The sequence below is a fragment of the Rhyacophila brunnea genome, unplaced genomic scaffold (assembly GCF_057557595.1).
Source record: "Rhyacophila brunnea isolate RB1 unplaced genomic scaffold, BYU_Rbru_1.0 scaffold_13, whole genome shotgun sequence".
NCBI classification, from domain to species: Eukaryota; Metazoa; Arthropoda; class Insecta; order Trichoptera; family Rhyacophilidae; genus Rhyacophila; species Rhyacophila brunnea.
In genome coordinates this window covers 29,942,253-30,086,431 of record NW_028232785.1, presented here as the reverse complement: position 1 = coordinate 30,086,431, position 144,179 = coordinate 29,942,253, and the positions used below count along the sequence as shown (strand labels likewise).

At 34.9% G+C, this 144,179-nt stretch overlaps 5 protein-coding genes and 2 long non-coding RNA genes across 7 annotated transcripts; 4 read left to right on the top strand and 3 right to left on the bottom strand.

The window, feature by feature from the left end:
* Nucleotides 1-779: 779 nt before the first annotated feature.
* LOC147077240 (uncharacterized) lies at nt 780-12,878 on the bottom strand. The gene is made up of 3 exons (XM_085940759.1): nt 12,711-12,878; nt 11,243-11,395; nt 780-3,541 (listed from the first exon to the last, which is right to left on the bottom strand). The coding sequence occupies exons 1-3, from the start codon at nt 12,855-12,857 to the stop codon at nt 2,663-2,665; spliced, it is 1,179 nt and encodes a 392-aa protein (XP_085796885.1). The 5' UTR covers nt 12,858-12,878; the 3' UTR covers nt 780-2,662.
* Nucleotides 12,879-15,506: 2,628 nt separating this feature from the next.
* On the top strand, nt 15,507-18,529 carry LOC147077239 (uncharacterized). Its single transcript, XM_085941033.1, has 3 exons — nt 15,507-15,727; nt 16,431-16,517; nt 18,335-18,529. The coding sequence occupies exons 1-3, from the start codon at nt 15,614-15,616 to the stop codon at nt 18,527-18,529; spliced, it is 396 nt and encodes a 131-aa protein (XP_085797159.1). The 5' UTR covers nt 15,507-15,613.
* Nucleotides 18,530-28,283: 9,754 nt separating this feature from the next.
* Nucleotides 28,284-42,440, top strand: LOC147077238 (uncharacterized). Its single transcript, XR_015069790.1, has 4 exons — nt 28,284-28,520; nt 37,686-37,835; nt 39,945-40,085; nt 41,046-42,440. It is a non-coding gene; the product is annotated as an uncharacterized LOC147077238 (long non-coding RNA).
* A 44,157-nt stretch (nt 42,441-86,597) lies between these two features.
* Nucleotides 86,598-99,315, bottom strand: LOC147077237 (uncharacterized). Its single transcript, XM_085941470.1, has 4 exons — nt 99,103-99,315; nt 95,407-95,559; nt 92,689-92,844; nt 86,598-89,625 (listed from the first exon to the last, which is right to left on the bottom strand). The coding sequence occupies exons 1-4, from the start codon at nt 99,241-99,243 to the stop codon at nt 87,136-87,138; spliced, it is 2,940 nt and encodes a 979-aa protein (XP_085797596.1). The 5' UTR covers nt 99,244-99,315; the 3' UTR covers nt 86,598-87,135.
* Nucleotides 99,316-112,045: 12,730 nt separating this feature from the next.
* On the bottom strand, nt 112,046-120,930 carry LOC147077236 (uncharacterized). Its single transcript, XM_085941469.1, has 4 exons — nt 120,755-120,930; nt 118,651-118,806; nt 116,852-117,013; nt 112,046-113,749 (listed from the first exon to the last, which is right to left on the bottom strand). The coding sequence occupies exons 1-4, from the start codon at nt 120,899-120,901 to the stop codon at nt 112,046-112,048; spliced, it is 2,169 nt and encodes a 722-aa protein (XP_085797595.1). The 5' UTR covers nt 120,902-120,930.
* A 1,705-nt stretch (nt 120,931-122,635) lies between these two features.
* LOC147077235 (uncharacterized) lies at nt 122,636-126,730 on the top strand. Its single transcript, XR_015069789.1, has 4 exons — nt 122,636-122,791; nt 124,253-124,408; nt 126,349-126,522; nt 126,701-126,730. It is a non-coding gene; the product is annotated as an uncharacterized LOC147077235 (long non-coding RNA).
* A 6,570-nt stretch (nt 126,731-133,300) lies between these two features.
* LOC147077234 (uncharacterized) lies at nt 133,301-142,890 on the top strand. The gene is made up of 5 exons (XM_085941032.1): nt 133,301-133,457; nt 135,006-135,161; nt 137,282-137,452; nt 138,484-139,479; nt 142,849-142,890. The coding sequence occupies exons 1-5, from the start codon at nt 133,317-133,319 to the stop codon at nt 142,888-142,890; spliced, it is 1,506 nt and encodes a 501-aa protein (XP_085797158.1). The 5' UTR covers nt 133,301-133,316.
* The last annotated feature ends 1,289 nt before the right edge of the window (nt 142,891-144,179 follow it).

The window sequence follows — 144,179 nt, the reverse complement described above, 5'->3', positions numbered from 1 at the left end:
CTATGACCAGGTTACGTCTTATTTCTTCAAGTGTGCAAGTAAGCATGCATGAATGTATAATAGATAATTAGCTAATAACAAATAGACAAATTATATATTCTATATATATAAATTTACATTGTAATAATATTATATTCGTATTTATCAAGACAACCACGGTGGCCGCGCGGTTTAAGCGTTGGACTATCACGCTGTGGGTCTCAGGTTCGGATCCTGGGTCTGGCAAGTACACATATTGTTTTTCAATTTGTGTATGAGTCAGGGTATGGACCTAATAGGTTGAGCAGCTGGCTGACATCCATTTCTCGTAAAAAACAAAATCTGTTAATACAAACCTCTACTCTGTGGAGGCCCATATTATGATCCTATTAGGATCGGACATGGTAAAAAAAAATCATCTAGACACGTTACCTATAACTTCTAAAAGTATTTTGTATTTTATTAATATAAATTATTAATGTATTAAGTATAACACTTATCATATTTTTTTTTTGGAATAGTCATTTTTCTCATTGTTTTTTTACATTTATGTTTTTCTTCAGTTTCGACCCTTTGTTTTTATTTTTTAATGCCTATTTACCAAATTAAATGAATACATTTCTCTCCAAAATTGTATTTCTTGACATGTTACAATCAATCAATCAAATTTTCAATTAATCAAATTTATTTATTATACATATAATGAACATAACAAATTACAAATTCAAAGCGTTCACGACATGACATAAAATAAGTGTTAACAATTTTTAAAATAAAAATAGAAAGAAATGTGACTTAATAATACAATAAGTAATAAAATAAGAATCAAAATAAGAAGAAAAAAAGCAACAAAAATAAAAGTAGACGGAAGCACAGAGTGAACTATCGATAGACCCTATCTTAAAAACAATAAAACAACGTCCACCTAAATTCACCTCATGTAAGTGGAATATATCAATATCCGAAGCGATTTCATTAAACATGGTTATTCCCCTCCCAATTAGCATCACCAATGGCAGGTTAGTTCTGCACCTTGGGAGAACAAACAACGGATGCCCTCGATGCCTAAGGTAATTATCAGAGACACACAAGCCAACACCACCAAGAATGGCAGACTTCACATTTACGCTACATTTTAAACTACAGTATGTGAATATACGAGGGTGGGTCAATAATTCCTTAGAAAAAAGCATTAAAACAGTTTTTATTTTTGTATTTGTTTTTTATTTCTCAACATAATCTCCTTGGAGCTCAATACACTTGGTTAGACGTTTCTCAATTTTTTTTAAACCGTTAGAAAAATAAGTTTTCAGAAGGTCCTCAAAATAAGCATTTGTCCGATCGATGACTTCTTCATTTGAAAAAAAACGTTGTCCACTTAGCCATTTTTTTAAGTTTGGGAAAAGGAAAAAGTCACTGGGGGCTAAATCTGGCGAATACGGTGGGTGGTCGACCAATTCGAACTTCAATTCTTCAATTTTAGCCATTGATCGTAAACATGTGTGAACACGGGCATTGTCCTGATGAAAGAGGATTTTTTACCTGTTTAAATGAGGCCGTTTTTCTTCAATTTCGTTTTTTAGCTGGTCCAATAAAAATGCATAATAATCCCCTGTTATTGTTTTTCCTTTTTCCAAATAGTCAACGAAAATAATTCCACGTGCATCCCAAAATACAGTAGCCATAACCTTACCAGCTGATTTTACCGTTTTCGCCTTCTTTGGACATGGTTCGCCTTTCGCAATCCACTGCTTTGACTGTTCTTTCGTCTCGGGAGTATAGTGGTGTATCCATGTTTCATCTACAGTCACAAAGCGACGAAAAAATTCATCCGGATTGCGTTGCATGAGCGACAACAGGGTTTTAGAGGCCACCACCCTATTGCGTTTATTGTCGACTGTGAGCAAACGCGGCACCCATCTTGCAGAAACTTTTTTCATGCCCAATTTGTCATGTAAAATAGAAATGACGCTACTTTTTGAGATCCCTGTAACCTCAATTATCTCACTCAACTTTAATCTTCGGTCACTTAACACCATATCGTGGATTTTATTGATCATTTCTGGTGTAGTCACCTCTACAGGACGTCCTGAGCGTGGTTCATCCTTTGTTGATGTACGACCACGTTTAAATTCATTTAACCAGTTATAAATAGTTGCAAGTGAAGGAGCAGATATGCCGTGAACTAAATCCAACTCATTTTTTATTTCCTTTGCTGTTAACCCTTTTATATTAAAATGTTTAATAACAGCTCTAAACTCAATTTTTTCCATTTTTGTAAACAAGCAAATTTTTTTTTTAAATGTACGAAAATAAAAAACAACAATTTGACCAATCTGATTGAAACTTCGCAGCATACTGAATCGGTAGTGCCGCTGCATGAAAACAAACCGCTTACAGTACTAGTCGCGCCACCTGTCGGCTTTTCTAAGGACTTATTGACCCACCCTCGTACCTAAGAGAAAGTTAGTCGGATAGAGCCACGGATAATAGCCATACAGCCGAAAGTAAAGGAGTTTCAACAATTTCTTTTAAACTCTCTCCACCATAAGGCCGTACTTCAACTGATGCGGGGCCCAAACGATAGACCCACTCTCAAGTCTGCTTACGATGCCTTCGGTGAGGATGGTATATTATACTTATACAGTATACATTACATTTTTATTACTTACTATCTGCAATACTATGTTTCAAGTTGATTAGAATTTAGTACCACTTTACTACTATGAGCAGCTATTTTGTGTCTCTTCAAATAACTTGAATGTGTACATTCATAAGCACACATGTCACATTTGAAGGGTTTTTCTCCACCGTGAATCAGCTCATGTTTCTTTAAATCGCCAGATTGTATGCAACAATAATCGCATTTAGTGCATTTAAAAGGTTTTTCGCCACTGTGAACCATTTTATGTCTCTTAAAACTCTTGCTAAAATTACATTCGAAATCGCATATATTACACTTAAATGGTTTTTCAGCACTATGAACCATTTTATGTGTCTTTAAATTACCTGCTTGTTTGCATTTAAAATCACATAAATTGCAAGTGAAAGGTTTTTCACTACTGTGTACAATTTTATGTCTGTTCAAAGTACCTATTTGTCTACATTTAAATTCGCATATATTACATTTGAAGGGTTTATCACTGGTGTGTATAAGTTTATGTATATTTAAATCACAAGCAAACATTGCTCTATAGTTGCATTCATTACACGCTAATCGTTTTAAGGAAGACTGCTTTTTATTATTACTAGATAAAGACACGTCGTGGATTAGTAATTTGTGATGCTTTAAAATGTGTTCAGAAGAGAAATTTGCAAAGCAAAAGTTACATACAAAATTTCTCTCGTAAAATAAACTTCTATTTAATTTTAGACATATTTCTTTTTCAATTACCAAAGTAATTTCTCTTTTAACGTCATGTTGACGAATTTCAATGTCAACACTCTGCGTTTCGGCTGGTATCTTGGAGAAATTGGGTTCTTCCGGTATTCCGTATGTATCCAAATACGCTCTTGTGACATTTGAATCATTTACCATTTCTTGTTTTATAAATTGAGGAACCTGCAATCAATGAGAATAAATATTATTGTGTGCAACACTCTCATAAAAAGACTTATGCAAGACAATCTGTAAAAGTAAACATACAAAACGAGACTTATGCCGGCGCTCCATTGGCACGCAAGTCAGACGATTTACAGTCTTCGGACTTTTTTTTCGCGTGGAGCACCCCAGGTCTGCGGACTTTTTAATCCGCAGAGCTCGTTGGATTTCAAACATGTTTGATATTTTACCCTCCGAGTTGCCAGACTTCGTCCGTCGATCGCTATGCAAATTCGTTTTGACATTAATTTGCAATTATTCGGACCGCAAAAAAACTGTAATTGTTTTAAACATTTTCATTGATTAATTTGTTAATGTACACATTAGAAAATGAGAGATTTACCAATTATTTTTTTATTTGTATTTATGAAATTCATAAAATAAAACGTAAAACTTGTGTTGTTTTCACTGCTATATTATTTTATGCAAGTCTACATATAAATAACACAAAATTATAGGATTATCGGAAGACATTACGATAATCGCAACTTTTGACTTCTGACAGCTCGACTTTTTTATTCGTTCGTTGATCAGTAGCAGGGCATAGACAAATCAGACGATTTATTGTCCTCGGACTTTTGGCTCAGGTCCATTTACCTGGAACACCCAATGTTAAAACTCTAACTTTTTTTGCGTGCATTTGTTTGTGCATCATTAGTGCACGTTTGTGCACGATTTTTTTTCGTTTGTGCACCTATAATAACCGAAAAATTCCAATTTCAAATTGGGTGTTCCAGCTAAACGTTGGGTCACCCAATGTTGAAATTTCAACTTTTTTCGAGTGCATTCGTTTGTGCATCGTTAGTGCACGTTTGTGCACGCGTTTTTTTCGTTTGTGCACGCACATTAAGGGGGTTATTCGCATTTCAATTTGGATGACCCAGCTAAATGCTGGATACTTGTGTCACAAAACATGTGTTTTTCCTTAAACTTAAATTGTAAACACTTGTGCCTTGGTAGTGAACGTTAGTGCACGATTTTGTTTTGCTTTTTCACTTATATTCAGCGCGCTATTCAATTTTAAAGTTTGTATGCAAAACCTGACTGGGTGGGTTTAAAAAAATATTTTGTAGTTAAATCTCTTGTTGCCTAGCTAGTGCGCAATTCTGCATACTTTTTTTATTTTTTTTCTCATATAGTGCGTGAGTTATTCTATATGAAATATTTAATGATCGTTAAGTAGAACCACCCAACAAACTTTTTTAACTTTTTATTAAGTCATCAATTTGTCTATTATTGGCTTACGTTTGTGCACGTGCTTTTTTTGTTTTATCGATTATATCGTGAGAGATATTATTTTTTTAAATTTTAGTGACTTGATACTTGAACCATTAAATTTGCCTTAAAATTTTTTTGTTTAGGGCATCCGATTAAGTTAATTTATGTTAACTTTAAGCACGATTTAAAAAATTTTATCTCTTATATTAAGCTAGTAATTAGATTTTGAGTGGCCGTCAAGTTTTAAAACCAAACATTTTTTTTCCACATTTTTTAAATGCACACCTTTGAGTAATTTAATTACATGATTTTTCATGAAGTTTTTATTGTTTTTCCATTGAAATTACGCGAAAAATTCGCATTTTTCCATTTTCACTAAGTACCCCGTCAAAATGTCCTGAACAAAAACGACCGCATCCGTTTGGAACATCCAGTCAAAAGAATCTCCTCAAAATAGCCAAAACGGTGTAAGGTGCACAAAATATGTCGGTTTATAATAGACTACCTCAAAATTGACAATCTGATTACACAAAAGTGTCAAAATTACAAAATCATTCAACTTTCTTAACATTTATCTATTTATTTATGATTTTGAATGGATCAATGTCAGTTTAATAAGGAAAAATGCAGTCAATTATATAATTATACTTACCTACTGTTTTTTAAAATGATCTGTAATAAAAAGAAATACCGTTAAGTTATTAGAATACAATTAGGTATGCATACTTTTGAAAAATGCAATAGGTATGTTTTTATGCAACGATATTTTCCTCAAAAGATAATATTGGAATGACATTATATTTTTTTTATATAAAGGGGTTAACTTGCAGGCACTTAACTCTTCCTAATAATATTTGCATCTTCTTTTTCTTTGTTTCTCCAGGTGGTGCAACGTAAAGTATGCTTGTAGTTCTGGTAGGTGTTATGTTAGGAGAGAAGTGTTAGTCACTTCATATTATGCTATCCAGAATCGATATCAAATAAAATTTTGTAGGTTCTTTAAAAAGTTATTGCCTCTGACGGCTTCGACAATTGTTTCACGCAAATGGTTTTCTTTTGAATGTGTGTGATTATTAGTTCTTAAACAACGTACCTACTTACATATCTGTTTACATTTATAATTATTTAAACTCATCACGATTATGAGTTTTTAAATACATAAATACACATTTAAATACATTCACATAAGATGACAAAAAAAGTGTTCAAAAACCTTATGAAAGATATGGAATAAGATATGGATACCTATATGGAAGAATTATCAGAAACATATTCAAATAACATGAACTTATTCAATGAAAGAACTCATAAACTTACACATTCAGGAGAAAAACCAGTTGCGTGTAATGAGTGATGACTTTGAAATGTAATCAAATAAGTCATTTAAAAACCTAGTAGTCTTAAAACATGTGGAATGACAAAACTGGTGAAAACACTAACGAATGCGATTTATGTTCATATAGATGCTCGCAAATTAAAGTTTTAAAAGACACAAAATGACACATTCCGATGAAAAATCTAATAAATGCAATGTATGTTCATATAGATTTTCGCGAATAATATGCGTACTTGCCGGACCGAGGATAGGAACTAGGGATCCTTGGCGCAATATGCCAACGCTTAAGCCGCGCGGCCATTTTTGGTGGATGGTGAAAAACCTTATAAATGCAATGTATGTTCATATAGATGCTCGCAACTAAGTCATCTTAAAAACTAACAAATGGCAAATTCTGGTGAAAAACCTTTAAAATTCGATGTATATTCATATAAATGCGTACGACTTTGTTGTCATAAAAGACATGAAATGAATATGTACATATTATATAGAACATACTCGTGAAAAATCTTATAAATGAATAATGTATGTTCATTTGGATGCTCGCGACGGAGAAATCTTCAAACATATGTAAAGATACAAAATGGTGAATAACCTTTTAAATAAATTGACTACTTATACGGAGGCTTGGCACAAAATTATCTTAACGCTCATAAAACGAAACAGGAGAAAAACCATTTGCGTGTAATGAATTTAATTTTGAAAGTAGTACCTAAACAAATATGTCATTTAAAAACTCATAATCGTGATGAGTTTAAATAATTATAAATGTAAACAGATATGTAAGTAGGTACGTTGTTTAAGAACTAATAATCACACACATTCAAAAGAAAACCATTTGCGTGAAACAATTGTCGAAGCCGTCAGAGGCAATAACTTTTTAAAGAACCTACAAAATTTTATTTGATATCGATTCTGGATAGCATAATATGAAGTGACTAACACTTCTCTCCTAACATAACACCTACCAGAACTACAAGCATACTTTACGTTGCACCACCTGGAGAAACAAAGAAAAAGAAGATGCAAATATTATTAGGAAGAGTTAAGTGCCTGCAAGTTAACCCCTTTATATAAAAAAAATATAATGTCATTCCAATATTATCTTTTGAGGAAAATATCGTTGCATAAAAACATACCTATTGCATTTTTCAAAAGTATGCATACCTAATTGTATTCTAATAACTTAACGGTATTTCTTTTTATTACAGATCATTTTAAAAAACAGTAGGTAAGTATAATTATATAATTGACTGCATTTTTCCTTATTAAACTGACATTGATCCATTCAAAATCATAAATAAATAGATAAATGTTAAGAAAGTTGAATGATTTTGTAATTTTGACACTTTTGTGTAATCAGATTGTCAATTTTGAGGTAGTCTATTATAAACCGACATATTTTGTGCACCTTACACCGTTTTGGCTATTTTGAGGAGATTCTTTTGACTGGATGTTCCAAACGGATGCGGTCGTTTTTGTTCAGGACATTTTGACGGGGTACTTAGTGAAAATGGAAAAATGCGAATTTTTCGCGTAATTTCAATGGAAAAACAATAAAAACTTCATGAAAAATCATGTAATTAAATTACTCAAAGGTGTGCATTTAAAAAATGTGGAAAAAAAATGTTTGGTTTTAAAACTTGACGGCCACTCAAAATCTAATTACTAGCTTAATATAAGAGATAAAATTTTTTAAATCGTGCTAAAAGTTAACATAAATTAACTTAATCGGATGCCCTAAACAAAAAAATTTTAAGGCAAATTTAATGGTTCAAGTATCAAGTCACTAAAATTTAAAAAATAATATCTCTCACGATATAATCGATAAAACAAAAAAAGCACGTGCACAAACGTAAGCCAATAATAGACAAATTGATGACTTAATAAAAAGTTAAAAAAGTTTGTTGGGTGGTTCTACTTAACGATCATTAAATATTTCATATAGAATAACTCACGCACTATATGAGAAAAAAAATAAAAAAAGTATGCAGAATTGCGCACTAGCTAGGCAACAAGAGATTTAACTACAAAATATTTTTTTAAACCCACCCAGTCAGGTTTTGCATACAAACTTTAAAATTGAATAGCGCGCTGAATATAAGTGAAAAAGCAAAACAAAATCGTGCACTAACGTTCACTACCAAGGCACAAGTGTTTACAATTTAAGTTTAAGGAAAAACACATGTTTTGTGACACAAGTATCCAGCATTTAGCTGGGTCACCCAAATTGAAATGCGAATAACCCCCTTAATGTGCGTGCACAAACGAAAAAAACGCGTGACCAAACGTGCACTAACGATGCACAAACGAATGCACTCGAAAAAAGTTGAAATTTCAACATTGGGTGACCCAACGTTTAGCTGGAACACCCAATTTGAAATTGGAATTTTTCGGATATTATAGGTGCACAAACGAAAAAAAATCGTGCACAAACGTGCACTAATGATGCACAAACAAATGCACGCAAAAAAAGTTAGAGTTTTAACATTGGGTGTTCCAGGTAAATGGACCTTTTTGGCTCGCCAATGGAGCGCTGGCATTAAATAAAAAATGTAGTCTAAGAAGAGATAAAGAATTCTCGTTTTACATGCGATCTATAGATACTTGCAAGAATGGCCAGAGTTCTAATAAAATTTACACCGTGTATAAGCAGAAAAATACTTGGGCAAATATAAATATTTTCTAGTGTTTAAACTACAGTATTTAAGCGTACCTAAGAGAAAACCAGTCGGATAAAGCCATGGATTGTATCCATATAACCTCAAGTCAACGAGTAAAAAAATATTTTTAATAAAGTCGTATTTCAACTGATGCTACATAAAAAGTATCATTAAAACTAAACGACATTATTTACCATATTTTTGTGAACATAAAATTATTATTCTATTATATTTAATAAAGAATTATTGAAGATTTAAAAAGAGATACGACGGAATGGACATTGTGTTGGTGTCGAATGGTTCGTTTATTTTGGAAAAAGCACATGAGAAACCAGTCAATCATCCATAGACTGCAGATAAAGGAACAACTCTGGACAATATGCAAGCCCTCCGCATGAGCCGATTTTAGTGAGTTATGTTTTACCAAGTGCATAGCCAACACGCCATAATATAATTTATAAAAACATCCCTTGTAAAATTATAATATTGGAATAAATATTCGATATCTGGCAACATTACGACACGCACAGAGTCACACATATTTTCGAATAATCCAGGAAAGGGTCGCGGAGGAAGCGTGAATTGGGCGAGGCAAGTGCGTGAAAAAGTTCTTCATGTTTTGAGGGACAAACACTTGCAATAGCTCTATCTATATTTTTCTATAATCTAAGACAATTAGTTAGAGACGCATTCTTCAGGTTTCTTCCACAGACAGATTAATAAATATAATTCAGGCTATAACCCCAATACACTACATTTTGACGCAGGGTTTTGAATGTATGAGTGTCCTACGAAAATGAACTACACATTATAAACGTGCGATAGTGTGTTGCATCCTTCAAATGCACCAATATTGATTGAGCGCCAGTGCATAACCTGAGATCAGCGTAACGAAGGATAACCTTAGAATAACGTATTCTTGACACGTGTTTAAGTTAATCCCATATTCTTCCACAATCGAGATCGGTTGCCTGTTACTCCATACCCGTTAGGTATTTCAGTTCCCTGGTTTTTTTCACATGCTCGGCGCGGACCGAATAACTTAGAGACTGGTGGTTTTGAGTAGCCTCCAGCCTCCAGGAAATAGCATAATATGGAAATATAATAGCTATGCAGATAGCATAGAAAAAGCATAGCCTCCAGGAAAGGCGAAACAGAGACGTTACGGAGCTCACTGAGGACAGTCTTCACTCTGCCGTGAGAGAAGCAGAGGCTTGAGAGGGGTGGAAAGTTTTGATCGCTCAAAAGATTTGAAGGTGTTAACGATACTCCGAACATGAAGGAACGACCAAGAACTGGGAATATAAATAAAACAAGAAATGGTAATATCAGGGAACTCAGAAATAATGGGAACTGAAATACCCAACGGGTAAGGCGATAGCAGGTAACCGTCTCGAGTAAGGAAGAATCCGGGTTAAACTTATACACGTGTCAAGAATACGTTGTACGTCTAATACTGAAAACTGCTCTCGGCAGTGGCGCACCCAGGGGTGGGGGGGGGGGGGGCAAGGGGCCCTGGCACCCCCCAAAATTATCAGAATGATTTTAAACATTGAAATTGAAAGCCGATAAACTATACTTTTGGGCTAAGACAAATAAAAACACGACAAAAAAAATGATTTGTAATTCTCCAGCACCCTTTTTAGAAAAATTTCTCAGATTTTAATTTCGAAACACTAATGACAGGTTTTTTTAGAAACCCAATCCCTAATGGAACTGTCGAAAAATTCTCGGTGTCCACCCAAATTCCGGAGTGGCGTAGGTAATGGCTGGGGAGGGCTGACAGGGCTCTAGCCTGGGGGCCTGGGCTGTGGGGGGCCAGGCGTGTCGGGTTGACCAGATAAGTGAGATAAACACACATCATATATTAGCTTTAATAGTAAAAAATTGCGCTATTATACTTCATGGCCATGAATATTTTCAATTATATAATTGTGCAAAACATTTTTTGATTATTATGTGTCGATTATTATGTGTCGATTATGTGTGACAGCTCCATTATTAAAGTAGATGTATTAAAAATCGCCAATAATTCACTGTATGAGTACCCTTAATTTGAACTAGAACACAATTTGAAAAACATTAATGTAGTGTTTCACACTGCCTTTAATCTTCGCGGTAGGTGGGGGGCCCGCCAAATATCCTATCCTGAGGGCCCGTTTCAGGATGTGGGGACCATGGTGTAGGTACACCGAGTGCAATAGACAAAAGGCCGATAAACGAGAAATTGGGCGCTCATTTAATATTGGTGTATTACACACACTATTGCACATGCATAATGCGCGCTTAATTTTCGTAGGACACTCATACATTCAAAAACCCTGCTTTTGCGTGCGGTGTATTGAATATAGCCTATCGGTATTCTATTTATTATCTGTTCTGTGGGTAATATATTATATTATTAGGTAAGTGTGAAAATCAAATGCGATTGCATATTGTACCTACCTGGATTGTTACTGGTTTGTATTCTGAATACGAGCATCCTGCTACTGGATCTTCATGATTAAATGAATGCACCGTTTCTTTAACAGACTCGCATTTAATGTCTATCATCTGAAAATCATTCTCCGATTTCACATAGCTTAGGTCAATTGGGGTCTGAAAACCAAAAAATATAACATACATATTTTTAAAACACTTATAATATAAGCAGAAAATTTTTTTTTGTAAACAATTCTACACCTAGCTGTGCACTGACCAGCATGGCCCCCAAAAGGGGGAGGCTGACAGGACTCTAGCCTGGGGGCCCGGGCTCGGCCGGTGAGGTGAGTCGACTAGATATGTGAGATTAACACATCCATACCACAAACTTCTTTTAATAGCAAGAAAAGTCGCCTGCGCCGCTATTTTACTGTGTATATATATTTTACATTTTAAAGTATGTGGTTGTACGATGAAATTTTTCATTATTGTATGTCTTAACTTCATAATATTAATTCAAGTGGTTGTATTAAAAACACAAAATATTGCGAAAAATCAATGACATTATTAATGGACAACGCACTCAATACAGTAGCTAGCAAGTAAATTAGTGCATAGCGATATTTGCACATATATAGGTAGACGTCACGCAATTTCCATTACGCGATATCACGCATTTGGAATTTATAGCAATATGACCTTTATTGTAATGGGGTTAGAACAGTGTTTCTAGAGTCAATGTTCATTTGAGCGAACCCGTTCGAACCGAACCATTCGGCAGACCCGACAAAAAGCATCAGGAATTGATAGCAATATCACCTTTATTGTAATGGCATTAGAACAGATTATACCCGGCAAAAAAGCGAGTGTCATTTTTTTTCCAGATGCTTCGTCCATATTAATGTCATTGCTAAAAATACACTGAATACCGTCCATTTTAGCTCAATCACCATTTGGAAAATGCTCCAGGATTAGAACCTGGAACCCATAACAATATTATAAACCAACACATAAGCCACTCGGTCATCGTTGGCGTAATCCACAATCACCGCTGACCTTTTTATTATCACATTTAAATAACACATTAATTATATCTAATGGCCAAGTACCCCAAACGTGCCAGTCGCGGTGTTAGCACTAAATGAGTTAAGAAACTACTTCGTTTAGGTACCTACGTAATTTTGAAATGCCGCAGAAAACATATTACATACTTATTAGAAAAAAACAAAGAAAAGGGTCAAACTAAGTGAGAAACTAACCTAATATTATCTTTACACTGTAATGCTAGTAACTGAGGGGCTAGGTATATCAGTTACCTACCTACCCGGACAGTGAAAAGATGTAAGGGTGATTGAAAGGCAATTTTAAGGTTATCAACCTGAAGATTACACATTCTAGGATCGTGATCATGAATTAAACTGACTAGATCGCGATCCAATTTGCAATGGCTACCTATGACTTAGGTACGTGGTGCACTTGACGGTGAACTAACCTCAAAACTGCAATTGCAATCGTCAGCATTCTCTTGCTTTAGGTAAGGCTTGACATCCGGGGTGTTTGGTTGTTTAATTGACACATCAAAGCAGCACTGTCCTTCCGTAATATAATCACTTCCATTTGGTTCGCGTTTTACATCCATTTTGCGTATTTTATACAAATATGACGTATATATATAATATTATGCATCTTGTAAGTGTGACATCCGTGACAATAGAAACAGTCTTGCCACTGTACAAGGCAACTACCTACCTACGTAGGTACCCAAAGAGATTGGACTAGAGATGCTAAAACGTTCGATTTTGAAGACTAACAGGCGTATGCATATAACAGCAAACTGCATTCAAGCTATTTACTGCAAATTTGCAAGCATAAACCTAAATGTATCTGACGGATAGTGACGTCACGTCGCCGACGTAATACGCGTCATGCCATGGATAATGTTACCTAATTTTAAATTTAAATTTCCCGAAAATTAATTTAAAATTTTGAAATTGTGAATCGGTGTAAAAATGTGCAAACGGTACCATATAAATTTAATAATTATAAATAAATAATTATCATGAACTTTAAATAATTTATTTGTTATAAAATCATATTTATTTTATACTTCATAATGCACGAAATGATCAAAGTATACCCAGTAAATATTTCCATAATATGGCAATACAGTTTCACGGATCATTGTCAATATTTACAAACACCTCCATTGACCCACGATCTCGACCATTTTTACAAGCTTAGCATCATTTTCATTTTCATTTTTTAGCATCATCATGAATCCTATTGTGGCACAACGACGACGGGCAGTTAACTTCACGCAAGATGAAAAGGAACTATTAGTTAGCTGTGCTGATAGGGAAACATTGATATTAATTAGCGGATAACAAATGCGTTCAGCAACCCGTGAAAACGTGCCGCCTGGGCTAGGATAGGGCTTTTTTGCAGTCGCAAGCGTCTCCTCCTTTCTGTTTCACACACATTGTCGCAATAATTTATAAAACCTACGAAGGTTACAAGCCTCCTACTAAACGCTTAAACGCTTGTTGTGATGAAGTCATTGTGTATTAAAGTGACATTGACAGCTCGCGCAGATCGCCGCCATTTTAAGTTTGGTGCGCATTCCTGTGCGCATCTCGTGACGTATGCATTTTTTTTAGTTTCCTTAATCGGCCGATAAACGGCTTACTACGTTGAACGCAGTTCAAATGTATATGAATACGGCAGTAAGTATACTTACTACCAGTATAAAAAAATACTTAGTATATAAACTTGTTCCAGAATACTTACCTACTTGTATTTGGAATACTATATTATGTATAGATTGTTTGGCGATAAAAGTTTCATACTCAACTGAAACCAAAACCAACATCGTATTATTAGTATTTTAAAAACGTATCGGCTCAGGGAACTCAGACTGTGTATTGGCTTCAATATAATCGCTAAAAATACGCTGAGCTCCGCTTGTCGAAAAGTCCCATTTATTATAAAATTTTAAATTTATGAGTTGTTTTTCTATTAGGTTATTTTCTATTATGTTAACAAAAATGAAATTTTAAACGTGTTTTGAGCGGTATATAACAAGCCTAAGCCTGTGCGTCATCTTACCACTGTGCTGCGACACAAAATTTATGACCTATTATCATTCATACATTTGAACGCAATAGACTAATAAATTAAAATATACCTATATTCAAGTGCTACTTCGTTCGTGTGCATTTAATGTCAATAGTGTTGAAAGTCTACCAACTGGCGAGTGCACAGAACACCGACTCGCGATGATATCATTACAAGTTTTTTGGAATAAGTTTATTGGGCCACAAATGTAATACTTTGTAGGGGTAGTTTCATCTGAAACTTTATTAGGTACCCAAACTGGTGACAGTATTTCCAACTCACCTCTAGATTGGACTCCTCTTTCTCTTTGTAGGTACCTACCCGTACTGTATGGTATTTATTTTTTTATTTACCGATATGTTTTATAATGATAAAAACTTAAAAATATAATTATTCATAGCTTTATTCTATTGGTTATAATTCGAAAATATAAATTAGAGTAATATATTACGTTTACATGTGCATGGATTCATTGATGATAGTACCTACGTATTTTGGTGCCATATTAAAAAAAATAACGTGTAAACATATTGCATTATCAATTATTATTATGCATGTTGCAAGATTGCTCGCATGAGTCGGAAAAAAGTTCGGAAGCTTATGAATTTTCACGCGACAGTTGGATTTGTTAGATATCTGCCCCAGGGCAGTGGAATGGTATTGGCGTACCTGCCGGCAAAAAAACGAACTACTCCGCGCAGACTCATTTTGAGGTTAACCGATTTTCACGACCTGACAAATAGTAGTTAGGTACCATAAAATGACAAGATCGGGACATGATTACTCTTGAAAAATGAGATTGGCGAGACAGTCAGCACTTTTACGTGTAAACAGTATAGTTATTATCGCGATAGTTTAAAATTTTAATACACACTATTATTGCAAGTAAATCCATGAACGTGTACGGGCGCTATTATGATTAATTCAAACGATTATGTGGATAGTTCTAAAAATATAATCTGGCAATAATATTAATAGCTTATAATAATTATTATTATTGTGATGAGGTGTCATCGAAATCGGCAATATTTTTTTTACCTGTCTACAGTTTTATTTCGTATCTATAAAAATTTCAACCAATACCTTTATTATCAAATCTAATAATATTATGGAGGCTTTGGTTTAGAAAGCGTGTTATTTTTTATGTATATGGCAATACTATTGTTATTTATATTGTCTTGACGTTTGACAATATGGCGTTACAGTTACACCGCTAACATGTGTCTTTATTAATTACTCGTTCAATTAATATTAATAATTATTATTAAACGTTCACACAAGATGGATAATATTGAAATTAAACGTGAACCAATCGATGACACGTCCGAAGCAGAGGATCTGATGATAACCAACAATTGCTATACTGAACATAGATCTTCTGATGGCATTTTTGAGGTGAGTTGGTTTTTAAAAGTATAAAGATGATATTAATCTCAGAGTATGGGGAAATGTATCTAATTTAATCGGGTCAGTAATAACAGCGGGTCTATTCTATACACAGCCCTGCTTTCGATCCGCTACGGCATCTAAATAGGGTAGGAAAGTATCGAATTATTAACACTTATTGTAACGTCAATTACAATAAGTTAACCGTCTGAACTGTCAAAACTGTCTATCTCTATCTAAAATTTATCACAAGGAAGAGAGGTGCTGTTAAAACATAGCACTTATTGTAACAATTGTAACCAAATTATTGTAATTGTTACAATAAGTGTTAATTATTTGATACTTTCCTACCCTATTTAGCTGCCGTAGCGGACTGAAAGCAGCCTTGCGTATAGAATAGACCCGCAGGAATTCATATTATTTATAAATAACACTGATAGTTAATATATTTGATTTGAGAATGTTTTATACTTCAATTTGAAACGAGAAAGGGCGAATCAATGTGTTAAGCAATCTGGTATCTGATTTTGACAGCTGAACAGTGGATCACTCGTTGCTTGTGCAAAAAGATATGCTCAGGCTTTATTAATCTAAAGATGATGCTGGGTTAGCGGAAACCTCAGATAGTTATAGCATCTTCCAGTATCTGTAGCTTTAATTACAATATGGTTTTCATTTTATCAACTTTTATTGTATATTGCTTTATTTACAGGTTGATATCAAACCAGAAGTGGACCCGTTATGTCAACAACCCGACGATGAAGGGTGGCCTGTGACAAGGTTTAGTCATGCTTCAAAGGTAATTGAGACTTATAAGCAACGTTCCCTCTAATTTTTCTATTGTGTGTGCGGATCATCAACGAATCTGAGCAGTGGCGTAACTAGGGTTGGAGTCACCCGGTGCGGTAAAATTACACCCCCCCTCACAAACATACAATTTTTAATTAAAACTTATATTTTTAGGGTATTTATAAGATGTTTTCACAATAAGGACCACCTACTTACCATGAGAATACTGACATTGTTTCTTGCAAGTTGAAATATGTCAAAGACTAAAAAATGTAGAGGACCCGGCAAATCCGTATCTTCTTTTCTTATACTTTGGCACGCGATAGATCGAGATGGATATAGTGATACCGCTAGACGTAAAATTTCACTTGCGTGCTTGCGTTAGTCGCAGTTGACCTTCATCTTCCGAGAAATGAGTCGAAGAATTGTGCATGTGATGGTTACGTGCATTAGAGAAAAACTAAAATCTGGCAAAGGAAACTTTCTTTTAGAATATTTTTGTGTGAGGACTGAGCGGGGGATGAAAACATGTGTGCGGACACATTTTGGTAGGTGTGCGTGCGCACACGCACATACCTTACAGGGAACATTGCTCATAAGATAGTTTTTATTTATAACAATACTTTGGGGGTATAATATTGGACGCCAGTTATAGGATGGTGTGATTTATAACTTAGAAACACTTTGGGCCGACGTTGGTTGCCAGTTATAGTCTTTATAGAATATAAACACTTCCGGTTTAAATATTTATTTCGAGTTCATAGAGATTAATCAACAATAACAGAGAACTTCAAACGGTACACGAAGATAGATTAAGACTATACATCAGTGAAACGACAAATAATTTTCAACTATAGGCGCGACGAAATTTTGGACTTGCTGGCATTCGGAGAGCGAACGTCGAGGTGTAAATATGTCAATTTGTTTCGTGATGGCGACGGGGGTATTAATTCTTAAATCGTGTAAAGATGACTAAAAACGTTACCCATTTACTTGAAAAAGAAAACGTGTCAATGAATATATTATTATTGTTACTAATAGAACAATAAACAGAACATTAAATGGACGCATGTTGGATTTATATGACAAATTATATTTCGTTCGGCATGCGTCATTTGCACCCGCGACCCGCAATCCGCGCATCGCCTGGCCACGATCTTTTTAAACCATGCCTCAACTGAGGTATAGCCTAAGATAAGATGACTCCCTTGACCAAATAACCGGGTGAATTTGCCAAAGAAATAGTTCAGATCAGGCAGGTATCACATTTGAAAACTAGATACCACACTCGCCACTAGAAACGAATCTCGATAGTGTAAGGTGGTTAGTCTAAAAATAGAGGACGTGTATGATCAAAAGAGTCAGAGCTAATCAGACTAAACCGACTGGCTGTGAGAGTTGCCAATTATGAAGTTAACATAGAGTTACATCCTAATTCCTAAATCATAATAAGAGCGTATTACAGGACCCTACGTTTGTTGTAAAGCATCAGATTTTTTTATAATTAGAAATGTCTCAAAAGCAGTTACACAAGACTAAGGTCGCCATGAACTCAAGTGTCATTTGCCCATTGCAAATAGGTACACGTAAAGACAAAATTAAAATAAAACACAGTTATTGCCCTCAATGCCAAGATTGCTCTGCACCTCGGGAGAACAAACAACCGATGCTCCCGATTTCAGCCTCCTAGCCCCAGACCAAAATGAGCATTTTTTCAAGGCATTCACATCTTATATGATTAATTTAAATAAACAAGTTTGTTGACCGGTATAACCGATTGAGTCTCTCTTGAAATCCGTAAGGTTATTTGTTTTAATTCTTTTTCAGAATAACACGATTGACTATACAACCATAAAGACTGAAAATATTTTCCAATCAGATAACTCCAATAACAATCCCAAACGTCAATTTAATTACGATAACTCTGTAGCCGGATGTTCCTACTCTGAAGACGGGCCAGTAAAGCAGGTATCATTATTAAATTTGAGTTATTTCATCTCTACAATTCAAATATTCCATTAAGCTGATACTGAAGCTAAGGACAGGATACACACTGGGTAAAGGATTTGATGTCCGCATGGGAAGAAGCGATTCGCAGCTCTGCGATGAATGTGATATTTTGGAGGACATTGTACATATAGCAGTACAATTCCCTAATTATAAACGACACAGAATACAGCTGCGAATTGCAGATATCTTTGAGAATTTTGATGAATTGAAAGGTGCCCTAGCGGTGGGTAGAATGGAAGGGCTCGATATAATTGTAAAGTTCTTTAACATAATTGGAGTGAGGGCCTGATCGCGGGATCCTCTTCAAGATGAGAAGAGGCGATATGCCATCGAGTCGTAGTCAAAGCCTCGGTAAAATCATAATATATATATGATTACAGGGTATATCGGACAAATGAGAAAGAGTTTATAAACATCTGAGTCTACCAGGATCTTCTAAGTGACGTCCCTAGGCAAAGCGCTGCCTCTGGGAAAAACTTCAATGCTGTCCCCTTTTATTTTTACTCTCAAATTTCAAAAAAAACAGATTGTTTTTACGAAAAATGGATGTCAGGCACTTGCTCAATCTATTAGGTCCATACTCTGACATACCACGACGCTATAGGCCGACGCTTAAGCCACGCAGCCATCGTGGGTGCATATATACCTACCTATTGTATGGTCTTAAACGGACACATACAACAACTTTATTGAAAAAAATACAATATACATGTCATCTACGGAGGTTTAGAGAATTTCTACGAAACCTTCTCTCAAACTGTGACGGTCTGACAACTTTGGAGACCTCTTTGTGGTTTTTACTGGTTGTTGCTAATGCCGATTCATGGAAATCCGACACATTTTTTAAATGCTATAACGATCGTATTCGTTGTTTTAATTTGCTTCCCCCGAGCAACTCATAGAACTTTTGCTATTTTGAAGCTACTTTGGCAATCGGTTTTTGTTTTATTAAATCAAACTAGATACCTATTACTTCAATTACTCACCGACGTCGTGGATTTCTCCAATATTTTTTTCTGATAACTTACTTGAACTTGCTAATAATTTATAATTAACTATTTCTTTTATTCAACGAATTTCAGCTTGATTTGGAAGAACGCTGATGAGTAGGTATTAAAAAAGGCCAAGAGTTAATATTTGTCGCAATTAGTATGTCACTGCGTAGCATAGTGGTAAATGCTACGGAAGGGGCGTAAACCCAGGAGATGCAGGGTTCGATTCCCTGCTGGGGTGGCTTACTTTTTTCAAAAATATTTTTTCTTTTGGTTATAATATATTTTCTCAGAAAGTGTTTTTCAAAATTATGTATGTTACATGTAACCATTTTTTCAGGGTTCCATCCAGCGATGTTTCATAGAACGTCACAATGCCACTGGAAGTACACCGCCCACAATTCAACCCACCAAAGAAGAGACAATAGATCATTCACAAACAATGATGCGTATAAAAACGACGATAAAGGAAAACTTGGTACTCGACCCATCAAAGGCTGTTCGAAAAAAGTCTACAAAGACAATAGCTCGTAATTTTATTTGCTGTGTTTGTAATGCAGTTTTCGGCTCCAAAAGTACTCTAAAAAAGCATGAAATTCTTCACAATGATTTGATAACTTGTAGTAGTCAAACGTATTTAAAAAATAATGACAAAAAATTGAAAGTTTTACATAAAAAGTCTAAGAGTAGTGAGGAACGATATAAATGTGATGAATGTCCATACACAGGCAGTGAGTCACATCATTTAAAAAGACATAAAATGAGACATACTGGTGAAAAACCGCACAAATGCAATATATGTTCTTATACGTGTTCGCAGTCTAGTACTTTAAAAACACATCTGATGACTCATTCTGGTGAAAAACCATATAAATGTGACGTCTGTTCTTTTACGTGCATTTCTTCACACCAATTAAAAATACACAAAATGATACATACTGGTGAAAAACCATTTAAATGCAATGATTGTTCATATACGTGTTCGGTGCTTGGCAACTTAAAAAAACATAAAATGACACATTCCGATGAAAAGCCATATAAATGCGATCTGTGTTCATATACGTGCAAATGGTCTCAACATTTAAAATCACATAGAATGATACACGAAGGCGTAAAGACGTATAAGTGCGAATTTTGTTCTTACACGTGCGTAGCGTCGCAATACTTGAAAACACATAACAGGACGCACACTGGTGAAAAGCGTTATAAATGCGATGTGTGTTCCTATACGTGCTTGACAAATCAGCAATTAAAATCACATACTAGGCGACATACTGGTGAAAAGCCATACGAATGTAAAGTGTGCTCATATAAATGCTCGCACATGTATAGTCTAAAAACACATAATATGACACATACCGATGAAAAATAACACAAATCTGGTATTGTCTGTTGCCAAAAATTACATTTATTATGAATTCTAATCGATTAAAGTTTCGTACTGTTTCATATTTTAAATAGTTTTTTGCGATCCTAGTATTGCCTTTCGGCATCTTCAGGCACTAGGCGAACTCACCAATGGTAAAAATACAATGACAACGAATCTAGTTAATTCTAAGATAATATATAATGAATTAATACAATAAAGTAGAGACAATCCTGACGATCATGATCACCTTGGAATTTTATCGTATTTTGAGCGACCGTCATCATCATCAGGGGCGCGACAACGCGGTGTGGGTCCTGGCCTCCTCCACCTGTCCCTACCCAGTGTGGCCACTTTCCAATTCGGTACCCCCAGAATACGGCAGTCATTGGCAGCTTCATCCAAGCAGCGATCCCTGCCTCTTCTACGCCCTATTGGATTGCTGGACATCACTTTCATTGCCGGTTCATTGCCGGTTCATTGCCATTCATACGGTGCACATACATGACCTAGCAACCTAGTCTTTTCAAATCCTCTCGTTCCTCTGTTTCTCTCTGTGCAGAGTAAATTCTCCCCAATCAGATCCTTCACTTGGTTGCTCCAACGAACTTTCTCTTTTTCGCCTTCCCTGGATGCCATCCAATACCACTAGTTCTCCAAGTTATCCATTCGGTCCGCGCCGAACAATATGTCCATAAAACTGCAGAATGCGTCTCAGCGTTGCCGACTCAAGTAGAAAGCCGATACATTCACAACGACTGGTCCTACTTTTCCCGCCCCTAACGTTTTTTTTTTTTTTTAATATGGGAGTTGCATTTATTATTGACCTTGCTTATTATGTACAAGGTTTGTAGATCTTCAATTGGAGTTTTCTTTATTTATTAGTCTTTTTTTACTATATAGTGTTGGGATCAGGAGGGATATACTACTGTGGGTCTTAACAGGAACTTCTCCGCATTTGCTCTTGTGAAGAGGAAACCACAGAAAACTCTTCAGGAGAAGACGGACTGTTGACAGAAATCACCAGTCCTTCCGTTTCACTTGAAGAGTGTTCGGCATTTTGTGTCTTGGCTTTGTTTATTTTGCCAATATCCTGCACTATTTTAATCATGTATGATACTACCTTTCGTGATAGTTCCTTGTGAAATATCAGAGATCCGATGTCGCATAGGTCCTCATCTAGACTCCTGCATCGCGCCTCCAGCTGCTGTCTTTGGAAGCTGAAAATGGGGCAATGCATAAAAAGATGAGGGACATTTTGAGGGGTCATATCATCACACGGGCAGCTGTCGATCTCGGAGAGCTTAAATCGATACAGGTAGCTCATGAAACCACCGTGACCCGTGAGGAATTGTGTGAGTTCAAAGCCAACTTCCTGCATTCTCCTGAAATCAAAGGCATGGAAAATTGTTGGGAAAAACATTTTAGTAATATTTCCTGTCGTTTCTTTCAAATATCGATCATTCCAGAGTTGAAGGGTCCTGCTTTTTATTTTCCTTTTGGCAAAGCTGAGCGGAAACTTGGCAAAATCTGGGGCCGTCTTCTTAAGAGTAGCCTCTCGAGCCTTTTCGTCCGCTTTTTCATTTCCTAGGATTCCGCAGTGACCCCTTATCCAGCCGATGTACACGTTCTGTTTTCTGCATCGTAGTTCCTGGATATCAGTTTTAATGTCTATGACAATAGGATTGACCGAATTTCGGTCCGTTATTGCATGGACGCCTGATTTGCAGTCTGTCAAGATCGTTATTTGTTTCCATCTGTTTGGTGATTTCTTCAGAACGTAGCTCAAAGCTTCTCGGATCGCCAGGAGTTCCGCCTGAAACACTGAGCAGATGTCGTCGAGTTTGATCTTTCTCGACGGCAACTCTCTCACGCCATCGTAAGGTACAAATGCTGCACCCACTTTGCCGTTCAAAAGACTGCCATCAGTGAAGATTCTCAGCTCATTCTGCGTTGCCTCAGGCAGAGTCTGATCATTGTATCCAAATCCATGGTCAATCCGGTTGCGTTCCGCGGGATGAGGCAGTGAGAAAAAGTCTCCGGTTCCCTGGTAGAATCTGTCTTGCGGCAAGTCCTGCAGGGTGAGAGTCTTCTTTACCTCATATGATTCTGCAAACTGCCTGATCCTCAGGTCAAGTGGCATGAAGCCGCTCAAGACCTGAGCAGAAACTAGAGAGATCGTTCTGTATCCTTTGCAAGATCTGATGGCAATTTGTCTTTGAATGGAGTTCAGTTTCTTACGGTTGACTTTTTTCTTTACCGCGTCCGCCCACACGCTGGAAGCGTACGTTATCAGAGGCTCGCCAGCACCTAAATATATTTGCTGCATAACCCCCGGCGACGCACCCCATGTGGGTTTGGCGGCTCTGATCAATTTGTTCGTGATGCTTGCAGCCTTTTTACAAATGTTGTCGACGTGTTTGGACCGGTTAAGGTGGCGATCTATGGTGAGAGCGAGAACCTTAAAGTGATCCACGTATTTTAGTTGAACTCCGTTCATGTAAATTTTTGGTTGTCGGTCCTTCTTTCTGGTAATATACATCGCGTTGGTTTTGTCTTCTGCAAAGTGTAGTTTGGCTTTTGAGCCCCATGATGTGATGAATTTCAGCGCCTTGTCAGTCATATTTTCAAGCTCTGTCGTATTGTTGGCAGTAGCAATCAATAGCAGGTCATCCGCAAATGCTCTCAGTTCAACTCCAGGGCCCAAGTCTTCCTGTAGTACATCATCTAAGATGTAATTCCAAAAGCTCGGTCCGCAAGATGATCCCTGAACGCATCCTTTGGTCGTAACCTTCTGGAGCGTGGCATCAAAATGTGACAGTATGACTTTCCTTTGTTGATGATAGCTCTTCACTAGCGTAAACAAGTTCCGAGGGCACTTCTTGCTTCTCAGCTGGCACATTAGAAATGGCCACCAAGCATTATCAAAGGCTCCTCTGATGTCGAGCGAGATTGCTATGATCATCTTCTTGTCTTGCAGCGCAGTCCTGATTTCGTTGACTGAAGCGTTCAGAGCGTCTTCTGTTGATTTCTGGGGCGTAAAACCATATTGCTTGTGATTCAACTTACCTTTTCGATGAAAATGCCAGTTTATCCGATTTAGCATCAGCTTTTCCAGTACTTTTCCAAATACTAACTATCCTAACGTTGTTGTCTATGGATGACTTATCATTGTTCTATAGAGTGCTCATACTGATGCGTCAGTTGTGTTCACACACGGAATGGTTTGGTTTGGATAGATGAGTTACATGATAAATAATACATTAGCATTAACACACCTAATATGTAATGCATAGATTAATGCTGCATATTTTTTGGAAATCGATATTTGCACAAGTTTTTGTGTGAAGAACTAGTCCGACTTTGACAGCTGATGAATAAAAGGAATATATTATTTATAAATAACACTGTAGTTCATATATTTGATTTGAGATTTTTTTTATAATTCAATTTGAAACGAGAAAAAACGAATCAATATGTCAAGCAATCTAGGATCTGATTTTGTCAGCTGAACAGTAGACCACTCGTTGCTTGTGCAAAAAGATATACTCAGGGTTTATTTATCTAAAGATGGCACTAGTCTCAGACATATTGGTCGAGAGCCGTTCTTTTATCTTCCGTCTCTGGATGTTTGACAGGTTCGTACTGTTAATCCACATTTTGAAGGCATCAATTAATTGTCCACCGCTCCTTATGCCATCAGGGTCCATGACTCAACACCGTATAAAAATATCGCACACTGAGATCTGTAGGGTCATAACTGCAAACACCCAAAAATGATGAATGAAAAAGAAAAGATGAATGCATTTCGAAAGAAAAAAAAAATCTATTTTTAACTGCTACTTGGAAGCAGTGGCCATGGTTATTTTATATTTAATAATTTAATTTAGAGCTATATAGAGCCATTATTTTACATGAGGCCCTTTTGCCTAAAAAATATTTCATCTTTGGTACAATATTTATTGTGCTAGACCGCCGTATTTTTCAGCAGTCTACTGCAATTAAATAAATTATTGTTAATTATTTAACATTCAAACTCAAATTACTCAAGGTCATGTTATTTGCAGTTATGACCCTATAGATCTCAGTGTGCGATATGTAGAACACTAATTTTGCACAAGCATCATTTTCTTGACAATTGAAATTCCCCGATCCTTCCATGTAGTATTTCATCGCAATGTTCGCAATCTGTATACACTTTTTGCTTTACAACGAGTTTTAGTTTATCAAAAAAAAAACTCAAACACAACCAAAAAATGATATAATATTGAAATGTCTTCATTGAAGACTTTCATTTTATTATTACATATTGTTAATTTATGGTTAATTTTATTTAACTATAGTTTAGTATTATAGAAACGTTTGAATAAAAAATATATAGTTTTATTGTATTTATTGTTTAAATTAAAGTTTTTTGTTTTTTTTTTTCGACCATGTCCGATACTATTAGGATCATATGAGCCTCCACGGAGTGGAGGTTTGGATTAACAAAATGTTGTTTTTACGAGAAATGGAGGTAAGCCACTTGCTTGAAAAATAATATATTGTGTACTTGCCAGATCCAGGATTCGAACCGGTTACCCACGGCGTTATAGCCCACCACCGTGGGTGTACAATTATTTAAAGTAGGTTTTGTACATTTTTTTAAACATTAAATACCTTTGCATACAACATAAAATTCTTTTATTTATTTATTGTTTATCTGTTCTCATTGTTATTGATACGGTTCAGACTTATGCGCGGCGTAAAAGTGAACTCTGCCATTCTTAGTGGTGTTGGCTTGCGTGTCTCTGATAATTACCTTAGGAATCGAGGGCATCCGTTGTTTGTTCTCCCATGGTGCAGAACTAACCTGCCATTAGTAATGCCAATTGGGAGGGCAGTAACCATGTTTAATGTAATCGCTTCGGATATTGATATATTCCACTTACGTGAGGGTGAATTTAGGTGGACGTTGTTTTATAAGTTTTTAAGATAGGGTCTATCAAAGTTCACTCTGTGTGCTTCCATCAACTTTTATTTTGTTACTTATTTTATTTATTTTCTTATTTTATTACTTATTCTCTGTATTTTTATTTTTAAAAATTTTTAAACGTCGTGAACGCTTTGAATTTATAATTTGTTATGTTCATTATATGTAAAATAAATTTGATTTGATTTGATTTGAATAATATCTGCGTTCTGTTTGTTTTCCCTGAGGGAATTTCTATCACACACCAAAGCTGTTTTTCTCTAGTCGACACTGCGAAAGGCTATGAGGTCCAAACACAATAACTAGTAGCAGTATGACTGAAAAAAAACATACAGAAATATTCGAGCTTTAAGAAAAATAAATATAAATTATAAGTTCTCGTACATTGTGTACTAATCGGAATCTAACCAGAAGTGTCTAAATGAATAAGAAACCATTATACTATGAGTTCAATGATCTTTGAAGTGTATAACAACTGAAAACTCAGAAATAATGGAAACTGAAATACCTAACTAGTAAGGAGAAGCAGGAAACCGATCTCGAGTAAGGAAGAATACGGGATAAATTTAAACACGTGTCAAGAATACGTCATTCTAAGCTTGTCCTTCGCTCATTCAATATTGTTGTTGCAACACACTATCGCACGTCTATAATGTGTGGTTCATTTCTGTAGGACACTCACATTCAAAACCCTGCGTCAAAATGTAGTGTAGGAATTGGGTTTTAGCCTATCGGAATTAAGTTTACTTATTAATCTGTTCTGTGGTTTATTCTCATTGCTTGCGGGTTCCTCAAATGCATTGACGCTCATTTAATCTTGGTGTATAGCACACACTATTGCACGTCCATAATGCGTTGTTAATTTTCGTAGGACACTCACACATTCAAAACCCTGCGTCAAAATTGACTGTATTGGTATAATTATAGCCTATCGGAATTCAATTTATTATCTATTCTGTTCTGTGGTAGAGATTGCTGAAAATACAATATAAAATAGACTATTTTTGACTGTTTGATAATCTTTATAAAACCGGCATTTATAAAAACAAATTCAAAAAGCGGTACAAATCATCTACCAATAGGTAGGTACATTGAATTTTCTGTCTAATATATGTGTTGAAATGTTATTGTAAGAGGTATTGATTCATATTTTGTTTTATGTTAATAATTTAGAATATTATATTTTGTTAAGTGTCCTTAATGATGTAGGTAGATAGGTCATCATCATCGGCACTACAACCCAATGTTGTAGTCTTGGCCGTCTCCAGGAAACATCTCCACTCCCCTCCGTCTGCCGCAAGCTCCCTCAACCGCCTTAGTCTCAGGGATGCTGTGTCTCTTTCTATACAGTCTAGGTCACCCTACCCTCCTTTTCCCTTCTGGTCTGTTGAAGTGAAGCCTCTTTGGTGGTTGGGTGTCTTCCATCCTTGAGACATGGCCTGCCCAACGAAGTCGCCCCACTTTCACGTGTGGGACTACATGGGGATCTTCATACAACGCATATAGTGTGTGGTTTTACCTTCCTCGTCGCGTGCCATCCTCCTCACATACAGCTCCGAAGACTCTTCTTAATATCTTTCTTACAAAGATATCCAGCTTCCTCTCATCTTTTTTTGATAAAGCCTAGCATTCCGACCCTTAGGTTATTATGGATCTTATAAGGGTTTTGTATAACTTTATCTTAGTTTTCTTTGAGAGGAGTCTTGATCTGAAGTGTCTCTGTAAACCGTAGTAACATTTGTTTGTAATCCTTCTGCTAACTCCTTGGCTGATGTCGTTTCAAAGGGTAATGCGTCATCCCAGATATATGAACTCGTCGACCCTTTCGAACTGATACGTGTCAATCGTGAGTGGTGAGCTTGAAGGTGCCTCACTTATAGGTTGTAGGTAGGTACCTACCATGAAATATTAATATCAAATTTCATTATGTAGGTAATTTAAATTTAATTATTGTAGGTAATAATAATTGACAAAGTGTTAGTTGCAAAATGTCCCTCTGAGGCGTTTAAAACCAGTCCAGATTTATTTATTAAAAGTTTAATAAGTAAGTACTATTTTTTGCGTTTTATTAAATTTTATCAATAATACCTATCTATGTAGTACGATTGCTAAGTGAGTGTTTATTGGACAAAAGGTAGGAGGTACATATTCATATAACTACCTACTATACCTATTGGTATTTTTTTAGTCTATCGGAAATATATTTATTATCATTCTGTTCTGTGTATGAGATTGTTTAAAATACAATATAAAATAATATTATACTAATTGTGACTGGGCATAATATTTAATGGAACAATCGATTGGTACGAATACCTAGGACCTAGATAATAATATTACAGTGACAGCTCTTAGTATTGTCTATGGTCAAAACGCAAGAAAAATATTGATGCCAAAGTATTGAAGTAACGGTAAAAACTATCGATAGTTTTTGACGGCCCTATATCTGACGTTTGTGACGGACTGACGTTTGGAATTTGGTTGGAATATTATTTTAACAATTCAAGTTGTTGCAACGCGAAGATGGACATAAAACGTGAACCAAATGGAGACGGGATTGATAAAAATCATGGAATCGACGACAGACAATGGATTAATGGTCCGATAAAGCGATCAAACAGCGCCGATGACCATCAAAATGAATTCGCAGGCGGCGGACATTTTAATTTTGAGGTTAGTTTTTAGCAAAATGTCATTGAGAACATAGATGTTTTAATTGTTAATGCATTGACTAGATCAAGATATATTGGTACGCGAACAAGTCATGAACTTTGCATATTATATTTACACTGTTCGTAAGTTGTATAAAAACTGTGTATCCCAACATTTACAATCATTTAATAGTTATACCACATGTTCACGTACCTACCTACATGGATTTACTAGCAGCAATAGTGTGTAAGTTAAACTATCGCGATAATAACTGTTTACACGTAAAAGTGCCGATTGTCTCGTCAATATCATACTTCAAGAGTAAGCGAGACGCGATGTTATCATTTTATGGCACTATTTGACAGGTAGTGAAAATCGGTTAACCTCAAAATGAGTCTGCGCGGCGTAGTTCATTTTTTTGCCGTCAAGTTCACCACTTGTTCTACTGCGCAGGCGCAATCGAAAACATCCCAACTGTCGCTTAAAAATTATTCAGAAGCTTCCGTACCTTTTTGATTCTTGCATGGAATCTTGCAACTGCAGGATAATATACATGTTTACACGTACGTTTTCTTGTGATGGCCGCGATAATTCGTACTGTCAGCAGTAAATCTATGCACGTGTAAACGAGATATTATGTTCTCATTCCAATAATTTGTAGTGTACATTTTTTTATTTCGCCCTTGGTCTAGATCAGTGATTCCCGACCGGGGCTCTGCGAGAATTCGCAAAAACTATAACTTAAAACAAATCGGTTTACTACCTATTAGACTGAATAATGGTTTGACCTAACTTTTATTAAAACAATGAAATATTTTTTTACGTTTAAAGTAAAAATCAAGGAATTCAGTTGTCAGTAAAGCTTCGATAACATTGAGCTACTTTACAAGCTGCTTGTTGACGAATATACAGTATGCTTGTAAACTCGCCCAGTGTCATCATCGAATAACCTAAAGGCCCATCCTGACCAGAAACTTGTGTTGTCAACCTCATAAAATTTAACGATAATTATCATATTTTATTGTACCATAAATTACATTAATCGTTTGTTGAACTAAGTTGACAAATGTTGGGGTTGACAACATCGTCCTCACTGAAAGAAACTTATGGCGACATTATAAAATGAGGTCAGCCATCATAAAAATAATCACTTTAGTCCGTAAGTTTTAATTGCTTTTATCGTATTGAGGATCGAATTTCTGTCGTTCGACACGAGTCACCACTTGTTTCGAGGCTGGCGGTAAAACTCAAAAGATTTAGCAACACACTTTAATGAAGGATCATTTTTAATTTATTGTTAATAAAATTCGCATACCAGTTGATTTTAGTACGAAGAGCTACGTAAGTAGGTAGGTACAGGAATTTAGTGATATCGACTATGTATTTTTTACTGTTTATTCTCCCGTGTAGGTAGCGATTGCCAATCAATTGGAGCATGTCTAGCACTTATTTTGATTATTATTTATTACGCATTTTGGGACATTTTTTACAGAATCAAAATAATAGTATTTTCGGACTCTCCGAAATCTCGAAAAAAAATTCTGAGAAATAACGCGTACGTATTATAAAGCAGTGGTTTCCAAACTTCATATTACTACGCCTCCCTTTAAAAAAAATCCAATCTTGGCGCCCCAGCCTTTATTTCATTAAATAATACAGACACCTTTTTAAATATTCAACAATGTACCAATACAAAAATGAAAAAAAATATAAAAATAAACAATGTTTTAGGTACTACTACTTAGGTATATTATATTCATTTTTAAATTAATTTGTTTTTCACGCGATGAATGTGCTACACACACAACAGCATAATCAATTTCAATAGTAGTCAATCCGAATTCATCACCGTTCATTGACAAATGGATTCTATCATGGGCCGCACATCCTGAAGCGGGCCTTCAGGCCAGGATCTTTGGCGGGCCCAACTACCTATCGCTGAGGTTTATGGTAGTATGATGCTCCAATGTAGTGTTTAATAAATTATACACGGGAGTTATCATTTAAGTATATCTATCATCATATAGGTATCACATGAAATTGCAACGCATAAGCAAATATTTAAAATATGTATTAGCACTGAAACAAAGCACTACTTATAGCAATACAAAGCACACTTAACTATAAATAAAATAATGTGAAACATGCATTTGCAAACTAACCAAGAAATAGATTTTTGTTGCTTCAATATATCTGGCGCAGAAATCTGGCGCAGAAATCATTTAAAAGTGTTTCCACATGACGAACTTATTTTTTTTTAAATCTTGATTTCCAAAGCTCCAATTTTTTATGAATGCCTTTACTTTGTCTTTTTAAATCAGTGAATGCATTAGTGGTCCTTGCATTTATTTATTCACTCATTTTTTTTATTATCGTCCGTTATTCCTAAAAAAATGCCTCATTATGATTTGATCCTTTTATTTTATTTTTTCACGAGATAGCTAGCGTGCTTCACAATAGTATGGAAGTGAGGTATTATAAAATTAGTCTCCATATTTTCAGACAGGTTTGCAAACAACCTTTTATGGGACTGTTTCTTATGTAGTTGATAACTAGCGGCTGATTTATAAACTATGCATTTGCAAACTGCAAACCTGTGGCTACATTGTGTTAAACTTTTCGCGCCTCCTTTTGCAACACTCCGCGCCTCCCAGTTTGAAAATCGGTGCTATAAAGGTTCAAATTAATCCATTATGATCACGTACTGTATCTGCTGATTCTACTGATCACCGCAAACTGCCGCTACGGGAAAAAAGTATGTAATGATGTCGTTTTTATTGGTATTTAAAATGTTATCAGACTGATAACATCCCATCCCGTAGCCATATGCCCATACCGGTATACGGTACACAGAGTAGGTATCTATATTTTTGGACGGATTTAGTTTTATTGTAGTGTCGTTCATTTTATATATTTCATTGCGTGAACACGTGAAACAGCGGCGGTGGTTCTTTTGTTTTTTTGTTATTAGTGTTATTACATATTAGTCATATTACATACCTACACACTGGTAAATCATGGCACATTGGGACAATGATAAAATTATCACAGCTATTGAACATTGCGGAGAAGAAAGGTGTGTATGGGACCCAAAACACCCCAATCACAAGTGCCGCAATTCCAACCACGACGAATACTGATTTGTTACAATGTTGCCAGATTCTAAACTCAGTAGATATTTCGATATTTTAAAAAAATATCAGTAGGTACCTAAGTATATTGACAAAAATGGATACAAGTTAGTTATGGGGAATACAGCGGCAAACACATTTAGAAAATAGCCGATATAATGAATTATTTGATAAGTACCATATGATTTTATAAAAAAATGTTTGACGCATTACGAAATATATTTTAATAATAATAACAATAACTTATGCTTTAAAATCATTAAATAAATTATTAATGATAATCATCATATTCTCGTTCGTAAAATATGAGTGGAATGAAATCTTAAATTGTATGTGTACACGCGGTGATTCGAAATCAATTGCATCTAGGGATTACCGAATGAATATATCAATACCGGTATTTCAGAATTTCTTATTGAATACCGGTATTCGTCAAAACATATTATAGAATAAAGAAGTACTTACCTATCAATAAATATAACTATTAACATCTATTTAAAATACTATTGTATAGCAACCCAAAGAACCTAACTACATTTTTTTATTATGATGACCTTTGTAATAATGTATAGATCATTAGTATAGATATTTTAGAACTGCTAATTTTACCATAAGTCCGGGTACAGAAAACCTTGCTGAAATTCAACGTTTGCTGGATGTACTATCAACGCTGCATCAATAGTTATAGAATAGTTGGAAATATTTACCATGAATATTTTCTTTTTTGAAATATGTTAATTCATCGCGACAATTATATAAGTATATTAATTGAGGGATTTTATTTTAATATTATTTAACTACATTGTCGTCCTATACATTAAATTTAATATAGTATGCAGTAGTAAGTAATGACAAAATAATATTACATTCATTTTCGAAAAACATAAACGTGTACTTACGGTTTCTTAATACCGAAAATACCGGTATATTGTATTTTTGAAACTGGTATTTCGGTATCGATAAATAATTGAATACCGGTTATGAAATATGTACCGGTATTGAAATCCCTAATTGCATCATTATTATAACACGCGACACGCGAGCAATAAAAAATATAACGATAATTCTTTGATAGGTAAGAACAATGGCATTAGGTAAGAATGATTACGATTAGTCGATTACCTACATGTAAGTGTTTCCTGACTCTTTCCTGTATTTTGAGTCATGTTACATGTACCTACCTACATCTGCATCGAGGTTTGATTTAAAATAATATGTCATGATTAAGACAATGATATCGATTATTATCGTATTGGTATGGTTTATCTTTTTATTAAGAATTTATAGTAGAGTAAAATAATAATTTGGATGTCGTTTTTTTCTCTAAGGTTTATATCGACCAAATTTAAGTAGGTACTAACCTACATCTACCTATTTTGGGTTAGCCGTGTCAAATCACCAACGCATTTGAGATTGCAATATAGGTAGCTATAAGTACATATAATATTTATTTGGGCGACTTAAACCTACCCACTGTAATAGGTACCTACAGTTTAAAGAGTGCATGATCCCAGCCGCAAATATCGAGCGCCTTTTGATAGGTAGGTATAGCAGGTGTCAAATGCGAATAAATAATAATAATCAGGCGAACGTTCCGTGGCTTACAAGAAAAAATGATGTTGCGCGACACGTTGCCTCTCTGTGTGGACAAATGAGCAACGTCGACAAGTAGCAACACCTTCGATTTTATTACCCTATTCCGAGACATAGTCGTTAAATTTTATGAGGTTGGCGACAAAAGTGTCCGGTGTAGTCTCACTTTAACAAGCAGGTTGTAAACAATCTACCGAGAAAAGTTGAAAGCCGTGCCACTTTACACGCTTCACGCTGGCGTGAGGGCCGATATGCGACTGCACAGTAGAGCGATAGTGGCGACCTCCCGGTAGAAAAACAAACTACTCAATTTTACATATCATGACATATTATGTCCTGTCAAAATAAGTACCAATAATGACGGTTACAGCTAGCTAGCTTGTTGGCTTCTGAGCGAGTGGTAAGTTTTGTGTGTCATCATCACAATCGCACTAGCTGACTCGCCCGCTTTTAAACTCGCCGACAAGCAGCTTGTAAAGTAGTTCAATGTCATTGAGGCTTAATGAAGGTCACCATAGACTACGGACTCTTTTGTTTCTGTCTATATTGTATAGTGGCAGCACAAAACATATTTATTGCAATAATATGATTTCTTTTATTGTGTTAACTGTCAATTCATGGTGGAAATGCATTGTATTATTAATTTAATTTAATAAAACGCAAAAAAAATAGTACCTACTTATACTACTTTTAATAAATAAATCTGGACCGGTTTCGTCCGCCTCAGAGGAACATTTTTAAATCAGTAATATTTATAAAACAGGCATTTATCAACTAGGTATCTAAAATATTGTGGGTCTCCAAACTGGACAAAACGTATTTTTGGTCTATACCAGTGGTCGGCAAACTCATTAGTCAAGAGAGCCAAATATCAACATTACAACGATTGCAATTTCTTTGAAGAGCCAAATTTCTTAATTTTAAACTATAGATGTAAGGAAACTGATTATTAACTTAATAAACTTTAAATAAAGTTTTAAGTCTTAATTAAACTACACTGAAAAAAACTTGATGTCTTACTTAATAATGATATTATTTATTGATGAAAATTAAATTGTAAGTAAGATATCCTTTAAATTAAATCAATAAAGTATATAAAAGTCAATAGAAATATAAATTACATCAATTCTCCTCAAATTAACAATTGCCTTCCATCTCCTTGAAAAGTTTGGGTAAGTAGGGTAATTTTAGGCACGATTCCAGGTTTTCATCAATAAGACGACTTTTCAATCTTGATAAGGTTCATGCTTGCAAAAGATTGTTCGCATGAATATGTAGAACCGGAAAGGGAAAGAACAGCAAACGCTAGTTTTTTCAATTGATCATATTATGAGTCAGGAATACTATTCCAGGTGTTAAAAATCATCATGTCTTCCTTCTCCAGGTCTTTCAAAGTAGACTACTTGCGCTATGAACCATATTCATATTTGTTTTTCTCCAATGTGTCCATATCAGCACAGAGACATTGAAATTTACAGCTCCATAATTATTCGTTTTTAAATCCAGCAATTGCATTTCAAAATTTCAAAGTTGCCAATGTCAACATTAAAGGGAGAAAAAAATAATTCTGTTACCGTAGCATTAAGAGATTTTTTTTAACAAAGACTAACGTCGCTTTGCTGTTTCTAAATTCCCGAAACCTGTTGAGAAAGGCTTCCCTCATATTTAAAATTGTTGTTTTGAAATAGCAAATGTCAGAATTATTTTCGTAGCGATGTTTCAGCAGGCTTTGAAAGTGAATCGAAGATTCTCTTTCGAAATCTTAAGCAAAAAGGGATAATTTGTTTTCGAATGAAATAACTTCTTCTAATATCGAAAAAAATGTGTTTCCTCCCCCTACAGTTTACGATTAAGCTGATTTAGATGAGACGTAACGTCTCCCATGAAATAAAATTTTTGGATCAACTGATTGTCCGTTACCTATTTCTGGATAGTGAACACTCTTCTAAAGGAGAAATGCTTTAATTTCTGTTAATAAGGAAGCGAAAAGTTTTAAAATGTTTCCTCTTGATAACCAACGTACCCTGTTATGCAGCAGAAGATCTGCGTACTAAACTAACTAAAAAAAAAATTGGCGATGATTAAGAGCTAACTTTGCAATTTTTTTTTGGAAATGTCTGCGCACAAAGCGCTTTTTGACGAATGATGCAATGTGCTTGTTTTTTTCTTTCAAAATAGAAACAAACCCTTCTCCTATACCGGTCATACTTTTCGCCCTATCTGTTGAAATTGGCACAATTTTATCGAGTGGAATATGATGTTTTTCCATGCACTCAATTACAGCATTTGCAATATCCTCTCCACGTATTTGACCTTTGAGTGGCAATAATCCTAAAAGTTCTTCTTTATTACCTACCTGTAGATGAAATAAATCGTAAAAATTTGTCCTGTATCATTTATGTCACAAAACTCGTCAACTACTATTAATAAAGCTGGAACCAATTTAAGATCTTCGATTTGCTGGTTGGTTATATTCGAAGACATTTTGACTGTTTTATCTTTCACTGTTTTAGTCCGTAGATGGTCATTTGTGGTAGAGCCACACTCAAGGGGCCAAAGAGCCACGTGTGGCTCGCGAGCCGTGGTTTGCCGACCACTGGTCTATACTAAAGACATACTAAGTTGAGTTAAGATACTAAGACACTGACGGGTGGGCTATGTAGCAAAAATGCAATGTCTAAACTCCTAGGGCCATGCTAGACACCAAACTCCCGTGGTTGGGGGGTGTGAACAATGACGCTAGAGAGGGTTATGTAGATATCTATTTGGAAGACAATGACCTAAGGATAGGTGGAGATGAAAGTAATTCATGGAGGAGGAAAAGACGTACCTTGTATCGTTACGCCACACATGATAATGATGTGATCATCAGAAATGATCTAAAAAATCCTCAGTGGTACACTAGCAAAGTTATCCAGCAAGTTGATGGGTGTATGTAAACTTACGATTATAAATGACAAGGGTTTTATTAGAATGACATAATCTGTTTTGGTTTTTGAATGCATGAATTGTTTACAAAGAACACCACGTTTGGACCGTTTGATATCTCTCGAAGTCATACGTTTCAAACGGCCGCCGGATCGCAACTTTCGAGGCTTATTTTCCCCCAATCGCCTTTCTGACATTGAGGGTCTTGTTAGTTTAAGCCTGATATTTGCTATCAGAGGTTTTATCTATCTACATATTTCATATATACTACGTGTACTTTATCATTCTAATGCAACACTTTTAGAAGTGGTGAAGGGTGGAGGTATGCTGTTAGGATTCACCATAAATAGTGCACACTAAACTTCAGTCAGCCATACGTATTCGAGAAGACTGACACATGGTGTTAGTTCGTTTTTAAAATTCAGTTAAACCCTGCGAAACCAAGCCAAAATTATAGGTAGTCAAAAAATACTCGTCTATCTTTAAAATGACTAAAATTGTGCAATTACATCATACATAGCACTAGATATTTTATAGATAGAATAATATTTTTTATCTATATATTATAGTTTGATTTAGGTAGGGCTTAATAAATTTGAAAAAAATGAACTAACAATATGTGTAATAATATTTGTATTCTTTATCCAACGAAAACAAAAAAAAATATGAATGAAAAAGTGTGCACAATTTTGTCGTATTGCCCAAAATATACCAAAACTATGATGGTTTGGTTTAGGCAGGGCTTAAATGATTTTTTAAAATAATCAATACCATCTGTTAATTATTGTAGGCTTAGTTCCATAAAAACAAATACGTATGACTAACAAAGTTTAATGTGCACTATTTATGGCGGATATTAACAGCCCAACTCCAGCTTTCGCTACTGACTTTAAGACATCATTACCGAGTCATTGGTGATCTATCTTGAGATACAAAGTAGATAATAATGAATCTTTATATATCTTATTTAAATTTATACATTTATTATAGAAATAATCACCGAAGTAATGCCTAAACTTTGGTGAATTTAATTATTGGTTGTGTTCATTGATATACTACCGGATGATATGATCATATGCTTCTTAAAATGACGCCCGATTTTCAGCGACTCGGCCAGTGTTAAAACTTACTGTTTTAATATCAGCGGACTTTATTCGATATAAGCTCACTTAATATTTGTCTCGAAAACGACCTGGCAATAATTATGAGTAAGCCCGATCTAGGTTGGATCTTACTCTAACTAATAGTCAGCGCATGACGACTTGCTCTGTCCGCTCAGACATGAATTTTTGGTAGCTTGCAAGCTTTGGGTTGCAGACACCCTTAGGGTCACTATTCCAAGAACGCAAATTTAGTTTTACAGCCAGGGCAATACGGGTGAAATTCGGGAATCCATGCGGTCTTAACGCATTATACCTACAAGGAAATATTATAAGACGATATTCGTAATATCTTCTTTTGTGGTACATTTTTAAAATGACACTTATATGGGAACTCTAGTAGTATATCAATGGTTGTGTTTCTCTTTTTCTAGATTGCTAATACGGCAGGCCTCACTAAAATAAAGTCTGAACCTGAGTTTGAGTCAGACAATTGCAAAAAGGAATTCGATGACGAGAATCTATTTAAATTTGAAATTCCCGTTGCCGGATGCTCATATTTTAAACCCAGTGAAAAAACTCAGGTATCATGGTTGTTTATTTAATTTCTTAGTTTTAATTATTCGAAGCATTTTGAAGGGTGACAGATAAAGGATGACAATATATAGAATGACACATTTTTTAGAGATTAAGTTTCATGGTAGGAGAAGCCGCGATGACCAAGCGGCTTAAGCTTCGGCCTATAGCGTCGTGGGTCCCAGGTTCAAATCCTGGCAAATGGCAAATACACATATTGTTTTTCAATTGTGTATGGGTCAGAGTATGGACCGTATAGGTTGAGCAAGTGGCTAACATCAATTTTTTGTAACAACAAAAATCTGTTAATACAAACCTTCACTCTGTGGAAGCCCATATGATCCTATCGGCCATGGTCGGAGGAGGGGGGAACTCTTATTGTTTGTGGCGCTGGCAAACTGAGCGTAGTTATGCACAAAGCAGCCAAGCCACAATTTTGAAAAAAATGAGTTATTGTGATTTCCATAATCTCACACGTTTGTTTTACGTTCTGCCCAAATCAGCCAAGTTGCTGTCATACAAAAATCTTATTTAAATGCGTTTTAAAGATTTTGCAAATCGCAGAATATGACATTATCGATTTGCATAAAGCAACCAAGCTGCTGTCATTAAAAAATGTCATATAAATGCGTTCTAAAAATATGCCATATTCGTTCTGCAAAAAGCAGCCAAATGATAATATTATGTACTTACCTAATTTTTAAAATCGTGGCTGTAAGGTGTGTTTTTCTACATTCAATTAATAAACATTATTTTCTTAATTACAATATATGTTTTTTATTTTATTATATATAATATATCATACACATTTTTCATATAAAACATAGTGCCAGGCAGCTAAATATTGATGTATAATTTACAAATTTTTCGAATTATTTTCAGAATTTTGAAATTCCCATAATAATTTAGTTACTTTGAAGGCTATTTTAAAGAAAATAATCAAAAATAAAGACTTTTCTTACAAAAATCAGAGATGGCTGCATTCTGCAGAATGAACATTCTAAAAAAAATCGTTTTACACAAAACACCCTGGACCGCTAAAACACCAAAATTTCATAGATTATATGCTTTTATCTCTTCAAAAGTTATACAAAATCATATATATATATCATATAATATCTATCATTCAAAAAGTATAAACAGTATATAGAGGCTTTTCTGATTTAAAGAAACATAATTTACATAAAAGTGCTTCTATCTCTGTTTGAAGTTTGTGTGGCTCGGCTGCTTTGTGCATAACTACGCTCAACTGATCTTACTTGTAATCCGTGTCCGGAAATTTATACATATACAGTTGAGACTAATATAGTTCATCGAAAATAGATGGCCGTATAGTATTGAGATAAAATTCATGTCTAAATAACACACTTTAAAATACGTACCTTTTACAAACCGCCGGAATAAGCAGGTGAATCTCATGTCAATCCTCAATCCCATTAGGTTCTTTTCAAGTCTATACTATCAAATATCTGATGACAAAGTTCTTATCAAATTTAATAAAATTGGAACGAACAACGCATTATTTTTTTATCTCAATGCCTTACGAGCATATATTTCCTGAACGACAGTTCACGGTGAATTGTAATACGCACAATTTACACGTAACCTCGAAACCCCCGTGGTAGATAGTAAATACATATTGTGCATGATAACAGTTTAAAGATGTTTATTTAATTTTAAAATACAATACACGTTGATATTAAATTTGAAAAAAATCATTGGGCGCCACTGTGTATAAATTTCCTATTTCGACCACTGATGAAACGTGATTTCTATTACAGAATTCCTTTATACTGATGGGATTTTTTTTAAATTCAGAGTATTCTTACTAACATCTGCTTTGTTATTGATTGTCATTGTACTCCCACGATGGCCGCGCGGCTTTAGCGTTAGCCTATAGCGTCGTGGGTCCCAGGTTTGAATCCTGGGTCTGGCAAGTAGACGTACTATTTTTCAATTGTTGTATGAGTCAGAGTGTGGACCGAATAGGTTGAGCAAGTGGCTGACATCCATTTCTCGTAAAAACAAAATTTGTTAATACAAACCTCTACTCTGTGGAGGCCCATATTATCCTATTAGGATCGGACATGGTTGAAGAAGTCATTGTGTATTTACAGAATCCTGATAATAATCATACTATTACAAACAGTGGTATTGATTTATTGGAGAAAAACTGCAAAAGGGAACCTGTGGATGTAATAACATCATATTCAACAGAAGGATGTCAGATTAATTCTCATTGCAACACTACCGATCAGGTATTTATACATGCATTGCATTATATTATAAAATGGACTTTATAGCGGCATTACTTCGAAAATAGACCCATAGATGTGCGCGGCCCATTGACTGGCCACCGCAAATGCTGTGTAGACAGATTAGGATTTAACTCTATGTTTAGCGGTGTGACTTCAAAGAGACCCATAGATGGCGCTGCCCATTGACTGGATACCCCAAGCACTATGTAGTCGAATTAGTATTTAACTTTATGTTGACTCCGTAATTGATCTCTCACAGTCTTACAGCCAGTCTGATTGGCTCTCACCCTTCTGATCATACAGGTCCTTTATTTTGAAACGAATCATCTTCAACGACTTCAGCGACCCCAGTCTTGTGTAACTGCTTTTGAGACATTTCCAATTATAAAAAATTCTGATGCTTTACAACAAACGTAGGGTCCTGTAATACGCTCTTATTATAATTTAGGAATTAGGACGTAACTCTATGTTAACTTCATAATTGGCAACTTTCACAGCCAGTCGGTTTGGTCTGATTAGCTCTGACTCTTTTAATCGTACACGTCCTCTATTTTGAGACTAAGCACCTTACACTATCGAGATTCGTTTCTAGTGTAGTTTCTAGTTTTTATATGTGATACCTACCTGACCGGAACCAACCCTTTGGCAAGTTTATCTGGTTATTAATTGGTCGAGCGAGTCATCTTATCTTGTTAATCTATCTTCGTGTACCATTTGAAGTATTCTCTGATATTGTTTGTTAATCTCTGTGAATTCGGAATAAATACTAACATTTGAAGTGTTTCTATTTTATAATTAAAACATACCATTGGCGACCAACGTGGGCCCAAAATGTTTCTAAGTTATAAATAAATAAAACCATCCTATAACCTTCAATATACATAAAATTATGCAGTATTATTGAATATTCTTATAATTTATTTAGTTATTTTAATGTAATTTAATGTAATTTCTTCCCAGAAATATGTGAATGAACTAACCACCAGTTCTTCCAAGAAACTAAATAAAGATGAAGATCCTATCACACGCTTTGAATCTGCAACCAGCAAAATACAAGAACGGATGGGACTGAGTTCAGCAATTACTTTGGACGAACCTGACATCAAACAGGAAGTTCAGACGCCATACTTGCCAAAGGAGGTTCGAATAGAATTGAAAAGAGTAATACATTTTCCATGTAATTTTGTGTGCAGTGTTTGTTATGCAGTTTTCGAATCGCTTGATTTACTTAAATATCACAAAATTTCATGTTTCGTTTCTGTATATATTAAATCAGAAATAATTGAAACATCCGAAGAAAAAAATAACAGTGGATCTAACTCAGATAAAGGTTTAAAGCCTGATTTAATAAAAATACGTGAAGTAGCAGTTACCTGTAAGAAATCGTATCAATGCGATGTGTGTTCATTTAAAACATCACGGCTCGGTGATTTTAAGAGACATAAAACAACGCATACAGGTGAAAAACCATTTCAATGCGACTTATGCTCTTTCAAATGTTCACGACTTGGACACCTTAAAACACACAAATTAACGCATACAGGTGAAAAACTATATGAGTGCGATGTTTGTTTACATAAATACACGACACCAGGGAATCTCAAAACGCATAAAATTACACACACTGGTGTAAAACAGTTTAATTGCGATGTGTGTCCATACAAATGCACCGCGTTAAATAATTTAAATTCACACAAATTGACACACACTGGTGAAAAACCATTTAAATGCAATTTATGCCCATTTAAATGCTCACAAGCGAGTCATCTCAAAACGCATAAAATGACACATACTGGTGAAAAACCTTACCAATGCAATGTTTGCTCTTTCAAATGCTCGCAGTCTAGTCATCTGAAAACGCATAAAATGAAACATACAGGAGAAAAACCATTTGAATGTGACGTTTGCGCTTTCAGATGCTCGCAACTTCGTCATCTTAGAACACATAAAATGTCACATACCGGCGAAAAACCATATCAATGCACTATTTGCAATATGAAATTTGTGCATCAGGGACATTTTAAAACTCATAAAATGATTCATACTGGCGAAAAACCATATCAATGTGATATTTGTTCATATAAAGGCAAGACAGCAGGGCATCTAAAAACACATAAAAAGACACACACTGGTGAAAAGCCACATCAATGTGATGTTTGTCCTTTTAAATGCTTGAGTCGTAGTAATCTTAAAATACATAAACTGACGCATACCGGTGAAAAGCGTTATCAATGCGGTGTATGCCCATATAAATGCACGCATCCCACTCGTCTTAAAAGACACACGATGAAGCATATTGCCGAGAATCAAATGAATGTGACAGAAGTTCATTTTGAAGCTCAAATATAGGTAGTCTCGTTCACCTTAACATTGCCTCACGCAAGAGGAATATATCAACACCCGAAGCAATTTGGTTGAACATAGTTATCGCCCTCCCAATTGACATAACTAGTGGCAGGTTTGTTCTGCACCTTGGGAGAATAAACAACATATTTAAATTATGTTTGCTAATATAAATGCTCGCTACGAGGTCATTCAAAAAAACTATTAGATATGACATTATATGACTCTCACAATCAGAAACACATGAATTATTTTGGAAGCTGCTATAGTATAATATTAACCTTTTTCACTGCCAGCCAATTTTTACTAGGTGGACACTTACACTAGGCCATCTATTTTTGGAATAAAATAAATCCTTTAAAAAACATGAAATAGAAACAGAGTGATAAACATTTTGTAAAAATTTACCAAATCAACATGTTTCTCGAGTTATTTTGCACATTTTACCACTAAAATGGTAAATATTGTTTAAAAATATACACAGATATTTTATTCAGAAGTTATGACGTTTACGAGAACGCACAAGTTAACTCGTCCATGGCTTTACGTGACATACATGCTTTGACTAGTTATCTCGGCTCTGGCAGTGATCGGGAAATATTGTAAGTGTTGACTTTTTTTTACGGGGGACATAAAAAACTCTAATCATTAGAGTCTAATGTATTGAGCTTTTAATTAATAATACATATATTATAGGCCATTTAGATATATTACGAGATTCACGAATCAAGCTGGTATGGAGCTAATCTAGGAGCATTAAAATAGTGAGTAAGTGACTACCTACTGTGCCTAAAACGAAAGATATTTAATAAATATATTATGCAACCTTTAATGTAAGAGAAATGTAAAAACTATGAGTAGCGAAATTTGGCTTGGAGAGATGCACGTTGAGCATAACGCGGAAAGACTATAATATAAACGAATAGATGAAGTATGCATCGTGATTGAGGTTGCCAAACTGATAGAATGGTAAAGGGCTTGGCGAATGGACAACCGCTGGACAAATGCAGCCATACAGTGGTAACCAATAAACGATAATAGGGATAACCGAAATACGCTGGATCGATGAATTCATAAAATTTAAAGGCTTAAGACGGTACTTCAGTGAAACGGCAAATAATTTTCAACTATAGGTGCGACGAAATTTCGTACTGGCTGGCAATCGGAGAGTGAAAGATTGAGTGAACACGTAATTTTTTTTTGTGATGGCGACGGGAAAATTAATTCTTAAATCGTGTAAAGATGACTAAAAAACGTTACCCATTTACTTGAAAAAGAAAACATGTCAATGAATATATTATTATTATTAGTAATAGAATAATAAACATAACATTAAATGGATGCATGTTGACTTTTTATGCCAAATTATGATTTGTTTTGCACGCGTCATTTGCACAATCTTCGCGTCTCGTAGTCACGATCGTTTTAGAGTATTTTAGATCGTGCCAAAGCCTTAATAGAAAGTTATCCAAGTTACGGTACGAATTTGTTTATCACACGCTATACAGTCAGTGTTGCATGAGGTGTATGGCATGTGGTCCTATCCTTTTGTACCGCATGTTTTCCAAATTGAAATTTATCAATAATTACGCCCACAAAAAGTCAGTTATTATGTGCCTATAGCGGACTCCAGCCCAAAAAAACGCACCAATCGGTAATTTTCGTAACATGTGACGGTCTCTCTTGAATCTCCTGTGGGTTTAATTTGCGCCAAATAAGACAGTTTTGTTAATGTGCTTAATCCCTGAAGATAATTTTCCTTGAAAAATCAGCATCGGTTGCCTGCTCTACGAAGATCCAATCGGCGAAGCTGCCCGTGGTCCATTGGTTTTGAACTTGCGTCAAAACTTGCATCATACAGACTCTTGTACGAGAGGCCAAGTTGCTACGATCTTGTTATCTAAATTTATGGCAATTCTGCCACACTTTCGCGTATAGCAGCGAAGTTTTTGCTTGAATGGACTGGATGTATTTGTACTATTTGAAATACTATTAGTCTTCAATTTTTTAATCAGCTTGCAAATACAGCCTTCTGTTGATCGATGATCTCTACCGAATTCTGACTTTAATTTTTGCTATATGACCATCGAATTTTATGTGTTGTGCTGTGCAGAACCGAACAATTACTGTGTTGATGATTGAAAATATGCGCAAAATATTTGAGAAGTAACAAATGACAAGGCCGTGAGATTCGTACCACGAGTTGAATATCTCATTATTGATATTGTCGGATATTGATAGACTTGTTTTCTGTTGTTTTATTACAAGAGTAATTTTTGTGAGTGTTGGGAATTGTGGATTGTTTTGAGGATCGTAAATAAGCAACGTAGTTTTAATATACGATTAACTTTATTTATATTAAACTGCATGAATATTATTTTACATAAAGATCACATTTTATATGCACGTGTTACAAATAACCGATGAGAACCAAATACTATCACGCCACACACACAGGTGCGGCGTAAGAGGGAGAAGAAGAATCTGTCTCCCTCTTAAAAACAATAGTCGGTATCTAGCAGAGTCGCGCATCGAGCGCTAGATGTCGACATGTAGTTCTTTAATATATTATATTATTCTATTAGACGGCTATATCCCAACAGTGAGATCATTGATGATTCTCAGGAGGTGCTGGTAATCGCTCGACCTCTCAAGGTGTTGTATCGGCTGCAGGTCGTTCAGATTTAGGTTAGACTAGGTTATGTATCCACACACGGTTGCAATACAAAAAAATTAACATATTATATGCTTTCCTTAGAAACATATTATGAATTTAAAAAAATTGATAGATTCTGTAAACTTATGACCTTAGGTTAATTTGTTAAAACACAACAGGCGATCGAGTGAGATTGCTTGGAGATGGTGGGTTTGATGTATTAAAAAACTGCATTTCGTCTCTGTTCTGGCAGAACACACTAACTGGAGAATACTAGTTTTGAGTAATTTGACATTGAAGTTGTTAAAATGTTTGAAATGGTGTAGCATGTGAGTTTATTAAGTAATCGTAAAAAGGATGACTTTTAAATAAAGACTGTTTATTTATTAAGAAGGTTTACAGACGGTAAAGTTTGAAATAAGGAACATTTTGGTATAACTAACTCAATATGTCATTTTTTCGAATTAGTGTCTTCTGCCAGAACAGTGACGATTTAGCAGGTAGAAACAATTTTATTCTTTAAATCAAGTAAATTACATTTGGGTATAATTAATTATATGACGCTATAGAAAGGGTAACCAGGACATTGCCGCCCGGTTCCTAATATTATTCGAATACATTTTGTTTAAACACAAGTTTACGTTATGGGTTGATAATAAATAATTACAAGATAAAAAGAACTTTTTATATACCACGTTTTTAAATTTTCTGTTGAATCATATAAACTATGTATTCATCTTCTTGGTCGTGCACTCATGGATGAGGATCGTGACCACATTTAAATTTCGCCATCCTTTGAGCGACCGCGACCATCCTTCTCGATCTTCCGCTTCTCTCAGGGCAGAATGGATGGTGCCCCCAGTCAGCTCTTTCGCTTAGTCGCTCCATCGCGCAGACGCTCTTCCTCTGCTTCGCCTTCCCTGGAGGCTACCCAAAACTACCAGTCTCTCCAGGTTGTCCGGTCCGCGCCTGACAATATGTCCAAAAAACTGCAGAATTCTTCTCAGACATATCGTCGAGAGCAGTTCCTTTATCTTCAGTCTCTGGATTATTGACTGGTTCGTCCTGTGCTCTGTCCAAGAAATGCGAAGCATTCGGCGCCAACACCATATCTCAAAGGCATCAATTGCCTTCCGTTCTCTTGCCTTCAGGGTCCACGACTCGACTCCGTATAGAAATATCGAGAACACTAATGTTTGCACAAGCATCATTTTTGTGGCAATCGAAATTCCCCGATCGTTAATTATCCGATCCGAAAAATCCTATTAATAATTTAGGACAAATAAGGCAATTGTCAACAAATCTTTTTTTTTTGCTATTTTGCAACAAACAAAATAGAATACTGAAATGTCATTTTGATTTCCATAGTAACGCACGTATATATTAATAATTTAGTTGCAGGACCACCTTCTTAGCAACCAATAATAGTGGATTGGATTACAGATTTCTTCGGAAATAACTTTTCATACAAAACAGAATTAACTGAAAATGAATTCAATTCTACTTAAAGATAGCTAAAAGTATTATAATAATGCATTGGCACAGTGTTCTGATATATTCTAAAAGTTTCAAATGTCTATCTAGTCGGAAAGTTAGTTAAAAATCGATTGCAAGATTTGTACTGGATAAACAACCACCGGACAAACAAGAATACGAGCTAAGAAAAACGTGGTAAAATGAATTATTATCAATGTCAAAATAAATATTCCGTGGAGGGTCTACCACACTGAGTGATTTTAGGCCCTCTACTATAAAAAATGAACAATCTAATTTAAATTAATTTTCCAAATAAAACAATGCATTTAAACAATTTTTAATTATTGTTACGAGGGTGGGTCAATAATTCCTTAGAAAAAAGCATTAAAACAGTTTTTATATTTGTATTTTTTTTTTATTTCTCAACATAATCTCCTTGGAGCTCAATACACTTGGTTAGACGTTTCTCAATTTTCTTTAAACTGTCAGAAAAATAAGTTTTCGGAAGGTCCTCAAAATAAGCATTTGTCCGATCGATGTCTTCTTCATTTGAAAAAAAACGTTGTCCACTTAGCCATTTTTTTAAGTTTGGGAAAAGGAAAAAGTCACTGGGGGCTAAATCTGGCGAATACGGTGGGTGGTCGACCAATTCGAACTTCAATTCTTCAATTTTAGCCATTGATCGTAACCATGTGTGAACACGGGCATTGTCCTGATGAAAGAGGATTTTTTTCCTGTTTAAATGAGGCCGTTTTTCTTCAATTTTGTTTTTTAGCTGGTCCAATAAAGATGCATAATAATCCCCTGTTATTGTTTTTCCTTTTTCCAAATAGTCAACGAAAATAATTTCACGTGCATCCCAAAATACAGTAGCCATAACCTTACCAGCTGATTTTACGGTTTTCGCCTTCTTTGGACATGGTTTGCCTTCGCAATCCACTGCTTTGACTGTTCTTTCTTCTCGGGAGTATAGTGGTGTATCCATGTTTCATCTACAGTCACAAAGCGACGAAAAAATTCATCCGGATTGCGTTGCATGAGCGACAACAGGGCTTTAGAGGCCACCACCCTATTGCGTTTATTGTCGACTGTGAGCAAACGCGGCACCCATCTTGCAGAAATATTTTTCATGCCCAATTTGTCATGTAAAATAGAAATGACGCTACCTTTTGAGATCCCTGTAACCTCAATTATCTCACTCAACTTTAATCTTCGGTCACTTAACACCATATCGTGGATTTTATTGATCATTTCTGGTGTAGTCACCTCTACAGGACGTCCTGAGCGTGGTTCATCCTTTGTTGATGTACGACCACGTTTAAATTCATTTAACCAGTTATAAATAGTTGCAAGTGAAGGAGCAGATATGCCGTGAACTAAATCCAACTCATTTTTTATTTCCTTTGCTGTTAACCCTTTTATATTAAAATGTTTAATAACAGCTCTAAACTCAATTTTCTCCATTTTCCATTTTTCCATTTTCCACAAGCAAATTTTTTTTTAAATGTACGAGAAACACACAACAACCCGACCAATCTGATTGAAACTTCGCAGCATACTGAATCGGTAGTGCCGCTGCATGAAAACAAACCGCTTACAGTACTAGTCGCGCCACCTGTCGGCTTTTCTAAGGACTTATTGACCCACCCTCGTATCTCTGTTAATTGCAAAATATTTTATAGGTACATACAGGGTTCGAAATGGACCGTATTCACGCCCGATCTCTCATCGAATGACCTTTTTCAAAGTCCTCACTGCATATACTTTATACTAGCAATCTAGCAGTGGCGAAGGGTGGAGGTAGGCTGTTAATATGCGACACCAATAGTGCACACTAGACTTTATCAGTCATGTTTATTTGTTTTCATTGAACGAAGACTACAATATTTAAATACTATTTGTTATTTTTTTAAATTCAATCAAACCCTGCCTAATCTAAGCCATTGTACGCAATAGTCAAAAAATATTCGTTTATCTATAAAATACTTAAAATTATGCAAATAAACCATACATAACTTTGAATATTTTAGAGATTTAATGGTGATGATAATGGAGAGATTAAGTTAGACAGGGCTTAATGAATTTAAAAAATGAACCAACATGCGTAATATTATAATATATTCTTAATCCAACGAAAAAAAATAAGTATGAATGAAAAAGTTTGCACAATTTTGTCGTATCGCCCAAAATATACCAAAACTATTATGGTTTGGCTTAGGTAGAGTTTAATTGATTTTTTAAAACTAACTAACCCCATCTGTAAATAATTGAAGTCTTAGTTCAATAAAAACAAATACGAATTAGAGACAAAGTTTAATGTGCACTATTTAATGTCGCTTCTTAATAGCTTACCTCCACCCTTCGTCACTGCAATCTAGTGACCGGCCAGCTGACGGTTTTATAGATATCTTTTTAAACTATGTCCCGAAAGGACAGGAATTTTGAATAAATAAAATATTTTTTTCTTTAGGAGATGGGGATTCCAATCCCGGGATCCCGAGCCATTTTCGATACCTATGAATCCCGGGATTGATAAACATAATCCCGAAACTTTCAGGATTGATTTTTTTATCAATTTTTATGGAAAATAAAATATAACAGAAAAATTACTTTTAATAGCAAATAAATACATTAGAAATAAACTGAGTTTGAATGAAGTTTGATTTATACCCATGTGTAAGTTGCCGATTCATTTTATTTTTTCTCATAAATTAATAAAAATGAGAAAGATTGGAAAAAAATGCTTTTACGGCAGTTTCATATTTGGCTGACTAATTAGAGTTATGAAGCGGAAAGGCCATAATAAGTACACCATGATTTGCTTTACTATTTTAAATCTCGCTAACCCATTCATTAAGTCTTTACTATCATAAACAGCAATCTCATATTAAATTCACATTATTATTTATATGACAATATTATTTACTTCGTTAAACTTTTGTATTTCCAAGATCGAACGTAGGTATACAATATTAACAAAAATAAAATAAAAAAGCCTTTTTATTTCATACAAACAAAAGTAAATGACAGTTGATTGACTACCTATATCTAATGAATAAACCTATGAATATATCTATTATGTATATATATATATATCTATCTATGATTGTATTATCTACTTATTTTCTAGTTTATATAATATTAATTATTATTATTTTTTTATATTTTTGTGTAATACATAATATATGTATTGAGATTTTTTATTTTGTATATATTACTATTAGATAATCTTTATAAATTAAATAGTGATATGTAATTAGTTTGTTTGGTTTGTAAGAACCCCTCTACGGGTGAAGGCCTCCTCCAAAGAGTCCCTCTGGACTCTGTTTTTGGCTATTTGTAGCCAATTTGGACCCGCTGTCTTTATGATGTCGTCTTGCCATCTCGCATGGGGTCTTCCTCTATAGCGCTTCCCTTTTAAGCCGTTCCATGAAGTAATGTTCCATGCCTGTCAGACCTGAAGATACTCTAGCATACCTAATATTAACAATAAATGTCTTAAATAGTATAAATTATACTAGATTTATTTTTTACCGATTTTATCAATGTTATTTGTAAATATAAAAAAAAAACAATGGAAAAAATGCCAATCCCCTGACCAGTCCCGGGATTCCGCAAATTGTAATCTCGAAATCCCGGGATCAGAATTTTGGCTCGGGATTGGATTCCCTAGTACAGAGGAAATCAACAATAATTGTTAGTCATGCCAGTGAGTCAGCAAACCAATAGCGTTTCGGTATAAAGTACGGCTTTTTAAGTTCCATCTACTAGATGTCTTCACTAAAACACGTTTACATGTAATTGACACTTTTACATCGAGTCCTCACTTACTTCTCAGCCGTTTTAAAGGACATATCGTTACCTCACGATAATGACCAACCTGAAATGCAAGTAAAGTACACTCTCAGTAATCCGCCGCTCGATTATCCGTCAACTACTGTGTGTCGCTACATTTCAAAATCAGCCAAGTCAAACTTTAGGTATTTTTTACTTTTTTGTAAATTGCTGAAGAACTACTGCTTTCTAACATTTCTGGGCTCTATGTTACGACCGTACTCCCTGGATAAACGTCAGATTTCTATAGTCAATACTTGAAAGCATCTAAGCGTCACTTTTTGAGTATAGACAATCATCGGAAAAATTGCTATTATATGGCTAGGCGCTATTATAGGCGTAGACAATAAGAACAAATATAAAAATCTTTTACAACGAATAAAATTCAAACATTTTCCATTACCTTATAAAATTCGCCGTTTTCAAAAATCAGTATAGTATATTAGAGTTCGCCAATGCATTTCATAAAATTTTAATAATTATAAAGTAATCTTTGACACAAAGACACTCGTGCTTAAACCTTCGTCTAAAAACGCTCTGAAAAGGTAGGTAAAGCCTCAATTACATTGAGCTTCTTTACGAGCTGTTTATTGGCGAATTTACAGGCAGATTATAAATTCGCCAACAAACAGCTCGTAAAGAAGCTCAATATAATTGAGGCTTAAGTATGCGAAAATAAGGAACATTTTTCAAAATAACGTTATAGATAACAATATTTTTTGTATAAAAATTTTCCGTGTTACATAACTAAACGATATTGTTATTATTTCAGATAATTTCGACTCAAATTTAATCAATAAAATAAGAAATACGAGTGAAAATGGCTTGAATTGTTCTTATTTACACTTTGATTAGTGATTGTTTTTATAAGATAATAATATTTATCCATAGTCAGTATTCCGTATTTAATTTATATTCATTTAATTAAATGTATAATAAATAAAACAGGCTCCAGTTTATGATATTTAATATTTCGCTTCCACAAACAAATGGCCCGGTCAAATAGCCTCGATAAAACGGCTCACACTGATTGAAATTAAACGTCACTAGTTTTCATTAAAACGCCACTTTTCCTACTTAAAACTTACCTTTCGGCATAATATACATATCATAAATAAGCATGAAGCGTGTTATCTTTCATATTAAATAGTATACCAAACTAACCTCGTATTTTTTTTAATCTTAATTTTCTCGGTAATGCGTTAATACGGAATACTGATTATGGATATAAATATTACAATCTTATAAGAACAATCACTAATCAAAGAGTAAATAAAAGCCATTGAAGAAATTATAACAATGTCGTTTAGTTAACACGGCTCAATTTTATATATCAAATATTGTTTTCTATAACGTTATTTTGAAAAATGTTCCTTATTTTCGCATACCTACTTATCTATTTAGAGCGTTTTTATGTGAAGGTTAAGGCTCACACAAACCAACGCGAATATTCACCAAGTACCCCGTCAAAATATCCCAAAAAAAGCACCCGCCATCGGTACGGAAGGTCCGGTCAAAAAAGTCTCAAAAAAAGCCTGTGCTGCTGTAATGCTCTCTACTTACCTGTTGTTAATGAACAAACGTGACATTTATTCACGCAGGGGATCAAAAGATACAATGAAAGCCATCAATTTGTCATATATTTGGCTATTTTTTGAGACTCTTTTGACCGGACCTTCCATATCGATGCGGGTGATTTTTTCGGGTTATTTTGACGTGGTAAATGCGAATGGATGGCAGTGTCGGAGCAAATAATTGTATCAATGATAATATAAAATTATTGATATATTATTTGAATGCTCGATACCGAAACGTCAAACAATCGCAGCGCTCCATATTGAACTTTGTAAGATAATAACTTAATTCCCTTCCGAAATCTGAACGTCGCGTGCTCTTTCCCGTAAGCCAATACGAGCTTGATTGGCGAATAATTCGCTTTGGTGTGTGCACGAATGTTTTAGGTTACTTTATAATTATTTAAATTTTATGAAATGCATTGGCGAACTCTATTATGCTATACTGATTTTTGAAAACGGCGAATTTTGTTAATTTAAAATGTTTGAATTTTATACTTACATTGTAAATTATTTTTATATTTTTACTTATTGTCTACGCTTATAATAGCGTTTTCGCCATATAATAGCGATTTTTTCGATGATTGTCTATGCTCAAAAAATCTCGCTTAGATGCTTTCAAGTATTGAATATAAAAATCTGACGTTTATCCAGGGAGTACGGTCGTAACATAGAGCCCATTTCTGCATTATCAAAATGTGGAATTTATTAATTTTAAATATTCTATAAGTACTCGAAACAATATAAACTTGCACCCTTGTGACTGTGTATTTGAGAAAACAAAAAGCCGTTTTTCTCCTATTCATATCTTATGGACTTGGCTGATTTTGAAATCTAGCGACACATATATTATAATCCGCCATTATTTTTACTCGTTGATAGCACAAAATCAAGCTCTATAATTCGTCGGTATTCGATTGTCAAATTCAGTAGTCCGCTGGATACAAGTACACAACGCAGAAGAGAGGGGCTTAAGAAGAAGGGGAAGAAAGTAATGTACCAGGGAGGAAAGTGCCCAAAGACCGCATCACAATAATTAATCCGTGTTCCAATGCAACCGGAATGAAACTTTTGATCATAGGGAAAGCCAGGAATCCTAAACCATTCAAGAATATCTTAAGTTAATAAACTTAGTTTATAAATATGTATAATTTACTAAATACTTGATTTTGATTATAAATAAATCGTAGGTACCTACCTAATTTGCTAGTCCAAATCTCTCAAAAAAACTATTTTTACGATATACCCGTTTTAATTTTTACCATATTTTGTATGTATGAACTATAATCTGCTGCTTCCACCAATTGGGCACTTGCCTGGTTTTTGGGGTTGCAGATTACTGAGAGAGTACCTACTGTACATAAAACAACACTGCGCAACACTGGCACGAGCTCACATGTAGTAATTATAATGTGTTTCTAGCATAAGCGACATGTGCACCTATTGTCCGACAACATGAAATTGGCGATAACAGGAAGTCGCTGTAATCGCATGTAGAAGACTTCTAGTGACATACCTGTCATGGTGGCTAGAGGCGTGTTTAAATAATGTGTCGGTTCTCCTTTTAGATGCTACTACCTTTCTTCTTTCCAATAAGCTAAAAGTTTACTAATAATAATTCTAATAACACTCTTGCTCTTAGACTATAAAATAGCAATTCTAGCAATACGCGCTCGCAGGTTATCGACACTTAGCTATGAGACAAAGTAAGATTTCCATGGCCATGGCAAGATATTTACAGATCTGTAAACCTTTTATCTTACTCTAGCGCATGTCGCAGAGATTATAAGGGTGCCGAATACTGTCTCACTCGCACTTATGCATCGGTTTTGTTCAGGCCTTGATCCTGATCGTTTTAGATATTTTTATTATAAAAGTCTTCAAATTACGTAAATTGACAGATCCATACCTATACCACGGAAGCGAAAATATAAATTATAAATTTGGGAGCGTTCCTTATTTGATAACTGAAGTATGAATAGATGCACTGGAGGGGATTGTTAAAATAATGTTAAGATAAAAACCATTGTCCATCTAGATCTGTATTTCTCAAAAATCATAAAAAATGCCCTAATTAATTTTATAAATCTTCGTTGACAGAGATATCATTATTTACTTGCATCTTGAGTTGATAACCTTCTTGCGTACTAATTTTAATTTGGTGTACATTCTTTCAAATCAAATCAAATCAAGTCAAATTTATTTATTTTACATATAATGAACATAACAAATTGTAAATTCAAAGCGTTCACGACATGACATTAAAGAAGTGTTAATAATTTAAAAAAATAAAAATACAGAGAATAAGCAATAAAATAAGAAAATAAATAAAATAAGTACTTAAAAAAATATAAGTAGATGGAAGCACACAGAGTGAACCTTGATAGACCCTATCTTAAAAACTCATAAAACAACGTCCACCTAAATCATGGGTGGCCAACCTTTTCAGCAGCCGGGCCAGATTCTAAAAATGAGATTTCCTACCGGGCCGTAAAAACCGATTTTTTTTATAATACAAAACAAAAAAGAAATACACATTATATTTTATATATCAATAAAATAAAACAAAAATCAGAATCAAACATATTTATTAGATTAGACTTTTTTTAAATAATAAAAAATAAGCAAAATAATATAAAAATAATTTTAGTGAAAAGTTTGATTTTGTGTGGCAGAACTAAGTGCATCAATATCGATATCGAGTGAGGTTGTTCCTACACGCAAACAGTTTTCCAAATGCTCATCCACTGATTTGTGTTCTCATTCGGGATTTGATATGCTTCATCCGACTAAAATGCTGTTCGTAAGTGTTTCCAAATAGCGAAGTCATCATTAGAGCAAGTTTGTAAAATGCAGGATATTTCTCCTTGTCCAAATGTTTTGTAAAACTCTTCCAAACCAACCTGATGGAATTTCTTCTTTAACTGTTCATCGCAACATAGTTCACAATGTTCAGTTTGTAAATTTCTTGGTAATAAATTCACGTCTACAGAGAATGGCGTCATAAATGCAGCAAACATCGCACGGTGCTTTTTAAAAACTTGAGCCAATGTCGAATCTCAATTTGCGAAATTAGCACATCTAGCGGTAGGTAGCATTTGATATTATTTTTATTTTCTCACTGCTCCACGGGCCACAAGTTGACACCCAGCGGGCCAAATGCGGCCCGCGGGCCGCAGGTTGGCCACCCATGACCTAAATTCACCCTCACGTATGTGGAATATATCAATATCCGAAGCGATTTCATTAAACATGGTTACTGCCCTCCCAATTGGCATTACTACTTCAGCCTCGTGTGTTTCTTCATGTTTCTTCGAAAAATCGTGCATTAAATTGTAATATTCAAATCGAAGGATAGAATATAATAAAGGTTGCAGGCTTGTTTACTATAATATTGCGATGCTCGGCGGGGAAACTATTAATGTGGTCCTAAATTTGATTTACGTAATATGTACACTTACTATATTATTTTCCGGTACTATATTTAGCAGTGGCGAGGGTGGAGGTAGGTTGTTAAGATCCGACATAGGTAGTGCACACTAAACTTTGTCAGTCAAATGTATTTGTTTTCAGCGAACTAAGACCACAATGTGTGGATAGTGTTTATTAGTTTTTAAAATTCATTTAAGCCTGCCTGATCCCAGCCATGATAGATAATAGCCAAAAAATATTCGTTTATCTATAAAATATTTTAAATTTTGCTACATCATTTCAGATATTTTATAGATAAAAGAATATGTTTTATAGATTATGGTTTGGTAGGGCAGGAGTTAAGTAATGAATTTTAAAAAACTAACAAACACCATCAGTAATATGCACATTGAATACGTGTATTAAATAAGGCTCTACGTACCAAAAAGTAGTATTGCCTGTAGTTACAAAATACCGAGTCATTGCAGTAAATTTTCATGAAGCAGACCTTTTGAAAAATGTAGTTTTACAGTGTGAAGTAATCACGGCAGCTTCTATAAGTTTAGGTATTAAGAAGTCGCAAGTGTCAACACACCATCGTCAGCTATTTTATATTGAATGTCGTTGACCACTGCAGTGCTACACAATTATAAATAAAACATGCCAACGGACTTACAACGTCGACAGGTTTAATTATTTTGCTGTATTTATTTGACTTGCTTGAGGCACTTAGACTATAGTTGAAGTTATTGGCGTTAGTATTTAGAACATTTTTCTATAAAAATGTCAGTTTTTATTATTTTGGTACGTAGCGCCTTAATTAATACACGTAAGTATTCAATATTTAATTCAGCGAAAACAAATAAGCATGACTGAAAAAGTGTGCATCATTTTTGTGAGATCGCCCATAGGATACCTAAACCATTATGGCTTGGTTTAGGCAGGGTTTAAATAATTTTTAAAAACTAACCAGCTCCATCGCCAATAAAATTTGTCTTATTAGTTCAATGAAAACAAATACTTATGACTGACAAAGCTTAGTGTAAACTATTTATGTCGGATCTTAACAGCCTACCTCCACCCTTCGCCACTGATGCCCACTCACCAATGGTAAATGCACGCTGACAACGAATAATAAAATAACTAAGGGTAATATTCTTTATATGTTATTATTATTTATTTATTATGGCGCATTGGCCAATCTCTGTATTGTCATAATACTCTTTTTAAATAAATAAACACAGTTAATTTATATTTACAATATAATGAATTAATTAAATGGGCTAGACACACAGCTCGAAGAAGGGACAATCGTTGGAAAAATGTTGTCATCCAGTGGTACCCAAGAGGTACAAAACGTCCGCAAGGTAGACCTAGAGCCCGCTGAATCGACGAAATGATAAAGTTCTGCGGAAGTACGTGGTAACGCAACGCACATGACCGAGAGAAGTGGAATCAGCTTTGAGAGGCCTTGTAAGGGTTGTAATAGAGTTCGCTAAAAACCTCAAATGGAAATGGGCATTACACGTAGCTCGACGAAATGATTAAGTTCTGCGAAAGGATGTGGCAACGCAACGCAAACGACTGGGAGAAGTGTATTCAGCTTCGAGAGGCCTTCATCGAGCAGTGGATAGATACAGTCTGATGATGGTAATGAATAAATTAATACAATACAAGAATATTAAATTTTTATTACCTACTAAGTAAATGTTAAAAAAAAAATGTGGTCGCGCGGCTTAAGCGTTAGACTATAACACTGTGGGTCCCAGGTCCGAATCCTGGGTCTGGCAAGTACACATATTGTTTTTCTATTTGTATGTGAGTCAGGGTATGGACATAATAGGTTGAGCAAGTGGCTGACAAAAAAACAAAAATCTGTTAATACAAACCTCTACTCTATGGAGGCCCATATGATCCTATCGATCGGACATAGTCGGAAAGTAAAAAATGTTAGTATAAAATGTAAACAAATGTTGAAAATTTGTAGCGTTTGTAAAAATCCTTAGGGGATCCCTATATATATATATATTTTGAATTTATTGATAAAGTTTATTTAGCACTATTTATGTCGGTAACGGTCTACCTCCACTCGTTGCCACTTATGTAAAGTACTAAGGCTGTGGGAGAGAGGAGCATCAAAACAGCGCCGACGAGTCCCGATTTTCGACATCGTCTTGATCGTCTCGATACTGTCTGATAAAAATATTTATACAAATTTCCAGATAATGTTTCGCTGACTATCTGTCTTATCTCAAGAAATATAATATTATCAGTTACTTACATAATCTAAGATCAACAGTTATTTATTATACTATGCATGACATGACAGATTTTTTAAGTGCATATGTGTAGAAAGTAGGTATCTAATCATCAAAATATTAAAATAATAATCTAGGTATATTAATATGATATTATTTTTATTTATTTATTTATTTATAAAAAAGAGTATTACGGCATTACAGCTTTTGGCCAATGCGCCATAATACATAATACATACAAATATATAAAAATATCTTAATTACAAATAACAACTAATATGACAAGAAAGTGGAAAAGACAGCATGTGTAAATATTAAAGAAATATGATAATATATACAATTATAAATTTATCCTATTTAAAACGTCTACAAACATTATATAATTAATAAAAAACAAATCAACTTTTATGGTGTCATCAAATAAGCTAATTGCACGATACACAGCATCATGAAACATAACATCTGTCCTGCGACGAGGTATCTTGAAGACCGTGGAGCTGCGAGTGATATTGGTGGGAACATGAAAATTAATATTTGCCAGTATATGCGGATTGTAAATGAACCCACGAAGAAGTAAAAAGAAATGCTTTAAAAGAACAATCACTCTTCGGGTAGACAGGGATTGCATTGATAGCATACCCAGAAGAAAAAGAGTCGGGAAATTCATTTTATTGTCATTATCATAAGGAAAGAACCCGTATGTTCTTAAGTAGAGAAATCTAAGAAATCTATTGTGGACTCGATCCAGCTTAATTGTGTGCATGAACCTATTAGGACTCCAAATAATGCTGGCATATTCAAGAATACTCAACACAAATGATACGTATAATGTACGTAGCACTCGGACGTTTTCGAATGATTTTGAAACCCTCATAACAAAACCAAGCATTTTGCTAGATCTAGTACTGATGTTAAGAATATGCTGATTGAAAGTGAACTTTGTATCATACAATACTCCCAAATCTTTTATCTCCGTTACCCTACTCAATATTATACCAGACAATGTGTATGGGAACAATAAGGTGTGCCTTGAACGATTGAATGAAATAATATTACATTTGGAGGTAGCGAATTCAAGTTTATTTAAGATAGACCATTGCGAGATAGCATCTAGGTCAGACTGCAACATCGCACAGCATAATGGGGTTTCAATAGTTCGAAAAAGTTTAAGATCATCTGCGAATAGCAAACAAGAAGAATTGGTTATAACTTTGACAATATCATCAAAAAATATTAAAAACAAAATTGGGCCAAGATTTGAACCTTGAGGAACACCAGAGTTTGTTCTAAAAATCCGCGATTCATTCCCATGGTAATCAACAAATTGACGGCGATTTTTCAAATAAGAAGCAAAAAAACATATTATACTATATGACGCGCCAAATGTACAAAGCTTTTGTAATAAAATATCGTGATCAACACGATCAAATGCCTTGGAAATATCTGTGTACACAGAATCAACTTGAATTGACTTATCCATAGAATTTGAAATAAAATTAATATACACTATAAGATTTGTTACTGTGGACCGCCTAAGTCGAAAACCATGCTGCGAATCGGAGAGGCGAGAGTCTATTTGACGGTTGATGTTTATATGTAATATCGATTCAAATAATTTACATGGAGCCGAAAGAACTGCTATTGGCCTATAGTTAGAGATCTCTGATCTAGATCCCTTTTTATGAAGCGGCCTTAGGCGGGTTATTTTCCATGCATCAGGAAAAGTGCTGGATGCTATGATTAAATTAAATATATGTTTAAGCGGAAAGGATATAATATGTTCGTAACAGCCCTTAACCACATAAGGTGGCAAGCCATCTGGACCAAATGAACTTTTGGGAGACAAATTGCAAACCCATATTCCATATCTTTCTCTTCAAAAGCTGAGATTTGAATATCTTGCGTTGCAGACGAAGGACCAGCAGAATCGGGGTCAAGTAGCGGTTCTATTGAGCTATAAAGTGATTCAAAATGCTTAGCAAATGCATCAGATATAACATGGTTCTCTATAGGATCATTATTCAACGTCATCATGGCATTGTCTTTTGTAGTACTACTGGAACTAAGCGAATGAATATATTTCCAAAAACAATTAGGATCTGAGACAATATTTCGACCAATCGACGTTAGATATGATTTGTGAGCCGAAGAGATGTCACACTTCAATGAGTTTCTAAGACAGGAAAATTTACTATAATCTGCAGTCCGTCTATGTTTTTTCCACAGTGCATGATAATATGCCTTTGACCTTAGATTATAAATAATTTCTGGCGTAAACCACTTAGGATATGAGTACTTCGGCAGATGAACGAGCCGGCGAGGGAAACAGGAGTCCAGACTATTATAAAATTTATTATAAAAAATAGCTAATGCCGTGTTTACATCAATTTGTTCATATAAAGAGGTCCAATCTGTAGTACTCAAAGAATTATACAGCGCTAAAAAATTTCCATTTGAAAAATTCCATTGCGGATTATGCCTATTCAGTGGAGGAATCGACGAATCATTTCTGTGCGATACATGCTTAAAAGATAAAATTGTGCAAGTAGAGGGATGATAGACATCTTCAGGAACGAGAGGCTCATCACACGCGCTGACCACCGTGCAACCAACGTTAGATAGCACCAAATCAAGCGTCCGACCGAGACTATTTTTCACAGAAGAAAATTGTTTTAAATTAAATAAATTATTAAAGCTGGTATAATCAGATTCAATTATACCAGCGGAATACAAATTAAAATCTCCCAAAATAATTAGTTTTTTGTTGGGCAGTACCAAATTTTCTATTATGTGAAAAAAGTCACTGTATGTAGTCGCTGAGCTGCCGGGAGGGAAGTATACAGCGGCCAAGTACAGTGAACAAAAGTTAAAATTAACTTTACACAAATTAAAATCGAAATCATATTCAGTTAAATTTGATCTGGTTGGATATAAAGTTTGTGTGGATAATGCTACCCCATTTCTAATTGCCAGCAAAACGCCCCCACCTCGTCTACCATTTCGACGGTCTGTTCTATGCACAGAATATTCACTTCCGAACAGCTCATTGGCCGATATGGTGTCGTCGAGCCATGTTTCGCTTAGAGCAATTATCGATGGTCGGGCACACAATATACCCTCTTTAAATGTATTTACTTTAGTTTTTAGGCCTCTTACATTTTGATAATAAATCTCGCATGACCGAGGTGCGGAAGTTGTTGAATGATGCTTATTATAAGCGAGTCATGCTGAGGATGGGTGAGGGATTTCAATTGAGTAGTCCGTCATTGATCGCTCCCTCTGCTCCGCATGCAGGCGAGCCGGACATGTTGCACTATGGGTCGGGTGGTCATATGGCCGCTTGTGACGGCGGCAGGCAACGCATTTTGGTGAAGCTTCCTTCACGGGGCAGTCTGCACGGTCGTGGCCTGGTTCGGCACAGTAAGAACAGGTGACGTCTTTTGCCGAGCATGATTTGGCCATGTGCCCATATAAGTGGCATTTATTGCACTTGGTTACACCTAGATAGTTCTGGAGTGGGAAAGAGTCCCATCCCATGTACAGTCTGTCATCTGCAATGAGAGCAGACCACACCGCGGCAGGTACATACGTGATATAATGGCATCTGCCAGTCCTGGGACCCGCCTTGTGGCTGAGGCGTACGGCCTGGTAGGCCTCCTCAGATAGACCCGTTTGCTCTCTTGTAGAGTTGTAAATTGCCTCCCGAAGCTGGGGTTCTGTAGTGGAAGCCGGCATATTAAAAATAATAATGCGAGGCTGCTTTTTTCCTGCAAGTTTAACACTCAGAGCAGTCTCTGAGGTCTCCAGAGCGCTGACGAGACGCTTGGCCTCGTCCTCAGAGCGGGGGTGTACGATAACACCTCCGTTTCTGACGTTTCTAATTTCCGTTATTTGTACCCCAATATCCCTGGGGTTAAGGGACTTTTTGATGAGCTCTCTTGTCGTTTCCGATCGTTTTTCTCCTTCTCCCGTAGGGAAAAAGAGGACTCCAGGCCTTGGTGCTAGCGGCAACAGCGAAGGAAATGCTGACCCGGTGACAGCAGGTGCCGTGAATGGCGCCGCTGCCGGACGCTGCCGCCTTCCTAACGCAGTAGCCCAGGTGGTATCAATAGGGGGGGCAGTGATGGTAGGCTCCTTGTTGATTTGTAATGTGGCAGTTTTGAGAGTTTTCGTCTGCTCTCTTAAATCAGCAATGGCCAGGTTTTGATTTTCAATGCTTAATTGCCTATCACGAAGTTGAATCTGCAGGCCCTTAATCTCGCATTCCTGCGCTACGACTTTTATCTCCAGCTTGGCCATGCACAAATTCTGCCTTCCAACAGCCTCGGAAAGGCTTAGTAGGGCATTATGTAGCTTATCTTTAGAGTCAGCCCTAAGGGAGGAGTGCACTTCATGTAAGCACGTTTGTATGTCATCATAGATGACATTATTTTCAGGCTCGGTTGTGGTGTCCGATACTGCTGAATCTATAACGACGTTGCAGTCGCTTTCGACATCCGACGTACTCGGGGGTGCAGGCTGGTGGCTTCTTTGTTTGGTTTTCTTTTGCTTTGGCTCTCTTTCTCCATCTTCAGCAGTAGAGGCCTTATCTTGTTGTGATTTGGGGCTCTTCGGCGAGCGTTCCTTTTTTGACCGCTCGCGTACGCGTGTTCCGATTCCTGAAGCAGTTTTTGCAGGGCCTGGAATGTCCGGTAGCGATTCCTCACGAGGAGGGGTCCGTTTGAGCGGCATATTACTATGCCTTTGCTGCCAATATGATTTAAATGTCTGAACGGTTGCTACCTTAGGATTTTGCAAGATCACTTAGTTTTACCGGAGTGTAGGTCATTATAACTAAACACAAAGTACGATATTAAATTGTTGCCTTAATCCATAATAATAATAAGAAATTACAAAATTACAATATTAAACTATCCCGTTTATTTATTAACTACAAAATCGTTATTATTAATAATTATTATAAATATAAGATGAACTAAATCGAAACAATTTGTACAACGTTAACAAATTTTTATGAAACACCAAATTTAATTACTAGCTTAACACTAATTTAACGATTTATAATGATCGTTTATGAGCGAAATAGCTAATTAAGCAAAGCAATTATTTGTAATTAGACGGCGACACAAATTTATTGAAAACACGTCTGTTCACGCCGAAGACTCAACATTAACTAGGTAAGGAATAAATATATTAAAAAAAAAAGAAATTTATTTGTACATACCTACTGATAATATTAATTTATACAATTTTATTATCAGTCTGAGTGGTGACTACCTATATTTTCTAGACACAGGCAGGACCACAGAACAGATTAATATTTATAATTCCGATAGGCTATATCCCGAAACACTAATTTTGACGCTGGGTTTTGAATGTGTCAGTGCACCGACATCTTTGTCAGCTTGTGTGCAGCGAAACCACACGGGGGAGTGAGTACGCAACAGCGGTGCTTTCTCACTTCCACTCGCAGTCGGAATATAGCGGTGTCGCATTATGCAGCGCTTGTGTCAGTACAACGTTTGTAAACAAATGGAACGCTTATTGTTGACCGCCACCTGTCTGCTGTCCCTGAACGTTAGCGGTCAACGGTCGGTTGAACGCAGAACTCCGACCGCTCTCTGTCTGCGCAAGCCCTAAAGCCCGAGTATAACTCTTTGCACAAGCAACGTGTGGTCCACTGTTCAGCTGTCAAAATCAGATCCCAGATTGCTTGACATATTGATTCGCCCTTTCTCGTTTCAAATTGAATTACTTATAAAAATTCTCAAATCGAATATATTATTAACTATCAATGTTATTAATAAATAATATATACATTCCTGTTACTCATCAGCTGTCAAAGTCAGACTAGTCCTTCACACAAAAACCGGTGGTAATATCGATTTCCAAAAAATATGTAGCATTGATCTATGCATTACATCTGTAGAAGGTGTATTAATGCTAGTGTATTATTAATCATGTAACTCATCTATTCACATCAAACCATTCGCTCTGTGAACACGACAGACGCGTCAGTATGAGCACTCTATAGAGTATAGAACAATGACAGGCAATGACAGTTCATACGTAGACAAAGGGAGAGGCAGAAAAAATAGGATCAGTCGTTGTGAATGTATCGGCTTTCTACTTGAGTCGGCAATGGTCAGTGTCTTACGAAAATAAAACACACATTATAGACGTGTGTTGCAACCTAAAAATACACCAATATCGAATGAGAGTTAGTGAATGAAGTTCAGCGGTTGTTAGAATGAAGAACAAACGTATTCTGGACACGTGTTTAAGTTTATCCCATATTCTTAGATGTAGTTGCCTGTTACTCCATACCCGTTCTTTTTTCCGTATTTCAGTTCCCATTATTTCTGAGTTCCCTGGGTAGGACGTTATTTTTGTACCAAGTAGGTACGCTGGTACCCACACAAAAAATGATTCTAATTATGGGTCGTTACAGGGTGAAAGAAGAAGAAGAAGATACTATAAAAAATCAAGGTCATTAGATATTATATAGGTAGAATTACCACATAATAAAGCATAAATAAATAAGAATTATTTTTCATTTTAGAGGGCATGTCAAACTTCAAATTGTAATATTACTCCATAACATGATTTTGAGACATACCAACTTTTGGCAGTAACCGGCGATACTTTATCCAACCGACTTTCTCTTAGGTATGCTTACACATTAAAGTTTAAATACTAGAAGATAATATCAATATATTTAGCCACGTATATTTATTGACTTATGTGTCCTTGATAACTATCTTAGAAATCGGGAGCATCGTGTTTGTTCTCCCGAGGAGTAGAACTAAACTGTCATTGGTGATGCCAATTGCTTCAGATGTTGATATATTCCACCTACGTGAGATGAGTTAGGTGGACGTTTTTTTATAAATTCTTATAATAGGGTCTACTTAGCTCATTCGGTGTGCTTCCATGCTTTATATATATATTTTTTAATAATTTTTGTACCCTTTATTTATATGTATGCTTCTTTAGACTGTTTCTTTGTTTTGTTGTCACGTTGTGAAAGTCTTAAATTTATAATTTGTAATGTTCACGGTACTTACCTATGTAAAAATAAATAAACTTGATTTTGAATTTGAACCCCAAGATATTGTGTTTTCACAGGGTTGGTACTTACCTTCGAGTTCGTTATTTATATGCGCTCAGATGCTTCCCAATCATGGCTTGGCCGACATACTGCACCGCGATTTCCTAACTCTCGTCTCGTGTGGCACCAGACGAGATGACGTAATTGTGACGTCACGCTCGAGGCATGCCGACCGCGCACAGAATAACCATAGAAAATTTTATTATGATACACCTATATGTGTATGGTGACAATGAATAGCGCCGCTGTCTGACCACTCGCTATTTTCTCGAATGCTATTATCACTCCGGTAGTACGTCAAAATGATGTCATATGACGTCATCTCGACCGGGAAGCTTGCACTCGCAAGTTCTAACATAGAGCCCCTGGTCGCGGCATTGGTTTTAAACAACGAAGCATCTGGATGCAATGAACAAACAGACCATCAGCTGATGTTCCTCAGTTGTCTCGCGCCACATTCGCAGTTGTGTCCATGGTACCCCACATCGTGAAGCTGGCCCCAAGGCAAGGATCTTTGTCGCGCCCCCCTACGTATCGCCAAGGTTAAAGGCAGTGTGGCGCTCTGCAGTAGCGTTTTCTAAATTGCCGTTCACGGTAAAATTAAGGGCATTTAGTGTATTTTTAAGTACATACACTTGAATTATGGAGTTAATTATCAAGTAATGGCACAATTAAAAATTACATCGCAAAATCACATATTTTAAAATATAATCATTAGGGCCCACATGCTCAACGTAGGTCAAAATGGAGATTTTATGGTATTTTCAGAGCATATCCCTGGACATTCCTTAAACGTTGTAGATAATCTATTAATATAATTTTGAAGCCATATTATCCTTTATATTTATTTTAAACATTTGATGACTGCATAAAGTATTTTTATTACATAAAATAGTATTCTTTTAAACCTCTTGATCTAATGTTTTAGAATATACTTAGTCATATTTCAGTACGTCCATGTGCAGTGATGTAAAAATTTTTTAGGTTTATTAATTTTTAAACGCATGCTTTAACGATAAAAAAATTATATTTTATAATCTCTTTGATCCCAAATTTGATTGAAGAATTAGGAAGAATTATTCAAAAAATGGGCACGATTAACACATTTAAAGATAATTCTAAAGATACTGATTATAAGCGATGTCTTTGACCATTCAAATGTGATAAGTATCCTACGAATAATGATTGTTTTATAATTATTATTGACCTAAGAATAAGGTAGTATTTTTTTGAAATACGCCATTTCTATTGACATTTCCCAGTGGTTAAGCTACAACATACGGCCGTAGCTATAAATTGACAAACTACAACTGAATTAGGGAGTAAGATCATGTAAACGCGCATGTTTGAATATGTACCGTTTAAAAAAACGATTTTTTTTCGGTTAGGTCGGTTAAGGGGTCCATGCGTCAGATAGATCATTCGTTGCACAGGGGCAGCACAATATAAACAGCAGGAAATGAAGGGATACAATATTATTACAACAGCTGTTAAGAGCATTTTATAATAATTATAAATATGTACCTACCCCAAAAATATTTTCGAACGCGATGTCACAGGAATTTTATATTTACCAATATTTAAATGATTAGTCTGAGCATGACATTACAATTTAGTTATCAAAATTATTATTAATACAAATCCTTGACAAATTCATCTGTTTTTAAAATAATCATCGAAAATTTCGTAATCACTTAATTGTGATCACAAATTTACTATTATATTTTTTTCACTATCAACAATATTTTATCAGCTAGGTGTGACATTGTACAGTGCTGTAAACAGGCAGGTGCATGGGTATAGAGCTCTGGAAAATGGGGCCCTGTAATGGAATGGATAAAAATAATTACAATATAAAAAAGAACTTTTTATATACCACGTTTTTAAATTTTCTGTTGAATCATATAAACTTGAGAAATTCTATGTATTAATAATTTAGGACAAATAAGGCAATTGTCAACAATTTTTTTTTTTTGCTATTTTGCAACAAACAAACAATTAATATAGAATACTGAAATTTCATTTTGATTCCTATAGTAACGCACGTATATATTAATAATTTAGTTGCTAGGACCACCTCCTTAGCAACCAATAATAGTGTTTTACTTTTTACGGATTTCTTCCGAAATAACCTTTCATAGAAAACAGAATTAACTGAAAATGAATTCAATTCTACTTAAAGATGGCTAAACGCCAATTAAAAGAATGCATTGGAATCGTGTTCTGATATATTCTAAAAGTTTCAAATGTCTAGCTAGTAGGGAAGTTAGTTAAAAATCGATTTCAAGATTTGTACTGGGTAAATAACCACCGGGCAAATAAGAATACGAGCTAAGAAAAACGTGGCAAAATGAATTATTATCAATGTCAAAATAAATATTCCTTAGAGGTCTACCACACTGAGTGATTTTTAGGCCCTCTACTAAAAATGAACAATCTAATTTTAATTAACTATCCAAATAAATCAATGCATTCAAATAAATTTTAATTATTATTATCTCTGTTAATTGCTTAATATTTTATAGTTGCATTCAGGGTTCGAAATGGACCGGAACGTCGTTGTGAGTCATAAAATTTCCAAAATTATAGCTCTGTCTAATAGTAAAATTCTATGGTAAGATGCCAAAACATGATAATAATGTCGTGTTTTGGCAAATTGAGTTATGTATACCGTATCAATGAGTTCTACAAAATATCAAAATATGGTATTATTAATAGGTCTTATAAATTGGAGAAATAAGTTGAATCAATATATTGTGATTTATTCATTTTATAAATATTTTTCGAAGTTTGCTCTCCTGAACATTTTAGAAAAAACGGACATATCATGTTTTGCCATCTTACCATAGAATTAATTTGATTATCTGAGGTAGATCGAAAACACGTATTTTTATAAAAAATAGATGTTTATTTTCGTAAAATTATCGAGCTCTCCGGGTCGTAAACAGGCTCTCACGTCAAAACTCGTCCACCTGCAACATGACGAATACGTCGATGTGACGTCATCGTTATTTACAAAATACACGTTCCCAAAATGGAGCTCCACAGATTGCTTGAATGCGACTGTTTAGTTTGAATAAAAAAAACATCTACTGTTGCAATCGACAAGTTGGATGCATCTCGGGCTGCAAGCCGAAGACGCTAGGACGCATACGAACACCTACGAATTGGTCATTCCTATACCATCTTACCGATCGCCGCATCCAGTGACGTCCCTAGATAAAATGCCGCCCCTAGGCAACGCCAAAATGCCGCCTCATTTTTATATACAGTATTTTTATCATCCTTTCATGAGTCCAATATCTAAGAAATGTTTTTATGGAAACATTACTAATAAAATAGCAGACTAATTATTCGAAAATTTGCACGTGTCGTTTCTGGTCACCAAGGACGTCGAAGGGCAACGGAAGTAAACTAGATATCGCGAAACCCGACAAAACCAGTGAGCTGATTTTTTTAATGGAAAGATATTTCTGAAATTGAAAGAAGATTTTTTCGTTATTTCTAAGTTTAGGTAGCTATTTCTATATATTCCAAATGATTTTCCTCAATTTGCCGCCCTTTGAGTAACTGCCGCCCCCAAGCGACGCTCAATCTGCCTACCCCCACGGGACGTCACTGGCCGCATCCAAATATCTATACGTTTCGAAAGTTACGTGCGACTGCTGCTAGGTACCTACATATATGCGGTCTTTATATGCAATACCGAATCGACCGGATTCGATTTATGGCTGTGTGGCAGACGAGGCGAGTTTAGGTCTGGGAGCCGGCTAAAGGTTTCCATTTCGAGCGCTGGGTGCTTTCGTACATACAAAGACATCGATATAAAATAAACAAATTTACACAGGAGGCACATTTTTTTTGTTTTGTTCACTATTATCTTCTCAATTGACCTATATTAAGTATTCTTTCTAATCAGGTGCTATCAGAACCATACTTTTATGCAGGGATTTTGTTATAAGGCAATTCGATAAGCATTTCATGTAATAAGTACTAGTTAAAATTGTCGTGATTCAATAAGATTCCCGTAGCTTAATTAATTGGAAAAGCATACTGGCGCGAATCCAGCGGATACAGGTTCAAGTCCCGCCAAGTGTCGTATTTTTTCTACAAATGATTTTTTCTAGTGTTTCTAGATGTTTTCAAATTATGGAGGAATATTAAGTATTTATAGAATGTTGCATTCTGATATCTTGTGTCTTATTCGTTGAATAAAAGAAATAGTTTATTAAAATCAATATAATTAATAAACGAGTGGTAGGTTTTAACTCTTAGGAGGCCCCTTTTAATTTTTCTCACGAATTGGTTGCCTCATAATATGTTAGGGAAACGTGAAAATATTATGTACTTGCTATACCTATTGTAGGTAAACCTCGTAGACCTAACCTAACCTAATATATCTTAAATAATATTGTGTATTTAACATATAAACCGGGCTGGATTGTAAATTATATACATAATAATTTTATTAGACTTTGTTGACAAGTATACATACTTGCCATAATGATAAAAAATAGATTCTAGACCAGTGATTCCCAACCTTTTTCTTTGGTGGAACCCTTGGAACATTTTTTTAAAACTCGAGGAAGCCCTAACAGGTTGACACAATATGATATTCAAGTCCATAATATATAACTCTCGAGCAGTGACCACCCTTTCATGTTTAGTTTCCGATTGTCGTAAGGTTAGGTTAGGTATCTGCCAATGCCGAAGAGTGGAGGTAGGCCGTGGAGATCCGACATAAAAAGAAAGTCACATTATTTTATTTGTTTTTATTTAACTGAAAATATAAATTCAAGATAGTGTTGGTTAGTTTTTAAATACTTTATAATATCAATTAAACTCTGCCAAACCAAACCATAATAGTTCAGCTGAAAAGCGATGGACGATCCGATAAAAATAGTGCACACTTTTTTCAGTAGTAGGTACTTACCTGTTTTCTTTATCTATTATGAGGATGTAGGTATAAATTGTAGATGGTGTTGGTCAGTTTTTAAAGTTCATCTCACCCCTGCTTAAACCAAATCACAATTGAAAACAAAACATTCTAATATCTATAAAATATCTTAGACGAATATTTTTAGACTTGTAATAATTATCTCTTAATGTTTGGTTTTCGCAGGGTTTAAATGAATAAAATAAACTATTATAATATATATAAATTTACACTATCTGCCATTTGTCGTCTTAGCTCAATGAAAACAAATACATACCTACATATTATGACTGACAAAGTTTAGTGTGCACTATTTATATCGGATCTTAACAGCCTACCTCCACCCTTCGCTACTGATATACCTAGGTATCTATTACATTGGACATGGAGCACACAATTAGGGGTCTCATTTTGGATAGTAGTTATATCGGAAAATCATTTTAAATCATCCTTTTTTACCTACCCATTTCTGAATATTTTTCAGTGTTCCCTGCTATTCCCTATTCTCTCAGCAAAGTAGAATGCATCAGTCCAGATAAAAATCCTTCACATAAAAATAAACACGGCAGCCCGTCTCGGCCGTCATGATAATCTGAACTAATATTAGCAAACATGGGAGCACGCTGTATTGCGTCTTCAGTGTGGGAAAGTTTATCAACCTCTGCTCTACAGCAGTGGTTTCCAAACTTTACGTTACTACGCCTCCCTTTTAAAATAATCTAATCTTGGCACCTCCCCCCCTTTATTTCATTAAGTACATTTTTACACAAAGTGCTTTTTATCTACTAAACTGGCTCGATATATTATGGATTTCATTGCATCTAATGCAGAAAACTCCGTTTCACATAAATGTGATGTTATGAATGGTAGCAGTACCTACTTGCATTGCTTTTCTTGACACAGTATTATAATATTCTTCAGTTCGATTCAACTAAAATTGAACAAAGGTTTTTGTTTCCATATATCTATTTTAATTAGTCAGGAAATACACTACAAATAATTAGAAAATAAAATTCTACATGTGAATTATCATCAATTACATCAACCTGTATCACACATATACAGTGACGTCCCGTGGGGGTAGGCAGATCGAGCGTCGCTTGGGGGCGGCAGTTACTCGAAGGGCGGCAAATCGAAGACAATCATTTGGTATATATAGAAATAGCTACCCAAACTTAGTAATAACAAAAATTTCTTTCCATTAAAAAATTGAGCTCACTGGTTTTGTCGGGTTTGCGATATCTAGTTTACTTACGTTGCCCTTCGAGGTCCTTGGTGACCAGAAACGACACGAGCAGATTTGCGAATAATTATTCTGGTATTTTGTCAGTAATGTATCCATACAACCCATTTTTTAGATATTGGACTCATGAAAGGTGATAAAATAATGTATAAATACATGAGGCGGCATTTTGGCGCTGCCGAGGGGCGGCATTTTATATAGGAACGTCACTGCACAGATACATAGATATATTATCACATGTTAACACTCTGTAACCGAAACAGCGCCGCGGGCGACTTTTTTTTACTAATATAACGAATTTATGGAAATAAAATTAGTCTCCATAATATCTTCATACAGGTTTGCAAACAACCTAACTTTTATAGGACTATTTTGTTATGTAGTTTATAGCTAGCTGCCATTTTATAAACTATGCACTTGCAAATTGCAAACCTGTGGCTATATTATATTGTATACCCTGTGTTAAACTTTTCGCGCCTCCCTTTGCAACAGTCCGCGCCTCCCCAGTTTGGAAATCGCTGCTCTACACTATGCAAATATTATGTTGACCTAGTTCGCTGCCAAGTCGTTCCGCTGTCAAGGCTACTTATTTATTTATACTGGTATATCAGCTGTGAATCGTTAGTAGTTACGTACACGTGAGTGATCTTGTTCCTATTTAAAATTATCTTGTGTATACAAACGATATTTTTATAGTGAAACAATATATTTGTATTTTACCTTGAACAAGCGCAGGTCCGATGTAGTTTTTTCTATAGCCATCGAATTATTGTTAAATAGAAAAACTTTTAGCCCTGCATAGTGTTATAGCACGGATTCACCAGCTGCCATTGATACTAAATAATATCATGTTAGGGAAAGCCTTAGCCCAACACGGCGACGCAAAGGCGGAGGTCGCGCCGCATGCCAACTACCGCGGCAATTATGAACTCTAAACAATAACGTTTTAAAGTGTTTCAATTTATTAAGAGTTATTTTAATACAACTGAGATCGGGGGTTCATTAATTAAATGTTTAATTAACGATACGACATTTTAAAGAGATCGACAATCATCGCGGGAGCTCCAGCGGACAGACGGTCCAGCCTTCGCCTCCCGGATATCAAGTCCCGAACAATTTTTTTTCCCTACCTTTTCTTTTAACTGAGACCTTGTAAGGTCTGAGAGGCAGACCTCGGTTTCCTGACTATTATTTCCATGGTTGGGGCTTGTGAGTACATTAATGCTCTCTCCCGCATGTAATCTAGCTAAGTATTGATCTGTTGAATTTACATTTACCTTCGCTTTTCAAACAAGTCTTTCGGGGAAAAACAGTTTAGAAAAATCCTCTTCCGAGTATTACAACATAATATATTATATTTTAAGATACTTTATATTACTGCCCTTACTGGCTAACAAAAATGGCATGGCGCAGATATATTACAAGATAAATTCATATAAGTGATATTATTCCATAACAAAATGCAGTAACTGAAGATAGCTTTTAGCTAATAATCATTTATAGTGCCTGTACAAGTGCATGGATTTACTTTCAGCAATAGTGCGTATTTTAAACTATCGTGACAATAACTGTCTACACGTAAAAGTGCTGATTGTCTCTCCAATCTCATTCTTCAAGAGTAAGTGAGACGCGATGTTGTCATTTTAGGGTACTATTTGACAGGTAGTGAAAATCGCTTAACCTCAAAATGAGTACCTACCTTTTTTTACCGGCAGGTTCGCCACTATCGTTCTACTAAGCAGGCGTAGATAGAAAAAATGTCTACTGTCGCATGACAATTCAGAAGCTTCCAAACTTTTTTGATTCATGCATGCAAGCTTGCAACTGCGGGATAATACACGTTAACCCATATATTTTCATGATAAGGCCTAAACGTGATAAACTAAAAATAATTACCACTAACTTTATATTTAACACAAAAGCAAAATAAACTTCAGCAACACGTGCTCGCAGTTTTTAAATGCATGTAATCAGAGAAATAAATTTTTTCCGGCGACGTTTTCAAATAATTATTAATATTCAACCGTAGAAATTCTATCTTACTCTAACGCAGGGGAGGGCAAACTGCGGCCCGCGGGCCGCATGTGGCCCGCCGGGTATTTTTTTGCGGCCTGCCATCATTAATTGTACTTCTGATTACGAATAACTTTTTTATATATTTTTTAAAAAATATTCACAATAGATTAAAATTTGAAGAATTTGTTGTTTCGTTAATGTACTCGTATTATCTCAGTATGTCTTCCTTACGTCTCGTCTCACACTATGTAACCACTATTTTCTATGTTGAACATCGTGACACATTTAAATACTTTTAACTCTGCGTTGCAAGGAAAAAAAAATATATGCCCACGATATGGTGAAGAGTTTGAATGGATTTCAATTAAAACTCAAGTTGTTCCTTCGACAAATATCGAATAAGAACGTGGGCCACTTTCCAACTTTGAAGTTGCTGAATATACCAGAATATAAATTTGAAGAATATGGTAAAATTATTAAAGCTCTGAATGACGATTTTTTACAAAGATTTGGTGACTTCCGAAAAATTGAGACAAGTTTAGCAACAGTACGCGATCCATTTTCAATATATATTGATAGTGTACTGACAGAGCTACAACTTGAGATTATTGGTCTGCAGTGTGACCCTGATTTAAGAGAATTGCATCGTCGTGAAGATATATTCAAATTTTACAATGCCCTTAATTCAGACAAATTCGAACAACTTAAAGATCATGCAAGAAAAATGTTCGTTGTTTTTGGATCAACCTATATATGTGAACAAACATTTTCGATCATGAACCTCAATAAAAATTCTTTACGATCAAATATCTCCGATGCCCATTTACAAGCAGTTTTGAAAATATCAACCACAAAATTAACACCTGAATTTGAAAAAATGTACAACACTTTCATTCTTCTCATTAATTTTTTTGTAATGTTTATTTTTCGTGATAATAAATAGTGTATATCTAAAAATGGTATTTTACTTGCGGCCCGCCGCTCATTTTGAATTCTTGAATTTGGCCCTCCATCCAAAAAGTTTGCCCGCCCCTGCTCTAACGCATAGAACGGAGATATAAGCGTGGCGAATGTTTACTCACTCGCACTTATGGTTCATTTTTGTTCAGGCCTTGGTACTACATAATAAAACAGTGACGTCCCGTGGGGATAAGCAGCTTGAGCGTCACTTGGGGGCGGCAGTTATCCAAAGGGCGGCAAATCGAGGAGAATCACTAGGTATATATAGAAATACGTAGGTGTATAAGTATTAACGGAAATATCTTTCCATTAAAAAAAATCAGCTCACTGGTTGGAAACAAAATGTTATAATTTAATCTTACTATAAAAGTTTTAACGGGATTTCATTGTCGGGTTAGCGATGTCTAGTTTACTTCCGTTGTCCTTGGACGTCAAGTTATTGGTAAACAGCAATGACGCGTGTAAACCTAATTTAAAATTTATCCAAATATTCCAAATATGTTTGTCACTCGCCAGTTTTGGAAGTTTTTAAGTGTATTTTTAAATGTACCTATCTGAAACCGTAGACTCGAAATATTGTATATTGAAGCAGAGATGGCATTTAAATTAGATTTAGTGGTATAATATATCTTGTTAGTAATGTATACATAGAACACATTTCTTAGATATTGGAGTAATGAAAGGATGATAAAAGTACTGTATAAAAAAAAATATGTCGGTATTTTGGCACTGCCTAGGGGCGGCATTTGTCTAGGAACATCGCTGTAAAAAAATATCGATCAGTTAAAAAGTTTTACACAGGGCACGTAAAACCCTAATTACGACACTGCTCTGCAATAAATATTATCTATAAATATTGGTACAGTGATGTTGATACAACATTGTCCAGAAAGCTTTTCGATTGTTAACGTCGATTTTACTTATTTAATTATAAATACACTTTAGTTTTTGAATTATTGCAACGATTTGTGACTTGATCTTCAAAGCTTCAAAATACAAGTAAGAAAATTTACTAATATATTATAATATAAAGGTAACATTAATATAATATTGCTGTTTGAAATACACTGGACCGATTTGTGAAATTTTCGAATCGAATGGCTCTTTCAGATGGGACACCGGTGTCTTTAGACACTGTAGGTAAACTTCAGTGGCTGTCTAGTTTACGGCAAAGCGTCCATGTCTTTGACGTCAGGGTCACAATTTCATCCCTAAACCGATCAACGTTTATGAGAAGTTCCTACTGCTGAATAACTGTTATTATATTTTTATTATTATCATCATTATCAGCCTGGGTTGATCCACTCCCCTAGCTTTCTTCACTCTTCTCGGTCCCTAGTTGCTGCCACGTAAATCCACCGAACTTTATGAGCTCATCTATCCAGCGGGTTGAAGGGCGTTCTGTGTAACGGTATTTGTGTAGCAGTTCTTCACTCGCCGAGCGACATATCCACCCCATTGTCATTTCATCTTCCGAGCGACTTCTATCACATCGCGTACTCTTGTCTGCTTCCTTAGCCATAGGTTTACTTTCTGATTTTTACGCATTATGCCCAACATGCACCTTTACATGCCACGTTGCGCTACTTATTATGTAATGTTGTTTACAAAAAATATATATGATAGGTATTTTGTTTAAACACTTTACCTTTATTATTAATTGTGGGACATCGGATTATAGGCATGGACGAAACGTACAGGAGATTAATAGCAACAATTCGCGTTAGGTTGAATTGTGTAGAGGATTGGTCGATCGCCTGAAAACGTGCCAAGTATTAATAATTATTGTGGGTAGAGAAATCTACATTTCCTGTTCAAACATACATGCTCTTGTTTATAGTAATTTCGCAAGTGGAGAACCAGGTACAAGGTTCTAAGAGGCAGCTTAGAATACTGATTCATTGTTAGGTTTGTTTTGTCAAAAACGAGCACTTAGAACCTTGTATTATTAGGCTCGCGATTTGTCACATACTTACGCCTATTTTATCTGATCGAGTTCAAAAGTTTACATCATGATTTCTTGTATGTGGAACTAAAGACTATAGATACATTATTAAATAATTACAAGATAAAAATAACTTTTTACATACAACGTTTTTCAATTTTCTGTTGAATCATATAAACTTGACCTGACTAGCTTAAACGTTCAAAAAAAATTGTACTTAGTATAGAAATACTGAATAATGAAATGTCATTTCATATTGATTTCCATAGTAACGCACATATATATTATTTAATAATTTAGTTGCTAGGACCCCTTAGCAATCAATAATGGTATCGAAATAACTTTTCATACAAAACAGAATTAACTAAAAATGAATTCAATTCTACTTAAAGATGGCTAAAAGTATTAAAAATGCATTGGCATCGTGTTCTGATATATTCTAAAAGTTTCAAATGTCTAGCTAGTCGGGAAGTTAGTCAAAAATCGATTGCAAGATTTGTACCGGACAAACAACAACAGGTCAAACAACCACCGGACAAATAAGAATACGACATAAGAAAAACGTTGTAATAAATGATCCGCGAGTACAATAATTAATACTGAAGTTACTATTTGCAAACATAACTCATTCACAAAAACTTAATTTACGGTACAATGCAAGAAACTGTTTTACAGACTAATTTGTTTGATTTTTTAGTTCATTTGTAGTGTAAGATATTTAAAACAGAAAACAAATGGATTGATATTCAATTCAATGGTAATAAAGAATCTATTCACATTAATCATGTTTGTACGAGCCGAAGTTGAAAGCGAAAGTTGGATTGAGCCGTTTTTGCAATTTAAGAGACTTTGTTAAATTGCTTTTAATAATCACATATTATATTTTCTCAGATATGATTTCAAATATTATGTGTGTTCAGCGCTCTAAATGGAGAATTTTACGAACCGGAGCGCTCGAAAATTTTTTGAGGATGTTAACATGGTTATCAAATTTTATGGGTATTTTATAAACATAAGTGTGGTAGATTTTTTGTTATATGGCATATTTAGCTCAGACGATCAAAATATTTTAACCACGAGACGGAGCGATAACTTTACAGATTTTACGAACCGGAACGGCGCTCCAGTGCGCTCCTGTCCACTTCAAGCCCTGTGTGTGTTCAATAATTAGAATGTTACACTCTTAAATCTTGTGAATTATTCGTTGAATAAAAAAAATAGTTAATTAAAAACAATTGTATAAGTACCACTAAAATGTTAGTCACATGACCTAAAAGCTGAACTCCTATTGACTAACGTGAAATTAGCCGTTTTTGAAACTAAATTATTGTGGAATAAGCCACATTTGAAAGTTACCCATTATTTTGTATGTAGTTACCTAAAAAAGCTGGGTTTGAGGCCACTGTTTAAAATTTCAAGGTTAACTTTTCAACAATATTGGAATAAGCCGTGTTTGCAAATAGTAGTCTCACTTATTATTAAAGTTATATTAATTAATGATTATTGATTAGGTAATATGATAATAATAACCTTAGATTATTTACACGTCTTGATAACGTAGGAATGTAATTTCTTTATGGTTTGATTGTATTATAATATTCAGATAACTACACAAAATGTAGATAATAATAATTAATAGATGTGTACATAGATAAAGATCGTTCAATTTGTTAAAATTTAATGACCCATTAAGGGCGGACGTGCTCAGCGTGGGCCAAAATAGAGCTTTTTTCCTATTTTCAAAGCATGATCTTGGACACACCTTAAACGTTGTAGATAATCTATTTATATAATTTTGAAGCCTTATTATCCTTTATATTTATTTTAAACATTTGATGACTGCATAAAGTATTTTTATTACATAAAATAGTATTATTTTAAACCTCTCGCTCTAATGTTTTAGAATATAGTCGTATTTCAGTACATAGCTGTGCAGTGGTGTTAAAATTTTTTACATTTATTAATTTTTAAACGCATTTATAAAACCATTAGTATAATTTATGAAGAGATAATTTTAGTAAAATATTTACGATAAAAAATTATATTGATAATCTCTGTGATCCCAAATTTGACAAGAATTAGGCATTTATTATACAAAAAAATCGGCAAGATTAACACATTTGAAGATAATTCTAAAGATACTCATTATAAGCTATGTCTTTGACCATTCAAGTGTGATAAACATCCTACGAATAATGATTGCTTTATAATAATTATTGACCTAAGAATAAGGTAGTGTTTTTTTGAAATACGCCATTTCTTTTGGCATTCCCCAGTGGTTAAGCTACAACATACGGCCGTAGCCATAAATTGACAAACTCTAATTGTAGTAGGGTTTAAAATGATCTTAACGCGCGTGTTTGAACATGTACCGTTTAAAAAAAAAAGATTTTTTTTTTCGGTTAAGTACATGTTCAAACACGCGCGTTAACATGATCTTACTCCCTACTTCAATTTTAACAGGACTTTGTTTTTTATCGGGTTCGCGATGTCTAGTTTACTTCCGTTGTCATTGGACGTCACGTTCTTGGTGAACAGCAATGACACGTTCATACCTAATTTAAAATTTATCTAAATATGTTTGCCAGTCACTCACGAGTTTTGGAAGTTGTCAGGTGTATTTTTAAATGTACCTATCTGAAACCGTAGACTCGTAATATTGTCTATTGAAGCAGAGATGGCATTTCAATTAGGTTTAGTGGTATAACTATATCTTGTTAGTAATGTATCCAGACAACACATTTTTTAGATATTTGGGTCATGAAAGGAAGATTAAAAGTACTGTATAAGAAAAATGTGGTGGCATTTTGGCACAGCCTAGGGGCAGCATTTTTTATAGGGACGTCACTGGTAGGTAATAAATGTAGCAATGGCGAAGGGTGGAGATAAGCTGTTAAGATTTGACATCAATAGCGTACGCTAAACTTTGTCAGTCATACTTATTTGTTTTCATTGAACTTAGAATACAATTGACGGATGGTTCTGGGTAGTTTTTAAAATTTAATTATTAAGACCTGTCTAAGCCAAACCATAATAGTTTAGATAGGTATGCTATGGGTGGTCCGATAAAAATAGTGCACACTGTATAAGTCATGTTTATAATTGTTTTTGTTGAATTAACTGAAATACCGAATTGGTGTGGAGAAGCAGGCAACCGATCTCGAGTGTGGAAGAATATGGGATAAACTTAAACACGTATCAGGAATACGTCATACTTTAAATACTGACAATTACTGTTATCGGTTTATGCACTGACGCTCATTTAATATTGGTTTATTCAAGGTTGCAACACACGTATTGGGATATCTCTCAACCATGTCCGATCCTAATAAGATCATATGGGCCTCCACAGAGTGGGGGTTTGTATAAACATATTTTGTTTTGTTGAGAACGGATGTCAGCCACTTGCTCAACTTATTAGGTCCATACCCTGACTCATACACAAATTGAAAAAACAATATGTATACTTGCCAGACCCACGACGCTATAGGCCGACGCCTAAGCCGCGCGGCCATCGTGGATCCACGATTGGGATATAGCATATCGGAATTCTATTTGATAATCTGTTCTGTGGGAGGGCACTCTGGCTAGGGACATCATTAAATGCAACAATAGGTTTTATCATTATTTTGATCGTACATCGGCGCGAACTATTACGATTGTATAGAGCATGATCTAAAAAGATCGTGGCTAGGCGATGCGCGGCTTGTGCAAATGACGTGTGCCGATCGAAATATAATTTGTCATATAAATCCAACATGCGTCCATTTAATGTTCTGTTTATTGTTCTATTAGTAACAATAATAATATATTCATTGACATGTTCCCAGCTCGACGTTCGCTTTGCGATTGCCCGCTAGTCCAAAATTTCATCGCACCTATACTTTAAGATTATTTGCCGTTTCACTGAAGTACCGTCTTAATAAATCAACGTGATTCATTTAAAAATTCAAAAATCGCTAAAAATACACGAAACATCTTTGATTCATTTGGGAAAATGTACAAAATCACATAGGCCTTCACCTTAACGATAGGTAGGGGGAGGGGAACCAAACATCCTGTTTTGTTGGCCCGCTTCATGAACTGCGGGCCATGGTGTGGAGTATCGACTTATTTTTGTAGTTATATTTTACTACCTACTGAATTAAAATACGGTTTTTTTATTTTTTTTTTTCAGATTTCTCCGATTTTGGATACTCCATACGTGGCTGAAACTTAAAAAAAATAATATGCTGACTTCAGAAGATAATATGGTGCATATAAACGATTTACCTTTGGAAATGTTGACGGAAATTTTTACACATCTACCGCGTGATTCTGTTATGAACACCCGTAAAGTATGCACACTATGGAAAGAGGTTTCTTCCAGTCGGGCAATATGGGATCACCTATTGGTCACTTTGAATTGCGGAAATGACCCAACTTTCTCGACTTCCGTCACGCACCTTGCAGAGGTATTAACCTGTGTCAGAGTAATTGAACTCTGGTTTATTAAAAATGCTGAACATTTGAGATACATATTCGAAAATTGTCCGAATATCAATAAACTGAGTTTTTATGGATGTGACTTAAATGCAGAAATGATAAAAGCAATTGGCTGTTTTCGTTCCTTAGAAGAACTGAAGATGACGTCCTCGTATTGCGTTGAGAAACCCAGGCCTATTTTTGATATCGATTTCAGCTGTTATCCAATATTGAAGACTTTAGTCTTGGCAAATGCCGGCTTCAGTGACCGTAATATACGACAACTTCTCTCGTGTCAAAAACTCGAGCATCTTATTATCAATGAAATGGACGGCGTCTCTCAGGAAAATATGATGAATTTACTGAGTCAACAAAAGGACAGATTGAAGACATTGTGTTTGTATAGCAGAGAAGCATACGATGATAGCATATTACAGTGTATTTCAGAATGTCAGAATATTTCGCGTCTGGAAATTTTGAACTGCTCTAATATGACAAATTCCGGTTTAAAATTTCTGAATAAGCTGGAAAGCATCCGTGACTTAAGGCTAGGAGAGAACGCTAACTTCTCCGCTAAGTATTTAATGGAATTATTTAAAAATGGTAATTTGAAAGAATTAAGAAGGCTAGATTTGAGTAATATTAAAAATGTCAACATATCGGTAATGGAAATTGTTGCAAATATGTGTCCTGGCATTAAAATTCTTCGTCTTCTGAAGTTTCCTTTATTGGAGAGGGACAATACAAGAAATATGTTAGCTAAATTACTACCAAATGCAAAAGATGTAGATATATTTTAATAATTATCTTATAATCAGAGTTTTGTTGAATTTTGATATTACTTCCAGTATTAAATACTGTATAGTTGCGCACACGAGGGGGGTTTTCGGATTCAGACCAGGTGAATGGAATAATTTTTCATTGCCTTCATCAGTTTGCTCCATTTCTCTCGGCATTAATCGGAACGTGTCACTCATCATATAGTGAAATCATCAGAACATCCAATATATTTGATTTAATATTCACACGCGGTATGTCTAAATGACAATACATCGCGGACGACACAAACGGATACTGACGACCTTAATAATTATTATTATTATCACCAGGCCTCCCTGAGCATCCGTAGTTAAAGCTGCAGGCCAGGTGTTCATAGCTAGAATCAAAGTGCAGAATGTCTGGGTATGAGGTACGCAGATACCTACCAAAAAAAGTGCGAGATTCTAGGAGGGAAAAATGTTTCAAAAACGCCGTCTTAAAAAGTCATACATGAATTATTATGGATAGTAAAATTTTGAAATGGACCCATTTTCTGTGTGCGCGCCTTCTGCGGTGACTATGCTATGTTCTTCATTATAGAGGATAGTCCACTACTGCCATTGAATCAGTTATTATTCTTCAATTAATATTTATTTTCAATGTAATTAAGGGTGGAATCTACAAAGAGAACATAATTCTCTTGGAATGAGCACAACACATTACACATAAGATGTAGAACGTGGGTAGCACTTTGGACAATAACCAGTACAATATTATTCCAATACTGAAATGCCGAGTCAAGAATCAGCTTTTACAAGATTCAAGAAAATAGGTATGTTAGAGGGACCTAATCGTGGACTGATAAGATGTTTCACCTCTTTATTCGAAGGCGTAGACATACACAAAAACTTATAATGATCGTCTCAGTTGGAAAGATGGAGTTACAATAATATCGAAGATGGCAGCGTTTAAACAAATAAAGAAAAGTAAAAATTTGCAAGTTGGAATATTTTTGACAAATCATGCAGTATCCTGAGAAATATTAATCCGTGGAAGATCTCTGGCGAGGAGAGCCCTAGCAGAAAAGAACGTCCTATCAAGAAGCAGAGAAAGGAAAAATAGTCGTTAAATCATCACCTTCAACACCGTCATCTTTAGATTAATAAAGCCTGAGCATAACTTTTTGCACAAGCAACGAGTGGTCCACTTTTCAGCTGACAAAATCAGATCCCAGTTATGATATATTGATTTGGCCTTTCTCGTTTCAAATTGAATTATAAAAAAATCTCAAATCACATAATATACATATTAATAAATTATAAATAATATACATTCCTGTTATACATTACCTGTCAAAGTCAGACTAGTCCTTCACATAAAAACCACTGGTAATATCGATTTCCAAAAAATATGTACCTAGCATTGATCTATGCATTACATTTGTAGAAGGTGTGTTAAGAGGACGTTCTACAGAATTGGCCTTGAGAATTGAAAATATGATTTTTTAACATGTGGTCCATAATATCTGGTCTACTAGTTAATATAAAAAGGTCGTGTGAAAGTTGTTTGTGTCAATAAATTTGCTCTATGACTGATCCGACTCATATTTCACATTTATTTCATCAGGGCTGTCGAAGACATAAATCATAATAATTTATAATTTTTAATTTTTATGTATAATATATATTATTTAAGTTTTGTGCATCTAATGCCGGGTCCACACTGGCAACAAGTTAATTTGCTGGCAACCTCGTTAGATTTTACGATAATTATCGTAAAATTTCTTAAGCAATTATGGTAAGTATCGTAAAATTTAATGAGGTTGCCAGCAACTTGTTGCCAGTGTGGAAATGGCTTAATATCCACTGTGGTTCACGTAGTGGCATGGACCTGGGGTTAGCTAATTCAGGAAGTCAACACCCATGATAGAATTTTTTCCAGTTTTGGTTGCATTATATTCCAAAACTCTTCTGTAAAAATCGTTTCCGAGTTTATAAATGGAAATTTCTCGGTGTACATAGTGAACAAACCTACGAATAAAAAAAGACAAAAAGGAACATACTGATTCATCGCAGTAAAATCTGGTAATCAAATTCGCCATTTTGAAAAGCGACGATTTTGCGTAAACAAATATCACGTGGTCTGTACGTGTGCGGCAAACTTCGAATGTGTTTGTAATTTTGTGCAAAGTGCGAATGTAATGTTTTCAAATAATTGATATGGATTAATTATACCATCGTATTATTTTCTCGAAATCATAAACATACTATAATAGTATTTGAGTATCAACCTTATGTTCAATTTGAATTGGGTTATAATAATAATATACCCGTATATATATCAATAGTATGTTTGCTACAAAATCCACCCAAGTTATCAGTACGTACTTGCACAGGTTTGATTAAAAACTATGATGAAATTAACATTTAAAAAATATGAATGCTTAATATTATTTTGACAGCCCTGTTTTCTGATCGGCTTTACATCTAGCAGGTGTTCATTAAAAAAATAATAATGCTCCGCGGCAGAAATTATCAGTAATAATAATAATATTTCTTGAAATAAAATCTCCGATGATTAGTGATTTTTGCGAAAAGATCGATTTAAATTAACGTAGTTACGACGCCGAGGTCCTTTTTATACTGAATTATATTTGAACGGCGAGCTCTTCAGCGGCCCCTTAATGCTAGTGTATAATTTATCATGTAACTCATTTATCCAAATCAAACCATTCCCTGTGTGAATTCGACAGAGGAGTCAGTAGAATAGTGACATGTCATCCATATACAACGGGAGGGGCGGAAAAATGAAGACCAGTCGTTGTGAATATATAGGCTTTCTTCTTGAGTCGCCAATGCCTCAAATCATCATCAAGAAGAGAATTTAAATAACATTGATCTTTCAGATCAGTCATGTGCGGCCCATTTGGTGCTCGAACTGTGTTTACGTGTGTGTTATTAGTGTAAGTTTGTAATTTAAGAAAAAAACTCCGAAAATAATTTGATATCCTGAGGGAAAATATTAAAATAAATAATTTATACCAATGGTAATCCTATTTATCCCTAATAAAACTTTTTTGAGTAATTGTAAATTTATTATTAATTTATTTGACAAATCATGTGTCTGTTTTCAATACCACAATAAATTTGGTTTTAAGCAGCATCACTATAATACATATTGTGATAAATGCAGAACCGTTTAAAATTATTTGAATTGTTATAATGAACTTCCCTGTCTTTCTTCGTGTAAAACATATTTTTACGATCTGTTGCTAAAATTATAAGGTTTTTTTAAGCAATCAATTTAGTTGTCCGCTCAGTCATAGCTTCAGTCGATTTGACAGTTAATGTGTAAACGCAAAAACTGAAGCGGCTGACTGAAACTTAAGCGGAGATGCGACCTCATGGGTTTGTCAATAATTATATTCACGTATCAGTTTTTAGAGTTGGCTATTGAAGTTAAACGTAAACGACTTAATGACAGAATGGAGGTTGGTATTAACAGATATTTGTTTTTACGAATGGATGTTAGCCAATTGATTAACCTATTAAGTCCATACTCTGACTCCAAACACGAAATAATATAAAAAAACAATAAATGTGTTTGCCTGACCCAGGGTTCGAATCAGCATGTTTGGTTCTTATTGACAGTAATGTTGTCTAGAATTTTAACTCCAACTGTAGTGTGTATTCCAAACTTGTACACTTCGATACTTCTAAAACCAAAAACAAATGATTATGTTAGTGTAACCCAGAACCATCAAAATAATATGAAACAAACTATTATATCAAAGTAAAATAAAGTCCTTTGTAGAACGAATCCAATTCAACTGTTTGATTGATTATGGACCTTGGTACAGTATGAACCCCACAGGAAAGGCTAACAGGGCTCTAATCTGGGACTCGGGCTCAGAGGGTCCAGCGTTGACCAGTTAAGTGAGATAAATTTACACCACAAAAATACGTATTATCTAATATGGCAATGGGCAACTGCTAAGGCTGTAAATAAAAAAATATTCACATGGACACATATTTTATACGTATTTATTTACTTAGTGCATTGGCATAATAATGGTTAATCCATTAACTACAAACATGTTTTAAATATACTAACTAAAATATATATTATCACTTCAATCTACATATCAATCGAAAATTTTAAAAGTGATTATTTTACCTACTACATGACATTCTTGATGGCAATCAATCTTCAAGATTCGATCATCTAATCAAGTATGCATTGTATATATTGCATTGAATATTCATTCTTATTTTGCCATATCCGCCCCTTAACTGAAGCATATGGACACCACGCGGCGCCTCCAAGAATCCCTGTCGCTCGCCAGTCTTCTTGCTTCGTTCCAGGTCAAACCATCATCCCGTAGCTCTGCCGTATACACTCTGTAGATTGTATTTAGCGGCCTTCCAGGATGCCGGAATCCGGTCGGCTTAAAGAACAGGCAAGCCAGGTTGAAGTTCTCTTCTGGCATCCGCAGCACGTGGCCGAGCCAAGTCCAACGTCGCGTCTTCACTTTCAGCGTGATGAGAGGCTGCTTGGTGTGTTCTCTTATCTCCTCGTTGCTCTTAAAGTCATACCACCGCACACCCAGTATTCGTCGCAAACATCTGTTTTCGAAGCTCAGTATACGGTTGCTCTGAGCCTTCGTAAGGTGCCGTGATTCGTTACCGTAAAGCAGCACCGTCAGAATGCAAGCGTCGAATAGGCGGCATTTGGTTTTGAATTTGTTTTTGCGAATATGTATAACTCGATTAAAAGACGATATAAGTATAATATATAAACCATTAAAATAATAATTATAAAACTATACTAGGTTTTCACAAGTATATTAAATAGTTCTTCCAGTCCTTTGTATACGTCAAGAGTACCTAAAACAGCGACTACTTTACCTATTTAGATTGTTAATGCTTATTCGCGGTCTCATGTAATCAATTGAACGGCACGGCACTCACATATGTTATCGGTACAGCTACGCCGATCGTAGCCACGGTCTTCAAAGCAGACGGTCCCCAGGGTCCAATGTCTCGATACACAGGGGACATACAATATAAATAGGTGACAGACAGTTGTATTTTTTGGCTGTCTTAGACTCTGCCGGTTTTGAGATTTCACCGATTTATTCAGTTGAGATGCAGCGAGTGTATCCACCAAAATGTCAACCCAAACCCACATTTTAAAATTGAGAAAATGTGTTGATTGCTAATTTACTTATGTATATCATCACTGATCTGGCAGAAGACACTAATTCCAAAAAATGACATATTAAGTTAGTTATACCAAAATGTTCCTTATTTCAAACTTTACCGTCTGGAAACCTTCTTAATAAACAGTCTTTATTTTAAAGTCATCCTTTTTACGATTACTTAATAAACTCACATGATAGACCATTTCAAACATTTTAACAACTTCAAAGTCAAATTACTCAAAACTAGTATTCTCCAGTTAGTGTGTTCTGCCAGAACAGAGACGATATAATAGCCGTGTTTTTTTTTAAATTTTATTATATTAGGTATACTATTAGTTTTACCAATCAAAAATCATAAGTAAATTTATGTGAGCAAAGATATCATTTACGGTCACATGTAAATTGTAAGTACGTAAACCATTTCACCGTGGCACACTCGGAAAGAGATGACCGTATACTATACGGTCTCCAGTTTTATTAGATTCAATATGAACATTAATTCATATTTCATAGCTGATTTGGCAAAATTCATGAATTCAAGAGTGAACTAACCTAACAAATAATCAAGTATATCGGCTATTTTCAAAATTTGTTTGCTACTGGGTTTCTGTAAAGTGTTAACTGACAAGAACCGTGTTTTATTTACACATGAATTTTATGTCAGTATTATACGACACAAAGAGGTTGAACAGTCTTTAATATACGGCCAGATATTTCCGATACAACATTTCACAGTGAAGAATGATACGACGAACTGCATACGTACAAGTTTCCTGAGACGATCATTTATAAGGTTATACGTGATGCACGTTTTATTATTATTTGAAGATTAGCGAACTGCACACACTTAAAAAAGCAAATCTAATCTTGATATGGTTTTTCAACATTATGTGTAATTTTGTGCGTTTTAAGAACATTTCGATACGCGCATTTAAATGTACATACATCGCAATGATATGGTTTTTCACCGGTGTGTATCCTTCTATGGACTGTAAGATTGCCGGCTCGCGCGCATTTAAAAGAGCAGACTTTGCATTCATATGGTTTCTCACCAGTATGTGTCATTTTATGTTTTTTGAGTTGACCAATATCCAGAAATTTCTTAAAACATACATCGCATTGATGTGGTTTTTCACCAGTATGTGTCATTTTATGTATTTTGAAATGACCAATTTGTATGAATGTTTTTAAACATACTTCGCATTGATATGGTTTTTCACCAGTATGTGTCATCTGATGTCTTTTCAGATGACCAATTTCAAGAAATTTTTTAAAACACACATCGCATTGATGTGGTTTTTCACCAGAATGTGTCATTTTATGTCTTTTGAGATCACTATTTGCTATGAAACTTTTAAAACACACATCGCATTGATGTAGTTTTTCGCCAGTATGTGTCATTTTATGTTTTTTTAGATATCCAATTTTCTGAAAACTTTTAAGACAGACATCGCATTCATGAGATTTTTGGCTAATATGTGTAATTTTATGTCTTTTGAGATCACTATTTGCTCTGAACTTTTTAGAACACACATCGCATGGATGTGGTTTTTCACCAGTATGTGTCATTTTATGTTTATTGAGTTGACTAACTTCCAGAAATCTTTTGAAACATACATCGCAATTATGTGGTTTTTCACCTGTATGTGTCATTTTATGTTTTTTGAGATGACCAATTTGTATGAATGTTTTAAAGCACACATCGCATTGATAAGGTTTTTCACCAGTGTGTGTCATTTTATGTCTTTCGAGAGCAAATCGTCGCGCGCATTTAAATGAGCACTGCTCGCATTGGTATGGTTTCTCACCAGTATGTGTTCGCTTATGCGCTTCTAGAACATTACGCTGCGTGTATTTTTTAAAGCACACATCACATTCATATGGTTTTTCACCAGTGTGTGTCATCTTATGATTTCTGAGAACATTGCGATGCGAGGATTTAAACGAGCATTCATCGCATTGAAATGGTTTTTCTCCAGTATGAGACATTTTATGTTTATTGAGGTGACCGATAACCAGAAACTTTTTTAAACATACATCGCATTGATGTGGCTTTTCCCCAGTGTGCGTCATTTTATGTATATTGAAATGACCAATTTGTAGGAATGTTTTAAAGCACACATCGCATTGATGTGTTTTTTTGCTAGTATGTGTTATTCGATGTCTATTGAGATGACCATTTTTCTGAAATTTTTTTAAACACACTTCGCATTCGTGTATATTTTGGGTAGCATGTGTCATTTTATGTCTCTTGAGATCACTATTTGCTCTGAACTTTTTAAAACATACATCGCATTGGTGTGGTTTTTCACCAGTATGTGTCATTTTATGTTTTTTGAAATGACCTATTTGTATAAACTTTTTAAAACACACTGTGCATTCATAAGGTTTTTCACCGGTATGTGTCATCTTATGTCTTTCGAGAGCAAATCGCCGTGCGCATTTAAATGAGCAATCGTTGCATTGATATGGTTTCTCACCAGTATGTGTTCGTTTATGCATTTCTAGAACACTCCGCTGTGTGTATTTTTGAAAGCATACATCACATTGATATGGTTTGTCATCAGTGTGTTTCATTTTATGATTTCTGAGAGCATTGCGATGCGCGGTTTTAAATGAGCATACATCGCATTGAAATGGTTTCTCACCAGTATGTGTTCTTAAATGTGCATCAAGATCTCTGCGCGCAGCGCATTTATATGAGCAGAACTCGCATTGAAATGCCTTTTTACCTGTATGTAACATTTGATGAGCTTTAAAATTATTGCTATGCGCGCATTTAAATGAACACACTTCACATTGATACGGTTTTTCTCCGGTATGTATTCTTTTATGGACTGTAAGATTTCCGGCCAGTGCGCATTTAAATGAACAGATATTACATTCATATGGTTTTTCGCCAGTGTGTGTCAATTTATGTTTTTCAAGAGCATTGCGATACGCGCATTTAAATGAGCAAATGACACATTGGTATGGTTTTTCACCAGAATGTGTACTTTTATACAATGTGGATTTTTTAGATATCATCATACATGAAATACGATGACGTCGTAGTGTTTTTCGGTTCCCGAACACTGTGTAACAATCACTACAAATAAAATTTTGTGGAAAATGTATAATTCTTGTCAATTTAATTCGAACCTCCTTGGAACAAATAGATATCTTAATCACGTTCTGTTTTATGTCGTTTTCTTCTATACTTATTTCTGACTGCGTTATTATCTTCTCGTGGAATTCCCTCCGAGTAGATTCGTGGTTTATGGTGAGATCATCTTCTTTTTTAATTTTATCAGAATTCATGGTGGCCTGTTGAATCCCATACTCATTATAACGTCCTTGCTGAGAAGACATCTATAAAAAATATGTAAGTTTATTTGATACAATTATGATGGTGACATGCATCTGGAGCATAGGATAACTAACGAATATGACATGGTTATTTTAATTCCTCCATATTATTGTAGTTACTCCTTTACTTTTAGGATACATGATTGAAATCGGTATAGAAATACGGAAGACAGTAATATTTACACAAGTATCAACTCAGGCAGCCATGGTCAACTCGCTGTTACTGGTTTCCAAATGATATTAGGTATGAGGGTGTTATACCACGATTTTGGTTCCCTGCATAAACTTGCATTCGTGATGATTGGGCCATTTATATTCCCATTCACAGGAGTGGATATTATATATAGTGGAGCTTATTCAATAAGCAATTAACGGGTGATGAGCGACGGTGTTACAGGAAACATGGAGTTGCATCACGACAGCGGGCGTGTGCGGACTTCTAATAGCTTTCCGTCACTTAAGTGATTGACTCAATATACAGACTCATTCAGAATCTATCATCATTCATACACCCTCACATATAATCCATAAAACTGTATCACAAAGTGCGTGAGTGTAGAAACCAGGTGACCCAAAACAACAATACCGATACTAGAGTGAAAGTTAAAACCAGACCACGGAGCCATCATACATCATCACAAAGGTCAGTGTCTGCCACTCTGTACCATCGCCCCTACCCCTAGACCCGACCTCCTCATCTTCCCTTAAAAATAATTACAGTCCACTTAAAAAGCTCACGTGGTATTTACGGATAATGGCAGTCACACTGAGAATTGGAAGTTGAATATTTACCATTTAATTAAAAACAAACTAATTTAAATAAATCGAATTAATAAAGGTAGTGTTACAGCCCTCGAATGGTCCCCATTTGAGGATGTCTCTGTGTATCTGGAGAGGCCCGAATCGGTATCAAACCAACAAATAGTAAGGGTTGATTGCGAAAATAATTAAATAATGTTAAATATCTGACCGGCAACATTGTCTGAATGCCGTTACAAAAAAATACGAACGGCAACGCCACATTTGTACCGCTCGTAAGCGGTTGTTTGTTTTAGCGCGGGAGAAGCATTTTTGACAGCAACGCAGTAAGCAGTGTTAACCTCGCTATCCGCCAAAATTAAATTGAAAAGAATCTGTATAAAAATGTAACCATTAGATAATATTAAACGTAAATACATCTCGCCGTTTCCAACACAATTTCGGTGTGTTATTTGTCCACCTCCAAGTCCTGAATCCAGACGAAAAACTACACAGAATAAAAGTGACAGCGTGCTTTTCACTTTCTAAAATGGAGGAAGATGACAGTAGGTACCTAATATTAATGCAATTCCAGTTTAAGCAACTATAGGCCGGGAAAAGAGCTCGAGAACGAGCTGTTTGTTGGCGAATTTATAATCTGCCTGTAAAGTCGCCCAGTGTCATCATCAAACAAGCTAACAAGCAGGTTGTAAACACTCTACCGAGAAAAGTTGAAAGTTGGTCAATTTTACACGCTACATGCCGGCGTGTGGGCCTACTGCATCTGTGCAGTAGAGCGCAGTAGCAACCTCCCGGTAAAAAAATGAGCTACATTCTATCAAAATAGTCGCTGGCTTGTGGCTTCTCAGCGAATGGAAAGTTTTGTGTGTAATCATCAAATCGCAGTAGCTGAATCGCCCGCTTTAAAATTCGCTAACAAACTGCTCGTAATGAAGCTCAATGTAATTGACGCTTAACACTCGGTCACAACCCAGAAATCTAATATGATATTCCAATGGGAATCATGTTTTTATTCAACGAAAAATGCGTCATTTACATTGAGCTACTTTACGAGCTGCTTGTTGGCAAATTTACAATCTGCCTGTAAAGTCACCCAGTGTCATCATTGAACAAGGTAACAAGCAGATTGTAAATAATCTACCGAGAAAACTTGAAAGCCGATCAACTTTACACGCTACTTGCCGGCGTGTAGACCTACTGCGTCTGCGCAGTAGCAACCTCCCGGTAATAAAACGAACTACGTTCTGTCAAAATAGTCGCTAGCTTGTGTCTTATCAGTGAATGGAAAGTTTTGCGTGTCATCATCACAAACGCAGTAGCTGAATCGCCCGCTATTAAATTCGCCAACAAACAGCTCGTAAAGTAGCTCAATGTAATTGACGCATAAGACACAATATTTGAGAATGTGACATTCTACATATTGAATATACATAATTTAAAAACATCTCATGCATATACAAACGAAAAAAATCATTCTGTAGAAAAAAATACTTAACCCGATTGGACTTAAACCCGTATCTATAATGTGTGTATTATAACGCAATTCGATAAGCATTTTATGTAATAATTAAGTACCAGTTTAAATCGTCGTAATTTAGTAAGATGCCCTTAGCTTAATTGGAAAAGCATGCTGGCGGGAATTCGTCAGACACAGGTTTAAGTCCCATCGGGTGTCATATTTTTCTCTCTCTAAAAAACGATTTTTTTTTAGTGTAATTGCATGAGATGTTTTCAAATAATGTATAAATTTTATCTATTAAAAAACTGTCTAAAGACAATTATTACAAGATTGATTGGTAATATTTATGATCAACTCGAAAACAATAATCGATGCAATGGAAACCTGGCATTCACATGAGTTATTGCGATAAATCGGATAATTGTATTTTAAATATTGGTTCTCTACAGGGCTCGAAATGGACCGGAGCGCCGTTCCGGGTCGTAAAATCGGAAACAATCTCATTGCGTCTCGTGGAAAAAAAATATTTTTACCGTTTGAATGGCCATATAACAAAAAATCTAACACAGTTATTTTTATAAGACACACTATATAAATGGATAACTATGTTATTATTTTCAGAATATTAACGACCGCTCCGGTTCGTAAAATAATTGTTAATTTCGAGTGTTGGCTTTCGAGCGTCGCTATAGCTGAAATATAGCACCGGTAGAAACTTAGAGAACACAGACAAAAATAATGTTTTATCTCCTGACCTATAAAAATAAGTCGCTTTAAATAAAATCATTATAATCCATAGATTTTACGGGGCGGGGCATAGACATAAACCAATATAAAATTTAACGTACGTGATATTTTGGCTTGTATTCTGATCCAGAGCACCTTGGTTGACGGTCTTTATAATTGAATTGGCACAATATTGTGTCTCCAATAAACTCCTTTTTTATATTGACACCTTTACAGTCAATCTCTGGGTTTATATTGGTTAGACACGATGTAGGCTTCTGAAAATAACAACATTAAAGCAATCATTATAAATTACCTATATCAAATTACCAAATGTATAAATTCTAACTAAAAGAATTTCTGTCGATCGTCAGTAATAAAATCTAAATATAAATAATGCTAATGCTTCTAAAGTTTTCAGAGATACTATCATGTTGCCAATAATTGTTTTATATTGACATTTTATAAAGCTCTCTCTTAAGCGTCGGCTAGACGCTCATGCTTTACCACGAGCTACCTGGCAAACCGGTTTGTATCGGGAAGCCCGTGTGTATGGACGGGAAACTGTATTTCGCGCAAACCGAAAGGTATTCTGTATTGCTGCACAAACTATACAAGTCGTTGTCGTCTAGCCGGTGCTTTATTATAATTATAAATCATTTTGAGGGTGATTAATCATGGTGACCACACATCGGTACTGTAATGGCAGAAGATTAAACCACAGTTTTTTTCACTTTTTAAGTTTTCATCCATAGTATGTTACAAATTGTATATTCTTTGAGTGGAAAAATATTAGAGGTGCAATTTTATTGGTCACAATGTAATGTTAAATGATATCTGCATCTGACCAAATGTCTGAAAAAATGTTGATATGGCAAAAATATATATCTGCTTAAAACACAAGATAACGGTATAACTTCAATCTTCTTAAAAAAATGATTAAAGGTTTGTTTTGGGATGCTAATTCGGCTGATTAAGATATAAAATACTTCAAAATATCTAATAAACTAATTTGTCAGACTTGATTTCAAAACTTTGTTTTTGCTCTCCTGTACAATTGTCTAGCTAGACAACTGTCCACCATCACAGTACCGACATACCTATAGTACAGTGGCGAAGGGTGACTTTTGGAAAGAGGTAAGCTGTGGAGATCAGAGAAAAAGAGCACACTTGTCAGGTAACTTACGGGAAATAAGAAGATAATACTTACGATATGACTACTGATGAATAGGTGCACACTAATGACAACGACACACTGGTCATAGGTTTCACCGCTGAATTTGTCAAATTATTTAAATCACTTATGGCAGTAGAATTCCACGCATACTTTCTTTACCAAACAATACGCATCGCCAACAAAAAGGTTTGTTTAATGTATAACTGCCAGTTAAAAACAAATATTTATCATTTATAAATTGTTGTGAAAATGTCTAATATAAGTTTTTTTGCTGTATTCAAATCTAAATGAACCCTTGGAAGGTCAAGCTTTGATAATTTTTAAATGCAATCGTTCGCACATTTTCTACCGGGACACTACACAATTTAATAAATACTTATATATTTAAAGCACTGGCGAATGATTTCGGTACAATATGAGATAATTTATCCACATTCACAGTAACACAATGAATTTTGTATTATAAAATAAACCTTTACCACCGCTTTGACATGTCAAAATGACATAAACTGTGAATAGCATGTTATGTTTGTCTATGACTGAAGTAACCTAAATAATAATCGCGAATTAATACAATATTTATTTTTAATAACAATTTATAAATTATATGTGATCGAACACAATAGTTATTATTTTTTTAATCATCATTATTATTTATTATTTGCTTTTAAAGATAAGCAAAGACAATAAACAAATCAACATTTCGAATAAGCTTGTCTGTTAACGCTTCTGAGTCTCGAACAAAAACCCAGACATGCATGAAGTTGGCAACTGAATTTTGGTAGAAAATTCGGCTTGGATTATCGTTGAAATAATTCTAAAAATAGCACTCACGTTGGACGTTCCGTCATTTATTTTTGATTCGAAACATGACTAAATTAAAAGCTCTACTTATAAATAACGACGATAGATGGCAATCAATATTTTTATTATAACCTACAATGTCCTACAATATAGATATTTATTTATATAAATTAAATACTTGAAAATAGAAGGTAAGCTTTAAATAATCGCTTAGTATGGAGCCTTCGCCACTGCTATAGTATTATAGAGGACAGTTCTAAAAACCGTAAAAAAATGTATGTCCATTTTTTAAATCCACTTTTCACTGCCAGTCAATTTTTACTAGGTGGATACTTGTGGGCCAGGTATTTTTGGAATAAAATAAATCCCTTAAAAATATGAAATAGGAACAGAATGATAAATATTTGTGAAAACTTATCAAATCAACATGTTTCTCGGGTTTATCGTGAATATTTTCACACTTAATTGATAAATATTGTTTAGAAAATATAGACAGATTATTCAGAAGTTATGACGTTTACAAGAACGCACGAGTTAACTCGTCCATGGCCTGACGCGACATACATGCTTTGATAAATCAGTTAAAATTATTATAACATAAACAAATCGATATAACCGGTATTATGCTTAATTTTCATTAAAATAATCATTGTAACCGTTATCTAGGTATTCAGTTTCTTAAAAATACGTATTTCAATAGGTAGAATGAAGTGCAGTAAATAAACTGAAACATTACCCGGTTAACTAAACTGTTTTCTGTGAAAAAGGAACCGATAATGAGGTAAATCATGATGACTGAATGGGAAGCCATAAACTTTACGGAGCCTAGACATAAAAACCAAAATTAAGTGTAACGTACCTGCTCTCGTGGCTTGTATTCTGGATCGGAGCAACCGGGTTGTGGGTCTTCATAATTAAATTGGCGTTTTGCGTCTTCAGTGAACTCGTCTTTGATATAAATTGACAGAAAACCAGTCTCGGATTTTATATTTGCCAAGTCAACAGGAAGGCTCTGAAATTAAACAACAAAAAAGCATCTTGAACATACATAACTTAAGAGCATACTTCATTGAAACGGCAAATAATTTTCAACTATAGGTGCGATGAAATTTTGGACTCGCTGGCGATCAGAGAGCGAAAGTCGAGCTGTGAACAGGTCAAATTATTTTGTGATGGCGACGGGGTATTAATTCTTAAATCGTGTAAAGATGACTAAAAAACGTTACCCATTTACTTGAAAAAGAAAACGTGTCAATGAATATATTATTATTGTTACTAATAGAACAATAAACCGAACATTAAATGGAGCCCTATTGAATTTTTATGACAAATTATGTTTTGTTCCGCAGGCGTCGTTTGCACAATCTTCGCGTCGCGAAGTCACGATCGTTTTAGACCGTGCCCCAGCTGAGATATAGCTTTAAATACACCGCAGGTTCCAAATCCCGATAGGTATTGTATTTTTTTCAAAAAAGAGATTTTTTCTAGTAGGTTCATATTCAATATAAGTATAGAATTTTACATTCTCAAATCTTGTGAATTAGTTCCCTGTTTGTTGAATAGAAGAATTTCTATAGTAGGTAGGTACCTAAATATGTATACATCTGAGGTGTTTTCAAGTTATGCATGTTAAATATATAGAATCTTACATTCTCAAATCTTGTGAATTCGATCCCTGTTTGTTGAATAAAAGAAATGGTTTATTAAAATGGTAGGTATCCGCCGTTATGTTATAATCATTTTATAACATTATCTCTTTTTAAAGTAACATAATAGGGAAACTCCGTTTTCTCATGTTATCACTGGTGATTCTGGCAGATTTTTAAGTGACAATGTTTGTTTAAAGGTTCAAAATTTGCTACGGGATGAGTGCATCAGGTTGATGACATTTTAAATAGGTAGGTACCAAGAAAAGCGACATAACACATTTTTCCCCGTAGCGGCAGCTTACTGTGAATGCATCGTGATCATAATAATATATTTGAACCTTAAAACAGAAGACAATTTAACCTCAAATGCCACATGTCATAAAAGGTTCGACACCATTTCGGACAATAGTATCTATCAGTTAATGTCACTAATGGATATTTGACCAAATTGACGAAAAATAGGGTCTTGTGACTAGTTGTCCGGCGTCGCGCGCTACCATCTGTCAGTGAACAAGTGTTGCCAATCGAACTATAATTATATAGTACACTTTGTTCCGCGTAAATATAGTTCGTCAAAAATACCACAATTTTGAAAAAAGGAATTAATTAAATTCGCCGGTTAGCATATTTCTACATTTTTAACACGTCCTATATTTGTTGCCGAAATAATAATATCATTTCTTGTACCACGTACTATAATTCGATGCAGTGACGTCCCCAGACAAAATGCCGCCCCATTTTTATACAGTATTTTTTATCATCCTTTCATGACTCCAATATCTAAGAAAAGTGTTGTATGGATACATTACCTACTAACAAAATATAATTACCACTAAATCTAATATAATTTAAATGGCATATTTGCTTCGACAGACAATTATTTGCATTAGATGCATTTAAAATACACCTGATAACTTCCAAAACTCGCGAGTGAATGGCAAAAATATTTTTGGATACATTTTAAATTAGTTAAGTATGTACCTAGGGACGGCAACTTATATGAAAGTATGGTGAGGCAGGCTGGTAATCAAGTTATGGTAGCACTTCTACGTGCGTCACATTGACGTTCAGTTTGCATTGGTAAATCAACGTGGAAGGTTCACCTGAGCTAGGTAATATTAGGTAAAAATTGTTGTGTGTAGTGTGTTAAATTGTAAAAACGACAGTAATGAAAAGAATAAACGCTTAGGAGCCGTGACGTATCACAAATGAGTATATTTAATTAATTTTATACATGTTAAAATAATAATCTAAAATAATCTCGGCTGCTGAACGCATGCTTAAATTCGTTCCGAATTACTCTGTTTACATACCATTACACAGCAGTCGTGTTTGTATTGCTCAGGACCGCATTTAATGAACGCATTGATTATTAATATTATAATTGAATATAAGTAACACATTTTGATTGAATCGTATATTTGAGCATTGTTATATCATTGTATGCGTTGATATTTTGATATTATTCACACATTCTTCGTGGAATACCAGTACACAAGATTTTTAAAAATTGTGAATAACGTGATATATATTTATTTATTTATTTTGTTTACAATATTAATTGATTATGAGACGTGTTTGTGTTCAGATATTTATAATCCATCAACCTTCCTATATATATGTACGTACTATATATTATATAAGTTAGGAAAGGAAAGTTGTTTATATATTATATATATTGTAGGTATATATATTATATTGTAGTTTAACTTAATTAAACCCGAACTAATTACAAATGTGTAAGTTAAACTTAATTAAGGCTGAATTAATTACAGTGATGGGATATTTGCAAGAATTTAATAATGTGTTTTCTATATCTTTATGTAAACTTTATTTTTGATTAATATAATATGACATAATATATATTGTAACCTTTTATAATTTTATTTACTTTAATTACTTTATTGCTATTATTATAATTACTTTATTACTTGTATTACCTTTGAAAGACATATAGAGTAAGTACCTAAATAACCTACCTATCTTTTCATAAATTCCCAACATTCAAATATAATTATACTAAAATCCTAACAGTGTTGTTATTTTAAACCTTCCTTCACTGAACATTATTATATTATATGAGTACGTAGTAACTACGTAAGCCACTACGGTCAAAGGGCCAATGTAAATCCTCAGTGATGCCCTGCATTTTTTTTATCGCGTCGCTTTTTCTCGTAAGTTGTCGGCTGTAGTCGACATGCTTCATTTGGTTGTATGAGTAACCCGCTTCGTTGCCTATCTCTATATTTATAACATCTATGGTATGTACCTACCGATAATTAAAATATAATTCGCAAATCCGCACGTATCATTGCTAGTCATCAAGGACATGACATCCAAGGACAACGGAAGTAAACTAGACATCGCAAACCCGGCAAAAAAAAAACTACAGTCCTGTTAAACTTTTTATGTTAATTAATAGTTATTACTAAGCTTTGGTAGGTAGCTATTTCTACATAGGTACACCTAATGATTCTCCTCGTTTTGCCGCCTTTAGAATACCTGCAGCCCCCAAGCGACGCTCAATCTGCCTATCCCCACGGGACGTCACTGATTCGATGACAAAAAGATAACAGAATTCAACAACGGCGACTGACAGCCAAAGACGGCGGACGACCAGTCACAAGTCACAAGCACCGAAAAATACAATATACAGGCGACATACCTATTAATAAACCAAGTTGGATTTCTTAAAAGAATTTGATCGTTGATAAACAACACTGACCTGACTGTAATGAACTGGTACAATAAATAAAATTGTATATTCTGCTCCAAAGTTTCGAAGCTCTATGACTCAATTTAATAAACATTTAAACGTGCATTGATAAACTGTGGTGCATCGGAAGTTTTCACATGGCATACAATTAAATAAAACATAGAATAAACATATTCTGAAAAAAACTAACCTCAAATGTACCGTCATCGGACATCTCTTGTTTTATGTAAGGGGTTGTATCCGGGCTGTTTGGTTGCTTAATTGGCACATCAGTCGAGGAATGTCCTTGTGCATTAGATTCGTTTCGATGTGGTTCGCTATTTACATCCATTTTCTGTACTTTGGTCGTAAACGTGAACTCACCTCGCAAATAGGGCTGTCAAAAAGGTAGGTATCAATCAATAGTTTGTACTTGGGCATTGATACTTTTTCTACGAAACAATACCGGTATTCGATACTCTCTTTCGTTACAATACCAATACCAGGTATCGATATCTACATGTTTCGATAATATTAATATGTTGACCATAATAGAAATAGGTAGAATAGAGTTATGTTATAATATCGAGAGCGCCTATTATCTTCACATTGAGTATTAATATCGCACAGTAGAATCTCGATTTTATTATTATAAACTTAACTATCAAAATGTTATCATACCATCATGTTGCTTATCCAGTACGGCTACCAAATTTAAATACAACATAGTTAACCATATTTCCTACTAAATTACATCATCATCATCATCAGCCAGGGTCAATCCACTGCTGGACGAAGGCCTCCCCAAGCTTCTTCCAACTCTCTCGATCCTGTGTAGTTCGCTGCCACGCATTTCCGCCGAACTTTACCAGTTTGTTCGTCAATCCAGCGGCTTTTAGGGCCCGTTGGGTACCACTGAATGACGGCATTTGTCCAGCAGTCATCCTTTCTGCGAGCAATGTACCCCGTCCATCTCCATTTCAGCTGTTTGGCAACGTCTATTACATCGCGTACTCCTGTCTGCTTCCTAACCCATTCGTAAATTAATAACTTACATAACTAAACATTATTATCACTAACTTTATATTTAACACAAAAACAATAAATTTCAGCAACATGTATATTGTGCTCGCAATTTTTAAATGAATGTAATCATTCAAATCCATATTTACCGGCGACGTTTACAAAAAATATTTAATTCAGCCGTAGAAATTATATCATACTCTAACGCATAGTGCGAAGATAATAAATTAATAAGCATGCCGAATGAAAACACACTCGCACTTATGATTCGTTTTTGTTCAGGCCTTGAGTCGAATGGGTAAACAAAGCACTTGACTATGTTCCTGTTCTTCGCTGGTAATAATTTTTGGTCGGAATACGTTCCAAAATAAAAAAGGTCTCAAATTCTCCACTATATTTTTGTAAACAACAAAAAAAACTAATATTCCCAACATATTATTATGACAATGCGGACCTACCTGCTATAATTTTTGACGAAATAGTATTTATTTTTTTGGACTGCGTACTATTATTATTTAATTCTGTAACAAAATGATGACAACACAGATAGTCTGTGCAAACCATTGCCAACTGAAGAGAAAGCCGGTACATAAACGACTGGTCCTAACTTTCCGCCCCGCCCGTTGTCTATGGATGACTTGTCATTGTTCTATAGATTGCTTATACTGACGCGTCTGTCGTGTTCACTAGATGGAGTTTTCTTAGTTTCAGATTTCTTTCAGATTTGTTTAACTTATCTTGGAGACCTTGTAGTTCATCTAATTTAGTGGTTCTGTGTTATTAATAATTTGAAGTGACAATCAAAGTAAGTTAACTTAGATAGATGAGCTAAAATGATAAATAATACACTAGGACTACAATATAATACACCTTCTACAAAAAATGTAATGCATAGATCAATGCTACATATTCTTTAGAAATCGATATTACCACAGGTTTGTGTGAAGGACTAGTCTCACTTTGACAGCTGATGAATAACATGAATTTATATTATTTATAAATAATACTGATAGTTAATATATTTGATTTTTTAATTCAATTTGAAACGAGAAAGGGCGAATCAATATGTCAAGCAATCTGGGATCTCATTTTAACAGCTGAAGAGTGGACCATTCGTTGCTTGTGCAAAAATATATAATCAGGCTTTATTAATCTAAAGATGGCTCTGGTGCAAACCCATTTTTAATGGATGACGTCATGTCGTTCGCCGTTGTAACAATTTGATTAATTAAATAAGTCGCATATTTTTGCCTGTCATCGCTGTAAATACACGTAAGTAAAACCTTTTCTCTATAATAAATAAAATTATAATAGATACATATTTAGCAATGCGACATTCATAATAGGTAGGTAGGTAATAATATTATAATCGTGAATAATACTTGACGTTTTGTCGTGTGATAAACGACAGTTTTAGATTATTAACTCTAGCCTAAAGAGGTTGGAATCTCTTTGCTCTAACCCTACCTACTTTTATTCCACACATATTATTGTATTACCTAACGAATTTGATTGCGTTTATTAAAATAGGGATTAATAATCAGTGGCAAAGGGTTAAACTGTTAAGATCTGCTACCTATAATTAATGCAGACTTAACCTTGTCAGTCATATTATGTACCTAGCTGTTGTTTTCATTGAAGTTACATAATTAGGTAGGTACCTACAGTATTTGATAGTTTTTATAATACTTAATTCAACTTCAATAATTACACCCTGCGTTATCCAAGCTATAGTAGATAATAATAAAAAAAAACATTCGTTTAAGCCTCAATGACATTGAGCTCCTAAACAAGCTGCTTGTGGGCGAATTTAAAAGCAGGCGATTCAGCTAGTGCGATCGTGATGATGATTGATGACACACAAAACTTTTCACTCGATCAGACGCCAACAAACTTGCGAGTTGAAACCGTCATTTTTGGTACTATTTTGACAGGACGTATTGATTAGTTCGTTTTTTTACCGGGAGGTCGCCACTATCGCTCTACTGCGCACACGCAGTAGAACCACACGCCAGCGTGTAGCGTGTAAAGTTGCCCGGCACTTAAATTTTCTCAGTAGATTGTTTATAATCTGCTTGTTAGCTTATTCGATGATGACACTGACAGCTTGTAAAGTAGCTCAATGTAATTGACGCTTTATTTATATATATATCATGAAAAATGCATGCCCGTTGCCTTATTCATGAATTAGGCAAAATATCTGCCGAGTGCGAGAATTCGGTAATTTTTCTGCCTAGTAGCGCTACGGTGGTGTTTTTTGCAACTAAACCAAATGTGTCAAATGCTCATGCATTGGTCAAAATAGATGGTCGCGCTCCGGTAGCGTTGTTTGCAATATAATCAAACTAACCAAATGTCATTGATTACCTATATAAAAATATACCAATCAATAACTACAATGACGTTCATATCCATTTACTATGCCCAAAAAAATACATACATAAAAAAAACACTATAATATTATGATGACGGAAGAATTTTATTAAAAGGTATTTTCGCGATGTGATTCGTGTTTGGGTATCAATCGTGCAATGGTCGATTGTTTGTTTGAGATAGTATGGTTTGGTAGGTACTTAGGTACCTAATTTGTTGACACTTATTAGCTAACCTCAAAATAGACATTCAGTTTAATTCAGAATTACAAAACCTAACCTAATAATAATAATAATATTATATAATGTCTAATTTTATAACTAATAAAACCATCTGTATTAAATTTACTCTTTCTAGTGTCATGTTGACAGTTGAAGAATTCCATATCCTGGCGAATTCACGCACTCGGCATATAATTTACCTAATTCATGAATCAACGGTCTCGACTACTACTTGAATTAGGCAAAATTTTGCCCATTTCATGTAATAGTCAATTTCGCACATTCGTCGTAACATATACAATAATATCAAAAAAGTATGCCCTAAACAAGGGTTTGCGAACTTTTTTGTGTAGGTATGCGTGCCAAAATTTCCCTAATATTATTTTTCGACTGCCTGACGTGCCGAGCAGTTTTTCGTGGGAAAAAGTAGTTTTTAAGAATTCTATTTAAAAAATCATGATGTTCTCGATACCACTTATAGAAGATATCACACACATAGCTTTATCACTTTTTTAAAACTACGCCATACATTTAGGTCCACCAATTTTGAAACTGTCTGCCAGAATTACTACTACTAGCTCCACCTTTGTCTCTTTATTTAATGAATTTGAGTATTATAACCGTGAAGTTCGATAGTTTTGACAGAACATATGACATACCAAGTTGGAGCGACGCCGAGCGAGAAAACGCCGTAACCAGCGCTCGAAATAGAAAATTTTACGAACCGGAGCGCTCGATAATTTTCCGAAAATATTGACAGTTATCAGATTTTATCTATATTTTATAAAAAATAAGTGTTTGATTTTTGATATAATATGGTCTACCTACCTCAGACGATCATTTTATTTTTTCCTCGAAACGGAGCAATAATTTTGCCAATTTTATGTACCCTGGTCGTAATAAACTTCATGTCAGAACAGTCAGAAAAAGTATCGGTAACAATAATTAAATTCGCCATATGTAATTCTTGCGTACTAGAAGAAATCACATTTGCTCCTCAACGTTAAATTGCTACAATATTTATTTTTTATAGTATCGAAACGAAATACTTAAGTATAATTATTACCAATGACATTTTATTAATGGACAATGCACACAATACAGTTGCTAGCAAGTAAATTCGCACATGTATAGGTAGACGTCACGCAATTTCCATGATGCGATATCACGCATCGGGAATTTATAGCAATATCACCTTTTTGTAATGGCGTTAGAAAAATTATGCCATTCGGCAGACCCGACAAAAAAATGAGTGTCATTTTTTTTCCAGATGCTTCGTCCATATTAATGTCATTGATTATTACATTATGAATTTTGTTATTTTTTCCAGATTTCACCTATTTTGAACACAAAGTCCGACAAAATTCAATAAAAATCTATTGTGGTAAAGAAAATTGTTCATAATGCATATTAATGATTTCCCTTTGGAAATTTTTACTGAAATATTCTCATACCTACCCTTTGATGCAATTATCGAAGTAGGCAAGGTGTGCTGGGTCTGGAAAGAAATCTCGGCGAGTCGCACAATATGGGATCGTTTACAAATTGTCTTGGAATGTCCAGATGAATCCACCTTCAGAAGCCATCTTAATCAACTTGAAGGAAGATTTAATTGTATAAGAAATATTAAATTCGTACGTGCCGAGCCTAACCATATAAAATACATCTTAAACAAATCTCCTAACATAATTAAACTCTGTTTTTTATCGTGTCATTTAAACTTTGAACATATTTGTTGTCTTGGTGCTTTGGAAGAACTGATTATTAGTTATTCATATAAGTGTCCTGAGTCAATTTTTGTTGAAGTCGATTTCCTCTGCCATCCTCACCTGAAGACTTTACAACTGCCAAATTTTGGTTTGAGTGATCGAAATTTTGAAAGTCTTCTCACTTGTTGCAGTCTTGAGCACTTGATAATAAACACAATTAAAAATGTGTCACAAGAAAACGTAAAAAAATTAATTATCCAACAAAAGGACAAATTGAAATCTATATGTATATTTGGAGGAGAAGAATATGACGATAGCATACTGCAGTATATTTCTTTATGTCCGAATATTTCACGTCTAGAGATTGCGAATTGTGTTAAATTAACTGATTACGGTTTAAAACATCTAAATAAACTGAATAACATGCAAGACCTCAGATTCAAAAAGAACGATGTCTTCTCTGCCAAAGTTTTAATGGAATTATTTAAAAATGATAATTTGGAAAAACTTACAAGACTCGAATTGACAAGTATAAAAAATGTCGATATATCCTTATTGGAACTTGTTACAAATAAGTGTCCTGGAATTGATATGCTTAGTCTTGTTTGCTGCCCATTGTTGGAAACGGACGATGCTAAGGTACTGCTGGCAAAAAAGTTTCCAAATGCAAGTGTGTGTCTATATTAAGCTTCAGGTGCAGCGCTCGAAATAAAACAAATAGTTAATCGAAGTGCTTGATAAATTATTTTACGAATATATTATTAACATAGTTATATATCATATTTTATTCAAATAAGTGTGTTGGATTTTTTGTTATATGGCCAATCTAGTTCAGACGGTCAAATAAATTGTTCCACGAGACAACACGATAGTTTTGGGGATTTTATAAACTGGAACGGCACTCCGGTGCGCTCCAGTCCTTTTCGAGCCCTGTTCGTGTGTATACCAAGACTTACTTTCTATACCAAACCTTTTCCCGTTCTCAACGCCCTCTGCAGTCAGGCTGCGCTTCAAAATATGAATTTTAATCGTAGTGCTATTTATTGCTTATAATTCGATTACAATATGTTTGAAATAACCGTTTGTTGAAAATTATGATTATGAAATATGGTACCTAGTAAACGATATAATATCCAATAACTAGCACTACCATTTGAACTTGAAATATAACATCAAGGCCTGACTTTAGACTCTGGCTCTTGTGGCATAAAAATTTTCGCCGGGAAAATATTTTTTTCATTTAGAATCGATGTGTATTTCTTTTTTAACTGTTGTCATGGCGCGAGCCTGATACTACAAGGCTTAAAGTGTTCATCCTTGATAAAACAAACCCAATAATGAAAAAGTATTCTAAGCTGCCTTATTGTTACTTTTGTTTTGCCAAAAACAAACACTAAGAACCTTGTAGTTCTCCGCTGGCGATGGGTTGTGGAAAAATATTACTTGTCTAGATGAGTGATGCGGTTCAACAATCATCTTATTAATCAAATTATTATCGAATTTCTGTCTGAATCCTTTTTCCGTGTAATAACTTAACTAACGAACTCTGATACTGTCCAATCATTTGCCCATTTCTCCAAATATTGTAGTGGTTGAGCTTTTTAAGTGGACTGTAATTATTTTGTGGGAAGATGAGGAGGTCGGATCTAGGGGTGGGGGCGATGGAACAGAATGCCAGACACTGACCTTTGTGATGATGTATGATGGCTCTGTAGTCTGGTTTCAACTTTCGTTCGCACGGTATTTTGTTTTGGGTCACCCGGTTCGTACATTTGCGCACTTTGGGACACAGTTTTATGAATTATATGCGAGGATGTATGAATGATAATGATAGATTCTGAATGAGTCTGTACCTATTGAGTCAATCACTAAAACGACGGAAAGTTATTAAAAGCCCGCTCACGACCGCTATCAAGATGTAACTGAATGTTCTTTGTAACACTGTCTCTCATTACCCGTAATTGCTTATTGATTGTCTGGTGATAATAACACTGGGGATTAGGAGGTGGGTGAGGAGATAAGGAGTGGAATGGGAACATAAATGGCCCAACCATGTAGTTATGCTATTTCCTCTAAAAAAATATATATTTCTACTCTAAGCTATCTTCTGGTATATTATTATCTAATATTATAAGGTTTTTTCTGACACTGTATAATTCATTATTGAGGAATTTTCTGTGTTATCCATGTTTGCTAAAGGTCTATACAGTAACTATCTATATTCTCCAAGTTTATCAATGTCAATCTTAGTACCTACTAATAACTCCTCATTGCTGGAACCAGAGTTGGGATACTCAGGGGTTCTTTATTACAACGTTTTTCTTAGCTCGTATTCTTATTTGTCCGGTGGATTTTTGTCCGGTAAAAATCGTGCAATCGATTTTTAACTAACTTCCCGACTAGATAGTCATCTTTAAGTAGAATTGAATTCATTTTCAGTAAATTCTGTTTTGTATGAAAAGTTATTTCGACACCATTATTGGTTCCTAGCAACTAAATTATTAATATATACGTGCGTTACTATGCAAATCAATATGACATGTCAAAATGACATTTCAGTATTATTTCTATCAAGTACAAATTTTTTTTGATCGTTTAAGCTAGTCAAGTCAAGTTTATATGATTCAACCGAAAATTTAAAAACGTTGTAAGTATATAAAAATTTCTTTTTATCTTGTAATTATTTTGTGATTAGAATAAAGGGTATCATGTAATATTATAAAGGTATTAAAACATACAGAGATTACAGGAAAAAGTGAACAACCTTTTTCAGTAGGTACATATCATTGGCGAAGGGTGGAGGTAGGCTGTTAAGGTTTGCCATAAATAATGCACACTAAACTTTGTCAGTCATATCTACGTATTTGTTTTCAATGGAATAAGACTATAATTTACAGATGTTTTTTTAAAATTCAATTGTGGCGTTTCTTAACAGCTACCCCCACCCTTCGATACTGGTACATACATAATATCTCTGTCCTCTATCTGAAAGTCTATCATGATCATATGTTTTATGTTGTTATTGGTTGTCAAGAACATAAACTAACTAATGTCAAATCAATTGTTTTATTAATTAATACTCAATACAATTTTTGAATACATACTCTACTGAGCAAACTTTGTTCACCTTTATATTATTAAGTAATAATTTTGTTAAAAAGTTTTGTACGTATTAATAAAATATTTTTGTATACAACTATGTGAGTACCTAATGTTTTGTTGAAGTGAAATTGTGCGTTCCCACTTATCCACTCACACTTAAAATTTTGTAAAAGATCTGAGAGTGAACCTTATTTAGGTATGGTTCCAATATTAAAGCTCGATTTGATATAAATAAAAGGAATTTTAAGTAAACACATTTATATTTTTGTATAAAAAAAAGTTATTAAAATAAATATAAAAACTATGAATTAGTTTAAATTTTACACGTCATAGAAAACTTAATAAATATGAATATAATATGTAATAATAAGATGGGATCCTTTAACGAATTAACATTTTATACAGATTTTTTAATTGTAAGTTTATTTTTGAATATCTTTTAAATAAAAATGATTTCAAGTTATACACATTTTTAATTTTATAAAAATCGATGTTTTCTCAATTAAACATAAAATATATTAAAACTATGAATACTTAATATAACATCTTTTCTAAACATAATATATAGAAAACTTAATAATAAATATGACTATAAAATAAAATGTAATAATAAGATTGGGTCCTTTAATAAATTCACATTTCATACATTTATTTTTAATTGTAAGTTTATCTTTGACTTAAAACAAAAATATATTTTTTCAATGTTTTCAGATATATACATATTTATTAATTAATATAGTTTAAATAGTAAAATATCAAAAAATGTCTCAAATTGCAAGCTTCGTATATTTCCGCTTGGTGCTTCTGGCAGGTAAAGGATTCGCCTTAAGCCGCTCGGTCATCGTGGGCGTGTTAGTCGATATTATTATTACTTAGGACGCTAATATTATTATTAACGGGATGGACAAAAATATTAAAACAAACACATTCGATTTTAGATATGTACACTGAAGGAATTTGTTTTTAAAAGAGATTTAAAAAGCTAAACGGTTCCTTAAAAAGATTACATAATAAAGATATTATTTTACACATAATTCTGTGTATATAACATATCATTTCAATTAATTTTTTAACATATTGTGGACATTACAAATTATAAGTTTAAGACGTTCACAACATGCCATGAAACATTACCTATTATAAAGAAAAAAAGTAATAAAAACGATAAAAATATAAAAAGAGAACATAATATAAACATACAAAAGCAGTGAAAATACAATTACACATCTATAGAAGTTAAAAGAAGTACTTATACCGAGTTTGCTAAGGAGCCCTTATTGAAGGAATTTATAAAATAACGTCCACCTTATTATATCAACACCCGAAGCAATTTGGTTGAACAGAGTTATTGCTATCTCAATTGGTATTACCAATGGCAGGTCAACTCTGCACCTTGGGAAAACAAACAACAGATGCCATCGATTCCTAAGATAATTATCAGAGACACACAAGAAGGGCAGAGTTTCCATTTAGGTACACCGCGTATAAGTCGTTAATAAAAATCCCTTCTAAACTTTAATTTACAGTATGTAAGCATATCTAAGAAAAAGCCACGAATAGTATCCATACAACCTCAAGTAAAGGAGTATCAAGAATTTCTTCTGAACCCTCTCCACCATAAGGCCATACTTCAACTGATACAGTGCCCAAATAATAGACGCACTCTCAAGCCTGCTTTGAACTAAAGAATTAAACAAAATACCATAACATCCGAAAAGACCCAGGAAGTACGTAAGACAAAGGCCTTTAAAGCGCCTATTTAAAAAAAAATATAGCTATATGGCCACTTTATGACAGCTTAGTGTCAAACGTAATGCCGAGATCCTTTACATGTGGTATTAGCGAAAGAACTCTACCATGCATCGAATATTGGAAAAAAAATTCTCCAGAGGCATAAACATAATATTGTAATCTTATAAAATAATCCACCGATAAAATAGACGACATAATCTAATCAAGACGTCTGTATATTTTAGATAGAACAGTGAAAGAAATGTAGATTTTGATTGGAACTCCACTGATTTGAAATAAATTTTGTGCTGGCGCTGTTAGGAGTGGGCTGTAATTTGAAGGTGATGCTAGTGGTTGATGGATAACGGTTTTAGGGGGGGGGGGGGGGGGCTTACACAGGATGCCAGACACTGACCTTTATATTAAGAGGACTGGCGCACGCTGGGGCCGGTTCGTTTGTTCACGCACTCACAAACCGGTAAACGGACGATACACTTTGATGGATGATGATGATAGATTGTATGAATGATGGGCGCGTCGATTACTCAAACCGTAACAGACTTAGTGCAACGAAGGTCGAACATATATGTTTTGAGTCACTCGGTAGTTAACACGGTGCGGCAACACGCATCCGTTCGTTGTTTTGAGCTAATTCACGAGGGACGGCTGTCTTGAAGTAACTGCCTGTAAATTGCAATCACGGTCTACTCCTGACCCGTAAATGCCGGTCTCCTTAGTCTGGCGACAATAAAAAACAAGGATTCGAGGGTAGGTGGGAGGAAAGGATGAGGGATTGTATTTGGTCCAACCACTTTGTATTTCTATTTTTTTTAGGTTAATAAACTAGATCAATCAGTACGATACGTTTTATAAAATAAAATACAACTAGAGTTGTTGTCTAAATAACATGCGTGTACAAAATACATGCTTAACTCCAATTAAATTACATGATAAATACAGTTATAAAAACTACATGGGGAGAGCTTTTAAACACGTTTAATGAAAAAAAGAAATAGGTGGTAAAAGAAATAAAATATACCTACATACTAAATAAAAAATCGGTGTGTGTGCTTATCTACGCGCGTTAGAAGTTATAGTTCTTTGGCGTAACAAAACAAAAACCAAAACTTGTGATAAACTAGATTCTTCGACTAGCTCTTAATTATCTTGCTAAATTACACACTCAAGAAAAAGGACCGCTTATTGGAACGCCGTTAGTTTATTTCTATACACTTTAACATATATTACTAAAATATAAAATTATTTATCGTTGTTTTTATTTTTAAAGTAACTACTGCCACTATGACGTTTAATAGTTTGTTTACGTAAGGAATTGCAAATGACCGACAACAATAAATTCGCTGCCTAGGCAATGGAACAATTCAAAACTATAATATTATACTGTTTAATCGTCACGATTGCAGTATCATCCTGTGGCGTAAAGGCGTGCATTTGGCTGATAACCGAACAATCGGTGGTTCGAATCCAATCGAGTGCGCTTATTTTTGTGTGAAAAAATAAATTATGTGTTACATGTCACACACCAAAAATACACTGTGAGCTGATTTTCCAGTATCTTTTAGGTTATTTATTAGCGCGGCTAACCGTTCTGTCAATTTTGGCAACTGTCGTTAAACTGACAAGACTTGTCAGCCGGTCAGGTAAAAACAATATACCCCATATCTTTCATGTGAACGGTGTAATGATGGTCCTCCGCCTGTACCTAGATCATGGGCCCCACATCCCGAAGCGGGCCCCCAGGCTAGGATCTTTGGCGGGCCCCCTACTTATCGCGAAGATTAAAGGCAACGTGTCGATCTACAGTGTCATATTCCAAATGGTGTTTGATTTTTTGTATTTTTAATACACCCACTTTGATATGCACAATTATAGACTTCAAATATTGACAATAATCAAAAATTGTACGGCAAAACCACATAATATTATTAAATGTTAGTATGCTTGAAGTGAAACAGCGCCGCATGCGATATTTTTTATGCGACTTATTTTACTTCAACTCAGTAGAAGATCTTTAAATGTGTTGCAGTGTATAAAACCTTTCCAAATTGTCTCGGAACGCCTATTCAGGTACGGCGGAACATAGTTTGAAACCCTGCGATAAACAATACAGTCGTACAATAATAATTATAACAAGACGCAAGAGAACAGGACAGTTACACCCAGTGCCGCACTCGTGGTGAGGGGGGGGGAGGGCAAGGGGCACTGGCACCCCCCAAAAATGAAAATTATCAGAATGATTTTAAACATTGATATTGAAAGCCAATAAACTATACCTTTGGGCTTAGACAAATAAAAACACGGTGAAAAAAATGATTTGTAATAATTCTCCAGCACCCTTTTTAGACAAATTTTATAGATTTTAATTTATAAAACAAAAATTTCGACACATTAATGTCAGGTTTTTTAGATACCCAATCCCTAATGGAACTGTCAAAAAATTCTCGTACTGTAACACAATTTGAAAAACGTTAATATAGTGTTTCACACTGCCTTTAATCTTAGCGGTAGGTAGGGGGACCGCTAAATATCCTAGCCTGAGGGCGCGTTTCAGAATGAGGGGACCATGGTGTAGGTACACCGAGTGCAATAGACAAAAGACCGATAAACGAGAAATTAGGCTGTGAAGAAGAAAAAGAGCCTATGGGACTAATTTACATTGTCCTCTTTGCCCCCCCCCATATTAAATCCTGGGTGCGCCACTGGTTCCACCCAACATATACGTACATATTTACCTCTTGATGAAATGCTGGACAAAGAGCAAGTCATTTGACGGGTTCATATAGTATATTTCGTATTATAAATGTTCAGGGCTACAATGTAATCGTCAATGGCGTTTTCGGATATAACGTTTTGAGATATTATAGTTTATTGTATTTAATAATAATTATGTTTTAGTAGGTATGTAGTATGCAATGTTTTTTGAGCCTATTGCGATTGCGATGACCGAGAATTTTAATGAGCAAATATCGCAATGCTATGGGTTTTCACCAGTATGTTTCAATTTATGTCGCTTGAGACTAATCACCTGCTTGCATTGATATGAGCAAACATCACATTGATAAGGTTTTTCAATAGCATGCTTTAGTTTATGCTTTTTGAGATAAGCGATTTCAGTGAATTTTAATGAGCAAATATCGCAGTGATGTGGGAATTCACCGGTATGTATCATTTTATGCCTTTTGAGACTTATCATCTGCCTGCATTTATATGCGCACACATCGCATTGAAACGGTTTTTCATCAGTATGTATTATTTTATGCTTTTTGAGATTAGCGATGTGCGAGAATTTTTTTGAGCAAATATCACAATTATATGGTTGTTCACCAGTATGTGTCAATTTATGCCTTTTAAGACTAATCGTCTGCCTGCATCTATATGTGCACACATCGCATTGATAAGGTTTTTCATCAGTATGTGTTTTTTTATGATTTTTAAGATAAGCGATGTCCGAGAATTTTAATGAGCAAATATCGCAATTATATGGTTTTTCGCCTGTATGTGTCATTTTATGTCTTTTAAGACAAATCATCTGCCTGCATTTATATGCGCAAACGTCGCATTGATAAGGTTTTTCGTCAGTATGTATTTTATTATGCCTTTTGAGATTAGCTATGTCCGAAAATTTTAATGAGCAGACATCGCATTGATATGGTTTTTTATCAAAATGGTTTATTTTATGCCTTTTGAGAGAACTTAGATTGGAGCATGTAAATGAACAAAAACTGCATTGATACGGTTTCTCGTGAGTATGGATCCTCATATGAGAATTAAGGTTACCTTTGCTCGAGAAATCTAATGAGCAAACATTACAATGATATGGTTTTTCACCAGTGTGTATTCTTTTATGGTTTCTAAGAGTATCGAGTTGCCTGCATTTATATTTGCATACATCGCATTGATAAGGTTTTTCATCAGTGTGCGTCATTCTATGCGTTTTAAGATTACCTTTGCTTGAGAATTTAAATGAACAAATATCGCATTCATATGGTGTTTCATCAATAAGTGTGATTTTATCGTCGTTATGTGTGATTTGGTGTGCTTTGAGATGACCCAACTGTAAGAATTTATTTGGGCAATAATCGCATTGATACGGTCTTTCACCAGTATGTGACCTTATATGTGATTTGAGATTACTTTTGTATGACGATTTAAATGAACAAATTTCGCATTGATATGGTTTTTCACCTGTATGTGATCTCATATGCCTTTTGAGGCAACTTGGTCTAATGCCTTTATAAGAACAAACACTGCAATGGTAACGTTTCTCATTAGCATGTATCGTTTTATGCGATATAAGATCATCTATGCTCGCAAATTTAAATGAACAAACATCGCATTTAAATGGTTTTTTATCTGAATATGTCGTAGTAGACGACTTACATAAAACATTGTGAATATTTAAACTACTCCTGGATTCGAATATCGCGTAACAATCACTACATATAAAATAATATGGAAAATCTATTACTCTTTTCAGCTCAATTCGTACCACCTTCGGTACATACGTGGTTTGTAATTCTTCCTTGACGTTTGGTTCAACTATAGTTATCTCAGGATTCTGTGTTATTCCTTCACTGATTTCTTTGGGTGTAGATTCCGAGTATTTTTTAATGATACCTATATTAAATGACATGGTGGGTAGTGGACTTTCATCCTTATTGCGACTCTCTGTAGAAACCTACAAAAAGATTATGGCTGTAATATTAATTTCAATAACATGAAAAACAAATATTGTTCGTTTTACTTAATGTGTTGGTCCACAGATTCAGCTCAGTGTAATTCTGACATTCACAGTGTCACCATCGCAATTTATGTTTTTGAATACATAATAATAATAATATATACTTAAATAAAATGTTCTTCATATCCTTAAAATAACGTAAGAACGGTGTAAAATAAAAGATAAAAAAGCAATTTAAGGCGCTTAAAACGACTTGAAAATATTGGTACAAATATTTCATTAAAGCTTGCTAGAAATGCATTGTATTTATTAAAATAAAACACAATACTATGTAATAATAGGTAGTTCCACCTATTTTAATTACCAAGTTTTTATTAGCTCGTATTCTTATTTGTCCGGTACAGATTTTTTCTTGTTTGTCCAAGATTTGTATTGGACGATAGAAGATTTTTAACTAACTTCCCGACTAGTTAGACATTGGAAACTTTTAGAATATATCAGAACACGATGCCAATGCATTTTTTTAATACTTTTAAGTAGAATTTATCTTTAAGTAGAATTGAATTCATTTTCAGTTAATTCTGTTTTGTCTGAAAAGTTATTTCGACACCATTATTGGTTGCTAGGGTCTGGGGTCCTAGCAACTAAATTATTAATATATACGTGCGTTACTATGGAAATCAATATGAAATGTCAAGTACAATTTTTTTTGATCGTTTAAGCTAGTCAAGTTAAGTTTATATGGTTCAACAGAATTTAAAAACGTTCTATATAAAAAGTTCTTTTTATATTGTAATTATTAAATTATTAGGAAACAGTTGACAATGTCTCTTTGAAGCAGACGAATCCAGCCTTGACTAAAATAAGTGGAACTAGCACTAAAAATTGTGTTTGATTTTTTACTGAACATTACAGATTATTAATATAAGACGTTCACAACATGACATTTAGAAACAAAGAAATATTTTTGAAACAGTATTATATAAAAATGAATCAGTATTACAGTCTGTATTATATAAGCTGGCGTTTACGTCATGTCGTTTGCTGACGGAAAGCATTATGCCATCGCGTTCGACTGTTGCAAGTTTCCAATGAGAGGGAACGCGAAGGAATGCAATGCTGAATGTTGAAGCAGGGGAAAACCGCACGCCAGCTTAAGACTAACTCTAAGTTATTAAACAGTAGAAAGGTGTAAATATAAAAAAAATATAAATAAGAAACAAGGAAATACACGGAATGGGTTAAGAAGACCCTATTTTAGGAATTTAAAAAAACAATGCCCATCTATAATGCCCTCATAAGGAAAAAGGCAGCTTTTCGACAAAAATAACAAATTGAGTTAGTGTACAGATAATTACTCTACGTGAAATTGTGAACCATTTGACATAAAGTCAAAAGGGGGTATAAAATTTATTTCAATATAATAATCGACATATTGTTTTTCGTTTTTTTTTCATAAAAACGGTAGTTATTCTAAACAAAAAGACATTATAACGAGTTTCATAAGCAAAAACACAGCATCGATTGAAAATATACTGTTTTTTGCTAATACCATATCAAATGACAAATTATTTAAAAATGTAATAAGTTGAAAAAATGTTAATGTCTCATTATCTCAAAATGTGACTTTGGCGAAAAGCTGCCTTTTTGGTTATGGGGGCAGTATTCTCATTCGCACGCAGGTGGAATATGTCAATATCCGAAGTGATTCGATTGAACAGGGTTATTACCCTCCCAATTAGCACCACCAATAACAGGTTAGTTCTGTACCTTGGGAGAACAATCAACTGATGCTCCCGATTTCTAAGATAGTTATCAAGAAAGACAGAATTCTTATTATCACCGCGAATGAGTTGGAAAAAATACGTGGCCAAATATAAAGTCTAGTGTTTAAACTAGAGTATATAAGCATACCTAAGTGGAAGCTATGGATAGTAACCATACAACCTCAAGTAAAGGAGTCTCAAAAATTTAAATACCAGAATATAATGTTGGGATTATTGTTCATGTGACTTAAATCACTTTGTCTACCGTAAACAAAACCCTTGTTAAATTTTCATTATGTAGGTAACCATTAACCGCTAAACCAAGAGATGTCACGGAGACTTGAAGCTTTCGAGATGTGGCTGTATAGACGCATCCTCAAAATTCCTTGGACTGACCGGGTGACAAATGTTGAAGTTCTCAATCGAATGGGGAAGGACCGAGAAGTTTTACGTAGTATCAAAACCAAGAAACTACAGTATTTCGGCCACATTATGAGAGGACAAAAATACAGCATTCCCAACTTGTCATTCAAGGAAAGATCAATGGGAAGCGTAGCAGAAGACGGCACCGCATTTCGTGGCTTAAGAACCTCCGTGATTGGTACGAGTGCAGCTCCACTGAACTGTTCCGGGTAGTAGACGACAAAGATAAGATCGCCTTGATGGTGGCCGACCTCCGCTAGGGGATGGCACAATAAGAAGAAGGTAACCATTTACTTTGCCAGTATTATTAATGGCGGACTGTATATTAAATGAAAGGTCGGCATTCCTTCATGGTCACTGGCCGTATCGAAGCAATTCTCTAATAAAACCCTTACAGATTGACTGTACCTTTTTATTTTCCATTTAGAAATCGACGGTAAAACAATCAATAGTTAATAACAATTACATGCATTTTCATTTGAGGCCATCACTAAAAGGTTTTTTAAATTACATAGGTAGGTACCTAGTAAATTTATTTGCAGTTTAGATAAAAGGTTTTTCTTTCTTTCGACCATGTCCGATCCTAATAGGATCATATGGGCCTCCACAGAGTAGAGGTTTGTATTAACAGATTTTGTTTTTTACGAGAAATGGATGTCAGCCACTTGCTCAACCTATTAGGTCCATACCCTGAGAGACACAAATTGAAAAACAATATGTGTACTTGCCAGACCCAAGATTCGAACCTGGGACCCACGGCTTTATAGTCGAACGCTTAAGCCGCACGGCCACCGTGGGTGGAGACAAAAGGTTTGTTACATTTTAAATCAAGTATGTTAATATATTATTAAAAAAAAACCTGATAATATTTTGGAAAAAATTATGTTCTTATACAATTAATAGAACATACCTGTTCCTCTGGATCAGAGCTAAATGCTTGGGGGTCACCATCATGAAATTGGCGAAAAGGGTCATTAACTATCTCGTCTTTAATCTTGACACCCCCAAACTCGATGGGGACTTCCTTATAATCATTCTCAGACTTAATATTTACCAGCCTAGTTGCCAGGATCTGAAAACATCACAATATCTAATATAATATAAATGTAGGCAGTACGTACAATGCTGACAACCCTTATTTAATTCTGACATATTTTTAAGACGAACTTCGTGATCATCTCCTCGTATCGTCTCTTCTTGATAACTTCATTCACCGAGGGCTGACGTATCCGGTCAAGATATCGATACGGACGCTCTCGTGGTGCAGTTCGTAAGGCGCTAGCTTTCCACCCGGGAGTTTTGGGTTCATACCGGTGAGGACACACTATATATATCGTCTCTGTTCTGGAAGAACACACTAACTGGAGAATACTAGTTTTGAGTAATTTGACTTTAAAGTTGTTAAAATGTTTGAAATGGTCTAGCATGTGAGTTTAATCGTAGAAAGGATGACTTTAAAATAAAGACTGTTTATTTATTAAGAAGGTTTCCACACAGTAAAGTTTGAAATAAGTAACATTTTAGTAAACTAACTCAATATGTCATTTTTTCGAATTAGTGTCTTCTGCCAGAACAGTGACGATATGTAATCTTCTCAAAACCTGGGTATTTGTGATTGTTCAATCTACAATTTTTAAAAAATATAGGTATCGAGTGTTTGTAATGCCGTCATCATGCCGCCCACAAAGGAGGGGCTGACATGGCTGTAGCCTGGGGGCCCGACATGGCAGGTCAACCAGTTAAGTGAGATAAACACACCGTAAATTTATAAGTTCCAATAGTGAAAAAGTCGCCTGCGGCGCTATACGACGATTAGAATTTAATTTTATAATTACTTTTAGTATGTTTCCTGACTAATAAAAATGACTATTTATCCAACATGGCGGAGAGTCATATGTAACTTGGCTATCACAAAAGAGAGTCGCGATCAGTGCTTCATAATAATATGATGGTGGTTGCCGACAATTCAAGCGTATTTATGTAAAAATACCGAAAATCGCTAAAAAATATACGGAATACCCTTTATTTTAAACGGAACCCTGGAGTTCTGCGGAATTTCATTTGGGAAATACTACTGTCGAACATTACACAGTCCTTAACCTTAACGATAGGTTGGGGGGCCCGCTTCAGGATGAGGGGGCCATGGCCGTCGTATCAAAGTATCCCTAATATTCGGTGGAGAAAACAATTTTCAAAGCTCAAAAGTCGAGCCATACAGGCATTTCGTGACATGTAACGCAAACTTTAAAATTGTAGTGTGCTACAAATGCCTTGACAAGTAGAATTGCATTTGTATTAAAAAAAAAAAAAAACCATTTACTTAAGATATTGTATTGTGTTTACTTAGTGGAATTATAATTTAACAGATAAAACATAATTATAGAATTAAACGGTTTCTTTGTCAAAAAAGTTAGTTCGATTAATTAGCTAGCAAATCAATGCGAGATATCACGTTTAAATACCTGCCATAGGCATATGAAACAATAAGGTGTTACTCATAATTTGAAGAGGTGTTTTAGTTATATTGTTTGTCAAAACTTTCTAATCACAGCATCGTCTGCTTCGTGGAAAACCCTTATTGTTCTCAAAATTTGTGAGATTTGGAACCGTTCCTTCATTCGCTTCCTTTTTGAAGAGCTACTTTCATGCAATGCATCACCTGCCTGTCCTCACGAGACGTAACTTCCTGGCATATACAATTAAACGTACGTGATGTGCTGATGGATAATTTGAATACGAGCACCCAGGTTGAGGTTCTTCGATATAATATGATGGGTGCGATATGTCTGCGGCAAACTCGCACTTGACATCATCAATGTGAAGGCCAGACTCAGGTTTTATGTCAGTCAGGTCCGTTGCTGGGTACTAAAATGAAACCACACAATAAATACCATGCAATCATATAGGTAAAATATAATTGTCGTTGTGACGTCATAGTTATTCACAAAACACACGTTGCCAAATGGAGCTCGGCAGATTAACAAATCTGGTAGGCTGTTAACAAATCGCTTTAGCGTTAGGGGCTGCGAGTCAAAGACGCCGGAACGCATACGCACATCTATGAATCGGTCATTCCTATACCGGCTCGCTGGTTGCCGCATCCAGATGTATATACGTTTCAAGCGGTTACGAGCGACTGTCGCTAGGTAGATGTACACGGTCTTCATATGCAACACCGGAGCGACGTTCCTAGAAGGTTTCATTTATGGCTGTGCAGTAGATGTGAGAGCCGGCTAACACGAAGCATATTGCATCGATTTTTCTCACCTGCCGTCGCTATAGCTACGTCATATTTTCTGTCAAAACTGTCGAACTTCAAGCTTATATTATGGTTTGTTTATAAATGCACTTGTATTTTATCATCGTCATCAGCCAGGGTCGACCCACTGCTGGATGAAGGCCTACTTCCACACCTAATTCCTAGGTCCCTAGTTCTTCGCTGCCACGTACATCCAACGAAATTTATGAGTTCGTCTATCCAGCAGGCTTTAAATCACTAGTGTCCCCTTGAGTACTATTGTATGACGGCATTTGTCCAGCGGCTGTCCACTCGCCAAGCGACATGTCCAGCTTATTGTATTTTTTATTATGAATATAAATAGTGCATTTATAATCAAATCATCAGATCATTTGTATGCCCACAATGGCCGAGCGGATTAAGCGTCGGCTTACAATGTCGTGGGTGCCAGGTTCGAATCCTGGATCTGGCAAATACTCAATATTATATTGTTTTTCAATGTGTATTAGAGTATGGACCTAATAGGTTGAGCAAATGGCTAACATCCAATTTTAGTAAAAACAAAATCTGTCATAGAGAGGACCAGCGGGTCTATTCTTTACAAAAGGCTGCTTTCGTCCGCTGAAACCGCTAACTAGGGTATGTTTGTATCAAATTATTAACACGTTTTGTAACAATTATAATTAGCCGGTATGAATTGTTGCAATAAATGATATATTTTAACGGCATGCCCCCTGCCTGTGCTAAAATTTAGAGCATGAGCGATAGAAAAAGAGAGCGAGAGAGAGACAGTTTCGACTGATTAACTGATTACAATACAATTACAATTATAATATTTCAATATAAAATGTATGTAACAAATACTAACACATTATCACGTTAGCACGTTAGCGGTCGATAGTCGCCTTTTGTATAGAATAGACCCGCAGGACTGAGGACCATAATATGATCTTATTAGGATCGGACTTTGTACGTATTAAATAATAATTATAATAAGAGAGATCCAGCAACTTAGAGTAGCACCATGTGGTATGAAGAGGTGCATGCTAGGGTTTGCAATGTAATAGAGTTTATTAAAAGCCTTAAATGGAGATGGGCTGGACACAGCTCGAAGAAGAGACAATTGTTGGACAAATCTAGTCATCCAGTGGTATCCAAGAAGTATAAAACGTCCGCAAGGTGGACCTAGAGGCCGCTGGATCGATGAATAGTTAAAGTTCTGCGGAAGTATGTGGCAACGCAATGCAAAAGGACCGAGAGAAGTAGAAGCAGCTTGAATAGGTCTTCATCCAGCAGTGGATAGATTCAGGATGATGATGATGATAATGATAATATTATAATCAGATGGTATTGTAAAATACATACATATTGATAAAAAGAAGACAAACAGAACAATTTATTAAACTGTCACATTCCTATGCTTGACAAACGAAATTGGAAATCATAGAGATAATAACACTTAATGTTTTCTTTAGTGAAACAAAAGAAGACACTAATAATCACTGTTAATTACGTTAAAACACAAACGTAGCTGTCAAATTGAATGATGAATGGAATTAGTTGTCAAAAACTAACCTGGAGATTGTAAGTGGATTCGTCGACATTCTCCTTCTTTACAGCCGTGCATGAGTCAATGCTGTTAAAATGATTAATCGGTATACCAGAAGAAGGCTGCTTTTCTGTACCAGAATCCTCCATATTACACTCGCGTTTTATATCCATAATAATAATATTATTCTATTGTCGACGTGTCACGCAATACCATTGACTATATTATAATAGTATTGATCATAGATAATGATATATATTGTGTTGATAACAACCGGTTAGTGTTGCCATCTTTTTGTCATAGTAACCGGTTGAAGAAATCTGACAAAATTGACGTCGAGGCCTTTTATAGGTATTTATATAAATCTTCTAATCAAAAATGCTTCCCTTCGAATTAAATAAATTGCAATTTAAATCAAAAACAAGGGCTTTATCTTTTTCGAACAAATTTTATTGTCGGCTCTGTATGGATACGGAATGTATGTATAGTATTTTGCACCAATTTCACTTTATAGTACGAAAATATTGAATTCTTATAGGTTATAGTTGTTTTAGTGTTAAAATTAAATATATTAAAAAAACATCTTTTCCGATTTTGGGTGTAGGTACTAGACCTTTTAATATAGTACGCGCAAGAATTCTTCTCTTCTTCCACCTTGTCACGTTCCAACATTGGGGCATAGGGCAAGCACAAGTTTGCACCACTTCCCTCGGTCTATAGCTAACTCTCGCAATGTCAGACCTGCAGCACGTAGGTCGCTCTTGTAGCACCGCTGCAGGGCGAGGGAGGGGCGGCCACGGCGACGGAACCCTTGAGGCTGTGCCACAAGGGTACGAAGTGTCGCACTCTTTGGCGGCATCCGGAATACGTGTCCCAGACACGTTAAGCGTATCTTCGTGATAACGTCAATCACCGAATGAACCTTGAACTAGCTAGCAAACTGATTGCTTTAATTGCATCGCTCAACGGCACAATAAATGACACGCGCTTTTATAATTTATTTCTTTACAACATTATACACTATTATAAAAAATTAAACTGTGACGTATAATATATTAAAAAAGGTGGCGCCATTTTTTCGGTATTTTGAATTCAATGAAAGGATTTCAATGTTGCTGAAGGGTTTTCTTCAATTTTATTATACAAAATATTTATGGCAACATTAATAATATAAGTCACGTTGTTGCTAGGGCTGTCACTTCTATAATACAAAAATGATATCAATACAGTAAGTTGTCTTTCATAAGACAAGAAGTATTGATTCTAAACATCATTGTGTATTTTATATAAAATGGTGTCGGAAGTGTCAATAACATTGAGCTAGGTACTTTAGAAGCTTCTTGTTGACGAAATTAAAAGCGTGCGAGCTAGTGTGACTGTGATGATGATACACAAAACTTTCCACTCGCTCAGAAGCCACAAGCTAGAGACTATTTTGAAAGGACGTAGCTCGTTTTTTCAACAAGAGGTCACAACTTTCGCTCTTCGGCGCAGACGCAGACAGGCCCACACGACAGCGTGTAGCGTGTAAAGTAGCCGGGCTTTCAACTTTGTTTACAATCTGCTTGCTAGCTTGTTCGATGGTGACACCGGGCGAGTTTACCAGCAGGTTGTAAATTCGCTAACAAGCAGCTTGTAAAGTAGGTAGTTCAATCTCATCGAGCCTTAAAGCATTTAAAAGCAGGGTTACACCAGGGTTAAAAAGTGAACGTGACCAAACTAAAAAAATATTAACACAGTTAATTAATGACAAATTTATTATCAAGTATCCATATTATATCGGTGCCAAGTAGATTATTGATAATCAATACGTATAATATCTATGTTCAATACTTCTTTGACGGCCCTAGATTACCTATATAGTTTTAGTCTATGGCCCTAACGTGACACGTCGGCAATACAATAAATAATTTATTATGGATGCAAAACGCGAGTGTAATATGGAGGAATATGATACAGGAAGACAGCATTGTTCTGGTGTGCCGATTAATCATTTTAACAGCCTTGACTCTTGTACTACTGTAAAGAAGGAGAATATCGACGAATCCACTTTCAGTTTTGAGGTTAGTTTTTGACAACTAATTCCATTCTGCAACTAATTTGACAGCTACGATTGTGTTTATAAAACAATTCACGTCATGGATTATCAATCAAAATAACCGATTAAAGATAAAAATGTCTAATTTGGTTTAACTTAATATAACAGTAGGAATATTTGTCTTTGATTAGCTATTTCGTAATGTATCAAGCATAGAAATGTAATAGTTCACTAAATTGTGCAGTTTGGCTTCTTTTTAGCCGTACTAACAGAATAATATGATTATTTTTACAATATTATCTGATTATAATCATTATGTATCACCGACAATGTGCGATCCTAATTAGATCATATTATTATGGGCCTCCACAGAGAGGAGTTTGTACTAAAAGATTTTTGTTTTTACGAAAAATTCATGTTAGCCACTTGCTCAACCTGTTGATTCCATACTCTGACTTCAACACAAATTGAACACCCAGGATTCAAACAAAATTTACAGCATTTTACGTTGAGGGAGGTCTTTTCTCATCGAGGTCTGACAGTAATGTAGGTACTTATTATACCATACTAGGAAACACGCTAAAGACGTTCTTGGGAAGTTGCTCATGGGACTCTCTCAGCACAACATTGAATTGCGCCTAACGTTTGATACAACATGGTATACGCATGCATAACGGATAGTGAAAGGATATGCAAATGTGCCGTTGACATGTTATTTTATTACTCTAACGGAATGTTTTGTAATCGTCACCTTTCGGAAAGACTTTTTTTTAGACGACGTGTGAAATGTGGAAAATGTGTAATAAAAAAAATCGATGTGTGTACTTATGTAGGCGCGTTAGAAGTTATACTTCTTTGGCGTAACAAAACGAAAAAATAACTTGTGATAACCTAGATTCTTCGACTAGCTCTTAATAATAATCTTCTTAAATTACACACTCAAGAAAAAAAGCCGCTTATTGGAGGGCCGTTGGTTTGTTTCTATACACTTTAACTTATATTTCTTAATTTTATTATTTCTCGTTGTTTTTATTTTTAAAGTGACAACTTACTGTCACTCTGGTGTTTCATCGTTTGTTTACGTAAGGAATTGCAAATGGCCGACAATTCTACTATCAAACTTGCGTTTGTATACAGCTGACTGATTCGCAGCTAACTTCATACTGTCGCGCACTTTCGTAACGGTGTGCGCGCGCAGCTCTCAATTTCACACTCTACCAAACGCCCCAACAGAAGTATAACTTAAAAAAAAAGATTTTAACATTTTAGAGAATAATGTACTTGAAAATGTACTCGATTTAATCCGAAGATATATCCCTGGTGTGTATATATCGAAGTGAAAGTGTTAAATAATCCACAAAAGCGACGTTTACACATTTCCGTGTCTTTTCCAAAATCTCTTACGAAAATTATATGTTTAACGTAACTTTTATTAATTTTACTTGTTATATGATTGCATGGTATTTATTATGTGGTTTCAATTTAGTACCCAGTAACGGACCTGACTGATATGAAACTCGAGACTGACCTTCACACTGATGATGTCAAGAGCGAGTTTGTGGAAAATATATTATCGCACCCATCATATGTCGAGGAACCTCAACCTGGCTGCTCATATGCAAATTATCCACCAGTGCATCAGGTACGTTATATTGTATATGTTAGGCAGTGACATCTTGCGAAGACAGGCAGGTCATGCGTTGCATAAGGGTGGCACATTATAAAAGGCGGCGAATGGAAGAACAAATACAAATATCACAAGGCAAGGCGGTTTTCCACGAAGCAGACGATGTTGTGAATACAAAGTATTGTGATTAAGGAACTATATAACTAAATCAATTCTTCATATTATGAAGAACACTGATTAGGTTCATATGCTTATGATATCTTGCAATGATCTGCTAGCTGACCAATCCAATTAACTGAACTGATAAAGAAACCCTTTAATTCTATAATAATATGCGCTTTTTGTGAAATTATAATTCCACCAAGTAAATTTTTTTTTTTTTTTTTGACCATGTCCGATCCTGATAGGATCATATGGGCCTCCACAGAGTGGAGGTTTGTATTGACAGATTTTGTTTTTTACGAGAAATGGATGTCAGCCACTTGCTCAACCTATTAGGTCCATACCCTGACACACAAATTGAAAAACAATATGTGTACTTGCCAGACCCAGGATTCGAACCTGGGACCCACGGCTTTATAGTCCAACGCTTATGCCGCGCGGCACTATACTAATACTAATACATTAAAAAGACTCACGTGTAGGCTGGTGAAATCCTTCATTGAGCATTACTTCAGGTTTGGGAGGTGAGTGACATCTTAGCGGGCAGAATTAGTTATAACACAGAAATTTAATTTATAATTCCGCGCAGAATTACGATTTATTTACACTAAAACATAGACAAGCATTGGTTTCATTTAAAGGGATCTTAGATTAGGCACGACACTGACAGTATTTTTTTTGGGCTGATTTAATAAGGTACCTTGTGGTATTCACTATTTATTAAATTTCACGGGCACTTGTTATTTATGAATTAAGAGGTTTTATTTGACGAGATGCTAGGATTTGTAAAATCCATAGTCCGCGGCATCACGTCTGCCGCATGACGGGCTAGAAACCGTTTGTTTATATCGACTTGGTGGTAGTTTTCGTACTACCTCTTATCTTATTTTTGAAAAATGCGTTCCTTCTAATCGATAGGCGAATCATGCGGTGCGGGGCAAAGGGAGGGTTTGGCTGACCAACGGGACTTTTTCTTGTCCGTCGCGCCTTCAAGGTCGGATGCAGGTATCTGCAGTGAGCATTTGAGAGAAATGTCATGTACCAAATGCTTTCGTAACACAAATGTTTGAAACATTTCGTTCGTAGTGCAGGGCTGGTAAACTTTCGTCAGGGGTATTCTAATGATGTTTTTAAAATTGTGGTTAGATTACTGATTTGGAATTTGAAACGTTTTCGTGCTAGAGGTTTCGTTTGGTAATAATACATATCGTACCTAATTAGATGGAATTTTTAAAAATTTTAAATACAAATGTTAATGCATTTATAGCACTTACATACTTATTGTTATTCAAGTGTTTAAGGTTTGCTTTACAAGTCTCTAAACGCCCGTATGGCTCGACTTTTGAGCTTTAAAAATTGATTTCTCCTCCGAATATTAAGGATACTTTGATACGACTGCGTTACAAACACTCGATCCTATATGTTTCGCAATTACTAAAAACCATGTCTTTGCTCTTTTGTACAAGATGATTAGTAAATTTGAACAATTACAGACAGCCAGGCTTTGAGAAAATTACATAAATATATTGTGTCCTCACCGGGTCGAACCCAAAACTCCCGTGTGGTAAGCTAACGCCTTACGCACTGCACCACGAAAGCCGCCGTACCGATATCTTGACCGGATACGTCAGCCTTCGTTGACTGAAGATATCATGAAGAAACGATAGGAGAAGATGATTTTGATAAAGATGTCACAATCATAAAAACGAAATTTGTTTTAAAAATATGTTGGAATTAAATATGGGTTATCAACATTATAAGTATTGCCTGCGCTTATATTATTATATTTTTAGATCCCGGCAACGACGATGGTCAAAGCTTACTCTGATAATGATTATAATGAAGTCCCAATCGAGTTTGAGGGTGTCAAAATTAAAGACGAGATTGTTAATGACGCTTTTCACCAATTTCATGATGGTGAACCTTACACTAAATGCTCTGCTCCAAAATGCAGTCCAGTAAATCAGGTACGTAGTATTGTATGAGACAGAGTTGAGACATCCTCAACTGGTAATAATGGTAACCTAATAATATAAAAATAAGTGGAGCTACCTATTAATATATATTTTTGTGTTTTATTTTAATAAATATAATGTATTTCTATCAAGATTTGAAATTAAAATTACAGTTATAATCTTTTTGTAGGGTTGTACTCAGCGATATTTCATAGAGAGTTGCAATAAGGATGAATATCAACTACCCACCACGTCATTTAATGGAGATATCCTCAAAAAATACTCGGAATCTGCATCCAAAGAAATCATTGAGGGGATAACACAGAATCCTGAGATAACTATAGTTGAACCAAACGTCAAGCAAGAAATACAAACCTCGTTGTTGCCGAAGGTGGTACGAATTGTGCTGAAATGTGTAATAGATTTACCACGTTATTTCATATGTAGTGATTGTTACGGAGTATTCGAATCTAGGAGTAGTTTAAATACTCACATTATTTCATGTAAGTTGTCTAATATGTGCAGTACACATAATAAAATACACACAGATGAAAAATCATATCACTGTGATGTTTGCTCATTTAAATGCTTGAGAATTGATAATCTTAAAGCACATAAAGGGATTCATGCTAATGACAAACGTTACCATTGTAGTGTTTGTTCATATAAAAGCATTCGACGGGGTTGCCTTAAAACTCATATGAGGTCACACACTGGCGAAAGACCGTATCGATGCGATTCTTGTCCTGATACATTTTTGCAGTCAAGTCATCTCAAAACACACCAAAAGACACATATCAACGAAAAATCGTATATCACAAATATTAATGAAACAATATATCAATGCGATGTGTGCTCGTGTAAATTTTCAAGGAAAGCTAATCTCAAAACACATAGAATGACGCACACTGACGAAAAACCTTATCAATGCGATGAATGCGAATATAAATGCAGGCAACTCTATGTTCTCAAAACCCATAAAAGAATACACACTGGTGAAAAACCATTTCATTGCGATATTTGCTCTTTAAATTTCTCGAGGAAAGTGAATCTTAATTCGCATATGAGAATACATACTAATGAAAAACTTTATAAATGCGATGTGTGCACATATGAATGCAGACAACTCGATACTTTAAAAAACCATAAAATAATACACACTGGCGAAAAACCGCATCTTTGCAATGTTTGCTTATTAAATTTCTCGTGTAAAGATAATCTCGAAAAGCATAGAATAACACATACTGATGAAAGACCTTTTCAATGTGATTATTGCAAATATAAATGCAGACGACTCTATAATCTAAAAAACCATATAAGAATACACACTGGTGAAAAACCATATCATTGCGGTGTTTGCTCAAAAAGTTTTTCGCGCATCTCTAATTTACAGAAGCATAAAATAATACATACTGAAGAAAAACCATATCATTGCGATGTGTGCACATATAAATGCAAGCTGATGATGAGTCTCAAAAGGCATAAAACGATACATACAGGTAAAAAAACTTAGCATTGATATATTTGCTTATTAAAATTCTTGGTCATCGCGATCGTAAAAGGTTTAAATAAACATTGTATACTGATAAACTAACATAACAGAATGAGCGTTAAATACAATAAACTATGATTTTTTTTAAAAAATCATGTTCGATAACTCGTACGTAAAAAGCTGTTGAGGATTACTTTGTGGCCTTGAACATTTATACTAAATATAACATATATATCCGTCAAATGATACGCTCTTTGTCCAGCATTTCATCGAGGGGTAATTTTGTGCTTATATTATTTCGAATGGAACTGATTTGATCTCCTACCTCTTTTAAATTAAGTTGCTCCAAAGTTTACCACTAATTATTGTTATTGAGTGAGTGTATTTATCGTATATTGCCTGTCTTCTTTTCACAGTGGCGCACCCAGGAAGGGGCGGGGGGAGGGGGGAAGGGGCCCTGGCACCCCTTAAATATGAAAATTATCAGAATGATTTTAAACATTGAAATTGAAAGCCAACAAACGATACCTTAGGCATAGACAAATAAAAACACGGCAAGAAAATGATTTGTAATTCTCCAACACCCTTTTAAAAAAAATTAAACACTAATGGGTTTTATTATTATGTGTCAATACTCGATAGATCCATTTTTAAAGTAAATTTATTAAAAATCGCCAATAATTCAATGTAAAGTATCCTTAATTTGAACTAAAACACAATTTGAACGTTAATGTGGTGTTTCACACTGCCTTTAATCTTAGCGGTAAGTCGGGGGCCCGCTAAATATCCCAGCCTTAGGGCCCGTTTCAGGATATATGGTGTAGGTACACCGAGTGCAATAGACAAAAGGCCGATTAACGAGAAATTAGGCTGTGTTGTGTTGAGTAGGTTTATGTATAAGTTAAATGCAATCATACTTTTCCATTTTCAATTAATATTTTGGAACCTCAATTTAAAAAACCAAAAATCGACGATAAATATTCGGAGAAAAGAACGACTACACCCACTAGTCGGTGGTCGTGTAAATCAAAAGAACATTTTTTTTCAGTAGAATTCGGCATACATATTGTAGCTCTTTAGACCAAGCGGGTAGCACAGCCGATATTATTTTAATAATGTTTTAGCATACTAGTCGCACATGTCCAGTATGGTCGCTGTTAGTCACTTCTAATCTGACAGTCGCTGATGACACGCTCAACGGTTACCGCCACGCCACTATGCCTCAAATTTAATAAAAACGAAGAGAAACTACAAATATACCGCCGTGTATTGTGAAAATATGTAAAAATAATTATATGAAGAAGAAAAAGAGCTTATGAATCTAATTTACGTTCTCGTCTTTGGGCTCCCCCCAATATAAAATCCTGAATGCGCCACTGTCTTTTCATAATATAACGTGGGGCGTGGGAACTACCTTTTTTGAAAATGAAAAAGACTACAGGTTTCAAATTTTTTTATTCTTATTTTTCGTCTGTCACAACATTTACCATTTGATTTTACACTGTCTTAAAAATAATATCTTGTAAATGTCGCCCTCCATTATCAATACACTGATTCAGTCGAACTCGGCTTTAATTTAATTGGATTTAATTATGTACTGTGTACCCACCTGTTATTTGGACCATCATTTCTACTTTTATTTTATTTTATAAATCATAATAATATCGTACTTTTCCTTCTATGATTGATCCAGTTAATAAACCTAAATAAAATAACAATTAGGAATACAAAGTTTATTTCAAAACAGTGATATTTATTGTTCCGCTGTTCTATCCAAAATAGACTATGACGCTTTTGCCAAATTTTGACGTACATTTATAATGTTCGATTATTTTACAGGATTTAATGTTTATGTAATTTTATAATATACACATAATATTATACATGTATTATATGAAACATATCATGTAACTTTTTAAAGAACCATTTACTTTCAAAATTCCTTTAAATGACACATGCCTACAGTGTAGATATCGGAAATTGAACGTATTATTTTAATATTCTTATCCGTTGTCTGTTTATAAATATATAAATCCTAAGCCGGCTCTCACACCTCAACTTGCCACGTCTGCAACGTACCGAATACGGCGATGTTACTTCATCGTTATTCACAAAACACACGTTGCCAAATAGAGCTTCGCAGATTGGTCAAATGAGAGATTTTAGGTTGAAAAAACTACTGGTGCTGCTATAAGCAAATCGCCGCATCCAAATATCTATACGTTTCGAGAGGTTACGTGCGACTGTCGCTTGGTAGATGGGCAAGGTCTTCATTTGCAACACCGGATCGACGTTTCTAGAAGGTTTGATTTACGGGTGTGCGGCAGACAGCCGAGTTTATATGTGAGAGCCGTCTAAGTAATAATATCGACTAGCGCCCACGATGGCCGAGCGGCTTGGGGCGAATCCTCTACCTCCCAGTGGCACATAGCGAAAAAATGCAAAGGTTGCAATTTAAGACATTTTTTAATATTTTGCAATTTAAACTGTATTAATTTATAAATATTATGTATGTATCTAAAAACATTAAATAGAAAAATATTTTTTAATTAAGTCAAAGATAAACATACAATTTTTTAAAAAATGTTATAGAATGTAAACTTGTTTAAGTATCGCACCTTGTTATTGCATATTATTTTAATGTCATAATATTTACTATTAAAATTTAGTTTATTAAGTTTTCTCTGTGTAAAAAAGATTTTTGAGTGAGTAATTCATAGTTTTAATATAATATTGTATATTTAGTTTTAAAAACATCGATTTTTTGAAAAATATAAATGCATATAACTTGAAATCCTTTTTATTTACTTATACCAAATCGACCTTCAATATTGGGACATAGCTAAATAAGATGTAATATTATTAGGATCAAAGAGGAAGACAAAGGAATATATGAAAAAACTGTTGCTCAGCCATGTATTAAACTTTCTAATGCATCAGTAGTCTGATTCTGAGCACCTCCGCTACACAGAAGTACATTGGAACATGTATATATCAGAGAGCGATTGTTTCTCCCAGAGATAGTCGTCTAAGTTTATAATATACGTTAATTTTGTTACTCATAGCACGCAACGGGGTGGCGTAGCGGTAGCGTCCTGGGCCCATAACCCAGAGGTCCGTGGATCGAAACCACAATCTGCTAGTTTTTTTTATCGAAGCAGGTCTTGATAAATTTAAATACGTCATGTTATTGATAAATTGCTTAATAATTTAAGAAATAACTACTAAAAGCGTGTTGACATGGTCCAAGTACGATCCAAGTACACTTGGACCGAGTGCCATCCAAGCGACAGCTTCATACTAATTATTCCTATCCAAGCTACTCGGACCGCGCTACACATCCAAGTTAGCTTGGATAGGAATAATTAGTATGAAGATGTCTCATACGAGTGCGCTTGGATGGCACTCGGTCCAAGTGTACTTGGATCGTGCTTGGACCGTGTCAACTCGGATAATAATAGAATTTCACAACTTATTATTAGTTGTGTAATTCGCAATTATTATAATATTAGGTATAAAGTAAAATCGTCACTGTAAATTTTGATGCCGTGGCGCAAAGCTAGCACGCTCGGCTGGTAACCGAAAAATCATTGGTTCAAATCCAGCCGAGTGCTTTATTTTTTCGTGTGAAAAAAAAGCGGCCACCCATCCAAGTACTATCCGCGCCAGATATTGCTTAACTTCGGTGATCGGACGAGAACGTTTAACCACTCGGCTGGTAACATTCTGCGTAACTCTGTGCACACAATTTCAATATCATGGCCAGGAATAAGACATTTATACATGTCAATAAATACACTATAATTATTGAAGTTATTGAATTGACAGCAAAGTCAAACCTGCCAAATCAATGTTTGCATCGTCAAATGTTCTTAAATAGTCATGCCGCATGTAGGTATACATAAATTTAGTAAAACTGATAAAGTGGGTACAAAAACATTGACCCCACACCTCAACCTCGTAGTAATGATAAGTGTAGAGAGCGCATATTGTTCGGCAAAATTAGGCCGTGTTTTTTTGCGTATTGCAGAGTAGAACCTCGATTTTATTATTATCAACTTAACTATAAAACTTTATACCATCGTATTGCTTCACAGTATGGCCACCAAAAATTAACTAACCATAATTTATTATGTTCTACTAAAATAAACTAAAAAATAAATATTATTAAATATATATTACCTATTAAAATAAGTGTTGATTAGGTTTTTTCAACACTTTTCAACTAGGGAGGCAGGTTAAGTACCTACCTACCTAGGTAATGGAGTTTTTACCTACCTACCTACTTTATAGTATTGATTTATTATATACGCTAGAGCTAAGAGTGTTCGTTGTCAGTGCATGTTTGCCTTCAGTGAGTGTACACAGCGCCTGAAGATACAGAAAGGTGAAACCCGGTTTTGATTAATCGATTTTGTTAAATGCTTTCAAGAAGTCATCGTAAGAACAGTCGACCTGGTGTTTAATTAAGAATAGGTACCTACAATGCATTTTCACATGACATGACAGTTAACATTAATTAACAACATAAATAAGTGAAACCTACTTACCTATACACTTTGACCATCCTCTCACGCAGAAACTTAAATCCGACAAACTGGTTGCTGATGGAACTCATAAACTGGAAAGTGACTGAAGCTTCGCACACGGGGCTACTGAAACCTAATAATCTGAATAAACTCTCAAAAACATTGCTTTCCTACTTCATTTTAAGCTTTTTCCGTAATTTCTTCACGGGAATATTCTGGCAGCCTGTAATTATACAGGCAGGAGTATTTCTCAACATCTGCCACATATTTTTAATTAAAAATCGGATCGCCTATCTTTAACTTTTTACCTAGGCACGTCTTGGATTGTTATTTCTTCAGACGCAGACAGGCCCACACGCCAGCGTATAGCGTGTAAAGAAGCCGGCCTCTCAACTCTTCTCGGTAGATTGTTTACAATCTGCTTGTTAGCTTGATCGATAATGAGACTGGGCGAGTTTACAAGCAGGTTGTAAATTCGCCAACAAGCGGCTTTTAAGTACCTACCTAGCTCAATGTCATCGAGCCTTAAAGCATTTACAAAGCAGGCATTAAACCAGGGTTATAAAGTGAACTAGAACATAAAGTGATCAAACTAATAAAATATTATTAACATAGTTAATGACAAATGTATTATCAAGTATCTATATTATATCGGTACCAAGTTGATTATTGAAGATCAATACGTCTATTATCTATGATCAATACTTCTTTGACAGCCCTAGAATACCTATATAGTCTTTTGTCTATGGCCCTAACGTGACACGTTGGCAATACAATAAATAATTATGGATGCAAAACGCGAGTGTAATATGGAGGAATCTGATACAGGAAGACAGCATTGTTCTGGTGTACCGATTAATCATTTTGTCAGCCTTGACACGATTGTAAAGAAGGAGAATATCGACGAATCCACTTGCAATTTTGAGGTTAGTTTTTTGACGACTAATTTCGTTCATCATACAATTTGACAGTTACGATTGTGTTTATAAAAGAATTCACATGGATTATCAATCAAAATAATCGATTAAAGATAAGTGTCTAATTTGGTATTACTTAATATAACAGTAGGAATATTTCTCTTTGATTTGTTATTTCGTAATGTATCAATCATAGGAATGTAATAGTTCAATAAATTGTGAAGTTTGGCTTCTTTTTAGCCGTAGGTAACACCATATTATTATGATTATTTTACAATATAATCTGATTATATTATTAATAGGTATAATCATTATGTATTACCGACAATGTGCGATGCTAATAAGATCATACCATTATGGGCCTCCACAGAGTGGAGTTTGTACTAAAAGATTTTTGTTTTTACCTACGGGAAATGAATGTTAGCCACTTGCTCAAGCTGTTGAGTCTATACTCTGATTTAATTACACTTTTCTAATCGAGGTCTGTCAGTAATGTATTTATTATACCATAATTGGAAACGCACACTCTAGTGTATAGGTAAATCGTTTTACAGTGGCACCATGGGTACGGCAAATACGGCTTGCAGTTGTAGTGGTATTATTTGCTAGCATTGAAACAGGCATTGTCGTAAGCAATTCAAAACACGCGCGAATCGCCTATGGTGCCACTGTAGAATGATTTACCTATACCTACGCTGAAGACGGTCTCGGGAAGTTGCTCATATCATAAGACTCTTTCAGCACAACATTAAATTGCGCCCAACGTTTGATACACCACGGTATACGCATGCATAACGGGTAGTGAAGGGAAAAGCAAGTGTGCCGTTGACATGTTATTTTATTACTTCAACGGAATGTTTTGTAATCGTCGTGTTTCGATTAGACTTTTAGACGACGTGTTAAATGTAGAAAATGTGTAATAAAAAAAAACCGATGTGTTTACTTATGTACGCGCGTTAGAAGTTATACTTCTTTGGCGTAACAAAAAAAAAACAAAACTTGTGATAACCTGGATTCTTCGACTAGCTCTTAATTATCTTGTTAAATTACACACTCAAGAAAAAGAGCCGCTTATTGAAGGGCCGTTGGTTTATTTATATATACTTTAACTTGTATTACTTAATTATATAATTATTTCTCGTTGTCTTTATTTTTAAAGTAACAACTGTCATTCTGATGTTTAATCGTTTGTTTACGTAAGGAATTGCAAATGGCCGACAATGCCAAGGAAACGGATCAATTCTACTATCAAAGTTGCGTTTGTATACAGCTGACTGATTCGTAGCTAACTTCATACTGTTGCGCACTTTCGTAACGGTGTGCGCGGGCAGCTCTCAATTTAACTCACAGAGAATAATATAAGTACTTGCAAATATACTCGATTCAATCCGAAGATATATCCCTGGTATGTATATATGGAAGTGAAAGTGTTAAGTAATCCACAAAAGCGACGTTTACACATTTGCGTGTCCATTCTAAAATCCCTTACGAAAATTATATTTTTAAGGGAAACTTGTTATATGATTGTAAGCAATTTATTATGTGGTTTCATTTTAGTACCCAGCAACAGACCTGACTGATATTAAACCCGAGATTGACCGTCACGCTGATGATGTCAAGAGCGAGTTTGTCGGAGACATATCGCACCCGTTTTGTTATATCGAAGAACCTCAACCTGGGTGCTCATATGCAAATTATCCACCAGTACATGAGGTACGTTAAATTGTATATGTTAGGCACCGACGTGTTGTGAGGACAGGCAGGTCATGCGTTGCATAAGGATGGCACATTATAAAAGGCGGCGAATGGAGGATCGAATAAAAATATCACAACTTTTCAGAGTAATGACGGTTTTCCGCGAAGTAGACAATGTTGTGTATAGATAGTATTGTGATTAAATTTAATGATTATTGGAACTATATAACTAAATCAATTCTTCATATTATGAAGAACTTTGATTAGGTTCATATGCTTATGATATCTCGCATTGATCTTCTAGCTGACCAATACAATTAACTCATCTGATAAAGAAACCGTTTAATTGTATAATATACGCTTTTTGTGAAATCATAATTCCACCAAGTAAATATATTATATCTTAACCCTTTAATGCATGATTTTTTTTTTTGAAAATTTTTATTTTTTCTTGGTGTCAAAATGCCTTGTGAATGAAGAAAAAATAATGAAAAAATTATTTTTCGAAAATTTCATTAAATTTTGTATGTTACTGCGTGGTGTCGCAGATTTACGACTTTTGGAAATCTTACATTTTAGTATGACAAAATACAAAACCAAATGAAAACAATTATAAAAAACTAATGTACACACCTTATTTGATGTGTAGATATTTTTATTCAACCAATTTCAATCTTCTGTATATTTTTTTTTATTTATTTACAAATGCGGATTTTCGCGTACATACGAATTCGTCAACTGTCAAAGCAGAAATGCAGAGACTGTAATGCAGAAATGCTTTATTTCTTGAAATGTCGAAACAAAATCGGTAAAGTAGGATGTTTATGGTAAAACAATTTTCTAGACATCGAAAAAGGATAATATTTGATAATTTACACAGATGGCATTGGCTATATCGAAATAGTTTGAAATGTCGCAAATTTGCGACACTATGCAGTAAAGGGCTAATTAGATGGAATTTTTTAAAATATTAAATACAAATATAAAGGAATTTGTAACACTTACATACTTGTAGTTATTCAAGTTTTTAAGGTTTGCGTTACAAGTCTCTAAATGCCTGTATGGCTCGACTTTTGAGCTTTGAAAATTGATTTCTCCGCCGAATATTAGGGATACTTTGATACGACATGTCTTTGTTTTTTCGTACAAGATGGTTAGTAAATTTGAACAATTACAGACAGCCAGGCTTTGAGAAAATTACATAATTATATTGTGTCCTCATCGGGTCGAACCCAGAACTCCTGTGTGGAAGGCTAGCGCCTTACGCACTGCTTGACCAAATACGTCAGCCTTCGTTGACTCAAGATATCATGAAGAAACGATACGAGAAGATGATTTTGATAAAGATGTCACAATCATAAATAATTACAAGATAAAAAGAACTTTTTATAAACCACGTTTTAAAAATTTCTGTTGAATCGTATGAACTTGACAATTCTATGTATTAATAAAAACTTTTTGTTTTAATAGAAATACTGAATAAATATAGAATACTGAAATTTAGACATAGTAACGCACGTATATATTAATAACACCCAGGATAGCCGCGCGGCTTAAGCATTGTCCTATTGCGTCGTGGGTCTCGGGTTTGAATCCTGGGTCTGGCAAGTACATATTTTCAACAGAGTATGGACATAATAGGTTGAACAAGGAGCTGACATCCATTTCCCTTAAAAACAAAATCTATCAATACAAACCTCCACACCTTCGAGGTCGATATCATCATATTAGGATCGGACATGGTCGAAAGAAAAAAAATATTAATAATTTAGTTGCTAGGGCCCCCCTTAGCAACCAACAATAATAACTTTCCATATAAAAATGAATTGAAAAAAAATAAAATATAATGAATGGAAAATGAAATGAAAATGAATTATATTCTGCTTAAAAATGGCTAAAAGTATTAAAAGAATACATTGTCGTCGTGTTCTGATATATTCTAAAAGTTTCAAATGTCTAGCTAGTCGGGAAGTTAGTTTAAAATCTTCAATCGTCCAATACAAATTTTGGGCAAACAAGAAAAAAAATGTACTGGACACACAAGAAAAAATTAGTACTGGACAAACAAGAATACGAGCTTATAAAACGTGGTTATAAAAAGTACTGCCTGCACTTATAAAATATTGTGTTATTTTTAGATCCCGGGAACGAGGTTGGTCAAAGTTAATTCTGAGAATGAAAATGAATTCCCCATCGAGTTTCAGGGTGGCACAATTAAAGACGAGATTGTTAATGACGCTTTTCACCAATTTCATGATGGTGACCCTAACACTAAATGCTCTGCTCCAAAATGCGGTACAGTAAAAGAGGTACGTTGTATTGTATTTATAATCGAAACAAAATATCATCGCGTTTAGGTACCAAAAGGTACATTTTCGTGTTATTGTGAAAGAGCTTTATTAGAGAATTGCATCGATACGTGAAGGAACGCCGATCTTCAATTTTATAATATACAGTCCGCCATTACTAATACTGTTATATGGTTACACACTTAAAGTTTATTTACGGTAGCTAAAGTGATTTAAGTCACAGGAACAATAATCCAAACATTACAATATTTTTTTTTGAGAATTCTTGACTTGAGTTTGTATGATTTCTATCAGTGGCTTTGTCCGACTGGCTTCCTCTAAGGTATTCTTATATACTGTAGTTTAAACACTAGACGATATTTATATTTGACCACGTATTATTTTCCGACTTATCCGCGGTGAAAATGACAATTCTGCCATTCTTGGTAGTATTTACCCGCGTGTCCCTGATAACTATCGTAGAAATCGGAAGGATCAGTTGTTTGTTCTCCAAAGATATAGGACTAACCTGCTATTTGTTATACCAATTGGAAGGACAGTAACTTTGTTCAACTGAATCACTTCGGATATTGAGATATTTCACCTGCGTGAGGACGAATATAGGTGGTCATTGTTTAATTAATTCCTAAACTAGCGTCTGCTTAGCTCATTCGGTGTACTTGTATCTATTTTTTTTTTGTATTTACCCTTTTTTACTGTTTAATAAATTAATACTGGTCTATTTTTTTTATATAATGCTGTTTTAATATATATTTTTTTAATGTCATATTGAGAACGTCTTAAATTAATTATTTGTAATGTTCAACATATTTAAAAAAAAAATCGAGTTTAAAAAAAAGTTAAATAAAATTTTTAGTCATGCCCGGTTTCGTCCGCTTTAAAGAGACGTTGTCAAATGGTGCCTACAAATATACAAATAAGTGGTGCTATGTACCTTTTACTATAATATTATTTTGTTTTATTTTAATTATTATGTTGTATATTTTCTATCAAGATTTGAAATTAACTTTACAGTTATAATCTTTTTGTAGGGTTGTACTCAGCGATATTTCATAGAGAGTTGCAATAAGGATGAATATCCACTACCCACCACGTCATTTAATGGAGATATCCTCAAAAAATACTCGGAATCTGCATCCAAAGAAATCATTGAGGGGATAACACAGAATCCTGAGATAACTATAGTTGAACCAAACGTCAAGCAAGAAATACAAACCTCGTTGTTGCCGAAGGTGGTACGAATTGTGCTGAAATGTGTAATAGATTTTCCACGTTATTTCATATGTAGCGATTGTTACGGAGTATTCGAATCTAGGAGTAGTTTAAATACTCACATTATTTCATGTAAGTTGTCTAATATGTGCAGTACACATAATAAAATACACACAGATGAAAAATCATATCACTGTGATGTTTGCTCATTTAAATGCTTGAGAATTGATAATCTTAAAGCACATAAAGGGATTCATGCTAATGACAAACGTTACCATTGTAGTGTTTGTTCATATAAAAGCATTCGACGGGGTTGCCTTAAAACTCATATGAGGTCACACACTGGCGAAAGACCGTATCGATGCGATTCTTGTCCTGATACATTTTTGCAGTCAAGTCATCTCAAAACACACCAAAAGACACATATCAACGAAAAATCGTATATCACAAATATTAATGAAACAATATATCAATGCGATGTGTGCTCGTGTAAATTTTCAAGGAAAGCTAATCTCAAAACACATAGAATGACGCACACTGACGAAAAACCTTATCAATGCGATGAATGCGAATATAAATGCAGGCAACTCTATGTTCTCAAAACCCATAAAAGAATACACACTGGTGAAAAACCATTTCATTGCGATATTTGCTCTTTAAATTTCTCGAGGAAAGTGAATCTTAATTCGCATATGAGAATACATACTAAAGAAAAACTTTATAAATGCGATGTATGCACATATACATGCAGACAACTCGATACTTTAAAAAACCATAAAATAATACACACTGGCGAAAAACCGCATCTTTGCAATGTTTGCTTATTAAATTTCTCGAGTAAAGATAATCTCGAAAAGCATAGAATAACACATACTGATGAAAGACCTTTTCAATGTGATTATTGCAAATATAAATGCAGACGACTCTATAATCTAAAAAACCATATAAGAATACACACTGGTGAAAAACCATATCATTGCGGTGTTTGCTCAAAAAGTTTTTCGCGCATCTCTAATTTACAGAAGCATAAAATAATACATACTGAAGAAAAACCATATCATTGCGATGTGTGCACATATAAATGCAAGCTGATGATAAGTCTCAAAAGGCATAAAACGATACATACAGGTAAAAAAACTTAGCATTGATATATTTGCTTATTAAAATTCTTGGTCATCGCGATCGTAAAAGGTTTAAATAAACATTGTATACTGATAAACTAACATAACAGAATGAGCATTAAATACAATAAACTATGATTTAAAAAAAAAGTCATGTTCGATAACTCGTACGTAAAAAGCTGTTGAGGATTACTTTGTGGCCTTGAACATTTATACTAAATATAACATATATATCCGTCAAATGATATGCTCTTTGTCCAGCATTTCATCGAGAGGTAATTTTGTGCTTATATTATGTCGAATGGAACTGATTTGATCTCCTACCTCTTTTAAATTAAGTTGCTCCAAAGTTCACCACTAATTATTGTTATTGGGTGAGTGTATTTATCGTATATTGCCTGTCTTCTTTTCACAGTGGCGCACCCAGGAAGGGGCGGGGGGAGGGGGGAAGGGGCCTTGGCACCCCTTAAATATGAAAATGATCAGAATGATTTTAAACATTGAAATTGAAAGCCAACAAACGATACCTTAGGCATAGACAAATAAAAACACGACAAGAAAATGATTTGTAATTCTCCAACACCCTTTTAAAAAAAATTAAACACTAATGGGTTTTATTATTATGTGTCAATACTCGATAGATCCATTTTTAAAGTAAATTTATTAAAAATCGCCAATAATTCACTGTAAAGTATCCTTAATTTGAACTAAAACACAATTTGAACGTTAATGTAGTGTTTCACACTGCCTTTAATCTTAGCGGTAAGTCGGGGGCCCGCTAAATATTCCAGCCTTAGGGCCCGTTTCAGGATATATGGTGTAGGTACACCGAGTGCAATAGACAAAAGGCCGATTAACGAGAAATTAGGCTGTGTTGTGTTGAATAGGTTTATGTATAAGTTAAATGCAATCATACTTTTCCATTTTCAATTAATATTTTGGAACCTCAATTTAAATACCAAAAATCGACGATAAACATTCGGCGAAAAGAACGACTACACCCACTAGTCGGTGGTCGTGTAAATCAAAAGAACATTTTTTTTCAGAAGAATTCGGCGTACATATTGTAGCTTTCTAGACCAAGCGGGTAGCACAGCCGATATTATTTCAATAATGTTTTAGCATACTAGTCGCACATGTCCAGTATGGTCGCTGTTAGTAACATCTAATCTGCCAGTCGCTGATGACACGTTCAACGGTTACCGCCACGCCACTATGCCTCAAATTTAATAAAAACGAAGAGAAACTACAAATATACCGCCGTGTATTGTGAAAATATGTAAAAATAATTATATGAAGAAGAAAAAGAGCTTATGGACCTAATTTACGTTCTCCTCTTTGGGCTCCCCCCAATATAAAATCCTGAATGCGCCACTGTCTTTTCATAATATAACGTGGGGCGTGGGAACTACCTTTTTTGAAAATGAAAAAGACTACAGGTTTCAAATTTTTTTATTCTTATTTTTCGTCTGTCACAACATTTACCATTTGATTTTACACTGTCTTAAAAATAATATCTTGTAAATGTCGCCCTCCATTATCAATACACTGATTCAGTCGAACTCGGCTTTAATTTAATTGGATTTAATTATGTACTGTGTACCCACCTGTTATTTGGACCATCATTTCTACTTTTATTTTATTTTATAAATCATAATAATATCGTACTTTTCCTTCTATGATTGATCCAGTTAATAAACCTAAATAAAATAACAATTAGGAATACAAAGTTTATTTCAAAACAGTGATATTTATTGTTCCGCTGTTCTATCCAAAATAGACTATGACGCTTTTGCCAAATTTTGACGTACATTTATAATGTTCGATTATTTTACAGGATTTAATGTTTATGTAATTTTATAATATACACATAATATTATACATGTATTATATGAAACATATCATGTAACTTTTTAAAGAACCATTTACTTTCAAAATTCCTTTAAATGACACATGCCTACAGTGTAGATATCGGAAATTGAACGTATTATTTTAATATTCTTATCCGTTGTCTGTTTATAAATATATAAATCCTAAGCCGGCTCTCACACCTCAACTTGCCACGTCTGCAACGTACCGAATACGGCGATGTTACTTCATCGTTATTCACAAAACACACGTTGCCAAATAGAGCTTCGCAGATTGGTCAAATGAGAGATTTTAGGTTGAAAAAACTACTGGTGCTGCTATAAGCAAATCGCCGCATCCAAATATCTATACGTTTCGAGAGGTTACGTGCGACTGTCGCTTGGTAGATGGGCAAGGTCTTCATTTGCAACACCGGATCGACGTTTCTAGAAGGTTTGATTTACGGGTGTGCGGCAGACAGCCGAGTTTATATGTGAGAGCCGTCTAAGTAATAATATCGACTAGCGCCCACGATGGCCGAGCGGCTTGGGGCGAATCCTCTACCTCCCAGTGGCACATAGCGAAAAAATGCAAAGGTTGCAATTTAAGACATTTTTTAATATTTTGCAATTTAAACTGTATTAATTTATAAATATTATGTATGTATCTAAAAACATTAAATAGAAAAATATTTTTTAATTAAGTCAAAGATAAACATACAATTTTTTAAAAAATGTTATAGAATGTAAACTTGTTTAAGTATCGCACCTTGTTATTGCATATTATTTTAATGTCATAATATTTACTATTAAAATTTAGTTTATTAAGTTTTCTCTGTGTAAAAAAGATTTTTGAGTGAGTAATTCATAGTTTTAATATAATATTGTATATTTAGTTTTAAAAACATCGATTTTTTGAAAAATATAAATGCATATAACTTGAAATCCTTTTTATTTACTTATACCAAATCGACCTTCAATATTGGGACATAGCTAAATAAGATGTAATATTATTAGGATCAAAGAGGAAGACAAAGGAATATATGAAAAAACTGTTGCTCAGCCATGTATTAAACTTTCTAATGCATCAGTAGTCTGATTCTGAGCACCTCCGCTACACAGAAGTACATTGGAACATGTATATATCAGAGAGCGATTGTTTCTCCCAGAGATAGTCGTCTAAGTTTATAATATACGTTAATTTTGTTACTCATAGCACGCAACGGGGTGGCGTAGCGGTAGCGTCCTGGGCCCATAACCCAGAGGTCCGTGGATCGAAACCACAATCTGCTAGTTTTTTTTATCGAAGCAGGTCTTGATAAATTTAAATACGTCATGTTATTGATAAATTGCTTAATAATTTAAGAAATAACTACTAAAAGCGTGTTGACATGGTCCAAGTACGATCCAAGTACACTTGGACCGAGTGCCATCCAAGCGACAGCTTCATACTAATTATTCCTATCCAAGCTACTCGGACCGCGCTACACATCCAAGTTAGCTTGGATAGGAATAATTAGTATGAAGATGTCTCATACGAGTGCGCTTGGATGGCACTCGGTCCAAGTGTACTTGGATCGTGCTTGGACCGTGTCAACTCGGATAATAATAGAATTTCACAACTTATTATTAGTTGTGTAATTCGCAATTATTATAATATTAGGTATAAAGTAAAATCGTCACTGTAAATTTTGATGCCGTGGCGCAAAGCTAGCACGCTCGGCTGGTAACCGAAAAATCATTGGTTCAAATCCAGCCGAGTGCTTTATTTTTTCGTGTGAAAAAAAAGCGGCCACCCATCCAAGTACTATCCGCGCCAGATATTGCTTAACTTCGGTGATCGGACGAGAACGTTTAACCACTCGGCTGGTAACATTCTGCGTAACTCTGTGCACACAATTTCAATATCATGGCCAGGAATAAGACATTTATACATGTCAATAAATACACTATAATTATTGAAGTTATTGAATTGACAGCAAAGTCAAACCTGCCAAATCAATGTTTGCATCGTCAAATGTTCTTAAATAGTCATGCCGCATGTAGGTATACATAAATTTAGTAAAACTGATAAAGTGGGTACAAAAACATTGACCCCACACCTCAACCTCGTAGTAATGATAAGTGTAGAGAGCGCATATTGTTCGGCAAAATTAGGCCGTGTTTTTTTGCGTATTGCAGAGTAGAACCTCGATTTTATTATTATCAACTTAACTATAAAACTTTATACCATCGTATTGCTTCACAGTATGGCCACCAAAAATTAACTAACCATAATTTATTATGTTCTACTAAAATAAACTAAAAAATAAATATTATTAAATATATATTACCTATTAAAATAAGTGTTGATTAGGTTTTTTCAACACTTTTCAACTAGGGAGGCAGGTTAAGTACCTACCTACCTAGGTAATGGAGTTTTTACCTACCTACCTACTTTATAGTATTGATTTATTATATACGCTAGAGCTAAGAGTGTTCGTTGTCAGTGCATGTTTGCCTTCAGTGAGTGTACACAGCGCCTGAAGATACAGAAAGGTGAAACCC

Bases quoted from the DNA above. Each gene is read 5' to 3' on its own strand.
- LOC147077240 (XM_085940759.1), bottom strand. From the start codon at position 12,857: ATGGATGTAAAACGCGAACCAAATGGAAGTGATTATATTACGGAAGGA. The intron at 11,396-12,710 runs GTTAGTTCACCG...TTTGGTTTTCAG, and splicing joins ATTGCAATTGCAGTTTTGAG to ACCCCAATTGACCTAAGCTA. The intron at 3,542-11,242 runs GTAGGTACAATA...CATTGATTGCAG, and splicing joins ACAAACCAGTAACAATCCAG to GTTCCTCAATTTATAAAACA.
- LOC147077239 (XM_085941033.1), top strand. From the start codon at position 15,614: ATGGATAATATTGAAATTAAACGTGAACCAATCGATGACACGTCCGAA. The intron at 15,728-16,430 runs GTGAGTTGGTTT...CTTTATTTACAG, and splicing joins CTTCTGATGGCATTTTTGAG to GTTGATATCAAACCAGAAGT. The intron at 16,518-18,334 runs GTAATTGAGACT...ATTCTTTTTCAG, and splicing joins GGTTTAGTCATGCTTCAAAG to AATAACACGATTGACTATAC.
- LOC147077237 (XM_085941470.1), bottom strand. From the start codon at position 99,243: ATGGATGTAAATAGCGAACCACATCGAAACGAATCTAATGCACAAGGA. The intron at 95,560-99,102 runs GTTAGTTTTTTT...GTTTAATTTCAG, and splicing joins CCGATGACGGTACATTTGAG to AGCCTTCCTGTTGACTTGGC. The intron at 89,626-92,688 runs GTACGTTAAATT...TATTTTTTATAG, and splicing joins AATACAAGCCAAAATATCAC to ATGTCTTCTCAGCAAGGACG.
- LOC147077236 (XM_085941469.1), bottom strand. From the start codon at position 120,901: ATGGATATAAAACGCGAGTGTAATATGGAGGATTCTGGTACAGAAAAG. The intron at 118,807-120,754 runs GTTAGTTTTTGA...GTTTCATTTTAG, and splicing joins AATCCACTTACAATCTCCAG to TACCCAGCAACGGACCTGAC. The intron at 113,750-116,851 runs GTATGTTCTATT...ATCTTTTTGTAG, and splicing joins GCTCTGATCCAGAGGAACAG to GTTTCTACAGAGAGTCGCAA.
- LOC147077234 (XM_085941032.1), top strand. From the start codon at position 133,317: ATGGATGCAAAACGCGAGTGTAATATGGAGGAATCTGATACAGGAAGA. The intron at 135,162-137,281 runs GTACGTTAAATT...TGTTATTTTTAG, and splicing joins ATTATCCACCAGTACATGAG to ATCCCGGGAACGAGGTTGGT. The intron at 137,453-138,483 runs GTACGTTGTATT...ATCTTTTTGTAG, and splicing joins AATGCGGTACAGTAAAAGAG to GGTTGTACTCAGCGATATTT.